The sequence below is a fragment of the Diceros bicornis genome, chromosome 26 (assembly GCF_020826845.1).
Source record: "Diceros bicornis minor isolate mBicDic1 chromosome 26, mDicBic1.mat.cur, whole genome shotgun sequence".
NCBI classification, from domain to species: domain Eukaryota; kingdom Metazoa; phylum Chordata; class Mammalia; order Perissodactyla; family Rhinocerotidae; genus Diceros; species Diceros bicornis.
The window spans coordinates 14,130,801-14,271,390 of record NC_080765.1 but is presented as its reverse complement, the minus strand read 5'-3'; the positions used below and the strand labels follow the sequence as shown (position 1 = coordinate 14,271,390).

The 140,590-nt window shown below is 55.5% G+C and overlaps 2 protein-coding genes and 1 long non-coding RNA gene across 4 annotated transcripts in view; all 3 read left to right on the top strand.

Annotated features, from left to right (window-relative positions):
• The window catches only part of LOC131422322 (uncharacterized), a 4,278-nt gene extending 511 nt beyond the window's left edge, over positions 1-3,767 (top strand). For both annotated transcript variants that reach the window (XR_009224064.1, XR_009224065.1), the window contains exon 3: positions 2,894-3,767. This is a non-coding gene — a long non-coding RNA (uncharacterized LOC131422322). The remainder of the gene's footprint in view (positions 1-2,893) is intronic.
• A 43,569-nt stretch (positions 3,768-47,336) lies between these two features.
• Positions 47,337-98,481, top strand: FAM20C (FAM20C golgi associated secretory pathway kinase). The gene is made up of 10 exons (XM_058569467.1): positions 47,337-48,198; positions 49,988-50,166; positions 59,941-60,019; positions 87,917-88,009; positions 89,440-89,555; positions 95,018-95,198; positions 95,840-95,949; positions 96,170-96,251; positions 97,138-97,197; positions 97,488-98,481. The coding sequence occupies exons 1-10, from the start codon at positions 47,582-47,584 to the stop codon at positions 97,735-97,737; spliced, it is 1,767 nt and encodes a 588-aa protein (XP_058425450.1). The 5' UTR covers positions 47,337-47,581; the 3' UTR covers positions 97,738-98,481.
• A 15,966-nt stretch (positions 98,482-114,447) lies between these two features.
• On the top strand, positions 114,448-115,770 carry FOXL3 (forkhead box L3). The gene is made up of 3 exons (XM_058570563.1): positions 114,448-114,554; positions 114,919-115,087; positions 115,360-115,770. The coding sequence occupies exons 1-3, from the start codon at positions 114,448-114,450 to the stop codon at positions 115,768-115,770; spliced, it is 687 nt and encodes a 228-aa protein (XP_058426546.1).
• Positions 115,771-140,590: the final 24,820 nt, after the last annotated feature.

The window sequence follows — 140,590 nt, the reverse complement described above, 5'->3', positions numbered from 1 at the left end:
GCCCCAGGGCCAAGGAGGCAGCTGAAAACCAGACAACAGTGAACCCACGTCCACAGCACGCAGCGAGTGCCATGCCTCCTAAGGAGAGAGCCCCCCACACCCCACGCGCAGTGGGTCTTCAGTCTCCTTTGTAACTAAGTCAGTATGCACAGGCCTGTTTCTTGTCCTGTCCATTTCTGACAGTGTCTGCGGTGCCCACCCTGCAATGTGAGGAGGTCCGTGCCAGGCCCATCCCTCTGCCTCCTCCCCGTTGTCTCCTCTCACATGTGAAGCTGATAAGATAGGCGTTCTGTTCTCTAAATGTAATTGAATCTCCCTTGCTCTCTGGTGCCTGTGTGAACAGTGTGCTAAGGGCCAGGATGGCACTTCCCACACTGCAGGCCCTGGAGCCTCCCCTGAGCCAGTGGAAGGAAATACGCCCAGTGTTAAGGCCACTCTTTCTTTTTGTGCCATTTTTTCTTTAAAGTCATGCCACATTTAGTTTCTTTATACTAATACCTTTTATTTCTTAACATTTATAATTGCTGTTCTTTCTGATGAAAGCATAAGGTGCCTTCCCGTATGCTCACATGGATCCAGCTCCTCTTATGGGAGCAGCTACGTAGGGTTGTTTCTACTGTTACTGCCTTTTCTGGAAAACTCCCTCCAGGACCCCTCCGGGTTCTTGCAGCATCTGGACTGGCCGTTCACTCTGCCTGCCAGATGGCCCTCGTTTGGGGACTCCTGGGTGAATTCTGCTGTTTTGTGGTTCTGCGTCATGAGTCAGTGTTCCCGCAGGAAGCACAGGGCACATAGCATAATTTCTGGAGGGTTTAGTGAGGGGGCTCTTACAAAGACACTGGCAGAACACTGGAAGACCACAAAACAAAGCCCAACGTCCCAGTCTAAAGATGGCAGAGTTGTTCTCACTCTGGTCTGAAGGAGTGAGGAGGGAGCATTCGTGGTCCATGGAGAGTCACTCTTCTTTTGAGAGTCAGAGAGAAACTAAGATGACCTGTAGGGGAATAAAACCGAGACCTCACCCTCACCTCCTGCCGATGTCCTGCCAGGAGTCCCACCAGCAAAGCAGAACTGGAAGCCCGTTGACAAAGTCCCTACAGGGCAGCCCCCCACGCCGAGCAGGGTGGAGGGGGCAGAGCAGGTCTGGAGGGTCAACGTAAGATAACCACACTGTGTCCCCCTTTCTTAGTTGTCACCCACAGTGTGCTGTGGTGACAGCTCCTTGTCGGTCACGTCAAGGTGGCAGCTTGAACCAGGTCACAGCAGGTGTGTTTACATCCAGGTAGGGGCAAACACTACACAACAAGGCTTGTTTATCATTTTGTTGGGTGTTTTTTTTTTAAATAATTTTATTTATTTATTTATTTTTCCCCCAAAGCCCCAGTAGATAGTTGTATGTCATAGTTGCACGTCCTTCTAGCTGCTGTATGTGGGACGCGGCCTCAGCATGGCCGGAGAAGTGGTGCATTCGTTGAGTGCGAGCCCGGGATCTGACCCCGGGCCGCCAGCAGCGGAGTGCGCACACTTAACCGCTAAGCCGTGGGGCCGGCCCCTTGTTGGGTGTTTTGACTCCAGAAAGCGTTGGAGAAGATGTTAGCCACGCAGATTAAATGTAGAAGTGTGTCGAAGCCGTTGCATTGTGAATAGCACAAAAAGATTGAGGACATGGTCTTCTAGTATTGGAAACTATAACCCAACTCAGTGAAGAAGTCATGGACAAACAAGAGAAGAGCAGACTTGGTTTTGTGGTTTCATTTTGTTTTATCCATTAATGCAAATAAAAACGTCCACCAACATTTGTGTGGGAACGACCCTCCCTGGTCAGTTACAGCCACAGGTCCCTATAGATTCAAGAGTTCACCAAAAATCAGCAGAAGTGTCTGTGAGAATCCGTCGGTTATATGGAATTTACAGCTAAGAGTATTGTGTATTTTTTTATTATTTGTAAACTGTGCTACAGGTGCTTTATTTCACTAAAATTTATAATAGCTTACGCACACATATACACATGTATGTGTTTGTTCCTTTACTGCGTGTCACGGCCACCTTTGGGGGTCTGCCCTGGGATGGCTGCTTCCTTCAGCCTTCATATCTTGGTATGTCAAATTCTTGAAGTTTTTATATCTGTAATTATGAGAAGTTTGGGTATTGTTGTGTTCAACTGGTTTCTAAGGAGACTGACTTTGTGATGTCCCCAGATTTGCATGGATTTTGGAGATTTTCAGTGATTATGCTGAACTCTTATAATTGTGGCGAATTGTTCATTTACTCAGCAGACGGCCCCGTGGTCTGTGCTGAGCACATGGTGACACAGGGTGCGTCCTTGGCGGGGGGAGATCAGACCCTGGTAGGAACCTGTGGGGTCACGGCAGGTCCCTGAGGACTCACAGAGAAGCCAGGGTGGCCGAAACAACACGCCAGACCGGCTGAATTCCCAAGACAGGCGTAACCAAGGTTACAAAGCAACCCCATCCATTTACATAAATAAAACTTACATAAACAGGATTGATAAAACCATATCTCTTATTTAATCCAGCAAAAAGTATTTCATTTTTTAAAAATGTGCAATTAACCTGAAGCCTGCTTGTAAGCTAATTTTGTTTTTGAAGCCTTAGATCAAAGCTCTTCTGCATCTGGACAGGTGACAGGTGTCCCTTGCCAGCAGGCCCCCCAGCTGGATGTGCACGAGGTTGGGATCCACCGCCGGTGCCACTGCTGAGCGCCGCCAGTGTACCTTCTGCTCTATGTGCGCTCTGTTCCAGGAGGCGTTGTCTGGGGCTGAGGGGTAGTCATTCTCAGTGATCAAGTATTTTTGCCCTGAAAACGCCTTTCTTCGTGATATGAGGCAGGCAGTGACCTACCTTTCCATAATTTGGTTAATTCTTTTTTCTAGTCGTTTCAGCAAGTGAATCCAAACTCTCCAGTCCATTCCGAGAAGACGCTGATGGGAGCAGAGACGCCCTCAGCTTTTCCCACACCTGCCTGGTGATTCCGTTCAACAGGTTAATGGGGCCGTTGAAATGGGAAGAAGCTGTAAGCCAACAGCATGAGGCTAAAACAGTGAGTTTTTTCAAGTGAGAAGCAACAAGAAAGTGTGTTTATGCTTTCTCATTGCCAGAGACTGAATCCTCCCTCCTGCCCGGCCCCTTGCCAGTGAGGAGGGGCGCCTCGTTCCCAAAGCCTGCAGGCCGAGGCGTTACTGCCTCTCATGGATGAGTTTGAGGTTCCAGAGCTCTCTCCCTGCCCTGGAAGCTGCTCCCTCAGTGGAGAGGGGACTGTGCATCCCTGGGTGCCGGCTGCTCCTCTGTCCAGACGATGGCAGTGAGCCAGACCTGCTGAGGTCCTGTGTGGGGAATCCGCACGCCTGCCCGCTGGCCCATCTCCCCTCCTGACCTTTCTCCCTGTCCAGGGCTCTTCCTTCCATCAGGGTAGATTCAGTGGGGGGTGGAGGCAATCAACATGTTTCTCACCCCCCTCCCTTCCAACTTGCCAGAAGCATCCACGGTGGAGGTTAATCAAGGTCAACTCATCACAGCCCCCTTCTCAGCTGTTGCTAGGAGGATGGTCCTTGCCAGTGACATGGTCCCTTCTGTCTCATCATCCTCATTCTCCAGAACCCGAACTGTGGCTGCCATCACCGGGCCGTCCCACCCTGCCCACAGCCCTCTGCCCTCCTGGTCTTGGACCTGCTCTGCTCCATGTCTGTGCTCACAGTGGGCTGAGAGGTTCCAGGAGCTGGAAAGTGCTGAGCAGGCTCACAGCTTGCACCTCATGGTCTGATCTTTCTAGAGACATTGGGGTTGTCTGGGCTGAGGGGATACTGGTTCTTGGGCACCCCTGAAGTGGCAAAGTCTGGCCCTGGGGTCAGGTAACCAGGACACGGTGCAGGGGAGACCAGGGTCACCTCTGCAAATGCCAGAGCAGAGGGGGGGACCTGGAGGGCTCCGCCATGCAGAAGTATTTGCCTGAGCCGCTTCTAAATGGAGCCCCCGTGTAACACACGGGGTGTTTGTGACCGTGGGTTTAGCTCACAAGGCCCAGAATAATCCCAGAGACATCCAGTGGGGGTGGTCCTGGGAACACTGTGTAGCCAGGGAAGGTCCTCACACACCGCCCGGCCGTGGCCATCCTCCTCCCAGACTGACCCATGAGACTGCACAGCTGTGCACAGTGGGCCTGGTGGGAAGGAGGGCCTGGGGCCTTTCTGATTGATTTAGTTTTTATTTGGAATAACAAACAGACTGTACAGCCTCCCATTCAGGTCCCATCAGCGGCTACACAAGCTCTCCCCACTAACTCCCCACCATCCACACAGGCAGCATAATTGAAGAAAAGATAGACATCGCCGGAGACATTACAGGACGTGACACTTGCCCTCTCTTTCCAAAGCTGTGACCTTGATAGATGACCCATTGTTCGATGGTTATGAAAGATGGACCAGCTTATGAGTTCCAACAAAACCTAAAATATCATCAGTGAGCACAGTCATCTTAATGGTTCATAAACCAGCTGCTTTATTGTTGTGACACAAAAAGTCTAGAGAGATTGCCTGGCCTTCTTCCAGCAAAGGTCAGTCTGAGAACACAGGTTTTCTCAACAGCCTTTCCTTTCTTTTTCCTTCACGTCCGGCGGCCAATGCTCTGGAACGTTCCGGGCCTGTCTTCTCTATGGGACATGTTTGTCCCGGGCGGTGGTGGCATGGCTGCTGTTTGGGAACCAAGTGCAGGTGAGCAGGCTGCCAGGGGCTCTCCCACATCTACACCCCGGGCTCAGCTCTGGAGCTGGGGCTGAGCTACCTCCACGTGGAGCTCGGGGCCTCGTGGCAGGAGACACGCTCCCTCGGACGGCACAGAGGTTACAGGTGCCTGTGAATGTGCACACCAGTCGGGCGTGGGCTGCCCAATGGTTACATCCACAGCCTGTTCACGCAGAGCAGAGGGTAAGAGAACAGGCCTAGGACTGGACAGACCCGCCATGCACCTGTCATGTGGGCTTAGACAGGGCACCTCCTTTTGTCTCCAAAGCTGGAATGCTAACTCCCACCTCAGAGGGCCACCAGAGGACATGGAATGATGCCCGAGTGAAGAACCTCAACAAACCCGGCCTGTGGGCAGGTGGCGGCTGTACATGTCTCTCTTCCAGGCTCCTCTGGAGACCTCTGCCCCCCAGCTCTGTCCCTGCTCACATCTCAGGATGACAAGCAGCTGGAAGGCTGTGATTGGAGGGCACGGTCCACAGGGCAGAAAACCCCGGTCCGGGAGGTCTTACCTGGTGAGCACAGCCCAGGGCTTACCAGACGCCCTGGGGAAGCAGCCAGATGTTGAACCTGCCACTCTAGTGGATTTTTCTACAGCTGATGAGATCAGAAAGGCAAGACTTTTAAGTTAACCGGGGGAGGGGACACTTGCTGTGAGTGAGAGGTGGACAAAGTTGGGGATACCGAGTCAGAGCCAAAGATGGTGCTAGGATTTCCCGGAACATGTGCGTGCTGCCCCCTGAAGACCACACCAGCAGGGTCAGAGTGATCAGCAGTTCTTCTTAGACAGCTGCCTGGGCCTAAGGGCCTCCAGGAAAACTGCGACATGACAGAGGATGCTGACGCAGGCTCTGTGCAATGCTGAACTGCAAGAGAAGCTGCCTTGTAATAATCACAGATGTGGCTGGTGTTATTTGTTATTCCCTATGATTAGGTTCAGCTGCATAAACAGAAACCCAGCATAACAGTGGCTAAAGCAAGACAGAAACGTGTTTTGTTTTACTTAAAGGAAGCACAGAGGTTGACATTCCTAGCTCGCATGAAATTTGCAGCAGGGTTGCCAGCAACCAGGAATGCTTCCATCCCACTGCTTGTGGTTTCCATTCTCCCTTCCAAAGTGGCTGCTGGAGCTCCATCCTTCACATCTAGCCACTCCCTACTGGGAAGAGGTTTCCAGAAGCACGGGGACACCATTCCTGCTTACATATCCTCACCCCCCCAACTTCTTTGCCCACCTACACCGACTGCAAGGGAGTCTGGGAAATGCGTCAATAATTCAGGTGGCCGTGTGCCCACCTAAAAGTCGGGAGAACTATCACTAAAGAAGAAAGGAGGCATCGATATTGGGTGTGATGTTGTGAGGTACAGATCTTCCTTGACTTACAATGGGGTTACATCCCTACAAACCCATGGTAAGTTGAAAATATCATGAGTTGAAAATGCATTTAATACACCTAAGCTACCGAACGTCATAGCTTAGCCCAGGACACTTACATTAGTCTACATTTGGGCAAAATCATCTTATGCGAAGCCGATTTTATAATAATGTGTTGAATATCTCATGTAATTTATGGAATGCTGTACTGAAAGTGAAAAACTGAATGGTCGTAAGGATATTGGTTGTTTACCCTTGTGATCGCAGGGCTGACTGGGAGCTGCGGCTTGCTGCATATTGCTAGCCCAGGAAAAGATCAAAATTCAGAATTAAGAGTAGTACAGTTTCTGCTGAATGCATATTGCTATCATATCACCCACATTGGTGGGTCCTGGAAGCTTCAGGATGGGAACTGGCCACTGGAAAGACTAAACCTTGATTAGAATCTGGAACTGTCAGCCCCACCTCCCATTTTCCAGGGAGGGGAGAGGGGCTGCAAATAGAGTTAATGATTGATCATGGGTACATGAGGAAGCCTCCCTAAAACCCCAATAGTACAGGCTTGGAGAGCTTCCAGTTTGGTGAACACATCTACGTGCTGGGAGGGTAGTGCCCCCTGACTCCAAGGGGACAGAAGCTCCTAAGCTCTGGACCTTTCTGGACCTCTATCACATCTTCAAACCTTTATCACATCCTTTATTATTTAATAAACCAGTAAACGTATGTCATTGTTTCTCTTAGTTCTGTGAGACGATCCAGCAAGCTATTGAACCCAAGGAGGGGTCATGGGACCCCTGTTTTATAGCTGGTCAGAAGTACAGGTGGCAACCTAGGGCTTACAATTGGCGTCTGAAGTAGGGGCAGTCCTGCGGGGCTGAGCCCTTAACCTTGGGGTCTGACACCAACTCCAGAGAGAGAGTGTCAGAACTTAATTGAATTATAGGGCACCCTGCTGGTGCTGGAGAATTGATGGGTGTGGGAAAACCCGTACATGTGGTGCCAGAAGAGATGTGGGAGAGTAAAGGAAAGCAGTGAGTTTTTCCTAGATGTGGGCTTGGCAACTGACAGTCTTTGTCACAAGTATTTCCCACTTCATCTTTTTTTTTCTTGGCTTTTCCTCTGAGGTAGAAGTCTCCTGAGAAGTGAGCCGCCTGATTAGCGGGTGCTGGGCAAGGACAGGAGAAGGAGAAAGAGGAGGCTCCAAAGTCGCCCTGTCAGGAGGCGAGGAGGCCCCTCAGTCCCTTTGTCAGGAGGCGAGGAGGCCGCACAGTCACCCTGTCAGGAGGCGAGGAGGCCCCACAGTCACCTTGTCGGGAGGCGAGGAGGCCGCACAGTCGCCCTGTCAGGAGGCGAGGAGGCCCCACAGTCACCTTGTCGGGAGGCGAGGAGGCCGCACAGTCGCCCTGTCAGGAGGCGAGGAGGCCCCACAGTCACCCTGTCAGGAGGCGAGGAGGCCGCACAGTCGCCCTGTCAGGAGGCGAGGAGGCCCCACAGTCGCCCTGTCAGGAGGCGAGGAGGCCGCACAGTCGCCCTGTCAGGAGGCGAGGAGGCCGCACAGTCGCCCTGTCAGGAGGCGAGGAGGCCGCACAGTCGCCCTGTCAGGAGGCGAGGAGGCCGCACAGTCGCCCTGTCAGGAGGCGAGGAGGCCCCACAGTCGCCCTGTCAGGAGGCGAGGAGGCCGCACAGTCGCCCTGTCAGGAGGCGAGGAGGCCGCACAGTCGCCCTGTCAGGAGGCGAGGAGGCCCCACAGTCGCCCTGTCAGGAGGCGAGGAGGCCCCACAGTCGCCCTGTCAGGAGGCGAGGAGGCCCCACAGTCGTCCTGTCAGGAGATGATGGCAGCTCTGGCCCAGGTGGAAAGGTGGAGGCCAAGGAGAAGGGGTCCGAGGTGGATGAATTCTGTAGACGGGGCGTGGGATCTGCTGAGGGGACAGATGTGAGGTGGACAGAGGGAGAGAAGTGGCGACAGTACCTGGGGGTGGCTGCTGTTTCCGGCAAAGAGGGAGACCCAGGAAAGCGGGGCTTGTGGGCAAATGTCAGAGGACATGGTTAGCCTGTCACAACCAACAGGAGATGTCGCCCAGGCGGTGGGATGCGTGGATCTGGAGTTGGTGAAGAGGCTCGGGCTGGGTGTGTGAGCAGACGCCAGCGTTTGTAGCCATGAGCAGGGCGGCGATGCTGAAGGAGGAAAGTGTGCAAGGATGGAGCCCCGGGGGCACTGAGGCTGAGAGGTTTGGGAGGAAGAAAGAGAACTCAGCAAAGGAGACCAGGAAGGAAGGCCAGCGACACCAGATTAAAACAAACAAAAATAGGAAAATGTGGTGAACTGGAGGCCGAATGAGAAAGTGTTTCAGGAAGGAATGGGGTCTACTGTGGCGAGCGCTGCTGGTCAAGCAGAACCAGAGGGCGACAGAGAAGGGACCTCTTGGGGCAGAGGCCATGGAATTTCTGGACAGAGCTGCACTGGGGCCGCGTGAAGGAGGGGTTGTACTGGGCGAGCCTGATGTGGGTGCTCTGTGTGGCGTGTGGTCAACTGTAGGGCCTTTACCCTTTCTGAGCCCAACCAGTGACTTGGTCTATGTCTTTTTAAAAATTCATTTAAACTGAGGACTCTGAAATTCCTTATTGAATAGTGCTTCCCCCTCTGGATGTCTACACCAGGCATTGGGTGTCTACACCAGGCACTGAGTGATTACACCAGGCACTGGGTGTCTACACCAGGCACTGGGTGATTACACCAGGCACTGGGTGTCTACAGCAGGCACTGGGTGATTACACCAGGCATTGGGTGTCTACACCAAGTGCTAGGTATCTACGCAAGCCACTAGGTGTCTACACAGGCACTTTCCCACCCCCTAGCTCTCACCCCTTCTGGTAACACGTGGTTGTACTGTGTTACTTAACGGACTGGGATACAATTAAACCTAAATTGTTTGTTTCCCTTTTCTTCAGAAAGAGCCTGTGAAATATGAATTTTAATGGCAATCATCAGAACTGTTCACTTTCAGCAAGCTTTTCAGGTCTCAACAACTCCTTCTCTATGGGTAGGGGTCCAAGCTGGACTGTTTCTGAGACCCCTTCTGATTCCAAACTGGGTCCATCCAAGGCCCTTACAGAAACACGTGTGATATAAAACGTTGAAGCACAGACTTGAGGGAACAAAGTGAAGAGAAAACAGAATTAGAAAAATAATGCTACCAGAGGAAGTATCTGCAGAAGGCAGTTCTTCTGCATTCCTCGCCAGAGGGAACCACACATCCGCCTGGAGGGGACTAAGATCTCTCACATGCGTGAGATGAGAGTGATGTAGGGTGCAGAGGAGACCTGGGGTTTGCGCTCAGGCCCGAGAACTCTGTCAGCTGAGCTTTTCATACAAAAGGCCTCGAGGGACGAGGTGACAACACCCCTGTGTTCCCTGGTGCTACTCCTAATGCAGCCCTAGTGGAGTCTGGAGGGACACAGACACGGAGTCAAATACACAGCCCTACCTGGAGCTGGTGGAGACACCCAATGGAGGGGCTGATCTCCTTCAGCTTCTCCCGGGCTCCTCCCTCATCAGTGGAGATTTGAGGAGAACACTCAAGGTTGCAATTCTTGGCAGGAATCTTGGGTACAGATATTACACGTGGATGATCAAGAGCAGCCAATGTCGCATAGTAGATTTATCTTCATTAAGATGTGGTCTGCTGTGATCAGAAGCACCTGGGATGTTTGTGGGAAATGTAGATCCTGGGACCTACCTGAACCTCCTGAATAGAATCCGTGGTGGGGGGCCTGCGATCTGCATTTAACAAGCTCCCTTAGTGGATCCCATGTTCATTCATTGAGAACCAAAGGCACCCAGCTGGGGGACCTGGGACAGTCTCTTTGCCTGTCTGCCTTAGTCCGTTCCAGCTGCTATAAAAAAGATACCACAGACTTGGTGGGTTATGAACAACAGCATTTATTTCTCACAGTTCTGGAAGTCCAGGATCAGGGTGCCAGCCGGGTCGGGTGAGGGCCCTCTTCCTGGTTTGCAGACGGCCATCTTCTCGCTGTGTCCTCACGTGGTGGAAGGGGCCAGGAGCTCTCTGGGCCCTCTTTTGTCAGGGCACTAATGCCATCATGAGGCTCCACCCTCACGACCTAATCACCCTGAAAGGCTCCGCCCCTTGATACCATCACACTGGGAGTTAGGATTCACCACGTGAATTTGGGGGGACACAAACACTCAGTCCACTGCAACATCTAAGCCTCAACTGCCCTAAACTGGAGTAACGTCTCTCTCACGTGGTGCAGAACTAAAGATTCTTTTGGTTCCAAGTAATAGAATCAAAGCCAGACTAAATCAGACAACGTTAAAACATCACAATTTTGTTAGCTCAGGTCCTTGAAAACGTCCAAGAGTTGGGTTGTATCAGACAGATGGATCCAGAGCTCTGAACAGTGTCACTGGACATCCCCTCCATCTGTCTCCAGAACTTCCCCTCTATGCTGCTTCGCTCTCAAGCAGCTCTCTGCAGACAGCAGCGAAGCAGCAATACCAGCTCTGGGCCTCCATCCCCCTCAGAGGTGCTCTCTCTGCTCCCCAAACTTGAGGTCACAGCAGCCTGGGAAGACGGTTCCAAGGCCCTGGGGTCGAGCGCACACCCTGGACCAATCACACATCCAGAGGGACCAGGGCTCTGATTGGGCAGCCTCAGCTAGGGGCCTGCCCCTGATGAAGGTGCCCAGCAGATCCCACCAGATCAAACCTGATCACACCCGATCACAGGGAGAGGAGAGGCAGCACCCGTAGCAGAGCTCATCCAAGGCGTCTGACAAAAGCAGCCGCTGCTCCCTGCACAGGGGAAGTTCGATGAGTTCGTGCATATGAAGGACACAGCTTGCGTTTCTAACAACAAGGACTTTCCTGGTCCGCTCCCTCAGAGCCCTCCCAGCCTGTGGTGGGCGTGCCCTGTGCCACATTCACGGGTGTGCACGGGACTGGCTGCTTCTCGGACGCAGAGAACTGAGCAGGTAGGTGGTGCCGGAGCAAAAGCAGAACAGGCCCTCTTAGCTCTCACGTTCACACCTAATTTAATTCTAGTGGCTCCTGGGGTGGGTTTTCTGTCGCTGCTGGGTTGAGGTGGGCGTGTGTCGCCCCTCCCCTGAAGCCCACAGGGAGAGACAAGTGTTCATCGAGCAACCTTTTATTCTGCGAAATAAAAATAAAAGGCCCCTGGTCCCTGCTTACTGGAAGATAAAGAAATCACAGTTATCGGAGGCAGCAGAGTGTTCATTAAACCCGAGGTGAAGTGTATATTTAAAGTGTCTGGATGGCTCCTGAGGGAAGCGTTTTCAAGGGCATTCCCCCAGCGACTGTTTTGTCGGCCAGCCGCACCAGAAGTAGCATTTACCTTGAAGGAAGGTCAGGAGGGACACGTCCGTGCTGAGTGTTGAGGGTCAGAACGGGGGACCGTGCCGCAGAGGACGTAACTGCAGCAGCGCCGAGACGTGACCCGGTCTGCAGCAGCTCTGGTCCCGCTGGCATCTGTGGAGCCTGGACAGAGCCCCTCTCCTGGCCATCCCAGGGCCGGCTCCGGGCCCAGCCCAGGACCCAGTTTCGTCAGCATCCATCTCGGCTTTTAGGAAGGCGGATTTCTCCAGGGCTCAGAGAACGGATCTCTTGCTCACAGACTGTCACCCACAGGGACTTCTTCTACAAGGTCTGGGTCCATCCGCAAGGACCCTCCTACATGCTCTGAGCAAACACTGTCGTAAAGGGAGACTCGAGAGTTTCCCCGAGAATGTGCGTCCCTCGTTACAGGTCGTCCTTGACTCCCAGTGCGACAGCAGGGCCGGGTCCCCAGAGTGAAGCTGGGGTGAGTCAACACTTCCGTATCAGTGAGTTGCGTAATTGGCTCTCAGTGTAACCACGTGGTTAGAATCATGGGTTTGAGTAGTAGGTTTTCTTCGAGGAAACTGCTTTCTCATCCTGGTGAGAGATGATGAGGGTTTCCGACTGTGAGGTTGATTTGTAGAGGAACTCTCAGCTCCAGAGCCTGGTGGACGGCGGTCATCTGAGCCTCGTCCTATGACCGGACAACCTCCCTTGTGCCCTGGACAGAATCTGCTTCTCTAAGGAGCTGGAGGGGATGAGGGCAGATGTTGCTCGGCCAGTTGCCAAGTGCGTCTTCTGACGGCTCCATCGCCCCCTCCACCTCCTGACCCACCTTCTTACGGGAGAGAACACGCTTTACCCCAGATGGGCTGCCTGTCTCCAGAGCGCGATGCTACCAGGGTTTGCCCCTAGAGGTGGGTTCCTCCCGGCCTGGGGGTCCGTTTAGCATGCCCTGGGGTGGGATGTAGCTGAGCGGTTCGCACGCACAGGGTGGTTGTAGGTGAGTCTCCGGGGCCACAGCAGATGCCTTCCAGCCCAGAGGACAAGCCAGTGGTTTTCAAACTATCGTGCTCAGAATAAACGTCACGTACCAGAAATTTTGGCAGCATCCTGGAACAGGTTCGCACTGCCGCCTTGGCCCACGCAGCACTGGGCTGCTTTGGCGTAGAAATGTTTACAGTGAAGCTCTCCTGCGATCTGCAAACACACAACTATTTTTGATGGCAGCTGGTGTTCTCCAGTCTTTCTTCTTGAGATCGGAGTGAGCCGTACCCTCGTCTTCCTATCACATCATGCCACGAGCTTCCCACAGTCTGCTCGGTCAAGGTGTCGTCTTGCAGGCCGGCTGCCGCGGGTACAGCACAAACAAGCTCCCACAGCCCACGTGGGGCTCCCTCCACTTCAGAGAGCTCGCAGCCAAGGGGAGGTGGGGTGCCCGCGCAGGCACTGGGTGAATTTTCTCGCTCGGTTTTCGTGGCAGCATCCACGGAGGCAGCCGTTTCCATCCCAGCTGCGCTGTGAACATCAGCAGGGTTTGACCAGTTCCCTGGACCCGACAGGAACCGTGAAGGTCAGGTCAGTAGGGTCTCTGTGACTGGCCACCCCTTCCCCCTGACTGTGATGGGGGGGCAGAGGCGTCCCAGGCGTCTGTAAGGCTCAGATGCCCGGGAGGGTGAACCTCTCCAGGAGTGTCCCCAGTTCCAGAGCATCCCACCGCGCCTTGGGCATCACCCACCCTGTCTGTGAGACTCGCTCGCCCCTTCCTCCTGTCAACAGTGTCCAGTGAGCACCCTCTCCGTGCAGAGCAATGCGTGAGGTGCTGGGACGCAGGCCCTCGTGAGGCCCTGAGCGGCTGGCCAGGGAAGCAGACGCCGGACAGTGCTGATACAGAGATGAGGGAGCTGCCGAAGGGACTGGCCTGGGCTGGGAGGCAGGGAATGCTGGTCTGAGGCAGGAACATTGAAACTGGTCTCAGGACGAATGGCTGGGGTGAGGGCGGGGCGGGAGGAGGTGTGTCCCGGACTCTTACTTAATGTGGACTGGAAGATTTTGTCTTAGGAGCTGCGGACACAATAATGCTGCCATATAAGTTACCCAAATTCAGCGGCTTCTGTGAACAAGCACGAAGCTCTTCCTCACGGGTCTGTGGGTCAGCAGGGGCTTGGGGTCCAGGCCGCCACTTGGGCCTGGGTCTGCTCTATGCGTCTCTTGTTCTTCTGGATCCAGAGTGGTGGCGGAAGCTCGAGAGGAGACACCCAATCCCTCAACCACGTTGCAGGGCTGGCTGCCGTCACGCCCACCAGCATCCACTGGGAGATTTGTCCCTTCCTCGGAGGCCACGGCAGGCGTGGATACTTGCTGGACAGTAATCAAGTACATCCCCATCTCTGCAGCCATGAGTCTCATCGCGTGTCACGGCCCGTGTGCACTAAACACCCAGCGTGTTCATGAACCCTGTGTTCCTAGCCCTCTGTCTCCAACATTGGATCAAACTCCTCGAGGCAGTGCACAGACCCCTTGAGCACAGCTCCCGCTTACCCCAGGTTCCTGCACAACCTGCCCCACCGGACCCTGATGTGCAGTCCCAGTGTATTTGTGTGGTGCACAGTTTGTGCTGACGGTACCATTTCTCCTTCCCTCTCCACCTGGAAGTGTTCTATGACCTTCAGGCCGAGTCAGATCAACAGATGTATCTGCAGAGGGCACAGGGCCCCATCCTGAGCTCCAGCCCTCCGCAGGAGGACGGTCCAGCGGGGAGGGTGCTGAATTCCAGATCCAGGGGTGCGGTTCTAGTAGAAAGTGCTGGGGATGCACAGGAGCGGGCACCTAGGGGCTCCTGCCCTGGGGCTTCATACTGACCCTGGGTGGAGTGGGAGAGGGTGGGGAAAGTGGAGGTGTAAATGGATTCCTAGTGGTCAAGGGATCTTCCCATTGGGCACCTGCCCAGGGGTCAGAGGCTGTGATTCTCGGGGGCGGGATCTGGAGCCCAGGTGAGGGGACCACACTCAGGGTTTGGATGACAGGTCTTGGCTGCTGGGCACAGGGGCAACGGCTCCTGGGGGCAGCTCAGGGGCACCCCCAGTCACTTACCACATTCTGCTGGTCCCGAGGACGGAGAGTCCCCCCTCCAAGGGACCCCGGTCAGGTGAGAGACAATTTCTGCGTCCATTGACACTGAAGAGGGAGGACAGAATCAGCACTTATGAGCACTTGCTGTATGCTGGATTCTGTTTGGGAAACACAGTCCGGGCTCTGACGCCTACCAGCTCCGTGACCCTGGAAAAGCCACTTGGTCTCCCCAAGCCTCCGTCCCCTCATCCCTAGAATTGGCAGAATGATCCTTCCTGGCTGTGATTGGGAGGATGACAAGAGACAGTCCGATTCTGTGATCCAGATGGGGAGCTGAGCCCACGGGAGGACCCCTGCAAAACTCAGCTCCCTCCCTGTCTTCAAGGGTCCTCGAGCCTCCCTGGAATTGTGCACACAGGGTCAGACAACCCGGGACTAAGAAAGAAGGGCGCCAGAGATGGAGCTGCCCTTCCTGGTGCAGAGGTCAAAGAGCACATGTCCACGTCCACGTCCACGTCCACGTCCATGTAGTAAGAGGCAGCGCCTGAGACGGGCTCTTCCCTGGACCTGCCACCTCTCTGCACACGGGCAGAGGCTGCGCTGGGACCTGCTGCCCATCCTGGAGAGGAAGTTCCACCAGGCAGCCGTCTTGCCCTCAGATCCCGAGGCAGGTCTCCAGGGCCTGGTGACACAGGATATCTGCTCACCCAGCGCAGCACCAGACGGCCCTTGAAGGAAGTTCCACCCACCCGTCCACCCCATTACCAAAGGACGTGCCCAGAGCTGGTGGAACTGTCACTGTCTGGGGCCCTGTGGTCAGGCCTGGGACTTCTCAGCCAGACAGTAGCCTCAAAGGCCTTTTCCTCTGAGGACAAAGGCATTTCCAATACCCCTAGGAGGAGGGCAGCCCGATGCAGGCCTGACAGTGGAACAGGGCAGCCATGGGTGCTGGGAATTCATGAGGACAATCACTGAATTAAATACATGGGAGGGGCTGAGAACAGATTCGCCCGTCAGCTTAAAATGGTGCCACTCACTGCCCTGTAGGCCACCCTGGATGGGCAAGTGGTTGTCACTTCAACGAGACTGCGATGGTCATTTCATGGCTGTAAACCCACACAGAGCCCCACGGGGTCTCGGGTGCGGGGAATCCAGAAGGCTATCTTCCACCAGACGTGAACCCAGGGCTGGCGCTGAGCAGATTCTTCATCAGGAAACCCCAGCTTCAAGCAGACGGCCTCGTCACGTGTTGTCAAAGGCTTCGACCTTGTGCTGCTGAAAGTACCTCACCAGGAAGGGCCAGGGAGGTGTACGTCTTTATCTTAAGAAATTTGAAATCTAGACCAAACCTATTGAGTGAGAAAATACTGCCTCCACGGCTCAGGATGAAAGTTGTCTGAGCTAGAGAGCTGGGTTTGGGGCCTGGAGAGACCAGGGGCTGGTCATGGCTTCCCATCTCAGGAGGCAGAGCCTTGGAATTACATACAGTTGCTCCCTGGAGGTGGGGACAGGCCTCAGGGAGCCCCTGGGCCCCCCGGTCATCTCAGAATAAAATGCAAAAGCACAAGCCCAAAGTGGAGGTTGGTGGCAGAGATGGGACAGTCCACCAAAAATGGTGAATTGGCATGGGAGCAGCTATTTTTCAGAGAGCAGTGATGTCAGTCCCCGGAGTCCCAAAGCCCAGGGCTTAGCATGAGGCTTCTCTGAAATGACAAAGGAGGAGGGAGGCTGGGTGACATTTCCCAGGGTTTCCGGAGGGCTGGGAGCAATCACATCAGCTGCCATTGTTTGCCTCACAGTGCACCTGCTGTTCTGGCTTTTGTCCCCACATTACGTCCTCAGCCCTGGAGTTAGAGGAAGCCCAAGGACATGCGTTTTGATAGGCACAGGACAGGCTGATGCTGGGAACAGAGGGACCAGAGAGGGAACCCTCCCTCTGTGGAGCATCACATGACATGGAAGCTGGCACCAACCCGTGCAGGATGGGCTTCCCCACCTGGCTGTGCACCTGTGCGCCCAGGCGAGGGGCGCTTCCTGGGGGTTGTGTGGTCCACTTAACACCTTCATTTTTTCCCGCATCTGTGCAGAATCTACACAGTTATTGATTTCAGATGTCTTCCTTTAAAATGACTGATGCTTTACATGGATAAATGTATTCACACAGGAAACCTTCAGTCATGGATTTGATGTCTTAGTAATTCATTTCTCCTAGTATACATTAAAAATGAATATATAACCATGGTCAGAAAAATGACCTGACTCTTGGAAGGAAGCCCACAAGTTGAGCACTATGGGGGCCCCAAGACCTGTCTGGGGAGTGCATTTAGTCCGCCTCATTGTTCACTGTTGATTGAAGACCCCAGACTTGGGGATGTCACCTATTAACCTGTGGATTTTAGTCTGGTAGAGAGGCAGCCATTTCTGTTTGGTGGGCAGATGAGCCCCCAGATTTCACCTGGCTGTAGCTAACCCAGTGATCTTGTCATATCATTTCTTTAACTAGCATATAAATACTTTTCCCTCTTAAATGTTCTCAACAACCATGATAGCATCTTACTGGTTTCCTCATTAATTAGTGAGTTAAATGAAATCTTTACATGGGCACATTCCTATTCACTCGAGAGTTATGATTTTACCCCTTTGAAAATTATACTTTGGCAACCTTAAACTGTTATTTAAGTGCACATAGGTACCACCTTAAAGTCATTATGTGCTCCTTCCAGAACTAAAGGCTGGGACAAGAAAGGAAGGAAAGGAGAAAAGGCCGCTGGGTGGTCTTGTCAGGACTGTGATGAGGGGTAGGGGTGGGTGACTGGTTTGTGTAAGAACATTCATCCATCCACCCACCCATCCACTCTTCCATCTATCCATCTATCCATCCATCCACCCACCCACCATCCATCCACCTACCCATCCACCCATCCTCCTTTGATTTTGCCCCTTACCTGTGAGGATCTCACAGTGACCCTGGGGAAGGCAGATGGCAGGAAACAGACAGAAGTGGGTGTGAGCCACTAGACAAGCCTGGGCCACTGGGTGGACTGGAGGCAGCTGCTTAGAGAAAAGAACATCTGAACAAGCCTTGAGGGATGGGGAGGGTTTCAATAAGTGAAGACAGGGAAGGAGCAAGTGCTCATGTGTTTCCCAAGGAGATCGTGTGAAAGAAGGCACAGAAGTGGTGGTGGGGGGGGTGTCCGGGAAATTGCTGGGCACGTGGAGGGTGTGAGGAGGTGTGCTCAGGAGGAAGCTTCATTCATTCACTCTGCACCCATCACATTCTGGCCCTGGGGATTCTGTGGAGACTGAGAGTGACAACGGCCCTGGCCTCATGGAGTTGACCTTCTCATGGGGGCCTCTGAGAGCCCCTGTGCACCTGCCACCTTGTGGTTGGTGTTGAGAACACATGGCGTTGCCTGGGGAATTCCTCGGGCTTATGCTTGTGGGGCACACAGCTGGATGTTCACCGAAGGGGAGCGTGTGGTAGGGCCTGGGCCACACTGAGTGTGGCTGCTGCGGGGCAGTCAGGATGCCAGGTCCTCCCTGCCCACCTCTGGGCTCCGGCTGTCACGACAGGATGACAAACGAACTGCACACACGTGGGGTCCTGGTTCTTTGCAAATATGTGTTTATCTCCATCCCTGGTGACAAGAATGTTCACTTGACCAAACCCCTCATTCCAGACCTGCCAGGGGCCTGAGGTGGTCTGTGTGCGTCTTGGCTGATAAAACAAACCCCTCAGTTGGTCACTGACTCTGCAGTCCAGCCCTGACCGCTGGGCAGATTCTGATCTAGGAGCTGGGCCCCAGGGGATGGAGGGGCTGCGAAGGAAGGGGGCTCACAGTCCCTTCCTCGAGGGGCAGTCCCTGCAGGGGGGAGGGGTCCTGTGCTCAGGAAGGAGTCGTGGGCTGAGGGCGCCTCCTGAGAAGAAGGAGGTCATCCATCTCCTTCTGTGCCTGGCACGCGTGCCAGCTGGAGGCTCTGCCATTCCCTGCCCCCAGGCAGGGCAGCCCCACGTGGGACCACACGCGGAGACGCTGGACGGGCTGTCCTGTTTCTTCTCCGAGGTCGTCCCCTCAAACTTCCCTTTAAGGTGCACCTCCCATCTCTGCCACTTCTTACAGAGCAATCAAGACAGGGAGAGGTCCCCCTCCTGCCAGTCTCGGAGGGTCCCACATGGACGCCCCGAGGTGGACTTGAAGCTGCTGCCCACAGGGAGTCCAGGGGACCAAGGGGCCTGTGTGCTGGCTGAGGGGAGCCCAGAGCCCTGAAGATGGGACTGAAGGATGCTGGGAGCAGCAAGGGCCCAGTGTCTGGTCAGTGGGACGAATGTTTGTGTGGGTTCAGCGGGAGGCACGGGAACCACATCACAGGCTGGCTCCTGAGAAGCACCTGCTGGGAAACAGCTCTGTTTCTGTTTGGTTGCTCACGACGTATCTTGCAATTTAACACGAGCTTCCCGTGGCGCCCGCCACTCTTCCCACCAGGCACGCTTCAGTCCAATCAGTAGCCAGTATTATGACAGCCCTCCCACGCGGGCAGTAGGACTGCTGTTTCCCTCTCCTAGAATTATTGTAGTCACCTCCCAGCAGGACTCCAGGATCCAATGAAAAGGACGAAAACAAACAAATAGAGGAATTTGTTTCTTCCTCCCTAATTAGTGCACTCATCTGAGAGTTTTCTCACATCCAGTGTACACATTCGTCATCACTTGTGACCAGCATGTGAAGTGGTTGGAGATAAATGAAGGCGCCCCAAATGAGAGCAGGCAGAAGCTATGTGTTCAGAGCTGGCTGTGGCTCATGGTCGGCACCATCGCCTGTGTTTGGCCGGGGGGTGGAGCCTCGTGGTGAGCTGGAGCCCCTACGGAGGCTGCAGGCCAGGCAGGGAGGCGGCTCTAGAAGCAGGGCGTCCTGGGTGATTGGTCAGAGGAGCATTTCTGGCTTTCTCTGGTTGGTCCTGAGCTGGAAGTGACGGGGTCAACCATTCAGGACCACTGACCAAGTCCCATCCATCGTGGCCGCTTGCAGCAGAGGCCATGGGTGGGAGCTCCTGGGCCTGCGTGGTCTGGCCAGGCCATGCGTTGCCCGTTGTTCGATTCAGTCGTCTCTCAAGCAACACACTCCTCTCTGTGACGGGGGGAGGTGCTCTGGCCAGACCAGCCGGCCTCCCAAATTGGAGTCCACCAGAGGGAGGGCCCGTGTGGGGTCATGTCCTCAGGCTGGGTGATGGGACCTAAAGGGATGGGACTGCTGGGACCCGCCAAGGCCAGGGTCCTAACGGGGTCCCTCAGATCCTGCAGAGCTGTGGGGGTGTCCCTGGTGCCACCAAGATTGGGGGATGAGGGAAGGCCCCTGGCAACTCCCACGGCAGCTCAGTTTTGACGTTTTATTTGTAGGTCTGCTTATTTAAAAAAAATAACATAGAAAGTCTTTGAATCTAAAACACTTCAATGTTGAAATCAAGGGGATTATTTCAAAGGGAAAAGGGACTGGAGTTGCCCCAGCCTCAGGGAAGCCGCTGCTTGTGAAATCTTTAAATGGAGCCTTTGTTGAAAACAAGGATCATAAGTCAGTTCTGTCCCGACGCCCCAAGAACATGGGTGTGTCTGTCCCCTGCTGCTCTGGCCACCACTACTCCCAGAGGGACCTGGGCCGGGCAGGGGGCACTGTGTGTCAGGCAGTGGTGGGGTGCCTTCTGCAGGAGCTGCAGTGTCCTCACTGTGTGGGTCCTAGCCGGGGTTTTAACAGCGCCCACGCCGTCACCAGGAGGAGGAAACGGGCCCGCTTCTCTGTGCGGTTAGGGATTCCGTCAATGTTCCCTCTGCTAATTCCAGCATCGTTAGCCGTGTGTACGTCTCAAGACCTCCTCGATGCCCAACAGCAGCAGTGGGCATCTGCCATGTCTGCCTGATGGGCCTTGAAACGGACGGGGTGATCTGCTTCAGCTGCCAAGGCCCCGGTCAAGTGATGGCAGGGACAGAGGAAGGAGGCCACGCGTGCTGTCACCAGACAGCGGGCCCTGGCTTTTCTAATCATGACTGACTAAAAGGTAGAAATAGTTACGTGCGCGACACCTCACTTTCTATTATCTTAAATTTTTTTTTTTCTCAGTAATTAGTTTCTCCATCATCATTTTGGGAGAATGTTACATCGTTGATCTTTGTTTCTTTAATTATGATAAATCCTAATAGGAGGCTCACGGGAGGCCGGGGCCCCCTCACCCTTCACCTGTCCTCACCTCTGACCTCTCCTTCTTCCCCCCTGACCCCTCCCTCCTCACCCCTGACCTCTCCTCACCCCTTACCCCTCTCCTCACCCTGACCTCTCCTTCCTCACCCCTAACCGTTCCCTCCTCATCCCTGACCCTGTCCTGACCCCTCCTCCACCTTTCTCACGGCTCTACCTCTGTCCCTCAGTTTCCCTCCTCACACCTGCTGTGCTGCTCTCACCTGTGCTCAGCCTCCAGCCGGACCCCACACACCTGGCCTCGTCCCCAAGCTCCCCCAGCTCAGCAGGACCCCTGCCTTGACCTCCTTGCACCTCCTCTTTCTCAGCAAAACCTGAATCTTCTCATTAAGGAGAAATTTGAGAAAAACACACACCCATAGTTCTGTTACTTCAACAAATTCTTTACCATTTTCAGTACAGTGTGGACATTTCCGTGGTTTCTGTCCCAGTGCAGCAGAATGTGGTTTTCCCACATAATCCGCACTGTTTTCTCGAGATCTGAGTCATTTTGAAAACTGTCGCTGTAAATAATCCGGTAGCCTTGCTGCACCTCCTGCCCCTCGGATGCTGGACTGTCCCCAGTCCGTGGACTCTGACAGGTGGTGCCACGGAATCTCCAGGAACAGGTGTTTGCCTTTCCGTTGTTGTGACTGTATTTCTGGGTGTTTGTTTCTGCAGTTACTAATTTCCTGGGGTTGATGGGGACGAGCAGCTCCAAGGGTCTTGGTTTTCAGATGGCCCTACAGACACCTGCTGGGTTGACCTTGGCAGGTTCCTCAGGACAGGTGGCAGAGCTGGTGACGGGCAGCTCTGGAGTCTGATGGGTCCCCTCCCCACGTCTCGTCCTCTGTTTTCTCTCCTCCTCCTGGCTAATAGCCACCCTGTGTGGCCAGGACCCAGGACTTGCTTCCAATGGGAAAGCGACAGGATGGATGGAGGTTGGGAGATAGGACTGTGGCTTCCTCTCTCTCTCCCTCTGGGGAAGCTGCCGGCAGGCTGTGAGCTGCCTGCAAAGTGGCCCACGTGTCCCTGGAGACGCATCCTGCGACAAGCAGGCGAGTGAGCTGGGAAGCAGCCGAGCCCGTGAGAGGCCCGAGGCTGAGGACACGGCCAAGCCGCCCGCCCCGGACCCACGGGAAACAGAAGCCAGATGCTGCGTCTCCAGAGGCTGGGTTCCGGGGCAGCATGGCGAGCAGCGGGGAATAACTAACACAGGTGGTCACCAGCATTTGGACCATTTTAGAATTTACATGAAGTGTGTGCTCAGTGCCTTTGTCACAGTCGTCCCCTTCAGGCATCCACACAACCCTTTCCCCAGTTAGAATTCGCCTGCCCTGCGCACCCCTCAGACCCGCATGGCCTTGTTGGACCAGGACTGTCTCCAGCCGACTCTCCAGGCCCCTTGTTAGGAAACGGCCTCTGTCCGGGGAGTGGTCATGTGGCCTTTGAGAAGGTGACCCTGGGGCTCCTACCCACCCAGACACAGGCCGAGGGTGCAGCCAGCCGCCCAGCACCGTGGGTCTCACAGCAATGAGTGGGTGCCATGGGCAGCCAGTCTGGAGCCCTCCTGACATGTCCCTGGAGCGGCTGCGTGCCCCCACCCCAAAGGACTCGGGATTTCCAGTCCAGAGTTCTCTGTGGAGCCCGAGCCCAGACACACAGTGCTGGTTCCTCCTGCCCACCCTCGTCCAGGGCCCTTGTCCTCCTGCTGCCGGGAGAGGACACTTCCAGGTAGAGTGGCTGGCTGGACCCCACGGGTCCCGGCTCCCTCTCCTGTGGATCTGGCTTCAGTGAAATCATGTTTCTGGGAAGATATTTAAGTTCTATGAAAGCAGTTAGTAACTTCTTCGAGTAACATTCACGGAGAAACGACCATTTTACTCTCAGGTGCTTTCTGAAAAATTACCTTCACAAGAATTTGAAAACCTCAGTGTGAAGCAAACTGTTTCCTCTGCTGGGATTCAGTGCAAGTTTTGTGCTGGATGTGGGGGAATCAGCTGCCTGGAGAACAGAGGCCCCTGAGGTGGGAAGGATGAGGCTCCACAGGAGGGACAACAGGAGATGTGAGGACACGGTTCTGCCGGATTCCACGTGGTTCCACAAGCGCCTCCATCACATGCTCACGTTAGACACACGGAGCTGGGGGTGGGGAGCCCACGGTCAGCCAAGGACCCCCACGGTCCTGGGCCTTGGGCCCTGGGCCCTGCTCCCTCTGACCTCCCTCTGGAGAGCCGGGGAGATGAGATGCTGCAGTGCTCCTGGGCACCTGGGGCTGGGCTGGGGGAGGTCCTTAGTGCACCTGTCACCTCCTGCTGGGCACTGCACAAAACTGAGGCATGTGAGGAGAAAGGCACCAACGGCCCCTCCCAGGCCCCATTCTAGGGGCTTTGTGGTGAAAGTAAGAAGAGGGGATATGCAATTAGAAAACAGGAGAACTGGAAAACCTCTACTGACAGAGCAGCTGAGAGACTGGTCAGGAGACAGATGGGTTCAGGCTCCCTAGGCGAGGCCAGCGGAGGCCGGGGTGGGGGCGGCCCCAATGTCAGTCAGTGCTGCCCAAAGTGGGACCCAGTGAGGGGCAGGAACCCTGTCCCCAGCCGAGTTAGACCAACCCACCCCTGGGGAGCTACAGACAAGAGAGTTAACAAAAGTGATGAGCAGAAATTTTGTGGTTTTCCTGGGTCTTCGCCCTGCTGTGGGGGGTGAGGGAAACAGGCCCATGAAGGATGCCAGGGATTAATCGTGGGGGTCAGTCCATCAAAGGGGGATTCCAGAAGGATTCCAGAAGGGACAGTTGGGACAGGCCCATCAGTTTGGCGAGGCTCCCTACGGGTGCAGAGTTGAGTTTCTGAGTGGAGACGGGCTCTCTGTGACCCCATCTCTGAGAAGCAGCATCTCTGGGGCCCGGGGCTCTGATGGAGGCACTGAACTTCCAGCTCCCCAAGAGCTAAGATGTGGAGTGGGCGCTGGTTTGCCTTCCTTGCCACAGGCCTGCAGAGGGTGGATCCCAAAGGGGTGCCTCTCTCCCGCACAAGACCGCCATCAGGAGCCATACTCACACAGTAATTGACCCCAGGCTGAGAGTCTACAGACCAGGAGTCAATTTCGGTTATCACCCCGTCTGGGGTACTCTGGCTTCATTCTGTGGGCCTCGGTCTGCAAAGCGGGACCCAAGGCCTGCACCTCCCTTGTCAGGCCGGTGTGAGGGACAAGTGCGTCTTGGAGGCCCAGCACACAGTAGGTGCTCAGTGCATGTGAGCCACCAGCCCCCCACCCGGGCCTCCCACACCGCACGGCTCCCTGTGCGTTTATTGTCTGGAGACTGGTGACTTGGTCGTCCTTCTTCCTCATCAGACCATGAGTTCTTCATCATGGACACAGCCATCCAGTGTTCTCTGCAATCCACGGCTGAGGGCAGAGCCTGGCAGCTCGTGGGCACCTGGGATGTCTGTGGAGTGGAGCAGAGGGTTAGTCAAAGGGCTCTGTATACAGGCAAGGACACCATCAGCCCAGAGGATTATTTCCAAGGAGGCCTCAGCGTAGCCAGGGTGCTGGGAGTTGTGGGTCTGGGGACCGTCAGAGGGTTTGCCCGAGAGCAGAGCATATGGCCCTCCTGATACTGCGTCTCCTCCGTTCTCTTTCCCAGGGCCCAGCAATCTGGCTCTGGCCTGGAGCCAGACGATGCATTTTAGATGGAGGTGCAAAAAGAGAAGTGGAGTGTGGACGCTGGGGAACGGCAGGGGTGGGTTAACCCTTTACAGACGCGCCGGGCCCGGCTGCTGATGCTCACAGTCAGGTGAGGCAGAGCCCAGCTGCCCTGGCCCCGGGGTTTACTCCAGAATCAGGGGCTGATGCCAACCCACTGGGTGGGGAAGGGCAGGGGGCAACTAGGGCCTCCTGACCCTGCAGAGTAGCCCAGTCCCTCGGGGCCTGGAGGGAGTGGCTGTGCACATGGATACACATCCTGACACACACATGCACACATGCACTTGAATACACACACACGTGTGTGTACACTTGAATACACACACACGTGTGTGTACATGCATCCACACGTACGTGTGCATGAGTGAGCGCATACATGCATGGTGTGTACCGTTCACACAGTGCATGCAGGCATATGGGCACATGCACACACATGCATGTGTGCTCATACATTCACACACAGATACATGCACATACTTCCCAGCTGCCTCCCGAAGGGGCTTGTCTCAATTTCCTTGTGAGGGACCGCGCCCAGCGTCCAGCTCCCGAGCTCTCAGGGACCGCTCAGGATGGCACCTTATCTACGACTCAGAAGAGAGGAGTTGAGGGCCCTGCAGGTGGCAGCCCTACTCTCTTGCTCCCTGCCCATCAGGGCCCCTAGGCTCTTGGCTCTCTGCGGCCAGGTCTCCCTTCCAGCTGCCTGGGCCTGCAATTCAGAGGGACACAGTACCTGCTGCTCTGGGGCCTCACTCCCTAAGTGCCCTTGGGCGTGTGCCTGCCCTGGCTGGCCTCAGTTTACCCTTTGTGCAGTGACAGGTGGATGAGAGCATCGCAGAGGCCGTTTCGGCTCTGATGGTGGAGAACTCAGGCCACATTGCCCAAGTCCTGGCCGGTTTTTCCTGCATCCCTGCAGTTTTCTGACAAAGAGGGGCATGTTAGCGCTTGAAATGTTCTCACCTCTTGCTATTTTTATGGGAGGCCTGAACGCAATTGTTAAAAATAGAAATAATGAGGGAAAGTAGAAGCTTCTGACCTTGAGTGGTGAGACCAGGACAGGGCTCCCTGCATCCTCTCCCGCTCCTGATGATAAATGATCATCGTGCTGTGTTTGTCCTGAGCAGATTTATCCTTGGCCTAGAGAGAAAGTTTCTGCCTTTTTTTTTTTTTTTTTGGAAAGCTGGAAAGGTGCTTCAGACCTAATAGCTTTGCTGGTCTTTTTTGGGCATCTCTGCCTGGTGATGCTATGGGGAGCTGTCCCAGGTGCTCTGGGGGCCTTGCACAGCCTGTGCTGGCCGAAGCCAGCGTGGCCCCACCAGACATCTGCGTGTGTGCCGGGAACGCCTCCAACCTCTCTCTCCCCTGAGCTGCACCCGTGCCCCTGTGAAGGGGCCGAGGAGGCCACGCATCCACCAGCACCCTGGGAGGCCGTGCATCAGTGGGACACAGGCCGTTCTCCCCAAGTCCCAATGAAACGTGGTGGAGGGCGGGGCCCAGGGGTGGCAAGACCCCAGCACCTCTCAAAGATCCAGAAGTTTGCATTTGAAAGGCCTTCAGCATATCCCCAACAGTGGCTTTTCCTGCCCAGGAGGATTCAGGACATTAGCATCTCTTTTTACTTCCCCCTTACACACACATCACCACCCCCCTTACACACACACCACCACTGCTGCTCCATGCTGTCGCCTCTCCAGGCCAAGAGGAGCCCCTGAGCCCCCAGGCCCCATAGAGAGAGGCAGGGCGTCTTCAGAGAGGCTGGCATCACCACCCTCATGCCCGGAACTGAGCCAAGAGGCTGCCTCCATCCCGGAACTTGAGTTCATAGTCTCTGTGGATTTAAACCTCGATTTTCTAAAATCCAGGCCCACGGTTGCACCTCTCTGTCTTCAGAGCACTGAGACACTGCATTTTCTCTTGTTCCCAGAGAGATTCAGCGGTAACAGACTAAAGGACTTTCTTACAAGTTAAAAGGTGTGGAGAAAGGCAGGTGATGCGGCTGGGGATCCGGGAGGCCTGGTGTCCTCCTGGATCCGTGCAGGAGGGGCAGGTGGGAAAGCCAGGCCTCTGTGGGTGTTTTGGAGATGGAGATGGACGTGTTTAACGTGTTTTCTTTTAGGAGTTGCTCCCCAGGCAGGTTCTGGATCAGCCCCAGGATTTCTGCCCATCTGCTGCGGCCTCTGGGGTGTGAACGTCCTGCCTGCCGAGCCTGTGTGCAGTCCAGATTTGCAGTGTGGGTCCTGCTGATGTGAGGAGGGGTGTGTAGCTGTGTGTATATGTGTGTACATGAGTGTGCACATACCACTGCGTGAACACACGTGTGAACATAGGTGCACATGCACATACACGTGTGCAAGTGCATGTGTGCGTGCATGTCTGTGAGGGTAATCAGGTGTACATGTGTAAACACACATTGGCCTGTGTGAGTGTGCCTGTGTGCACTATGTATGTCATGCGTGGGCATTTGTGTATGTGTGTGTGCACACAGGCATGTGCACATGTACATAGAGAGCCATGTGCACAGGTGTGGTACGTGCACCTGCCCAGATACTCACCAGCACTCTCTGCACCGACTCCCCCACTGGGCTCCTGGAGTTGACGTCGGCTGGCAAGTCTCGGTGAGGACTGTCCCGGGCTGGCACGTCCTACCGTGATGGAGAGAGGAGTAGCTCTTGGTCCTTAAAGAGCAGGAATCGAGCCTCTTCTCTGAGATTCCCAGGGTTTCCTCGGGTCAGCCAGGAGGACGGCAATAACTAGACAGTCTCATACAATAACGACACCTCACATTTGCATCATCCTTCATTTTGTTCAAAATATTGTAGAAACAGTAGCACAGAAAGATTAATGGGTTCACCCAAGGTCACACAGTGACTCAGCGGGACAGCCAGCCCCCAGGAAGTCGGCCATCACTCACGTCACTCACGTGTTTACTGGTCGGTCAACTGAACTGGTCGGCATGCGGGAGAACTGGTCCTTCAGGCTGAGGCCCATTGAAACACACCCGGGTCACTGAATTCCTCTGCATCTAGGAAATGCCGTCCACTCGTCCACTCGTGGTGAGGCTCAGCACCTCTCCCAGGACAGGACGTGACGTCACGGACCCCCAGATCCCAGTGCAGGTGGCCTGGCTGTTGGCGAGGCCCTCGGGTTTTAACACAGGGTGTTCCAGTGGAGCGGAGAGGAAGGAGGGACCAGGGGGTCCGGCATCAGCCACTCAAGGTGGACAGGGTGGCGACTGCCAGGTGGGCTCAGGTGAGTAGGGCCGACATGCAGGCTGGTGCTGAGTGTCAGGCCCAGTTGTCACCCCAATTCCGAGGTTTCCAGCGGCAGACTCAGCGTGGGCAGAGCCGTCTTGTTGCCACATTCAGGCTCCACAGAAAGAGAAGGAGGATCTGCTGATCAGATCTACTGATGCCGGAAACAGTCGCCCGGGGCCAGAGCAGGTGGTTTAAGCTGAGGGAGAAGCCAGCCGGACGCCAGCAGAAACGCCTCTGCTTCGTGCTCTGTGCCCGTCCAGCCTCGCTGTCCTGCCATGGGCGATAATAACAGAACAGACACGCTACCCATTCGAGGCACGTGGGGGATGAAGGCCGAGCTCTGACCCTGGGCTGCCGGCCTCACGCAGGGCAGGACCAGCGCCTCTGGTCTCTCCACCAGGCTGTCGGGGGCGGCCACTCCCTGCCAGGGCTCGTAGGAAGATGCCGCCCAGGCGGAGGGTGGACCTGAGAGACCAGCTCCTGGCCCCCGGTGGCCGCCCCCATGACTCAGGCTGGGCGCTCCCAGGCCCTGCAGTTCCTGCAATGCCTTTCACCCGAGGCCTGATGCCTTCACTGAGTTACCTCCTCCCTCCCCCTCCTCCTCTTCCTCCTCCTCCTTCCCTCCCCCTCCCTCTTCCTCCTCCTCTCTCCTCCCCCTCCCCTCCTGCTCCTCCCTCCACTTCCTGCCCCTCCTCCCCTCTTTCTCCCCCTCCTCCCCTCCCCCCTCCCTCCTCCTCTCCTTCCTTCTCCCTCCTCCTCCTCCTCCCCCTCCTCCGCCTCCTCCTCCCCCCTTCTCCTCCTTAGGAGGAGAAGGACAATGAGGCCCCACTCGAGGTCCCTTGGTTGCTGGACATCCCCCCAACATGCAACCTCCTGGGGTCCCTCTCTTTCTAAACCTTCCCTCTACTTTTCAGGGTGCGGCCGAGGTGCTGCTCCTGAGAGAAGCCACAGGGCTTGACCCTGGCCCGCCCCACGTGTCCCCCTGGGCAGGCGTCTGTTCTGAGCACCTTCAGGTGTCCAGCACTTTATGTACCTGCTCTCCAATCCCGCACGGCTGTCGTCTCCTCCTGTGCTCAGATGTGGAAACTGAGGCTTCGGGCCACAGAGCTGGACTGGGGTCTGGGTTCCCCTTACTGCCACGACCCTGAGTGGCCTCAGAGAGACCCTGAGGCTTGCTGTCTGCATGCTGCGGCCTTTCCCTCCATGCACGGTGTGTCCCACGGCCCCAGCCCAGGAGCAGGGCTGACACACGTGGGTAGAATGGCAGGTGCAGAGCGGGACCCGAGGAGGCCCCTGAAGTGGCGGCAGTGGACGAGTGGGGAGGCACGGGTGTGAATTCAGGAGGCAGCTCCACGCCCACGTTTTAGAAGTGGGCAGATTCTGTTGGGATGAAACTCCCACATGTTTGCTCCTTGTTTGAACAGAGGAGATGCTGAGGGCAGGTGTCCCCTGCCCTTCCCAAACCCGAAGGCCAGTCGGCAAAGGAGGGTCCCCTGCCGTCAACCCTCATGGCCCCGGATGTGGCTCTAGCCCTCGGGGGCTCTCTGCTCATCCCCTTTCCACCCTGCAAGGCCACACTGGGGACCAGGGCAGGCCCTGGGGTCACCACACTCCTTATTTGGGTCCCAAGCCTCAGTGTCCCTGTCGTGAGTGGAGATGAGGATGCCCAACTGTGGGGCATCGTGGTGAAGTCAGAGGGGAAGGCTCCCAGTAGACACTAACCCCCGGGCCCTGCTCCCAGGCTGCCTGAAGCCTCTGTCCCTGCTGCTGTCACCTGTACACGGCCAGGACCTTCTCCAGCTCCACTGGCTCTAAGCTCCGTTGTGAAGAGACCGGGTTCTGAGCTGTACCCAAGGCTGGGGAAGATGGTCAAGCCAGCTGATGACCTGCACTGTGCTGGCCCCACCAGAGGGAGGTGCGAGCAAGGAGGAGGAAGAGCAAAGCCTGTTAAGGAGGCTCACGGTGCGGTGGTACCCGAAGAGCCCTTGAAGCACGTGTAGGAGTTTGCCAGGAAGGCGAGTGGAGGGAATGCCGGCCGAGGGGCCAGCGTGAACAAAGCCCTCGGGTCCCCAGAGCCTGGTGTTCGTCTCCCCGGGTTTGCTGCTGTGCCTCCCTCTCCTGCAGCTCGTGGCACCAGTGGGATTTCAGCAAATGCAGACCCTGATTTTTCAGTTTCTACTGATCAGAAACTAGCTGCAGAGTTTTAGGCTCTCAGCAGTCCCAGATCAGCACCTCCTCGGAGAGCAGCCCGGGCCTGTCTATGCGGTCGGCCTTGTGCTCAGAAGAGGGAAGGCTGGACGAGGTCGGAGGTCCTGGCTGTGCTGGGAGCGGGGCCGGGACTGAGCAGACCCTTGGGACCCAACATCCCTGTGCAGGGTTGAGGGGATGGGAATGACGCCTGCAGCCCCCCCCAGGAGGGAGGGAAGAGGCAGGGCAGATCCCGAGGGTGGTGGGGGCAAAGTTGGTGCCCCAAGAGGCTTCCCTGCCCACAATGACCCTCCCCGCTCTCCCAAGACTCCGCAGGCCTCCTGAGTCCCAAAGCCTGTGTGCGGGTGTCCCCCACCTCCGCCAGCCCAGGCTCCATGTTTCTGAGGCGGGTGCCCGGCTCTTGACATGAGCTCCAGGGGAGCCGAGTCTGACCTGGAAAATCACCACGTCTCACACACTTGGAGCCTGGGCAGCCGCGGCCTCTTCCTCAGCTAGGGGCCACCCCCTGCTCCCGGGGGTCCCTGGGAGGCTCAGGACTGTGTCCCACCCACACCAAGGCTGACCCCGTCCACTGCAAGGGGCCATCCTGGGTGCTTTGCATGGAATGTGCCAGAGGAGAGGGGGCGTTAGGGCAGGACAGACCCACGGCCCAGCCGGGGCCCGTTTGTGGTCTGATGTGCCGGCTCCTGGGTTTGGACGTCCAGGAGCTGCTCGCCTGAAGGCTGTGCAGACAGGCTGCCTGGTGGGCTCAGGGCCAGAGTCCAGGAGGGGGTGGACGCACTCTGAACCAAGTGGCATGAATGGTCCTACTGTGACACAGCTGTCTTTTTAAAAACAGCTTTAAATGGAAACTTTATAAAATAATCTACCTTTAAAATATGCAAACCAGACTGTCTCTTTAAAAGCTATCATCTAAGCGCATGGGGGAAACTATGGCTCAGAGGCCTATCGGCTCCGTCTTTGCTCAGAGGCTAAAAAGGATTTCTGTATTTTAAATGGTCGAGAAAAAATGTAAAGAAGAATAGTTCGTGACACATGAAAATCAAATGAAATTCAAGTGTCAGTGTCCATAATAAAGTTTATTGGGACACAGCCACCCTCACTGGCTCCAGCGGCCGAGGCGAGTATCTGCGACAGAGGCTGTGGGACCCGCAAAGCCTAAAATACCCACTGTCCGCGGGCCGGGCCCCCTCCTGCTGCGGACGCTCCGAACGACCTGTATGGGCCTGAATGAAGGCCTCAGGACAGAGGTCCAGGGAGGCTGGAGGAACCAAGGGTCACTGCTTCTCCAGCAGAGGGAGACGATGGACCCCAGGGGCTGGGAGTAACTTGCCGATGAGGCCGACTTCTTATGGCTGCAGCAGCGCATGCTTTAAGCACCAAGTTCTTGGAGCCAGCTGGACCCCCGCTGCATGCCCTCACGTGGACAAAGAAATGGCCAGGGGTTTGCAGGTGGTGCTAATGTGGGTGACGGTCCTCTTCTTGGTGGAGGCACCCGCCACAGAGAGTCGAGTCACAGGCGGCTGGTTCCCGGGACGCCTGGAGGGGTGGCAGTAGCTGGGTCGGCAGCGGGGGGGTTTTGGTTCCTCAGGAGACTCCTCAGGGAAGCCCCTCTGGGTTTTTCCACCTAGAGAGGAGCTCACTGGCCATCCCCCTTCACTCCCAGCCTCTCCCTTCTAGCTCCTCTGATGTTGTGTGTTTGTCCCCTGGGGGCTCCTGTGGATTCCAGGCACTCCCATCCCTTGTCATGCTGTTTACACAGCAGGTGGGCAGGACGGTGGCTGGTCCAGGCAGAGATCAATGTTCCTTCTATTTCACTGATGGATCTGGACTCTGGGATGAGATGAGACCCCAGAGCATTTCTGCACCACTTATGCTAAGACTGAATGTTTGTATCCCCCCCAAAATTCATATACTGAAACCTGATGCCCAAGGCGATGGTGTCAAGAGGCGGGGCCTTTGGGAGGTGATGAGGTCGGGAGGGTGGAGGCTGCAAGATGGGACTAGTGTCCTTATAAGAAGAGACCCCAGAGAGCTCTTTTGTCCCTTGGCCGCGTGAGGACACGGTAAGAAGACAGCCATCTAGTGACCAGGAGGCGGGTCCTCCCCAGACCCTGACCGTGCCGGCGCCTTGATCCTGGGCGTCCGGCCTCCAGAACTCTGAGAAATGAGTATCTGTGGTGTTTTGCTTATAGCAGCTGAGCAGACAAAGACAACTTCTCATGTATCCCGCCTGAAGCGGGCCCAGCCTGCCCCATGCCGGACCCACGGGGGCTGAGCGGGAGCTACAGGGAGGTGCAAACAGTGCAGAGCCGGCACCCTGTCACCTGGCTGATGAACAGAGACCACGAGGTGAGCAGAGCGGTGGCCAGCAGAGCGGAAGAAGCATGAGCACTCTGCTTCTTTCCCGCTCAGTGGTTTTAGAAACTAGGTTTTGCTTTTGGATCAGCTGCTTCCATAGGTGCTTAAAATAACATCAGCGTAACCCACATACTCACTTTGTTCTTGGTTCAGCAGCACAGGATATTCCTGGATTGGGAGCAGGTGTTGCCGGGCTCTAGGCCCCGGTCTGCAGGGCAGCTCCTCCTCTGGGGTCTCCACGGTCCTGGGGCCACATCAGCGTCCACATGCCAGACCCCTTTGGGTGCACAGTGGCTTTGCAGGTCGCACGGTTCCAGAGGTCACTTCCCCCGGGACTCAGGAGTGAGCATCGCCCCCAGGTCACACCCGGTCCTCTGCAACGTTGGCTGTGTGCCCAGAATCAGGGCAGAGCAATTCCCAAACCCGATCCCTGGTGCAGCCTGTCCTGGGCAAGCCTTGCTGCTGTAGGCAACGTGGGGCCTCTGGGAGGCTGCTGGGGGCTCCCCGAGTCCATCTTGCAGAGTGAAAGTGTGTGGGCAGGGCAGGGGAACCCAGCACTGGAGCAGAAGGACCTGGAACTGAGGTGGATGCTTTTCTGGAAAGCGTGGAATTTTCTGGAAAGTTGTCCACTGTTTTGACAACCTTGTGGCCCCCGTGAATTTGCATCCCTCACTCCTGCTTCCCCACTTCCCGTGAGACCATATTTATGGTCCAGATTGCAGAGGCCTCTGAAAGCATCATTCAGATCTTTGCACCTGCATTCTCAAGTGAGAAATGGGGGGGCAGGCCATGAAGGAGGCTGCATTTTCCATGGAGGAGGCAAAGGCACCCTGGGTCCCCCATCTTTTGAGGTCCCTTGAGGGCTGGGCCAGGGCCCTTTCCGCAGAGGACTCAGTGTCCTGCAGCCCGCCCAGTGCCCCCTCCCTGGCTCCACAGAGAAAATAGAGACCACCCTGGACGGCACCCACAAGGACCATGGTCAGACCTGTCTGCAAGGCTCTGCTCAGAGGCACAGGGAATGATGTCCATGGCGGGGAGGGTGGAGGCTCAAGGGGTGCATCAGAGGGGTTCTGTGCAGTGCCAACCCTGAGACTTGGGTAACAAAAGTCCTCCAAGAGAAGGTGAGCAAGCTCGATGCTCTGCTCTCCTCCCGCCTGGGGGCTGAGGGGCTCCCCTAGAGAAGAGTCTGGACCCCACACATCTGTCCCAGTCCCTGTTCCCACCTCAGTCCTCTGCTTCTGGGTCCTTTCTCCTCCTGAGCTCTGCCCGGACACAGCCGCCCAGCTGACCCTCCTGAGTCCTTTTCTTGCCTCCTCACCCTGGCAGCTCCGCGGGCCCCCGGGAGCTGACCCCTTTCGGGTGGGAACTGGCTTTTCTTTAAGCCTTTGGATCAGAGTGGAGACGGGAGCCAAGGCTGCTTTCAGAATATTTGAGCTGTGGCCTCTTTCGGCCAAATGCAGAGATTTCCCTGGACTGAGAACTCAATCCTTCTGTTCAAATTCTGTTGCAATGCCAGGATTCTCAGAGCAGATCTGAGCCACAATCTCGTGAACCCCCAGGAGATAGGCACTGTGGGGCAGGTGTCCTGCAGAGTGATCGGAAGAGAATGGGGTCGGCCTCTACCCCTGGACGGGGCCTGGACGGGAGGAGCTCAGACAAATGAGAAGAATTGATCTTGTTCGTCTTCTGATAAAGAGAATGGGGCTTGGCCAAAGAGGTTCCCGCATATGCTTGCAGAGACAGGAGGGAGGAGGGAGGACCAGGGCCTGGGACAGACGCTCTTCCAGGTCCCATCGGGGAACAGCCAATCCTGCGAGACTGGCCTGCATCAGGGCCGCGCAGGACACCCGGGGCCCCAGGGCTGCTCTCGCTGCGGTGACTTGACTGCAGGAACATCAGAGTGAGGAAAAAACTTCATGAGCACTGTCCAGGGATCTCAACTCGGGGCCAGACCCCAGGCTCTACCCACAGGCACCATCCAGGGGCCACGTCCGCAGGGGCTGCCACAGTCCCGTCACCAGGACGACAGTGCGGAGGGTGATGATAGCATCTGTCCTTCGGTAAACACGATGCTGCCTTTCTGCAAAGCCGTCAGCCCTCCTGGGTCCCAGCTAAGAAATAGCCTATAAAACCCCGAATAATGACCTCAAAGCACATTTGCCAACATAAAGACCCTTCTCGGCAGCTGTGTCCAGGGTTTATCCATGTGCAGTAATTTTACACCCCTGACCTTCAACAGGTTCATGGTCTGACAGAAGCTCTCCCCATCAGCAGCACTGAAGCATCTGGAACATGCTTGACAGTCGTGGGAGCCCAGGGCCCTGTCCATCTGGGTGACAAGTGGCAGTGCTGTGCCCTTTGCCAGTGGACACATCAGCACGCAGGGACTGCTGCCTCATCATCTTCAAGTTGCCAGGGAGGAGGAGCTCAGCCCTGTCCTGGATCTGTTTGTTTCCATGGTAACGTTGAGACTCCAGGGCAGGCCTCCTGCCTGGCCAGGGCTGTTGGGGACCCCTCTGGCCATGTGCCCCGAGCAGAGCCTGGAGTGCGCAGAAGACAGAGAGCTGCAGGGGGAGGACCCTGCACAGGGCTCACCTGGGGCTTCACCCACCAGCTGGAGGAGACGTGGAGTTTTCACGGTTTGGCAGAGGAAAGAATGGAGTCTCATCACGGGCTGCGTTACATAAGTGAGGTTATTGCTGTAGCAACGGGTGGTTTGGATGGCACCATCGGGGACCTGAAGCGGCAGGGGGTGAACATGTCCCCACAGCGCGTCCACTCTCCTGACAGCCCCCAAACCATGTGACATGAGATCTTTGCTCCAAACCCAGAAATTTGAGGGCTCTGAATAAGAAGTTTTGCTGTAATTTATTCTCACTTGAATCTTGCATTTACCTCTAAATATCAAATCTTATTTGTCTAATATTTGCATTTTCATCTCTAATCACCAAACCTGTCGATTACATTCATGCGTAAAATAATGTTTGGTGAGTGCCTTTTAATTTTACAAAATGCCTCCTTCTAAAATCACTCCCCTACACCCAGGAAAAGGCAGAATGATGTGACTGGAACTTGGAGATAAAAATATTTTGTGAGTCTTATCAGTTTTGGGTTCCTACATTCAGGTCAGCAAGCGTTGATGGACGTCAGAGTAATGTCCCGCGACTGTTGAAAGGAGGGAGACAATTCAACTGATAGCATCTTCAATTACTGTGTCCCCATCCTCCCCCAAGCCCCACCCTGGGGGCCACGGCGCCTGGATGATTCAGGCTCCCCAAATACTCCTCTTGCACCCTTCAGTTTGGATCTGACAGTGTCTCCGTCGTAACGGATGTGTGTTCACAAGAAGGCACACACTCGGTGCCCGCTGAGAACCACAGCTGGGCTGATCCAGCGAATAGGTCCAGCCAGCACCGGGACCCACAGAAGCCGCGCAAGTGCTTCTGGGAGAGCAGGGGATGCGGCCACCCCAGCGTGTCCATTTCCGCCTTGGAGGTGCTGATCTGCTGTCTCCTTCACGCCCCAGGTCCAGGCTGGGTGCACACTGGATGTTGTGCCCGGTGCCCGTCACCGCCTTCTCCCTCTGCTGGGTCCCCTATCCTTTGGGGCCTGCTCACATGGCCCCCTCGGGGGAGTCTCCCCACCCACGCTCCCCAGGCAGCTGAGATCTCACCAGATCCTTGTATCCCCATGCCTGCTCTTCTGTTTTCCCGAGCCCCGAGATTCTCCTGGACTGAGAACACGGCACGGGGGTCCTTGTGGCCCCGGCTCTTTGCAGGGGCCCTGTGCCCGCTTACTCAGTGGTGAGCAGCTCCCGAACGTCTCCACTCGGCTAAAAGCCTTCATTGAGGAGGAAGAGGAGCGAGAAACAGTCACCTGTGTTTGTTGAACACTTTCGGTGCCCTGCACGGGGCTGAGCCCCTGGCCACTTAGACTTCGGGTTCCTCACACTGAGGTGTCGGAGCCAGGCTTGGCCTCCTTCCCACAGCCCTGGGAGGAGGGAGGGGGTCTCCCCTGCTGCTTAAGCTGAAGCTGGGGCTCAGAAAAGTCTTATGGGACCCAGGGCCCTGCTCCCTGACAACCGCTGAGGCACAGAGCAGGGCCTCCAATGGTGTGGACTGACCACGTGTGGACAGGAGGACTCTGGGTGCCAGTGACTGTGTGCAGTGACATGAGCGCTTCCACAGATGTCAGCAGCGTGGGTGTAAATGTCTCCTTTCACAGCAGGGAAACCGAGGCCCAGTGAGGTCTGTCCACATGCTCACCATCACTTTGCAGGTGAAGGATGGAGCTGGACCGAACCCAACTGTGGGGCCCACCTGCTGTGCCCACATCCTTCCTCAACCCCCCTCCTCCTGGGTTCCGACCTGCCCCAACTAACACGTAACTGGGGGAGGTAGTGTGTCCCCCCAGGCCTCAGGTCCCTTATAAAAAGTAGTGACAACAGTGGTGACACTTGCTGTCAGGGAGATTCACTGAGTCATTGGTGCAAAGCCACACCCAGTCGTGGCCACTGTCCCACCAGCTCCTCCGTTATTCTCCCCTGGCCGCATCCTGGGCAGCATCTGGTCTGGTGGTGTGGGTCTGGGCTGGGGCCTCACCTGGCTGGGCTGCCCCTTGTTTTAAAGGCCCCGTGTCCGCAGGAACGAGTTCCCTTTCTCATCTCCGAGGGTGGGCCAGCTGTGTCGCTGGGCTCAGAGCAATCAGCTCTGCCCCCCAGGGACCCCTGGGCAGGACCCGCTCCCCGACTCCGGGAGGAGACCTTGGTGCTGCAGCCCCGGCCCCTGGAGCCTTCTTTCTTGGCCCAGGCCTTGCAGGGCCCCACTGGGGGCCTGGAAAGCAGAGGCCCTGGCCATTTTTTGAAGTATTTCAAATAACTCTAATTTGTAGGTTTAGAAGTTGGGTCATTGCTGTAAGTAGCTTCTTGGTACGAGTTCCAGGCACAGAATTATGTGTGTTTGAGAGTCTTAAGGTGGGGCCTCAAGGTATCTGGCTTGTTCCTTCTCTCCTTGAACCCCTAGCAGAGGGCCCAGCGCGCAGTCGGGGCTCAGCATAGGGCTGCAGAATTGACCAGGCACAAGTCTCCTTTTATGCCCTCCCCCCGGACGAGTTGGTACTGAGCACCCAGGGTGTGCTGGGCGATGAAGATACAACGGACACGAAGCAGGCAGGGTCCTAGCTCCCGGCAGCCCATAGCTGGACTGCAGGGAGAAGCAGGCGCCGGTCACTACAGAGAATAAAACTGCAGCAGGACGGCTGCCGGGGAGACGGGCTCCGGAAAGGAGCAGAATAAGTCAGCAGGGCCAGAGGGCGAGGAGAGAGTCCCGGCAGCGAGAGGCTGTGCACGGCGACTTCTGGGAGCGGAGGGAGGTCAGTGTGGTCAGAGCAGACAGAGAGCAGCCTGGGTGGCTCCCGACCCGCCAGGGTCTCCCCAGCAGACTCAGCACAGATCCTAGAACACGTCTCCTTCCTTCCCATCCTCAGGGGCTGATGCTCGTGGACGTGTAGAGTTCACATGGGACCACGCGTCACCTGCCAGCCTCCACCTGCCAGTGTGGAGTCCATGACCGAGGGTTGACCCACCACAAGAATCTCCCGAGGACCTGAACCCGCGCTGCACTGCGGGCCGCGGCCAGTTGTCCGCATGGCAGCAGACTCAGCCTGCGCTGGGGAGGCTGGTCTCAGGCCGCTCAAACCGTCCACGATGCTGGTTTTGCTGTGATGATTAATTTCGGCTGCTTTTTGCTTCATTGACACCAGTTCGGTTTGCTGAGGGGTCTGGTTAACGTCGGTGAGCCAGTTTTCATACCTGTGACCTGAGATACTGTGATAACTAGTCCTAAGACCTGCATATTGAGCATCTGAACCATGAGCCACCCTCCCCCACAACCGAGGCCCTCGTGCGATCCCTGCCTGCTGCTCCACGGATCTCTGCGTTTGCTCTATTTTCTGTTAAAGGAAAGTGTGATTATTTTGTAAATTCTAGGGCACCATTTTATCATATAAGGTTAGGACCGTCAGCTCCCTGTCCTCCACGATAAAGCGCAGAAACAAGTATTGTCGCAGCCTCCTGTGAATGCCTTGCTGGCGTTGAGCCATCTCCTTCTGCAGGAAGAGTGGTGGGGAGCTCCAGTCTCCGGCCACGCCCAGCTCAGAGCAGGGGACAGACACACAATGTCTCCTTCTGAGGTGGATGAAAATAAGGTGACGTGAATAAATATGCAGCATGTAAATGAAGATACACAAATCATATAAGCGATGTCAGGTGGTGACGTCAGAACATCTATCCAGAATAAGGAAGCAGGGTGAGGGCTGGCGAGCGAGGGCGCTGGGGGAAGATGTTGCTGATGGAATGTGGCACTGAAGTGGAGATCTAGAAGGAGGAGAGAGCAAGCCTGAAGAGAGCCTCAGACAGCACATGCAAAGGCCCTGGGGTAGGAGCATGCTTGCCTGGGAAGTAGAGGAGAGAGAAGTACAGATAAGCCAGAGAGGAGGATGGGGCCAGGCCATGGATGGCCTTGCAGGCTGGTCAGGACTTTGGATGGAGAGCAATTGAAGAGCTTTGAGCAGAAAAACGACCTGTTCTATTTGTCCTAAAAGGATTACTCTGCTACTGTATGGAGACAAGGCAGTGGGGGTAGGGGGAGGCCGGGGCAAGGATGGAACCCAGGAGACCAGCTAAGAGGCTGTTGCCGGAATCCAGGCGACAGATGGTGACTTCGATCAGCATGGAGGGGGTGAGAAGTGCAGGATAGGGAACATAGTTTGAAAATCGCGTTAAACAGGATTTATGTCAAGGATGATTCAACGATTTTTGGCCTAGGCGAATATTCTGGGGAGATTTCAGTCTTGGACATGTTGGGTTTGAGATTCTTATCAGTCATCCAAGGGAGAGAGAGAAAGGGGGATCAGTTCTGAAGTCGGGGATGTGGGGTGCCGGTGCACCCAGGACATTTCCCGGGACTAGAGGGGACCACCAGGGAGCCTAGAGAGAGGAGGGTCCGAAGGAGCGATGTCTCCAGGTGCAGGATCTGGGCCTGGGGACGACCCAAGGAGGGAGGCGGGAAGGAGGGAGCGGGCAGAGAGGGACAAGGGGAATGAGGGAGGGGGCCAGGGCGTCAGCTCAGTGTCAGTTCTTAGGGCCGGAGCAGGGGAGGTGGTAGGGCCCAGAGGAGGGCAGGGGCCTCCTCATGAAGCAAAAGGGCTCTGGAAAGTTCCACGCCTGAGATGATGTGGCCAGATTTGTGTCTCAGAAGCTCTTCCTCATTTGAGCGGGAGGGTTTCTTGTGAATCTCCGCTGAGGATGGTGGGGGCCCATGTCAGAGAAAGGCGATTTCCTACTGTCTGTGGTTTGCTAAGACTTTTTAACAGGGACAGTGTTGAGTTTTACAGAGTGGTTTTCCAGCACCCATGGAATAATCAGATGGTTTTCTCCTCCATCTGTGAGGGGAATGAAGTGAAGTTCTCTGCCTCTGGGAGAGGTGGCCTCACTGGGCGGACGTCAGCATCCGGAACCCTCCTGAAACAACGCTGACGCCCCATCTTTTTCCTCTACTTTGCAGCAATTTCCGTAACATACGAAGTGTCTGTTCCTTGGATGTCTGATACAGATGTCAGGCAAAACTGGCCTGGCTTTCGTCTTTAGGAATAAATATTGGCCATTTTTCAGTTTCTCCTACGAGGATCCGTCCAGCTCCACTTTCTAGCACAGCTGGCCTCCGCATTCACATCTGCGGATTCCAGCAACGGCAATGGACAGGCCTAGGATGGTTGCGTCTGTACTGAACACAGTTTCTTCTTGTCATTGTTCCCTAAACAACACAGTCTGATAACTATTTACATAGCATTCACATCGTATTAGCTGTTACAAGTAATCCAGAGATGAGTTCAAGTACACAGGAGGAAGTGTGTAGTTATAGGCAAATAGGGTCATTCTACATAAGGAACTTGAACATCGCAGGTGCTGTATCCGCGGGCGTCCTGGAACCACTCCCCTGGATACCGAGGGACGACTGCAATTCTTGAGTCAATTTTGGTCATTTGAGTTTTTCTTTAAAAATAACTGTGTCCTTTGCATCGTCAATATGATGGTATGGATCGAGCGGCACCATCTTTCCTGGGACCCAATGCCTTTCCCACGTCTAGTGGTGTCTCCTCTTTCCCTCTGAAAGGCACTTACTTTGTCTTCTCTTTTCTCACCTTAATCAGATCTCATGACCTGCTGACTCACTGATCTCTTCAGAGAAGCCTCTTTTCCTTTTACGAGCCAATTCCGTTGTTTGTTCTCTGATACATTTGGTTTGGTTTGTTCTGTGGAGTTCCTTCCTTCCGTATTTGGGCTTCTGCGATGGTTCTTCCTCTAGTTTCTCCAATGGAAGGTTTGGCCACTTATTTTGAGTCATGACCATTTTCTAATCCACGTGTTATCGCGCCAAGTTTCCGCCGTGGACACCTTCCATGGCGTCACACAGGTTCTAGTGGGCGCTGTTCTCATTTGGCTCATTTTAAATAATCAGAAAATTCTCTTTTGGTTTCCTTTATAATCCCCAAATTATATACGAGTATTTTCATATGTGGTCTTAATTTCCAGATAGAAATATTTTTAAAGCTTAGCTTTTGTTTTGTTAAACTGCATTGTGTTCAATGAACAGACTGTAGATTATATGTGTCTGTATATATGTGTGTGTGTGTGTGTGTGTATATATAAACACTCAGTGAACAGACTATAGATTATATGTGCATATGTATCTGTATGTGTGTGGGGGGGTATATATATAAGCACACTCAGTGAACAGACTGTAGATTATATGTATCTGTGTTTATGTGTGTGTATATATATATCCTATGTACACACTCAGTGAACGGATTGTATGTTATGTGTGCAAATGTATCTGTATATGTGTGTGTGTGTATATATACACACTCTGTGAACAGATTGTAGGTTGTATGTATCTGTATATATGTGTGTGTATATATACACACTCAGTGAACAGACTCTAGATTATATGTGCTAATGTATCTGTATATATGTGTGTGTGTATATATACACACTCAGTGAACAGACTGTAGGTTATATGTATCTGTATATATGTGTGTGTGTATATATACACACTCAGTGAACAGACTGTAGATTATATGTATCTGTATATATGTGTGTGTATATATACACACTCAGTGAACAGACTCTAGATTATATGTGCAAATGTATCTGTATATATGTGTGTGTGTATATATACACACTCAGTGAACAGACTGTAGATTATATGTATCTGTATATATGTGTGTGTGTGTATATACACACTCAGTGAACAGACTGTGGATTATCTGCCTGTGGAATTTCTTAACATTTTCATTATGGTCAATAGACGATCAGTGTTTTGTGGGTCTTCCACCTATGATAGAAAAGAATATAAATCATGTATCTTAGTGATACAAAATGTACAAAATAAAGTCAAGCTTTTTTATTGTTTTATTCATTCCTTTTTTGGCTTCTTGATCTGTCACTTTAAAGTTAACAAAGGAGCTCTGTTTTCCAAAGACCCCTCAGGCTGTGACCCTGTGTCTGGTGGGTGAATGGCCAGAGGACCAGGGTGCAGGCGCTGGCTGGCTCCTGTGGAGGAGGCGGACGTCCCCTCTCTTCTGAGGCCTCTCTCCTGCTCCTGTTCCCAGAGCACATCCCGCTGGCCCAGGCCCATTACCCCACCAGTCCCACACTGGCCAATCCCAGGCAGGCCAGGAGGCAGGAATCTGTCCACATTCTCTGGTTCCACCAGACAGGGGTTAAACCACACCCCCGTGATGCCTGGGCACAGGGTGGATGCCCATGAGGACAGTCCCCGCCCAGATCACACCCCCCCACCCCCGCACCCCCCCTCCCAGCCCAGGGCTCCCCCTAGCTCCCAGAATAGCCTGTGGTCAACAGCTCCAGGAGCCTTCCTGGTGGGTCCTGGATGAGGAATCCTTAGGAAAACATCGTAGGATGGAGAAGGGTCTTGGATGAGGAATCCTTAGGAAAACATCGTAGGATGGAGAAGTGTAAGTTCCAGGACCTGAGCTGGTGGGCGGGTCCCTCTGGGCCTCCGTCCTCCACACCAGGCTGGACACCAGGGCTGGGCCACTCAGGCCAGGCCAGGGGAAGGGATGCAGTGGGGGGAGGCTGGCTGGGTGTCCCAGAAGAAGGAGGCGTGCCAGCTCCTGGGCTATGCTGCTCCCCTTTCTCCCAACCCCTGGAAGGATTCTTGGGCCCCTCCAGAATGTTCCCTGCAGCTCCTAGGACAGTGTCTCCTCCACCCCACCATGCACTCCCCACACTGTGTGGTCCCCAGGCTTTTTCCCACCGTGTCCTGTCCCACTTCCTACATGAGCATCGTATGGGGTTCTTCGGGGCGGTTCCCATAGCCCCTCAAGTGATATTCGTGTCTAAGCGCATCTCTCTTCCTTTTTACACAAAAGCAACCTGCCAAGTCCACTGCTCCACGTCCCTATTTGCACCTCAAGTTTCCCATAAGCAGTCCTTTTTGCCTGAAAAGATTGATGGCGGCCCCTCAGCCAGGCCAGCTGGCGGCTCCAAACACTCAAGGTGGCTCAGGGCCCAGGTGCACGCTGAGGAGGGCGGTGCTTCGACCAGGACTCAGAGTAACTGTCGGGGGGCCCTACATGGATAAGAGCAGGTGGTATCTCCCCTGCCACCTGTTCCCAGAGACCCAACCAAGAAGGCCCTCAAAGACCCTCCCTCTGCACCCCATGTCCAGGCCGCTCTCTGCCTGGACATCTCCTCCCCGCTCCTCGGTTCAGTGGGAACCTTCAATGTGTCCTCCGGCCCAGTCACAGCACCTCCTGGGAGGGACCTGGCTGGCCCCCCACTGCAGCCCCATTACCCTTCCTCCCGCCCCTGCAGATCTGGGGCCTCCTGTGGCAGATTTCTTTGGATTAGCCAAGGGTGAGATGGTGGATGGAGACAGTCTCTCCCCATGCGAGCATCTTCGGGGAACCCAAGCTCAGCGTTCAGGCCCCTCCCCCGGATCCAGGAAGGGAGGTGGGTCCTGCTTTGCCCTCAGCCGTCACCCCATTTCTCCACTCTCTTTCACACAGAGCTCATCACAAGATGCGTCTCCACTGCCCTCTGCTTCTCTCAGGACTCCTTCTGGCTTTCACCCCCACTGTGTAGGGCCATCTGGTTAAGACCACCAATGACCTCCATGTAGCCACATCCGGGCCAGTAGTCAGCCTCCTTGCGCTCCCTCTGGGCAGCACCAGACAGTGAGTTTCTGGTTCTCCCGGTCCCGCTGTGTGGCCTCCTGGGCCTCTTGGCTCACAGCGCTCCTTCTCCGTCCCCTGTCTGGTCACACGCCTCCTGACCTCCGTCCTTTGCCTGGTCACACGTCTCCTGACCTCCGTGGTGGACGTCTCGGGTCCCGGCTCTCAGGTCTCTCCACACATTCTCTCTCAGCCCTGTGAGCCCATCCACCCCATGGCTCTGTGCACACGCACTACCCACAGTCCAAAATCAGGTTCCTAACTCCCAGCCCCCAAATCTGCCGATGCACGGAACTCCTGGGGGCTCCGGCTGAAGCCCAGGAACCTTCTACCTTCAGAACGTGTCTGCGCCCAAGATGTCGGGGAGCCACCTGCACACGGTCCAGCCACCACCTCCCTCCTGTCCCTCAGACTTGTCAGCTCAGCCCCAGGTGAGCCTTTCTCGTCTTGAGGACGACCTGTCCCTCTCTGTCCCTCGTCCTCACTGGCTCAGGCCTCGTGTGGGCCCCGCCCCTAATCTCCTCTTGCTCAGCTCCAACTTCTAATGTGCCCGCCCACCCCAGGGCCTTGGCATTTCATTCCCTGCCCCCAGGCCACCAAGTGCTCTTTCCTCCTGGCAAGCTGCTCTCCAAACACCACTTTCTCAGGGGCCTTCCCGGACCACCCTGTGTAGACAGCAGCTGCCCTGCCCACAATGTCTTGTTCTGCTGTACCGACTTTATTTTTCTACATAATTCTTGTCACCACTGGACATGTTGTACATTGGCTTCTTAGGGCTCCGGCCTTTGGGAGAAAAAAGCCCCCAGAACTATTCCCCTGGACTCCGATGAGGCCCTTCCTCATGGTGCCCAGTCCAGAGCTGCCCAGCCTGGCCTCTGCCTATGGACATCAAGGCAGAGGCCTAACGGGGCCTCAGGCCCTGTGTGCGTGTGTCTGTGTGTGTCTGCGTGTGTGTATATACGTGTGTGTGTGTATATACAAGTCCGTGTGTGTACCTATATGTGTCTGTGTGCATACGTGTGTATATATGTGCATGTGTCTGCGTGTGTGTATATATGTGTGTCTGTGTGTGTGTGTGCAGGTGTGTCTGCTTTTTGTGATTTCCATGGATGAATCGATTGAACCAGATTGAACTACTCCTCTGAGCAGAGTCTAAAGGAACCGGGCAGAGAGACCTGGCCCTGGGTTTTTCACACTCTGTCCTCCTGTGGGGTGTGCTCTGTTTTCAGAGCTTTTTCCCATGTGTCACCAGAGCCTGTTGACACCTGACCCCAGGTTGACACCTGACCCCAGGTTGGAAGGTAGCTCTTGGTCCCATCTTTGAGCACCTGTTCCACTCCAGCCGCAGGGCAGAGCTGTGAACATGGCGTCTCTGAGGCTCTTATCTCAGTGGAGCATGTGCATTTTATGGGGACAAACCATAAATAACAAGAGAAGCTGGTATCTTCAGACAGTGACGGGTGTTCTAGGAAAAGAGAGTGGTGGCCAGGGAAGAAGGGGAGTGCGGGCACTTCAAACAGATCTGCTTGGTGAGATAATGAAGAACTGTGCGAGGGGGCCATCCAGTGGACAATGGACAGTCCAGATAACATCTCAGCTCCCAGGAGAAGGAGGGGTACAAATAAGTGCAGGGAGCCCCAGTGAGGCCGCCACACGTGGTGTCCATGGTTCACAGGATCAGCCACTGCACGTCTACCCTGAGGACGCTGACCATGGGAGGGCTGGGGGTGGAGGCTACAGAAGCCCAAGGCCAAGGGAGACACCTGGGGGGCTGGGTGACCACAGATCTAAGCCCCTTTGTGCCATAAGGGGTCTGTCCTCGCTCCCCTCCCCCAGATGGAGTGGGGTCTCACTTCTCAACCCCCATCTCAGTTATCATCTCCTTGGCCTCTCTGGGTAACCTTGTCCAAAGTTACCTCTTCTGCACACAGATGGTGCTGTCAGTGTGAGAAGGGGGTGGAGGGTGGGGAGGGAGAGGCTCTATCTCCAGATCAAACCCACCCTCACCTCTGGTTCCCCACCACACACCCTCCAGCTCCAGGAGGGCTGGTCCAGCCCTTTCACTTACTCAAATGGCCTCAGAAACATCTATTTCACTGACCCACCGCTGGGACCCCCCTCCTTCACTCAACAAGCATCTAGTGGGTGCCTACTGCATGTCAGGCACTGGGGGAGTCTCAGAGATAATGTGCACTAAATTCACAGAAGAGAAACCTGAGGTCCTGAGACGGGGGAGACGCCCAGACAGCACAGCGAGTGAGCAGAAGGCAGGGGGCTCCCACCCTAGGCCCCCCCACCCCCTAGAGACCGCCCTCCCCTCTGGTCCTGCATCGAGGCTGTGGTTGGAGTGATGCTTCATTTACCTGCTTTGGAAATGCGCAGCGCCTTGAGGGCCAGGGGCAGAGAGCCTGGGGATGTGTTTGTGACCATCTTCCCCGCCCAGGTTTGCTTACCATCCCATGAATTAGGCTGACATTCACGTTAATATTCCCTGTTGGGGGCTGGGGGTCCAGAAGCTGTGTGGGCCCAAAACAGGCCACATCTAGAAGCACCGCACCCCTGGGTGTGGGTGGCCGATTTTGCGCTTCCGGCGAGGCCAAAGAGACACAGACACCGCCCCGCCCAGAGAGAGGGAGAGGCCGCCTCTGCGCACCGGGTCCCGCTCAGCGCCAAGCGGGTCCCGGCTGGAGCCGGCGCCGCCGGAGTTAAGGCACAGGCGTGGCCCCTCCGGGTGGGGTGGGGCGGGGCGGGGCCCCAGCCGGTGCAGGAGCCTCTCCGCGGTGCCGGCGTCCCCTCCGGATTCGGCCCGACTCCGCGCTTCTCTGTCCTCTCCTCCTCCTCCCCGAGGCGGGGGCGCGCGGGGCACAAGGTCGCCGCCCGGCGGGGAGCTCATCCGGCAGCGCAGACTCCCAGCGGCCCCGGGGAGGGACTTGGCCCGGGTCTGGCCCTCGCTCATCAGGGAGGAGCCGAGAGGCTGCAGCTGGCGGCGGCCGGCAGGGCGGGCGGCGGTTCTGGCGCAGCGGCCTGGCCGGAGGGCCCATCTCGGCTGTGTCCTCAGCCGCCGGGCCTGCTCTCCTGCTGCGGGGTCCGGGTGCCTACCCGCGCCCCCTGCCTACCCCTCTCGGGTCTCGTCTCTCGGCAAAGCCCGGGAGAGGCGCCCTCCCCTTAGCGGGCCTGGAGCTGCGGAGGCTCGCGGGGCGCGGCCGAGGGGAGGAGAGAAGAGAGGGAGCGCGCCGGCCCGGGCCCGGCCGTGATCGCTGGCTGTGCTCCGCCAATCTGCGGGCGCTGACGCGGGGGGCGGCTCCGCGGCGCTCGGATATCTGCTCGCTCGGGCGCGGGGCGCCGAGACCTCGGCCCTGCGGGCGCGGCGCTCTGGGGACGCCCGCTGCACCTGCCGGGGACCTCGCCGGCCGCTCCGTGCGCCCCTCGCGCCCGCCCTAACTCGGTTCTCGCGGCCGCGCACCCTCCTCTCTCTCGGTCCCCACCTCCGGGCTGCAGCGAGAGAGAGCCGGGTCCTGCCCGAGGAGCCGCCCCTTCCCCACCCAGCCGGCCCACGGAGCCGCGGAGGGGACTGAGCTGCGCCGTAACCGCCACCACGCCGGGTCGCTGCGCCCTGGCCGGGATGGGCCGCAGCGGCCGGCCCCTGAGCGCCTGATGAGCGCTGCCGCGACCCCGGAGACCCGAGCCGGCCGCTGCGTGCGCGGGGCCTCACCAGGCTGCGCCCACAGCTCCGCGGACGAGGGCGGCTGGGCCCGGCCGCTGAGGGCGCGGCCGCTCCGGAGAGGCGACAGCAAACGGCCCCGGGATGGCCCGGCGAGCGGGCGCTTTGGCAGTGGGCAACCTATGCGCGGTGCGGGCCCGGGGACAGCCCCCGAGCTGGTAGCCGCCCCACGCCAGATGGACCTTGACCCGCGCCGCGGCACCGCGTTCGTGCCAAGCCACGGCTAGAGGGGCACGGGCGTAGCGTGCTCCGGGAGGACGCCCGGAGCCCAGGCCGCGCTCGCCGGCGCGGCCATGAAGATGATCCTGGTGCGCAGGTTCCGCGTGCTCATCCTGATGGTGTTCCTGGTGGCCTGCGCGCTGCACATCGTGCTGGACCTGCTGCCCAAGCTGGAGCGGCGCGCCGCGCGGCCCTCGGGGGAGCCTGGCTGCTCTTGCGCGCAGCCCGCGGCCGAGGCGGGGGCCCCCGGCTGGGCCAAGGCGCGCGGCCGCCCCGGGGAGCCCCCGGCCGCAGCCTCCGCCGGCGACGCGGGCTGGCCCAACAAGCACACGCTGCGCATCCTGCAGGACTTCAGCTCTGACCCCTCCTCCAATCTCACGTCCCACTCGCTGGAGAAACTGCCGCCTGCAGCCGAGCCCGCCGAGGGCGCCTTGCGGGGCCAGGACCCCGGCGCCCCGCGACCCCGCAATCCCGCACACCGGCCGCTGCTCCGGGACCCCGGCCACGGTCGGTCGGTGCCGCCCCCTGGCCCCAGCGGGGATGGATCCCTCCTGGCCAGGCTGTTCGAACACCCGCTCTACCAGGTGGCCGTCCCGCCGCTGACAGAGGACGACGTCCTTTTCAATGTGAACAGCGACATCAGGTTCAACCCCAAGGCGGCGGCGGCGGCGGCGGCGGAGAACCCCGACTGGTGAGTGGGACCGGAGGGCGCTGGGGTGGGTGTTGGCTGGCTGACCCCTAAGGCGGCCGCGCGCTGTTTGAGAATGAAGATCAAGTTGTGTGCCCCTGCCAGGAAATGCCCCTGCACGTCCACGGCATTGTGTAAAGAGGCTCAGGGATCCCAGAGGGCGTCGACCCCCATGGCAGAACCCCCCCCCCAGGGGAGCTTTGTGAGGTGGGCGGCCGCGTCTGGCTCAGGGCCCTGCCTTTGTCTCCAGAATGACTGCCTCCTGAGGAAGGTCTGCTCGGTGGTTTGGGAGCTGTTCCCTGTGGCCACTGGCCTGGAAGGCAGACTGGGCAGCCAGGAGCCAGGGAATGGGTGCTGCGTTTACAGGAAGGCGGAGCCGGCCTGCAGGGCACAGAGAGCTTGGGAAACCCAGTCAGGCAATGAATGAAGGAGTTGGCGAGTGAGTGACAGAGAGGCTGCCAGCTTTCAGATACTCGGTGATGTTGCTGCGGTGGACACATCCGTCAGGTCACTGAGAACAGAACCAGCAGAGGGTCGTGCTGGCCCCCACGTGGCGTGACAAAGGGGCTCTCCAGCCAGGATGCGATAGCATCACAAAAGATGAGAGCGTCTCCCAGGGGCATCTCTTGAAACTGTCCTGGTTTCAGCCCTTCCCCCCAAGGCTCTCCTCAGCCACCTAAACCCCAAAGAGCAGATGCTGCGACCCGGAGCTGGTGAAACATTAACCAGCAGCAGGGCCAGAATAAATACCCACCTGCAGAAGGTTACCCGAGCGACCGGGGTGGGGGGAAAGGCCAGGCTTCCAAAACATCTTAAGAAAAATCCTCTCTCCCCCGAAATTTGACCAGGCCCGGGGTTTTCTGTCTAAGCACACCAAGGTGTCTGGTGGCCTGAGCTTTGTCTGCTGGCCAGGTTCAAGGAAATGCTTAGAAACTTGAGGATCGGAGCAGCGGCCTGGGCTTGGGTCTGGGCCTGGGCTCTTCCTCGGAGAGACGGGGCCCAGAGCTGGTGGTCGGGGATGCGGCCTCCGGGTGGTTGTGGGCAGAACGTGGGGCCGAAAGGGCCTCCCTTGCAGGTGGATTAGAGCTGAGACAGGACCCGCTTATCTCTCCGGCCGTGCAGCAAACAGGGTCTGTCCCTTAGACTGGTCCTCGGACTTTGGAGATGGAGGACAGCCACATGGGCGGCGAGTCCTCAGTTTTGGCCTCGGCTGGAGTGAGCGGCTGCCTCTTTCCTTTCCCCACCCAAGACTGCTCTTGTTAAAATCAAATTTAGCCTCTTGCATCATTCCAGCCCCTGGTTGCTGGAAGCAAGGCAGAGCGCCCAGGGAAGGTTTCTGACAGACGGGTGTGTCTGCAATTCGCACACAGTCTGTGGTCAAGGACGGTCTCGCCCACCTGCCCCCGGGAAGAGCCCACAGCCCCTTGTACCCCACGCTGACGTCATGCTGTGGGCTGTTTGGTGACCCCAGGGCAGACGGCTGGGCCCAGCGCCGACGTTCTGGGTTGGGTCTTGCTCTAGTTATAACTGTCTGGGAGTCTCGGGATAAGTAAACATTACAGGCCTTTAGATCTGTTATTAGCTGGTAGAACAGCAGCCACAGGAAAAGTGCGGACATCGCAGGGTCCTGTTTGAGCAGAGACGCCTTTCAGTAAACCTGCATTTGTTTGGATCCAAAGCTGAATCTAAGGCCTCTGCTGCCAGCGGCTCCCTCCCCCCAGCCCCCCATTCACTGGTACCGCTCTGCTCTAGTCTCTCCCTGTTGACTCTGGGTCACCTTCATTTGCTGTAGGGCACACGAAGGAGCTGAGGATGAGGAATTCTCACCCACGGGGGAGGCGGCCATCGACTCCTACCCCAACTGGCTCAAATTCCATATCGGCATCAACCGGCATGAGCTGTACTCCAGAAACAACCCCTCAATCGAGGCCCTGCTGCGCGACCTTGGTGCTCAGAAGATAACCAGTGTCGGTAGGTGCCGCACCGTGCATCTCCAGGGGGTTCGGGCTGCTTCGGCCTGCTTTCCTAGCCGGAGAGCTGGGAGGTGATGCTCCTTGATGCAGCATTACCTACTGGGGCAGTTATTCGGAGGAGCCTGCAGGCCCTGCAGGGGGGAGGTCCTCAGGAGGGACACTTTCTAGACCACAGGCCCTCCCCCCACAAGTGTCAAGAAGGGGCACCCTGGAGGATGGGGCCCCTCCCTCAGCACGGCGGGAGGTGCAGCTGAGGGCTGAGAGGCTTCCTGTGGTTTGGGACCAGCTCTGCATCAGAGCTCAGCCAGGTCCTCCTGCAACTTCATGTGGCGTGACCAGGGCTCGGCTCTGTCCAGGGTGGAGACCAGTGCACTCAGTAGTTCAGAGGTGACATCTCTGAGTACTTTGGGATCTGCTGAATCAGAGGAAAAAGGGCCTCCAGTAACTGATTTCAGGAAAATGTGTCAGCAGCATTTCTGAGGGTGGTTTGGTGCCATTGTTCTTGGGCCCGTGGGCGACTGTGTGTGAAGGTCCCCATTAGTCACTGGGGCTGGAGAGGCAGAGGGGGATGGGCTGAGGTCCTGGGGCGGAAGAACCATTCCGGGCTTTGCAGGGAGCTGGCCTGGGTGCACATGGCCGTGGAGGGCAGCCGGGGACACTGTGCAGGTCTCTGCGCTGTGCCACGGAGCAGGCGGATCCGGCATGGTCTTCTTGTTGTCTCGTGAGCGATCCTCATGCTCAAAGGTCCCAGCAACCTGGGGTTCTGTCCAGCTGCTGCCCCGGAGAGTCAGGTGTTACCTATGAGGCTGGCAAGTGGGTTTTCTGGAGTTCTGTAGAGGCTATGTTTGGCGCTCTCTGCCCATCCTGAGCTGTTTGCAGCACTCGCCTTGCCGTGGGAGGACAGATGTGCACTCTTTCCTAATGTGGGATTGCTCACCCTTGTGAGGGAGACTCTCCTGGAACAAGCTGGGGGCTTCCCCTCCTTGTGTGCGGCCCAGGGGGAATCTGAGCGCCTCCCTGACCCCAGCCCCACCCCAGCCCTCCCTCCCATCCCTGCGGGGGTCCGGGGGCTTCAGGCTGTGTGGGGAAGCAGTCTATGTGAAGGATGGGGACCAGAGCTGGGGTGTCTCTTCCACTCCTGAGAGTAGATGTGGCTGGTACAGAAATATCCAGGGTGCGGACCAACTTGCTGATCCCTTCAGCAGGTTTTCTGAGCACCCACACCCCTGCACGTTGGGCCCCCTTCTGAGCGGTGGGGGTTGGGATGAATCCGGTGTCAGCAAGATCCTGCCGCCTGCTGACCTGAGCGTCCAGGGGGAAGCGGACACACTGACGAGGAATGAATGCTCTGAATGCCGTACAGATAGAGTCCAGGAGCACGCAGGCAAGACGTGACCCCCATCTGGAAGGAGGGGAGGAGGACCTTCTATGAGAAAAGGCGTCTGACTGGGTCTTGAGTGAAGCCCAGGCTTTCATCACAGAAGGGGTGGGGAGGCGGGGCTTTCCGGGAAAGTGAGAACAAGGTTTTAAAATTAGAAAGGGTTTTGGGGAAGTACAGTGTTCACGTTGAAAGAGCCTGCCCTGCTGGCTGCTGTCCCTGTGAGTTTCTCTCTGCCTCAGTTTCCCCATCTGTCGAATGGGCTCAGGCCTGCTCGGGAGTGTACATCTTATTCTCATAAGGAAGTGAGTGTGCAAGGTTGAAAATATTGACTAGAGCTTTGCGCCGTGGTCCACAGCCACCACCTCGAGGGCAAATGCAGGGTCTGGGTAGAGGGAGGGCTATGGGGATCCCACAGGCTGGCCAGGCTTGCTGTATCCCTCAGGGATGCATAGCCTCCCAGCCCCCACTGGATGCATGCTCTGGGCGGAGGGCAGAGCCCGGGAGTCCAGAGCAGCTGTAGTGAGTGAACGGGCCTCCAGGGCTTGCAGGCAGCTCTGTCCACCTTGGGCTTCTCTGCCCTCTGTTCCCCCAGGGGCCTGGCCTTGGGGCATCCCCCACTCTGGTGCGACTGTCCTGGGCCGTGGCGCCCAGGCTGCCTGACATCGCAGTGCAGTGACAGTGCCCGTTTCAGGGATCCCGCCGCAGGGTCTGGCTTGGCATGCACCTCGCAGTGTGACCTGGGGGGTCCCTGCCCACCTGTCTCCTGGGCTGTCTGAGCTGATCGCACTCACCTAGACCACGCTGGCCGAGCTGGGCCTAACCCAGTCTTCCTTGAGGCAGTGGGCCTGTTGGAGCGAGGCTGGGCGTCCAGTCCTTCTGCAGGTGCCCGATGGGTGCTGGCCAGTTGGTTGATGGGACCTGGTGCTGTCAGTGGGGCACAGCAGGCGGCCTTGCACGAGCCCCAGCTCCACCAGTCACTCATGAAAGGGACTTTGGGCAGCTGGATTAACCCTTCTGGTGTTTCAGGATCCTCGCATGGACGTAGAGACGGTTATGACTTAATCCCATAATCTCAGGCCTGCAAATCTGAAATCCACGAAACTCATTCGACAGCAAAGCCTGACTCAACCTGAGCTTACATGGGGCAGAAACTGAAATGATGAGACGATTTATAAATCCTAGTTTTTCTCACTTGGCGTGAATATTCACATGTTCCTCTGAGGAGGGAGGAGCGTGTTTAATTACGGGGTTCTGCCCCAGACCCGGCATGCTGTTACATAAGGTGGAATGTCTACACCTGTGTGTTTTGTCATCTGGAGTTTTTGAGGTCCCCAAACACTTCTGCCCCCAGAGATTCTGAAGAAAGATGTGGACCCAGAAAACCTGCTTCACAGGGTTGTTGAGAGGCTTCAATGAGTAAATAAGAGAAAAAGGGAGACGGAGGCTGGGCGACGTCCCTGCTGGGCAGGTCTCTGTGTGGGGGCAGCATGTTGGGGGCTGAGCAGCCAGTCCTGGACAAGCCCGAGCCTGGTGAAGGGCCTCAGCTGGACACTGGGCCTCACTCCCCTGCCCTCTTGGGCCTGGAGTCGCACCCAGGTGAGTCTACGTTTGTGAAAAGGCCCTTCTTCCTGAGGACGCAGGGAGTCCCCTCCTCTGTGAGCAGAGCGGAGCCCTGGATCCAGGTGTCCAGGCCAGGTCTCCTGGTCCACAGGGAGCATAGGGGAGGGGCTGGCCCCGGGCCAAGCTGCAGGTGTCCCCGGGGGACGCACGCTTTCTGGGAGGTGTCTGCCCCCACCTCCAGGTGGACATTTTGGTTAAAAACCCAGCTGTTTGAGACAGCAGCCCCCAGCATGGCCCTTGGCTCAGCAGAATCAGCTGGGCGGTTTTGGAGACTGGGGTCCCCAGAGAGGAGCTGTCTGCTGCTGGTGGCCCCAGCGCCTGCCCCTGCTATGATCTAGAGAGGGGTGCAGCCTTTGGAGGCCCCCTGGGGAACCCTGGATGGTAGCCCCTTACGGGAGCCGGGAGTTGGCCTCAGGATTCCAGGTTTAGCAACACCATCCTTTTGAGCATGGAATGGAAGAAAAGAAAGACACGGAGGTCACAGTGACCCCCAGTGGGGGTGTAGAAAAGAGTCTGAGTTGACAGAGCTGGGAATCCAACCGCCTTCCAACCACAGTTCCACAAACAGGGAAACTGAGGCCTCTGAGGGGGAGACTTGCCCTGGGTTGGCACGTCCCTGTCCTCCCTGCCATGCTGCCCTGGGGGTCGCTTTAATCTTCAGGTTTTTCGTCTCACTACTTAATGTGGATCTGGAAATATTGTCGAAAGGGAGGATTCCTGTGAGGTCCCGGAGCTTTCTCTCGGAAGGGTTCCATTGAAGCTCCTGGTGCAGAACCACTCAATCCACTTCACGGGGCACTTGTGGCCCACAGGACGGGATCTATTGACAGCCGCGCTCCTGGCTGCTCGGTGACGGCCGTTTACCGCCTTGAAAGTGGCTTGGGACATTACCCACCTCTATTAGCCTGAAATCGGCAGGCGGCGGCTTCGGCTCGGCCAGTGATAGTTAAATGGCTATCGTGCACAATTATGGATGCAAAGAATAAATGACACAATTAACGGCTCTGGCCTCGGAAGTATTCATTAGGAAGGAAAAGAAGTCCTGGTGGCCTGAGAGGCTTCAGCAGCCTCTGGCCTGAAACGCAGACTCCGCCATCGCTCCGTCCAGGTCGAGACAAAGCCAGGGTTGGTGCCTGAACAAGGGAGACACTCTGGGGACAGAAGTCCTGGGCGCTGATTGATCCAGCTGGAGCCTGGGACTAATTGGCCAGCAGCTTCGAGGAACAAAGTCCACGGCTGGGGCAGCCCAGAGGAGCGGCTGCACTGGGTGCCTGCCCAATTAGTCGGAGGTGGCCTCCCAGGGAGGGCAGTTCTGGCCCCAGAAAGGCCACAATTCCCCCTCCTGCCCCTGGGCTCAGTGACCTGGAGAAAGAGATCTGGAAATGCCCAGCTAGCCAGACGCCCGAGGCCCGGTGCTGAGGAAGGACAGAGACCACGCCAGAGGCCATCCCAGGCCCCTCCTCGCTCTCTCTCCGGCCGGCGGTCAGAGGTCAAGAACACAAGCCCGCCCAGGTGCTGACCCAGCTCCAGCCCGCACCTGCTTTGTCCGTTTTGAGCAGATGGCAGCTGTGGCCCCAGGTCCCGCAGGTGCGTGTTCCAACTGTGTCTTCTGATTGCGGAGGTGCTGGGTCCCCCCGGATGGAGCCGTAGTCTCCCTTTTAGGGAAACGTAACTTTCAAGGTCAAAGTGAGCTGCCTTGAAGGACAGCACGGTGTACATGGTGGTTCAGGCTGGAGGCTGTCGAGGCTCAGACAACCCGAGGTGGCGTGTGGCGGACTGAAGTTGGGCGGCGCTGATGTGGCCTGGCCCCTGGGGCGGAGGCTCCCCAAGGCCTCACAGCAAGTCGGGGCAGGAGGACCCGGGTGTCCACTACCAGCCCTTCTCCATGGGCCCCTTCCCTCGATGCCCAAGGACTGTACAGGGGCTCTGCATGGGAGCCCGGGAATCTGGACGCTGCTCCGACTTCTCTCCCCCGGGGGTGGTGTGGGGATTGGGGCAGGAGGAACAGGTGACCTGAGTGATCCTGGCATCACATCCTCCAAGTTTGAGCTGTCCTTGGGTGAGGCCTTTGCTTCCTCTGACCTTTATAACAAGGCAGTGGCCATGAAAACAGCCGACCGTGACCCCTAAGGACAGGCGTTGGTCCCCATTCACAGAGGAGATGACCGAGGCCCAGGGCAGAGGCGTCAGAGGGCACTGGCAGAGCCTCACACGTGGATGTGTTTGCGGGGTCCACGGGTCTCTAAAAAATGAAATCAGTTCATTTAAAAGTCAGGAGGTGGCCCCTCAAGACACGGGTCGGTGTTCTTGTTAGAAATGGGGAGACTGGCGGGGCCGGCCCCGGTTCCCATGGGAAACAGAGAGCTGAGTGTGCCGAGGCCACTCATCGTCCCTGTGAGCACAGGGGTGTGACAGGGCACGAGCAGATGCGGAGCACAGGGTCCTGCCCCTCGTCCTCCCTTGTGGGGGTGCTGGGACCCCAGCCCGGCCCACGCCATGCTCCTTCAGGCTGTCTCTCCTCCCAGGGTTGCTCTTGGTTCTCGGTTTAACTCGATCCCTCTTGGGATTCCTGGGAAATGTCCACATCTGTCAGGGTTCTTCTGGGGGAGACTGCACATTAAGTTGCCTGCATTCTGTGCCTGTTCTGGGGAAAGACAGCAAAACCCAGGGCATCCAAAGGTCTCTGCTCCCGGACTTTAGAGCGTGAGCTTTACATAATGAAAGCACAGGGTGTGATCTTAATGTGTGTTAACATGTGTAACTAATGATGCACGTTACTAATGAGCATTAATTAGTGTGAATTAATAACATATTTTACTGTGTAGCTGGGGGGTGTGGCTTTTCAGGTATGCCAGGAGAGACACTGAGCTGACACCCGTGGTCTACGGTGGGACCCCCTCCGCGGGAGGTGGGCTGGCCAGGAGGGAGAGCTTCTGCAGGAGGTGCTGTGAGGGTGTGCAGCTGTAGGAGGGAGCTGGCTTGGACACCAGTTGTGTTGGAGGTTTGATGATGGAGGCCCAGACCTGGAGGGGCTGTGGAGGTGGAGGGAAGGTGGCAGGTGGGAGAGGGACTCATTCAGGGTGAGTGACTTCTGGGGACAACCTGGCCTTAGCCTGGCCTCATGCCCATGGTGGGCTCTCCGCCCGGTTGAGTCCCTCCCCACAGCTGAGGTTGGCCAGGTTTTGATGGGCCTCTGTCCACTGGGAAACACAAAGCCCCAGCCAGAAGAGGGTGCGTCCAGCAGCTCCCACACTCGGCCTTTGCCTGCACACCTGGCCTTCTCTCGAGCGTGCCTCTGCCCCCACTGCACCACCCTCCCCAGCCCCAGGGCACAATTTCCTCCAGTCCTGACCCTCAGTGACCTCAAGAAGGAACCCCAAACTCACTCCCTCCTTCTCGAGGCTGGTCTGTGTCCTGCGGCCCTCAGCCCTAACCCCCTCCCCAGGCCCATTCTCAGCACAGAGTGGGGCCGTCACTCGAAGGCCTGTGGTGGAGAGTCTGCCTCTCTCTCCCGCCCCAGATGGTCACCTTTGGCCTTTGCTGTGACTTGAGGCAGTTTGTGTGGGTTTTTGCAGGGACACCATTTGGATTTTAGAGCAGAATCCCAATGTCTCTCAGCCGTCGACCCCAGCTGGGGAGAGTGAAGGGTGGGCCTGGCAGGGGACCCGAGTCCCCAGACGAGAGACGGTCTGTCAGCGAGAGCCTGGCGTTTCTGGGGTCCTCAGTCCCAGGGGAACTCTAATGTCCTGTAACTTCTACTTATTTATTTGCTCCGTGGGGAGGAGCTGGTCACGGTGCGGCACACAGTCAGTGGAACGATGACGCAGGTGGGACTTGCTTCCAGGACAAGAATGGTTAAACTGACCAGATTTGCATAATATTTTGTTATTTAAAAAAACATCCCAGGATTACAAGCCCTGGGAAGAGCTGATACGTGGCCCCAATTGGCCCAGGAAGGAATAATTAAATCCAGTGACCCTGCTATCAATGGGAAATGGGGACGTTGATTGGGGCTTAGTGGGGCCACTAGTTTTTTAATAATCGCTTCTGTTTTCTTCTTATAAAAACATAATAATGTTCGTTGTAGAAATTTAGAAAGCACAGATTAGGGGAAAAAAGGAAATTAAAATCCTCTGCAGGTCTCATCATGGGGATAACCACTGGGCTTAGCTGCCTGCCTTTTATACTTGCCTTTCAGAGGAAAGTGGTTCATAGAGTGTAGACACGTCATAAGCTGCTTCACTTAGTAATAAAACGGTAAGCAGTTTGCTGTGTCATTAAAAATCCTTTGGTCCTGTTAAGAAGGCTTCATAGTGGGGTTACTGTGCACCATCCCCTGCCCCCAGGGTTGGGCATTTTCAGGTTATTTCCAGTGTTTTGGAGTGAAGTGGAGTTTGTTTTCTGAGGGGAGCACAGGCTCAAAGAGCTTCGCCGACAGGCTCACGTCCCACTGCTCTGGGGGAGCTGTGACTCCAGCTCCATCTCCTGGGCTCCAGGACCAGGGCCCCTCCAGACACAGCGGGCGGAGTGGACGCTGCAGAGGGAGGAATCCGGCCGGGCTGGAACCCGGAGAAGGGCCTGGACACTGGTGCTCACAGGGTCGTAAGAGCCATGGAAAATGCTCGGGGAACTTAGGACTCGTGGTCGCACTTGGCACGCCTGTGACAACATGCCATTTGGAATGTGCCACGTGCCCAATGCTGTTCTAGATGCTCCACAGCATTACCCACTTACTCGTGACAGCAGTCGCAGGAGGAGGGTATGACTGTCATCTCTGTGGTCACATGAGCAATGAGGCGCCAACAGGTCAAGTAATGCATTTCCCTGGTTTGCTTTGACCCTTGCCACGACCCCGTGAAGGAGACTGGGCAGGTATCCCGAGCACCATTTAACAGAAGTGGGGGACTGAGGTTTGGGAGGGTGAAGACTCCTTCTAGGGTACCCAGCCAAAGGAAGCTGAGCCGAGACTCCAGCCTCAAGGCTGCCCCACACCAAAGCCCTCCAGTATGGTGCCCTGCAGTGTGGCACCCTCCAGTATGGTGCCCTCCGGGATGGCACCCTTTAGTATGACACTCTCCAGTATGGCAGCCTCCAGTATAACACCCTCGAATATGACACTCTCCAGTATGGCACCCTCCAATATGGTACCCTCCAGTATGACACTTCCAGTATAACACCCTCTTGTCTGGCGCCCTCCCATATGGCACCCTCCAGTATGGTGCCCTCCAGGATGGTGCCCTGCAATGTGGCACCCACCAATATGGCACCTTCTAGTATGACACCTCCTGTATGGTTCTCTCCAATGTGGCGCCCTCCAGTATGGGACCCTCCAGTATGGTGCCCCTCCAGTATGGTGCCCCTCCAGTATAGTGCCCTCCAGTATGGTGTCCTCCAATATGGTGCCCTCCGGTATGGTGTCCTCCCATATGGCACGCTCCAGTATGGTGCCCCTCTAGTATGGTGCCCTCCAGTATGGCGCCCTCCTGCCCCTATGCCGTTTGACTGTTTTCACAAGTCATGATCATCCCTGCTCACTGTGGCTCCTTCTCAGCCCCCCAGTTGACCCCTCCTGACCCTGAAATACTCGTGTGTCCCAGGCCTTGGTCTTGGCTCTCGTTCACCACACTCTGCCCCCTGGTGACTGCCTCTGTCTTTGGCCTTTTCTCATCTGTGTGCACCATCCTCACATTTACACCTATACCCTGACCTGCCTCAGAACCTCAGGCCACGGCTTACCTGGGGTCCCCCCGAGGCCCTGGAGCACCTCCGGTATGGGGTCATACTCACTGACCTTGGTCTTTGCCTCCACGCCCGTCCCTCCTCCATCCGTCTGGTGTGGTGTTTATAGTTTACGATCTGTCTGGCCCCACTGAACATGGACTCTGATGGGGACACCTTCTTGCTCTTGTTCACACCTGTGACACTAGCACGGCCGGTGCCTGCTGTGGATGCAGGAGGCCTCTGTGAATGGCAGACAAGCCCCTGCGTGGCCTGTCTCAGGCGGCCTGGGCCCTCGCCTTGCAGATGTCAGAAAGGGACGGGGGGGGTCAGCCAGCTCAGCTCCCAGGGCCGCCACAGGCCAGGCCAAGCCCAGCCCCCCACCAAGGGAAATCCTCAAATATTTTCCTTCCTTCTGCTCCATCAGCAAAAAGGAAAACCCATAGTCAGGGAAAAATTGGTCCTTTCAGGAATTCTATAGCCTTCTGAGCTAGTGAGGCAGCCAGGAATCCAGAGCAATGCTTCTGGAGGATTCCACCCCCCACAGTGTCCACGGGGAGCCCCCAGAAGGCCCTCTGATGAGTGAGGTGCCCCCAGCCAAGGGGTCTACAGGGTTTCCTCAGACTGAGCTTGCTCTGGCTTCCTCTAGGGCCCAGGAACTTGGATGGCCAGCAGTGGTGTGCATGTGTGGAGGGGTGTCTGTGTGTGTGGGTGTGTGAGCAGGTGTGTGCAGGCCTCCGGGCACGTATAGGTGTGTCTGGGGAGGGAGGCATCGCTGGCAGGTACACACACCTGGCCATCCTGCCTGGAAGCCAGTCCTTTCGTCTGTGGGTCAGACTGTGGGAGACGTTCTGCCTGACACCTGAACATCGGGAAGGAGTGCATCTGTGTTGTTACCGGAAACCCCAAACCTCCCAGGCAGAATGGGGCCCCTCGGCCACATCCAGGGGCCCAGGCGGGGCCATGGGGTCAGGGTGGGGAGCCGGCCTTGCTCGCCCACAGGAGGAGGGTCTGAGAGTAGCACGTGACCTGTGTCTCTTCCCTCCCCTGCAGCCATGAAGTCGGGGGGTACGCAGCTCAAGCTCATCATGACGTTCCAGAATTACGGGCAAGCGCTGTTCAAACCCATGAAGTAAGTGTGGGGGGCTGGCTGGGGTGGGGGTGCAGGTGCGGGGAGGGTCCACACTGGAGCTGGGTGTGCAGGCACTGAGTCCCTGGGGGGAAGTCAGTGTGTCCCCCCCAGAGATGTTTGGGGTGAACTCGGGGTGACACTCTCGGCTTTCTCCGCATCAATGTGAAGCAGGTGACACAGGGGTCCCGCGCCTCCCCCTCCTCTCCCTTTTACCTCTCCAGCACGCCTCGAGCTCAGTACACTTTCTACAGAGGGCCAGCTGGCAGATATCTTAGGGTTTGCAGGCCATACAGTCAGTGTCTCAACTGCTCAGCTCTGCTCTCCCAGCCAGAAGCAGCCAGACGATATGAACCTGAACGAGTGGGGCTGCTGCCAATGAAACTTTATTTATAAAACTAGCTGGTGGGCCGGAGTTGACCCCCTGGCTGTGGTTTGCCCCGTTCTAGATAAAATAGAAACTATGTTACCAAAACAAATATCAAAGCACTCAGTGGCACATGAAAATTTGTGGGAATGCTGGAGAACGGACATTTGAAAGCCAGACCCCCCCCACGGAAATCCACAATGAGTGTCTGTGGGTCGTGGTATCCACTCTGATATCCTATGTGGTCCAAGGTTGTTCCACCATCTTTTCTTAGTCCAAATAAGGCCATTTTTGCACTGGCACGAGAGAGTTCGTTGTGTTTTAAGTGTAGGTTGCACTCCCAGGGCCTGTGCGGCTGTGCAAATTGTGTGAGGCTGCTGGGCTGGGTGGGGGCTGTGGCGAGCTGCAGGGCATGGGCCCCACCGGAAGGGGCAGCTGTCTGTGGTTCACCAGATCTCGGCCATCTGGGCTGATTTCTAATTTTCAAGATAAACCAGCAACATGGATATCTTTTTCTGCTTAATCTTCACATTTTAAAAATGATGGTAAGGAACTCAGAAGCATTTCAGATACTTTGCAGGTCAAACAAAATGTAGCTGCTGGTTTGCAGCTTGTGGCTGAACATGCATTTGCGTTCAGGCCCAGTTGCTCCTCTGGACAGATGTCCTGGACGGACTGCACAGAGGGGAGGCGGCCCTGCCTGGGGCTTCCCCGAGGATCCGCTTGACCTTTCTCTGATCCGGTGCTGCCTGGAGGAGGGGCCGAGAGCATTGCTCACACAGGCCTGGGGAAGAGCTGCTCCCAGAGATGAGAGGAGAGCAGGGGAGGCAGAGGCCTGGAAGGGGAGAGGACGTGTTCACGGCCAGAGCCAGGGCAGGGCCAGGGGCACCAGATGTCAGCCCAGGCTCCTTCCTCTGCATGCAGTGTGCTCCTGGCAGAGGACCCCAGCCGGGCAGCGTGGGCACAGGCGGGGGGTTTGCAGGCTGCTGACGTCGTCTCTCCTGGCTTGGTCGTGTTGCTGCTCCTGCTAGGTCAGGTCCAGGCATTTCTGGCTCCTGGGACCCTCCTCCACTGACCAAGCCAAGTCCGGCATCGATTGTGCCCCACTGCCAGCAGCCTCCCCTCCCCTGATGACCCCCCGGGGGCTGGACCCAGGACCTGAGGTCCCCCAATGGCTGTGGTGTGAGTAGGAAAACAGCTGTGGTTTATGACCGTAGTGTTAAAAAATCAAAATGTGTGATTACTAGTTCTCGTTAAGAAGAACTTTCTTCTGTGAGCTCATAACAGCTTTCTAAGTTGTGCATAGAATATTGTGAATTAATTAGGTGGAAGTATTTTTCCCCCAAGATCTTGAAGGATGTACATTGAGAGGGTCCAGAAGAGCGACAGCAGAGGAGGTGGCAGGTGGGCTGGGGGGTCCTGCAGGGTGTAATTTATGTGGTATGTGAGGGACGATCTAAAGTTAATGGTTATGTTTGTAATAGGGTTTGAAAATATATAACTAGACAGTAGCCCTCGAGTTCCTGGATATTCTTGCTTTAGGGTTAAAGTAAGTAAGATTTTTTTAAACAGCTTTATCAAGATAAAATTCACATACCGTACAATTCACCCACCTAAAGCCTATAATTCAATAGGTTTTAGCATCTTCACAGAATTGGGCATCCATCATCACAAACAAGTTTGGAACCTTTCATTGCTCCAGAAAGAAACCTTGTACAGTGTTGTCATCACTCAATTCTCTTTGCCCTCCCTCTGGGCTTGGACAACCACTAACCTACTTTCTGTCTCCATGGAGCTACCTATCCTGGAATTTCATATAAATAGATGCATACAATATGTGTCCTCTGTGACCAGCCTCATTCACTCAGCATCATGTTTTCAAGGTTCATCCGTGTTGTGGCGTATGTCAGTGCTTCACTCCTTTTTATGGGTGAGTAATATTCCACTGTGTGGATGGACCACGTTTTATTTATATTTCCATCAGTTAATGGGCATTTGGATTATTTCACTTTTCGGCTACATGAATCATGCTGCAATGAACGTTCATATTCAAGTTTTTGCGTGGACATGTGTTTTCATTTCTCTTGGGTAGATACCTAAGAGTGGAATTGCTGGATCGTATAATAATAAATTTAACTGTTTGAGGAACCGCCAGATTGCCTTCCACTGCAGCTCACACTGTATGATCTCGCCAGCTTCTCTGCATCCTTGCCCACACTTGTTATCGTCCACCCTTTGGGTCAGAGCCTTCCTGGTGGGTGTGACGCTGTGTCTCTTTGTGGATTTGACTTGCAGTTCTCTGGTGATGAATGATGTGGAGCATCTTTTCTTGTGCTTGTTGGCCATTTGTAGATCTTCTTTGGAGAAATGTCGATTCAGATCTTTTGCCATTTTTTAGTTGTCTTTTGTTAGTAAGTTGTAAGAGTTCTTTATGTAAGTGTTCTTTGGATATAAGCCCCTTGTCACGTAGGTCGTGTCCTTTGGAGTATGAATTTTTAGTTTTGAGGATGTCCAATTTATCCATTTTGTTGTTGTTGCACGTGCTTTTGGTGTAGTATTTAAGTTTTAGTATTGAAAAAATACATATGCTGGGTAAGTCATGGTGAAGCCATGTGCGTGTCTGGAGTTGGGAAGTCCTGGTGCCTCCACAGAGCCGGCAGGCCTGGCAGGGCCGTCTTCTGTGACCTCTAGGAAATTCCTGCCCCTCGCTGGGACTCGGTTTACCCATCCATCAACAAGGGCATTGTAGGAAGAGTCTTGAGGTCTCAACTCTGCTGGCTTAGTGTAGGAGGCAGGGCACTGAGTTTTCTGAAGGGAGCAGCAAGGAGCTGTGGTTTAGCAGGGTGGGGCGGAGCTGGGCGGGCACACCGGGAGCATAGGCTCTTTGCAACAAATTTCAACCTGCTTCTTGGAAAGGAACCTTTCGGGCATGCCCATGACGCTCGCTGTGACTGCCTCCCGGCAGAAATATTCGTTCGGCTAACCCACAAACACTCCCTGGGCCCCTGGGCTGGCTGCGTGCCAGGCTCTGGGAATAGAGACATGATTCAGACCTGGCTCTCAGTGCTCGGGGCAGGATGGGGAGTGGGTGTGTCTGTGCCACCATGTAGGCCTGGGAGCGCAGGGGCTCGTGCAGTTGGTGCTGGATGTGCATAGAAAGAAGGAGAGAGGGAGCAGCTGGTGGCAGACACGAGCACGTTAGCAGCCGCCCTCCCAGCTGAACGTGACCAGGGCTGGCTGGGCTTGGTAGGCGACTGGAATGTGTCCCAGAAGTGACCTCCAGCCGAGGCCCAGGGAAGAGTGTGAAGATCAAGTGAAGGTCTCTCACTCCAGGCCAGGGGCCAGCCTGGAGGAGGTGGTGCATTCTCAACTGAAAGGCTTCCATGGGGCAAGAGGCTGCCCTGTCCAGTACGGTGAGCTGTGACACAGGGACCACTTCATGTGGCTGTTGGAATTGAAGTTAATTAAAGTGGAATGAGGACAGTTTAGTTCCTCGGTCTCAATAGCCACGTCTCACGGGTCAGTGGACACACGTGGCTGTGGTGCCACGTTGGACAGTGCAAATAAAGAACTCGTCCACCGTCGCAGGAAGCCCTGTCCAACAGTCCTGGGTTTGCGCACAGGATGTGGGGGGGTGAGACAGCTGGAGAGAGAGGCGGCTGAGGCTGGACGCTGGGGGCCCCTGGGCTGGATGTTTGGTTTTTCCAAGAGCGTCGTCAGCCCTGCTAAAAGGCTGCTCCTGCTGCTCTGCGAGGGTGAGGTGGGGAGAGCAGGGGGCTCTATCAGGTGTCAGAGGAGCGATGATGGTGGCCACAGACGGAGGAGGCCGAGGGTGGAGGGAAGAGTGTGGATTTGAGACATTTAGGAGATGCAGATCCCCAGGCACCGTGTGGCTGGACGTGGTGGGGTGAAGGTGTTGGTGGCCTTCGGGGGCAGGCTGGGGGCATTCAGACAGAGAAGTGCACACGGCACCTGGAGCAAAGAGGAGAGGAACCAGAGGAACAAGTCTGCTGTCACATCCCGGGTCTCCACTTCCTTGCTTTGTGCCCTCAAAAAACTCCCTTCCCCTCTCTGGGCCTCGGTTCCTGACGCTGGATTATATGAGGCTGGATTGCACGAGGCCGAGGGTCCCTGCCTCTGGACCTTCCTGTCTCAGGGCAGGAAAGGTGATGATTCCCAGCCCAAGTGGATTGATGGGTTGGCGGGAGCTCCAGGGAGGGATCTGCGTTCCCTCCCAGAGTCAGCCTTGCTGTTGGATTATTGCTGGGGCTCTCGGTTTTGCAGACATAGAGGGAAGATGAATGATTGGGGCGCTTGGGCAGTGGCTGTTTAGAGCACGGCAGCTGTGAGCCGGCTGGAATGGACTCAGACGTGATCTGCTCGGGTCACCACCAGCAAGCGGGTCATGCCCTGGTGCCTGGTGAGGCCAGTTTAAAGGTCCATTTAACCAGAACTGCAGAGCCACCTCCTTGGCGTCTGAGCCAAACGGCGAAGCGGACACTGGGCCTCCTGTGCCTGTGTGTGGTTTGGGATTGAAAGTGTCCTCAGAGGCCGTGAGGAAAGAAAATACACCCACCTGGGCAGCTTCTCAGGGAAACAACTTCAACAATAAGAGTGACGCCACCCGTGTTGACAGCTCTAATCGCCGGTGCTCTGCAGAGCCAGCTGTGCTCGCCAAAGAGGAGAAAAAGAGAAAAACCCCGCAGGTCAGGCTCAGTGAATCTGAAATGGGTCATTTTGAGTCTGGCTGAATGAGCACCTGTCCTCCAAGGCTCGGGGTGCTGGGCACGGTGGAAAGTTCCCCAAAGGCAGCGCCGGCAGCCGGGTGGGGTCGTGGTGCAGAAACAGCCCTGCCAAGTCTGGCACATGGTGTCTCACATAATGGGGCCACTGTGACCCCACAGACCTCGTCATGGATGAGGAGACCGAAGCTCAGAGTGGCAGGGGATGTGCCGAGGGCACCCAAGGTCACCCAGGGTCACAGGCCAGCAGAAGGCGGGGCTGAAAGAGGCCAGTGGCTCACTGACTTCAGTGCTTTTGGGGGGCTGTTGTGACCACCTGTGCTCCCCACTTAGATCTGAAAGCAGGCATGTCCACTACCTTGTCTTCACCGTCAGTAAATGTAGGTTAGTGGCTTGTTCCTGAACTTGTAATAGCAGTTGACTTCTACACCTGCGTAGACACTTGTGAGTGTGTCCTGCGGCTGCTGGAACAAAGGACCACAGGTTGGGGGCTTAAAACAACGACAGCTTATCTTCCCCCAGCTCCTGAGGCAGAAGTCCGGATCCAGGTGTCCAGGGCCATGCTCTCCCCTAGGGCTCTCGGGAGGGTCCTTCCTGCTCCTCCAGCTCCGGGGCGTCCTGGGCTGTGGCCGCCTCCCTCCTGTCTCTGCTCTGTCCTCACACAGCTTCTCCCTGTGAGTCTGTGTCCACATCCCCTCTTCTCATGAGGACGCCAGGCCCTGAATTGCAGCCACCCTGCTCCAGTGTGACCTTGTCTTAGCCAATAACATCTGCAGATAAGGTCACCATTTCCAAATAAGGTCACATTCATTCACAGGTTCTGGGGGTCAGGACTTCACCGTATCCTTTGGAGACACACAGTTCACCCTGTTACATCACCAGGTGAGACATGAATATGGACACCCAGCACCTCTTTTCACTGCCTCTGAAGATGGCAGGAAAGAGTTTTAATCTTGACTGTTAATCAGTTCACCCACCAACCCGAGACCTCCTTTTCCGGATGTCATACGAGGAGAGATGGGATCAGATCGAGAGCAAATATTGTAAGTGTTGGTAAAATCCAATAAAATTTTAATTTTACCAACACTTATCGTAATTTCCCATTTCCTCACCTTTTGAACATTTTCATTTCTATTGGATTTTAACATCTGCATGGAAATGTGCATGAATCATGGCGGAGTCCACGCTGAGCACGAGGTAACCAGCCCCGAGGTCAAGAGCAGAACCAACAAGCCTGGGCCCTCCTGCCCTCCAGCTTCTGCCCCCCAAGAGCGACTCCCCACCTCCCCGGGATACAGATACCCCGCCTGGCTCTGTGAGTGGAACCTTGTGCATCTGCGAGACACGTCTGGTGGTGGTTCATCCGTCTCATCATCGAATCTTATTCCGCTGTGTGAATTCACCCCAATTGATTGTCCCTTCCCCTGTTGATGGACACGTAGGTTGTTTCTGGTTTGAGGATGTTATTCATACAGCTGCTGCGGCCATTCTTGTACTTCTGGAGGCATTTGGGCGGATATGCCCAGAGAGCAGCGTTGGGTCACAGGTCGGGCTGTGCTGAGCTGCGGTAGGTCCTGGCAGAGCTGTCCACACGCTGTACCCGAGGTCTACACTTGATTACCAGGACGGTGTCTGGTGCCTGGTCTGGATCCCGATGTCCAGGATTGCCATGGGGGCACAGGTCGTCCACGCAGGGCCTGGAGGGGTCACAGGCAGTGAATGCCCCGACCCCTCTGGCCAGGGCCAGGCCTGCCCCTGAGTCTGGCCCGTGGGTCCTCACTCCCCTTGCATAGGGGGCAGCAGCGCCCCTGCCATCCTGCTCTCAGTTCTTCAGTCTGGAAGGACCGGCCGGAGTGGCACTGGGGGTCACCTGTGTCCACATCTCAGTGCAGCTGACGCGTGTCGGCTGGGACCGGCCTGCAGAGCAGCACACGTCTTCTTCTCCCTCCGTGGGCTCGTCTTTCCCTCCTTTTCTTTAATCCTCAACATGGCGGGCGGAAGAACGACTCCCTGAGCCGCCACGCTGGGCCCAGGAGAGCCGTTTCCTCATCTCCACTGTTTATTGGGATTTTAGTGTCTGCCCTGGCACTCCGGAACCGGGTGACAGTTCCAGCACATCGAGTTCTCTGACCTTTCCGACCGCAGGGGTAGGTGTTATTATTTCCAACTGGCATTCAAGGAGGAGGAAATTGAGGATCAGAAGGGTTTCAAGGTAGATGGAGTGGGTGGCAGGCCAGGGCTCTCGTCGAGGGTCTCAGCTGGCAGGTCCCAGGCCCGCTGCCTGCTGTCAGGCTGAGGCAGGGCTGGCCCCGAGTCCTGGAGCCCCCTCGCTGGGCCGGGTGTCTTTGCTGAGGAGGCGCCGCTCGTGGAGCAGAGGCCTGATCTCTCTGATCGTCTCCTGTTTGCGGTTTAGCCGGGTTCAGGGTGCGTGGGGCAGGGCCCCGCCCAGCACGTCCCGTCTGCCTTGGTTTACCTCTTCTCTGCCAGCCGGGCCTAGGCGCAGGGGCTGGGCTAAAAGCGGACTGTCCTCTGCCTGCAGCAGAACCTCCCCACTTTCATCTGCTCTTCTTTCCTTCTGCAAAGAATAGAAATGTGTGTGTGTGTGTGTGTGTGTGTGTGTGTACGTGCGCATGTGTGTCCACGTTTCCCGGGGAAACCGTCTGTGAACAGCTGTTTTGAGGCCCAGGAATTCCTTGCAGCTGAGACCCATAAACAGAGACAGCTGCAGAAAGATTTGCAGGCTATGACATTATTTCTAAATGCAGAAACCCGAGCCTCCCTCCTGCCCTGACTGAGCGTGGCCCACCCGGCCCAGGCAGCAGGCCACAGAGCGTGCGCTAAGAGGAACCAGGACCGCAGGGCCTCGTCCCCCGTGGTTGTGACATTGGTCTACAGAGCTGCTCTCCACAACCCAGGACTGCTCTGGGCTGTAGGCAGGTGCTTCCCGGACCCGGCTGAGGGGGCCAAGGGGACGAGGGCTGGTTGCACCCCTGGCAGGGTGAGCAGGTGCGGCTGGAAGACTCTGGAGCTTGGTGTCAGCTTCCCTGGGCCCTCGGGCCATGCAGGGGGCCATGCACTGGGGACCACTGACACTACTCCCTGTCCCTCCAGGCCCTGCCAGGCCTCCTACACAACCAGTGTCCAGTTGGGGTCAAAGTATCTGTCATGCAGTCTGCTCGGTGCTCACATGTCCTCGGGGTTAGTGATACATGGTCCAGACCAGCTCCCTGTGGCCCTGAGCAGGCCCTGCCCCTCATCTGGCTGTTGTGAGCAGCTGAGGGGAACGGGCACCGGCCTGGGGACCCCGAGTTTCCCAACCACGTGGCATGTACTGCTCTGGGGCCATCACAGGCAAGAGTTCCTGAAATAATGGACTTGACTCTGTGACATTGTTTGTCCCTGGAACGGTTGTCCGATGCAGGCAGACGACTGAGAGGTGCTGCTTTCCCTGACACCTCCTCCTTCCCTCCCTTGGGGCCCAGGCAGGGCCGAGAGGCTGTGGTGGGGTCTCCATGGTCCCCACGTGGCCACCCCTCAGTGGGTTTAACAATGGCCCGGGGCTCTGCTCCTTGTTGTAAAAATGTGAAACCACTGCACGCTATTTCCCTCATCGCTTTTACAAGGAGAGAATTTAAAGAGGCTGAGATGAAACACTGTGCTTGCCCTCCCCAGAGGCAGAAAGCCCCTGGCTTCAGGGCACAGAGAGAATTTCCTTTTCATTGAGTTATAACTGACATGTAACATTGTATCAGTTTAAAGGGTACTACATACTGAGTTGATACATTGGTATTGTAACATGATTGCCATTGCAGCCTTACCCCCCTCCCCCCAGGCAATACCTCTGTTGAGTCATGTAATTGTTTTTCCTAGTGGTGGGAGCAATTAAGATCTGTTCTCAGCCAGTTTAATGTTAATCATACAGTTTTGTTGTCTGCAGTTGCTGGACTGTGTATCAGACTCCGGGACCTGTTTGTCTGTTAGCTGCAGATACGTAGGTTGAACAACATTGCTCTTAGTTTTAACTTCCTTCTGATGCTGCCGTCAGATGAGCCGTGTGGATCCTATACAGCCCGGGGGTGGGGGGGGGGGGAGTAAGGTGGGGAGGTTGGGCTGTGCCACGCCAGGCTGCCTCCCTTGCAGAGATCTGAGGGAGCTGCCTTCCCTGGGCCTCGGCGTCCTCGTCTGTAAAACGAGGTCACACCCGTGTGACCCGGGGTCACAGTTGCACGGGGGGCATGCTGGGACACATCAGCAAGACGGCCCAAGTCGATCCCACAGGCTCTTTTTCTCCTTGAGCGAGCAGTTGGAGGGTTTAAGTACAGACAGCGTACCTGGGCCGTTCTGCTCTGCACCCCGTGGCCTGGTCTCATCACCTCAGCCGGCCACTGTGTGGTCTTCCTGTGCTTACCCAGGAAGGGCCCCAGCTTGGCCCTGCACCGTCCACTGCCCCATGCCGTGCAGTTTGTCCATCTTTGACACTGTCACCTGATCCGTCTAATGTCCCCAGGTGCACAGGGCCCTGTGGACCTCAGGGGAGCCTCGGGCTCCAGACTCGGTGCCTGGTCCCTGAGGGAGGGCGGCGGGGGTCTGAGAACTTGTGTCTTGTCTGTGAGCACCGTGCGGCTGCCGGTCTGACCCACCCGGCTCTCCGTGCGTGACCCATGTCACTCCTCCCTCCCAGGGCCCCATAAGCTGGTGTCACTGCTTGATAGAGATTGGGAAACGGAGGTGTCGTACAGATGCGCAAACCTGGGGAATGGGGAGTGATCTCAGAATCACTGGAGGAACGAGTGGCACAGTCAGGACATGAAGGGACTGTTCCCCAGTGCTCCCTGCCCGTAGCAGTGGCAAGGCTGACCCTACTCGGGCCACAGGCTTCCCCCATGAGCCCTGCTGTCCTGAGGCCCAGAGCTGACCTGGGAGGGCTTTGGAGGGCCGCTGAGACCCACCCCGGCATCAAGCACATTCAGAGCCCAGAGGCCTGAGGGTGGGCACCAGGCTGTGTGGATGGCGAGTGAGGCTCTGAGATAGAAGGTTCCAGAGAATGATTCACTGATGGCAACAAGAACCTGGCAGTCATGTCTGGTCCTGTGTTCACTGTGCTGGGTGCTCAGGGCTGGGTTGACACAGCTCCTGGGGGTGAGGCTCAGGTTGGCGGGTGGACAGACCTGTGTAAGACTTCGTGGCGAAGCCGTACCAGGCCAGAGGGTGGGGAGGAAGGAGTCTCGGCTGCTGAACAACTGGGGAGAAGACCTCTGAGCTGGGTCTTGCGGGGTGAGTAGGAGTTCTCCAGGGGCAGGAAGACTTCTAGGCACATGCGCCATATGGGGAAATAATAGAGTTTTGAGGACCACTGAGCAAGCGGTGAGGAGTTTCCAAGGATTTGCTGTTCTGCTGACAAATAACTCATGTCTTCTCTCTGCTGGTGCCCTTCCCAGGCCCCAGAGGCAAACAGAGTGCCCAATAGCCAACCACTGGGTGTGGAGCCAGCAGGGCCTGGCCTGACCAGAGGTGGACAAGGACCCCTTTGTGTCCATGCTTGGCTTGGACCAGCCTCCAGGCCTGCTCCCCACTCCCGTTCTGGCTGGGACGGGGCCGCCTGGCTTCCAGGAGCGTCAGCATCCTCCCCCATGGGGATGCCAGGCTGGGATCCTTAATTTGATTTTGATCCGCTCAACAAGGAGTAGCCTGACCCTGTGTCCCATCTGGGCTGCTGTGGAGCTGAGCTCAGAGCCCCAGGCCAGGCGTGAAGAGCCGCCCCGTGTAAATCTGGATGATTAGCTTCGTCCTCCTCCCGTGTCCCCACAGGCCTGGCGCGGTCATCGGGCTGCTGCCCAGTGCCTCCCAGGCCAGGTGCTGCTGTCGCATCGAGTGTTCAGCAGTGAACCAGACGCATAAGGTCCCGCCTGGAGCTTGGCACGGAGCTTGAATTCTTGAGACGAGTTGATAGACACGTAAACAGATAAATAGGAGTGTTTCAGAGGGAACTCCGTGGAGAGGAGTCAGGCTGAGCAACAAGGCAGAGACGGTCTACCGACCTCTCTACCTCTCTACCCTTCTACCTGTGCTTGTGGGTTCCTTGCCTACATGCAGGTACCGCTTGAGGCCACGGGTTAGAAGGCGGCATTTAAGCTGAGGCCTGAACAGCAAGGTGAAAACCAGGCGTGTGAAGGTCTAGGGCAGAAGGTTCCAGCAACCGTCCACCTGCGGGTCCCAGGTCTGAGGCCAGCGGCCAGCACAGGGCAGGGGAGGGCAGGATGAGCTGAGAGCCCAGAACAGGCTGATGCCCCCTAGACAGGAGCCGGGGGCAGCTCCACGCAGTGGATGGGCGTGATTCTCCCGCCTGGCTCCTAACTTAGCTTCCCTGCTCAGGAGCACCTTTGACAAGAAAATGAGGCTTTATGGCCGTCAGCTCATTTTCTCTGGGGCTCCCTGAGCGCCACACCCAGGGAGCAAGGACAGGAGAAGACCCCGCGGAGGGTGGGGCAGCAGCCTCCTCGGCTGAGCTGGGGATGGGGCAGTTCTTTGGATCTGGGCTTCGTGGGATGAGGAGGAGTTGGCTGAAGGAGGCACTGGGGAAGGATGACATGGGCACAGGGGACGATTCAGCATGGCTGGAACCCAGGGTGTCGTGGGGAGGCATGAGGGACAGCCGTGCAGGGCCTTTGAGGCCACACTGGGACTTTGGGGGGCCACGCTGGGATCTGATGTGCTTCTCAGGAAGCTCCTGGGCTGGTATGGGTGATGGCCCAGAGGGGAACGAGAGCCTGGAGGAGGCAGCATGGAGCCCGCTATTCCACCATCACCAAGAACAAGGTGGATTCTGATTAGCTCAACGAGACAGACTGTGGGAGAAGCATCCTTGGGGACAGAAGGGGGCTCGCCTGATCTGCGGGGTCTTTTGCCAGGAGCTCCATATGGAGTCTTCTAGAAGGATCTTTGGGGAAGGGTCTTCTGCCTCACCAACCCCGCTTCTCTCCCGGGGCCCCCACCAAGCCTTTTTCTTGGGATCCAAGAGTCACCACATCTGACTGTGGAGGACACAGCCTCCCGTTCTGCCCTGGCCCACTGAGCTCTGAGCCCACGGGGAAGGCCGGCTGGACGCCACCCGCACGGAGTTCCAGTGCATCCCAGGGAGAGGCCTCAAGAACAGCAACAGCATCTGCTCTCACATGCCGTGTGCTGGCTCAGATGGGCACAATACAAGGATCCTCTTAGTTAATCCTCCCTGCAGCCCGGAGGGAGCTGTCATCGTCCCCCGTTCTTGACGGGAGCCCCGCCCATGGCCACACAGCTGCAGAGCGCCCGAGGACCATCGCCCCTGCGGCTCTGTGCCTGGCTTGTGAGCACTGGCACTGGCAGTCCTGCTGGCCCGAGGCTCTTGACGGCCCGAATCGGCCAGGGCCGGCCTCTCCAGCAGCTAAGGTCACTCTGGCTGCCCCGAATACCCGATGGTTTACTGTCGGCCAAAACCTCGTGAACTCGGCCGACCGCAGAGTTCCCGCTTGGCAGCTGGGAATTCCTTTGCTGAACAAGATGAAAGGAAAAGGAAATTATTAACAATTGTATAGCAGGTGCAGAGAACCTGGCAGGGAAATGAGTTAATGGTGAAAACTTAGTAAAACCTTCCGAGATCCTGGTTCTGGGCCGGCACCCCCTCCGCCCTTGGTATGATCTGTGCCGGGGCCTCTCGCGGGGCCCAGACCACCCACCCACCTTGTCGGGCTGGTCCACCTTGCCGACTATGGCACATATGTCCTGGGGGCTTCTGGGAAAGACTATCTCCTTTGTTTAAAATCAGAGCAAGCTAGTCATTTTTTCCAAACACATTCTCCTGAGCGGCTGTATCGAGAGTCTTTTCATATTTTTCTTGGTTGTTTTGGTCTCTGGGTGCCTGCTGGTATGTGGGCGTCATTCTAATTGTCAGGAAGGAGAGAAGATTAAGGGAGGGAATGAAACACGGTCTCCATCCATCTTCCTTGTCCTTGGAAGAAAGTGAAAGTCAGGGTTTCTTCCAGGAGGAGTTTGATCAGGTCTGCTGGTTTTTTATGCCCCAAAAGGAAACTTACAGACCACGGATCTCCTTAAAGGAGCCCAGAGAAGGGGCTGTGGTGCAAGCCCCCAACCTCTGGATTCTGTTTATTTTTCCTCCTGGAGGAAAACGATGTTGGGCAGTAACCTCGGTGCTAAATGTCTAATCCACGGATGAGACAGTCAGGAGCAGGGTCGCATCCTCACCTTTTATTACCTTTAAGTAAAACGGTGAGCTGCGGGAGCCCAAACACAGAAGAGACCTGTGTGCCTGTGTTTTCAGGACAACTGAGAAAGAGTGTTCGTTTCCACTTTAATTCCATTCCTTAGTCGCATCTGTGAAGCTGGATGTGCTGACGGCAGGGGGTTTAAAACACAGTGTATCCGAGCAAATCCTCCTCCTCCTCTGCGTTGAAATCATGTCTAAGTCATTGCAATTATGTTTAAATGGAAATGACTCCAGACTTTCTTTATGGTTACAAATCTTCTTTGAACCATTTCTAAACTGGTTTTCGTTAAATTGTCCATAACAGGTTTAAGAGTCTCTTCTGAGTTAATTTTTCCACCCAACCAGAGAAATAAGTGACTTCTCCTTTTGCGTCCCCCTTTGAAGAGCCGTGGGGGTTGCGGCCTCCTGGAGAACTGAGGGGTGGGGGGATGGCGGATCTGGAGGTGGTCCTGTCACTTGAATGGCAGCAAATCACTGATTGGTCCTGAGGCTCTGCCCGTGCGTCATAGTGTGGCTGTCGGGGGGGAAAACTGGGCTGGTACCTGAGTAACAAAAGACCAGGAGGAAAACCTGGTGTGGTCATTATGAGGCCCATGGGGGTCAGAGAAATTTTGCTAAAAAAAGAAAATAGGTTGGTAGGAACCCCTGCCCTTGGCGCGATGTTGGCCTGGTGCCTCCTGCCCACTGCGTCCTGGAGAGGAGGGCTCAGCACAAAGCTCCGAATCCTGAGTCTTTGCTCTGCAGGCTGCACGGTGCTCAGGCTCAGGCCCCTCTGCTTGGTCGGGGAGGCCCCCAGAATCCCTACCTCTAGGGAGGGAGGTGGCCGTGGCGGCCAGCGTCATGGCTCAGCATGGGGGCAACATGTGGGGTCTGCGTCCCCCTGACCAGAAGCCACCTCCCTCATCCTGCACAACTGAGGCACCCGCACCCCGAGGGCCGTGGGAGGGTGGAGAGGCAGTGTTCATAGCGGCTGCACATTACCGGCTCTGAGCAAAGGGCAGCGGGTTCCTCGGAGCTGGTGCCAACTGTGGAAGCACGTGCATTCTGAGGAGAAGCCGCAGGTTGGGCACCTGCTCTGGAGCCGAGGTCTTTAGAGCTCCCAGGGCCACCCTGCATCCTCCACCACGACTCGCTCAGGTCCCGCGGGACGGCGCCCCATCTCAGGCAGTTCCAGCCGATGGCACGTGGGGGTCCCGGGTAGTGTGTCAGAGTCCTGAGATAGAATTCCCCGCAAACTCACAGGCCCCTCGCCTGCGGCACCTCATCCTGGAACCTCACACCCTGCCGGCTGTCTCGTGTACAGACGGGGTCACAGCCAGGTGAGCGAGCAGCACGAGGACACAGCCAGGCCTGCACTCCTGCTCCTGCCACATCGCCAGGGTGCCCTCCCCACTGAATCCCATGGAGGCTGATCCAGTGTCAGGTCGACTGGGAGACTCCCCACCAGGGGGGGGTCCCTTCGAGTCTGAGTTAGAAGGTCTTGTCGGAACCAGGTTCGTGCCGGGGAGGGTCCTTCCTGGGGCTGGGGGCATGAGAGGACGTTTCCTGCTAAGTGCATGTTATTCAGTCTCCCTGCACCGTGATGAACATGCATGAAGCACATCCAGCCAGCTCATAAATAATTTAGACACCACTGCCTCCCGTTCCTCTGGGCTCTCTGCCGTCCTCACGTTCGAGGTCCTGTCCCCTGTCCTGTCCTCAGTGGCCGAGGCTTGAGAACTCTTCGTTGTAGCTCAGATGGCACAGTCCAAATCCAGACGGTCCATCACGAGAGAGATTGGATGGGCAAATAGGCCAGAGGTTTTGAACGAGACGAGCGAGTTTTACCAAACACACCGACCCCCCCACACCCGGGTGGCCAGGACAGGTGATGCCAAAGTCAGCAGGAAGTAGCGACGGTGCGCTCGAGGACAGAAAGGTCATACTGGAGTCACTACCAGGAGAGGCCGTCCCCTTCCTCCAGAACATCACCAGCCGAAAACCTGGTATTAAACAGCTTAATATATCTCCTTAATGACAAGGTGCTGTTTTCTGCTGCATGAGTGACGGGAAGATTATCCAGGACAGAGAGGCTGATTTCTGCCTTCACGCCTCCTCTCTGTGAGTCAGGGATCGTCGTGTGTTCAGGAGGAAGAGGAAGCGTCTGCTCCCAAGGTTGGCCCTGAGATGGGAACCAAGGCCTCGTTCCCTCTGTGGCATCTGCCCCAGGATGTCAGGTCCTGATCCCTGAACCTGCACGTGTCGCCTTGTTTGTAGACATGATGAAGCAGGGTCTTGAGATGAGGACATCGCCCTGGATTCCCGGCCTAAGTGCCATCACGTGTGTCCTCGTAAGAGAGAGTCTGAGGGAGGTTGGACACTGAGACTGGAGGAGGCAAGGGGATGGTGGAGAGACTGGGAGACGCAGCTCGAGCCCAGGAGCACCTGCAGCCCCAGAGGCTGGAAGAGGCAGAGGGATCGACCCCGGGAGCCTCTGGAGGGGGTACGACTGCCAACACTGAGAATTTGGGCTTCTGGTCTCCAGAACTGTGAGGGGGTAAGCCCCTGTTGTTTTAAGCACCGGTTTGGGGTTATTTGTTCCAGCAGCCTCAGGACATTCACACGCCTTCTGGGCCCCCAGTGCTTCGATCAAGGAGTCCACCCCGTGAGGCTCGTGTGGATGGTGGTGACGCCGGCTCTCCGGCCAGCCTGCCTGATTCTGCCTTTGCTGCTCACTGGCCGGCGATCTTGGGCAGGGTCTTCATGTCTCTGAGCTCTGGTTCCTCATCTGTGAAATGGGTCTGGTAATAACACCTCATGATTCCTGAGTCAGTGAGTGTGAAGCTCTGAGAACAGAGCTGGGTTTCCCGGCTTGCTGGGTTTGGGGTTTACACACTTAATTGTAACTAGAAGGCCCACAAGGCTGGTGCCACGTGGACCTGCCGCCGGGCCCTCGGGAGGCCCACGTGGAATGTGGGCTCGTCCCGGGCCCGGTCCTCCTGCCTCCAGCCTGGTGTTGCCTGAGGTCCCGGAACAAGCCATGGACACAGCTCCTGCCTCCCCCGGCCCCACCCGTGCCCGTACCAGGCCCTGCAGACGCAGGGCAGCTAGGGGTGAAAGCTGGGACTCTGCGGTGTCGGGCAGCTGGCTGCAGATTTTGCCGTGCCTCTCACATCTGTCTTTGCCTCCGTTTCTCATCTGTAAAAAGGGGAACAGCAATGTCAGGCTCCCGGGTTGTTATGAGTTCAATGAGACGAAGCGGGAGTTCAGTAAGCAGTGTCGTCACTGTGACTGTTAACATGTTTAGACGCCTGCTGGGGCCAAACCTCAGACGCCCCCGTGGCTCCTGCCGGCAGGGCTGTGGGGCTGGCGGGACCTGGCGGTTTGCAGTCACTGTGGCTGACAGTGGGTCTGGGAAGTGGGCTCTCTGATGGGTTCCACGAGGACCCAGCTTCTCTGCAGAACATTGGTGGGAACAGAAACCCGTCACGGATCTCAGCAACCGTGCGTCGACGCTCATGCATCCGCACATGTTTATCGAGCCCCTGTGACATGTTGGGCACCGTTTGAGGCAGTAGCGGACCGTGAGCTGTAAACCGCGACTGAGAGATAGGTCATTTGAGAGGGAAGCAGGAGCCGAGAAGGCGAATCAAGGAGATGGCTCAGACCCAGGTCAGCAAGCTTCCATGAAGGGCCGGATAAGAGAGTCCCAATGTCGCAGACCAGACGGTCTCTGACGTAACTACTCGCTCTGCCATCGTAGTGTGGAGACAGCCACAAACAACGCATGAACAGTCAAGCGTGTCCTACTAGAACTGTATGCCATCGGGTGACTGGCTGGAGTTACCCCGTGGGCTGTAGGTTGCTGGCTTCTGGCCCCAACCTGTGCGTGGGGGCGAGTCTGCTCGTTAGAAAAGATGGTCGAGGAGGGGGTTCTGAAAGACAGGCCCAGAGCCTTCTGGGCTGGGGCAGCATGTGCAAAGGACCTGCGGCAGCAGCAGGCAGGATCCTCAGCTCTGTGGGATCAGGGTGGCAGGGAGGGGCCGCATCATGACTACGGGTCCGTCGGAGTGCAGTGGGGTCTCCTGGGGGCTTAGCAGGAATGGCACCGTCTAACGGAGCTCAGGGCTGGAGACCATGGTGGGTGGTGCTCACAGACACGCCCTGGATGGGGTCCCTGAGACAGGCCCCAGAGGAGGTCGTCCAGGTGGCCGCGTGTGTGTCCTCTGGCTGGTGAGGGTGTTGGTGGAGAGAGCCCTGGCTTGGTTAGTTCACCTGCCTTTGTAAACGAGAGGGTGAGCAGGGAGCCCCAGGCACATGGGGCGCTGGAGCCTGTGGACATCAGCAGTTGGTCGTGTGCGTCTCTGGCCGAGGGGGTGCGTGCAGGGACATCTGAGGATGCGCTTCTTGGCCGCTCCTCAGGGCCTCTGACAGGCTCTCCACTCCTTCTGCCTCTGTCTTGCAGGGTTCAGGGTGAAGCGGCTTTTCCATGACACACAAAAGCTCTGTGTGTTGTTCACCTCTCTCTGGGCCTCAGTTTCCCATCTGCGCTCAGGGATCTCGGGTGACCTTAGCTCTGAAACAGCCATGTGGCAGCTGTCTGTGCCCCCAGTGTTCCCACAGCCGCCCTCTTCCCCAGGTGTGACCTGACGACCTGCTGTTGGTTTCTGTCCTGGCTCCTGCGTCCCCATCACATCGGCCTCAGCACAGTCGTCCCTGCCTCATGGAACCCGAGGGCCAGGCGGGCATGTGGCTCGTCCACATGGGAGTGCGTGCCCCCTTCCCTCTCCGCCCAGGCCTGACAATGCGGCCAGCAGTGGGGGGAAGGACAGAGGGTCTGAGACGAGCCGCTTACCCCATTCCCTGTCCACCTGGAGGGGGTGGGAGTCGGGACAGCCTGTGTCAGCTGACCGTCTCCAGCAATGGTCTTTCCTGGCCCCAGACCTCTGCCTACCCAGGACCCCTGCACACCCTTCTCAGGCCCCGTCTAGGGCTCCCTTGGACCTGTGCGCACGGCCCTGAATTGGGGCCCCTCTGCTATGGGCTGAGACCTCTCTGACCGTCCGTCTCCTCGTCTGTAGGATGGGGACATATCACAGGGAGTCACGAGGCTTCGGGAAGTGAATTCACATAAACTGTGGGCTCTCAGCTCCTTGTCAGAGCCCATACACGTTGGCTTTCATTCCTTCACAGGCTTGGGTAACAAGCTGCCAGTTTCCTCTATTTTTAACCAAAGCAAAAGTTTTCTGTTTTACCACAAATTAAAGAACGTCGAGGTGTTAATAGCACCAGTGGGAACTGCCGAGGGGCAGCTTCTAACGGGAGGAGATGTGTTTTGTTGTGACGGTTGTTCGACGATTGTGGGGGGAAGGGGACGGTGACAATGACGTGCATGGAGGAGCTGGGAAGGGCGTCTGCAGGAACAGGACACGCGGCTTCCCTCCCACTGAAATCACACCTGTTGTCAGCATCCTGCACTGGGAGCCAGGACCTTCCTTGGGGATGCAGGATCGGTGTCTGCAGCTGGAACCCTGGGCCTGTGGCACAGCCTCCCAGTGTCCCCCGCGTGAGCCTGGACACCCGCCCTGGCGGCCAGCGTCTTCTGGCCTCGCTGTGCCTGGCTCCGGGCCGTGGAGGAGTTCCAGCGCTGGGAGATGGTTGTGATCCGGTAAGAAAGTGGATGTTCTGGACCCGCCGCTGGAGCCACGTCTGACTTTTGGCGGCCCCGAAGGAAAGAGCGCAGGATTTGGGTCAGAGACACGTGGTTCCCACTCAGTACCTCCACTTTGCTGTGTGAATCTGAAAACGTCTCTTCCCCCTCCCCGACCTCAGACTCCCCTGTCGTTAAAACGAGGACAAGGATTGGAGCGTTGGGGCCTCCCCGGGGACAGTCGCACAGCCAGCGACGGCACGTGATGCTCTTTGGATTCTGTTTCTTTGGCTTCTGGGAAAACAGAGGTACCGCCTCTCAAAACGTTCTGCATCATTTCTCAAAAGTGTAATAAATTTCAGCCTTGAGGCATGACCAGATCAGGAGGAAACAGACTGAGTTTCATGACCTTTCCAAGGTCGCTCAGTCACTGCGTCCTTTGTGCTGCTTGGGTGTCGCCAAAGATTCTGTATTAGTTTCCTGTCGCTGCTGTAAAAAATGACCACAAATTATGCGGCTTAAAGCAACACAGATTTATTCTCCTGCGGTGCTGGAGGTCAGAAATCTAAAATGGATCTGCAGGCTGCGTCCATCCAGAGGCTCCGGGGGAGAATCTGTTTCCTTGCCAAGGAAAGCGGGCTAGAGACAGATCTTCTCCCAGAGCCTCCATCTTCCAAGCTGTCAGTGTAGACTCCTCTGCAATCAGATCTCCCTCTGCCTCCCTCTTATGAAGACCCTTGTGATGATACTGGGGTGATCATCAATCCAGGATAATCTCCCCATCTCAGGAGCCTTAACTTAATCACACCAGCAAACTTCTTTCTGCCATTTAGGGCAGCATATTCAGAGGTTCTGGGCACTCAGCTCACAGATTTCCTGGGAGAGGTCAACATGTTAGTCATTCTCACTTTAGTATGAATAACCACAATCAGCTCAATTGTGCTTCCTTCGGGGCTAAGGGAAGTCCCTCTAAAGTGGGGAGAGAGGGAGTGGGGAGGTGCAGGAGGCTGTCCCCAGGGTTTAGCAGGCCTGGGACTTGAGGGTGTCAGGTGTGCCTGGCATCCCCCCGGGGGGCTGCCCTCCAGGTCCTGCTTTCTGGTGGCCTGTGGGGCTCAGGGTGACCGTCCCAGCCAGGCAGAGGTTTAAGGTTCCTGAGGCCTTCCTGAGAGAGCAAGAGTGGACGAGCACCTTCCTCAGGATCCGGCCTGTCTGAATCTCACCAAGTTCTGCCCCTTCTTCCCTCTTTAGCCCCTGGATGCTGCTGCCAAGGCCTCTTTCATTGGACAGTCACCTCGCCGTGCTTTGTGTCTGAGTCCCCATGGCTATTTTACCAGGAAAGTCAGCCTTAGAAATCTTTCACCTTCCTGCCGCATGGGCCCCAGGCCAGGTGTGGCTCCCTCTGACCTCAGAGGCAGGGTTAGGGGGCTCCAGGTGCTGACAGCTCCCTGTGGGGGGCAGCGGCCCCCGGGAGGGCGTGGCCAGACCAAGAGGCTGCTTGGGTCCCTGGTCCTCTCGGGGTCTTGCGTGTCCGGGGAGGGGCTCCCTCTCAGTCAGCTGAGAGGACCGTGACTCCCAGGCACTGTGTCCCTGGGTGCTGTTCCAGGAAATGCTTGTCCCGGCCTCCCCACCCCTCGTCAGGGCAGGCGCAGGCTCTGGGGGCTCGGCCAGCCCCACCGTGTCCGATAGCATCTTATGTCCACAGTTCCACACCCCGGAAGAAACCCGGAGCCCGGGGTGGGCCATGCGCGCACCTGCCTCCTCACCTGGGCACACCTACCGGGGACACCTGGAGGGAGGAGGGGCTGCCAAGTGACCAGGTTTAGCAGAGCCCGGGTGTACTGGGTTCAATACTTTTCCAAATTCTTTCCCCAAGCGGCTGAGTCAGCACCAGCACCTCCTGTTCTCCATGACCCAGGACGTGGCAGGAAGGCCTCGCTGCAGAGGGAGCGTTTTCCATGTCCTCCCTGCCAGTCCCCCCTGACCCCCACAGTTGCCCCCTGCTGTCCCCTGCTCAGCAGCCCCGCCTGAGAAGAGCCGGCGTCCCCCCCGGAGCCAATGCCCGGCTCTCAGACCCGAGTTCACGCGGGCATGGACTGATGGCAGGGACGTCACCAGGAGTTAAGCAGGCAGCTTGTGGAGGCTGTAATTTCACCCGAGTATTCGGGTCGTGATGGGCCGGGGTGGCTACCCTTCCCCTCCATCCCCGGCAGTCACCGCCAGCAGGTTCCACCGCCCTCCTTTATTCTGGCCGGACCTTCAGCAGTGAGACAGTGAGGAGCTGGCCTTGCCTGTCTTTATCGGCCCCGCAAAGAAGTCTGGCCTCTTCTCGGCATTCTTCCTGCCTCCAGCTCTCCGCCTGTGTGACCATTGACCGCTCGATGGCAGGAGGAGCCCGGGCAGCGGCCACACCCAGAGCCCTGTTCGATTATCTTGTGGGGAGGGAGGTGTGAGAAATTACCCCGTTCTACAGTGGGGGCAGATGAGGGTCAGGAAGTTCAGGGCACTCACTCAGCCCTCCCAGCTGCGATGGGGAGTCAGGTCTGCCCCCGCTGGCCTGGGCACCTTCGCTCCACCACGGGCGTTCTGTCTCCCACACTGCGGTCCACCTTCACTCGTGTGCCCTCTCTCCCCCGGATGGGCCTTATCAGGACAGGTCAGCCTGGGCCTGTGCCCCCAGGAGCTCATGGCTCAGACGAGCCTTAAACCGCTCACAAGTATTCCACATCTGGAGGCCGGCCCAGAGGACACAGAGGCCCAGGGACATCACGGAGCTTTTCAGGAGTGAGGAAAGCCACTGGGCCCGTGGACAAAAAGCTTTTCATCACCACGTCTCTGCACTTCTGGGGCCGTTCTGGGGAAGGGGTGTCTGGAAGCCAAGAGGGCCGGGCAGAAGGCCCGTGTGGCCTCCGGGCTGGGGACAGACCCGCCTCTTTCTGTGAACAGCCTGGGTCGGAGGTCACCAGAAAGCCCCGCGGTAGGAGACGTGAGGGAACCAGGAACTGTGCTGGAACCTGGTCACAGAGCTTCCAGGAAGTGGCTAGGCTCGTCCCACAGCTGCAGGGCTCAGAGCCACCTGCGTCCCAGGTGTGTGACCTGCTCAGAGGTTGGGCCGGGGTGAGGGAGAAGGGGACGAAGGACAAATTATCGGCAGATAGGAATGGTCACTTTCTAGCATCACACATATTGCCACTGCACGTCAGGCAATAAGAGGTCAGTATGCGTTAGGGACGATGGCTGTGATGGTGATGGTGATGGTGATTATGGTGGTGGTGATGGTGATGATGGTGATGGTGGTGGTGAAGGTGATGGTGGTGATGGTGATGATGAAATGGTGATGGTGGTGGTGGTGGTAATGGTGGTGATGGTGATGGTGATGATGATGGTGATGGTGATGATGATGGTGATGATGGTGATGATGATGGTGATGGTGGTGGTGGTGATGATGATGGAAATTGAAGAAATGAGGGTGGGAAGAGCTCAAGGCTGCTGATAGATTTGTGTGCTTCTCCCTTTAATTCCTCATCTGCTCATTTATTTTTTTTATTCTTTTTTTTTTTGAGGAAGGTTGACCCTGCCTAACATCTGTCGCCAATCTTCCTTTTTTTTCCTTTTTTCTCCCCAAAGTCCCAGCATATAGTTGTGTATCATAGTTGTAGAGTTGTAGCTGTTCTATATGGGACGTCATCTCAGCATGGCTTGATGTGCAGGATCCGAACCGGCAAAGCCCGGGCTGATGAAGCGGGCTGCGCGACCTTAACCACTACGCCACAGGGCCGGCCCCTGCTCATTTGTTTATTAACCACCTCTTCTAAAGCAGGCACTTGGCTAGGCCCTCCTGCCCCCAGGCACTGCAAACAATGGTGTAGTGTGGCCCTGCCAAGCTCCTCAGGGCACGAGCCTTCATCTCAGGCTGTCAGGGAGGCCCGCGGGGCTGAGACAGATCTCGGGGAGAGTGGAGGAGGGACAGAAAGGCAGAGGGCACAGCACAGGCAAAGGTGCAGAGATGGGAAGGCCTGGGGGCCGGGTCCCCGAGAGGTTTAGTGATGCTGGAGCAGCCCGGGCGAGGTGAGGGGGAGGGCCGGGCTGGAGAAGAGGCTGGGAGGTTTCTGATTGCAATAGTCCTGGCTTGGGGCGGGTGCCCAGGAGTGGAGTGAGGAGGGGTGAGTTTGGGGAGGCTGAGCCTGGCCGGCACCCCATGGCTTTAAAGGGTGGCTCTGCTGTTGGCCACTTGCTTGTCTGCCCTCGGGACTCCTCCCGCTGCTTCCCTGCCCAGCTGGGCCCTGCCGCCCCGGGGCTCTCACCTCTTGATGTGCCCAATCTGCTGGAGGCTGCAGAGCCTGGGGTGGGAATGTCTGCCTGCTGCTACCGGGGCCGAGAGCAGACGTGGGTCGCGGACAAGATGTGCGGTATGACCAGATTCCGGCAGGTCACTCACGTCAGCAAGTCACTCAGCTCTCGCTGGAGCTTCGAGTGTCCTTTTGCAGCGAGGAATTCAAACTGTCTTTTTACGGCCTCTGATCGCTCTTCCCCAGCCCCGCTGTGCTGCTGTGCAGAGACAAGGCAGTGGACCCTACTGCTCTGTGACTGTTAGGGGGTCCCTGCGAGGCTGGTCAGGACTGAAGAGCCCCAAGTGGATGTCTGCCTGCACTGGCAGGTGTAGAACCATCACGTATTGAGTGCCTACGGTATACCTCAAGCCCCAAGAGGCAGCCGTTCTCACCCTCCCTTTCGGGAGTGGAATCAGGGCTCCGAGAGGGGTCACATGGCCACTGGCCAGTGGCAGAGCCTGGACGTGGAGACATGCTGTCTGTTCTGTGGGGGCAGATCTGACAAGTGCCCTTTTGCAAGACAGGATCTGGGGGAGTGGACAGGGTCTCCCGCCTCAGCATGCATGCAGGCAGCCCCCAGGTGCCCTGTTGCTGGAGTGTGATGTGGTGCTCTGTGGTGCCACCTGGGCACAGGTAGGGAGGGATCTCCAAAAGGACAGGTTGATTCTGAAGGGGCTTCTTGGAGGTGGTGGCCAGGGAAAGGCCGATCTGAGAAAGTAGAAGGTGGAAAGTCCAGCCAGGGCAGCCATGAGTTAAGTGCCCTCAAACAGCCCTGGAGAGGCAGAGCTGGGAGATGGGTGGGCAGAGGACCGGGGCCCCACCATCCCACCCAGGTGAGGAAAGGCAGGCAGACAGAGGGACAGTCAGAGGGGGCAGAGAAACCTCAGAAGGCCCCATCCGCTAGAGCCACACCATCCAGGACAATAGCCAACAGCCACCTGTGCCTTGTTTACAGCTGAATTAATTAAAGTAAAATTTACAAGTCGGTTCCTCAATCACGCCAGCACATTCAAGTGCCCAGTGGCTGGCGTGGCCAGTGAGGGACAGAACATGTCCATCACCACGGAAAATCCTATGGCCGCACTGGGTGGGGAGGGGCGTTCACGTTGGGTGCAGGGGCCACACTGAGATGCAGGCTCAGAGCCCCGGAGCCCTGGGTGGGGTGGGGACAGCTGGCCCCCAGGAAAGAATAGGAGATCTCTGTGCTGCCCAGCAGACCTGGGCGTGGCCCCGAGTGGGCTTCTCAGGGCAGACAGTTTGTAAGTTTTACAGGGTCCCCATGAAGAGCTCTGCCCCAGGGGCTGGCGATCATTTCTGACTGCCCAGGTCGTGAGTGGCTGAGGCCAGTCTTTTCCAAAGAAGGTAATTCTTAATTCCACAACAGACTAAAAAAAAATCAAATAAGATCATGGATGTGTAGGTGGGGTTTGCAGTCAGATGCTTTTGGGAAATGCTGCTTGGTGGACATGGCCATTCTGTGCATTTAAGGCTCAGGGAAGTTCCCCAGAAAAGAAATCTTGCTTAAATCTGCATTCTTCTTTTTCTGGTTAAAACTGATTAAAATCCAGTAGAACCAGTGTTGTGTGCAGAGGGCTCTGCTCGACACCTGTTTTTCCAAATTGAGTCAGTGACCACTTTTTAACCTCAAAAATATCCACCCCGCCAGAAGGTGCTAACTCGGGGGCTGTGGGCGGCCTTCACCTCGGTTTTCATATTTGGTTTGACCCACGGTCAAAAAATGAGAATAAAATTTACTTGCCAGCATTTAAAAATCAGGAGATTCCACAAAGACGTCTAGACTGTTTCTCTTGAACTCAGCGGCCCAGCCAGCGTGGCCTCCACTTCTGCAGGCACCTCGGCCCTGGAGCTGCCCTTTCTCGAGCCCCCGTCACCCAGCAGCGCCATGCACCAATCCTCCTCTGTGTCTGTTGACCGAAAAATGCATGAGAACCACCCCAACCCCTCGAAGTTACTGGATGGCCGTGCGCATGGTTCACCCGTGTGCCATCCGTGCTGTGTTCTCACGGAGCCCCTGCAGTGGCCAGGGCCATTCCTAATGGGGTCCGAAGTGCCAGCGTGGGTGCCGAGGCCAGCATTACGTCAGCAGGGATCACGAGACAAAGTCTGTTCGCAGAGTCACAAGCTGGTTCCTAGAAAGGCTGACGAGGGAACCTTGTTCAGGTGACATTCAGGGAAGCATGGAGGTCAGGGCATCTCCCTATCGGGGACTCTGCGCACACGGCAGCCAGGGAGCTGCCAGTGGACGTGCAACCAATGGGCCTGCTGCCTGGATCTGGTCCTCCCCCACAGTGACCTCACACTCCCCAGGACGGATACCCTGTGTGTGCACGTGTGTGTGCACATGTGTGTTTAGCAATAACGTTGGCTGGCAGTGGGGTTGGGGTGCCCAGAGGGGTCCTGGCTGACTTCAGCTGCATATTAGGAAGGAAAGACCCAGGCAGGGAAGCTGTGGTGGGGTAAGTTATCCAGGGAAATGTAGTGAGTCTCCCATCGCTGGGAGCATTCAAGCACAAACTGGACGGCCTCCACCTTGTGTGGGAGGGTGGGCGGGATCACACGTGAGGCCCACGATTCACACCTGTTCTGCGTTTTCCAGTGTGGGGAAGGTCTCCAGCATTTGGTAAATTCTTCTTAGGTTGAGAGTTGAGTTCCCTTCCTGGGCCTGGCCTAGGAGGGGCCTCCTGGGCCAATTTCCCCTCGACAGGTGGAGGCAGGGGTGAGGAAGGGACCTGGTTCCACGAGGGACCGTGTTTGCTCTCACACGATCTTGGACACGAGGCAAACAGGTGGGTGAGGTCACCTGCAGTCACTGCGTGTCCCCGGTTCCCAGGCGTCTGTTAAGCACCAGTGTTTACAGAATGACATGCACCCTGCGCATGGCTTCCTGTCCCATGGCCGGGACTGAGGGGTGAGCGACACTCCTTCGGGGCTGTCTGCAGCTCACCGTGGGTGCAGATGTCAGAGCCAGGGGGTCCGGGATTCCTCAGTGCATGCCCCCCAGGGGAGGCATGGAGGCCGGGAGACGGGGCCGTGCAGGCTACATAGACAGCTGGCCAGAGGCTGCGGCCACAGGGCTCACTCACTCGGCCATGGAGGCGGGGCGGCCAGCCCGGTGGGAGCAGCTGGGGGCCCGGCTCTGGCTCCGAGGCTGCTGTCATGGGCGGAGCACATCCCTGCTCCAAACAGAGCCTTCTGTTTGCTCTCCAGGCCAGGAGGGCCCGGGACTAGCAGGGCTCATCATTGCTGTGGCATCGGGAGGGTTTTGTGAAGGAGTTTGCTTTTGACGGGGGTCAAGAGCTTAAACCAGCTGTTCTTAAAAGTGTGGAGCATGGTGACGTGCTCTGAACAAAATGGTCCCTCGGTGTCGGGCTGAGAAACAGAGTGGCTGCAGGCCTTGTCAGAGCCTTAACGGTGCTAATGTGCACTGTTGACACCCCATATGGTGCTCCGGTAAGCACCGTTACCCATACTCCGAACTTCAATGACCGAGGGCTCCTTTTGTGTGGAATCCCCTGGGCCTGGGTGGGTGGGATGCGTTAATGACGACTTAGCCACGGGGTGACACGAGGGGAAAGTCATTCCAGGAAAATGGAACAGTGTGAGCAAAGTGCTCACAGAGTGGAGGACAGGAGACGAGCTTGGGGAGCAGCAGACGGTGTTGACTCAGCTCGGGGAGGTGGGACAGGTGGAGGGAGCTGCCGCGGGGCACGGAGGAGGCGGACTGTGAGTCCTAAGTGCCAGGACCTCCTGAGGGACCCTGAAAACTAGATCCCCTCTGTGGACTTCAGGAAGGGGTCCCCCAGGGGCCCGAAAAAGGCTCCCGGCCTCCCTGACGTCCCCCAGGGGACCCCCCCGTCCAGGGAGCTGACGGGCGGCAGAGAGCAGGCTAAGGGACCGTTTGTCCAGCCTGACCGTGGCCCCGGCTCACACCCCGGAGAGTCGGCCTCGTCCCGTGTAGGGAGATTCCTTCGTGCCCGTGGCCCCTTTGCCGTCCACGCGCTCCCTGCCCGCGTCAGCCAGACTGCTGGGCGCAGAGGCTGCCTTCTGCCATCGTCCTTTTGGGAGAACCTGTGTTTGGCTGGAGCTGTGGACAACGGTGGGCTGATCAGCATTTATAACCAGCTCCCCGTCGGGGCAAAGCCTGATTCGTGGAGTTTGCTGATTTCTGCAGCGCAAATACCTCCCCGTGGCTGATTTCCGGCCTCACCACGAGGCCACTGCAGGTGGAATTAGGGAGAAATGCAGCCCTGTTACGTAGCGTGTCCACCCTGCAGATGTGAGGGATGCCAGCGGCCTCTAGAGCAGAGCAAATGGTGAAATGTCAGATAACTGGGAAGGGATTAGATTAACGTAGTCATTACTTTTTAAATGTAACTTCGTTAATTGTAAGTTTGAATAATTTAATTTTTAATGGTGCCCGTGTTTAACAGCCAGTCTGCGAAATTCTCGGGAATTTAACAGTCAACTCTCGAGAGCGGGTTCGAGCCACGCACGTCCTCCACTGGACGGTTCCTCGGTGATAAACTCTCTCCATTTTGTCCCATTTTGTCCAGACAAACGAGGGAGCAGGAGACGCCCCCTGACTTCTTCTATTTCTCTGACTACGAGAGGCACAATGCAGAGATCGCGGCCTTCCACCTAGACAGGTGAGCCCCCGCCGCAGCCTCCCCAGGAGTGCGGTTGCTGGGTCTGAGCACTGCATGAGTGGTCCTTGGCCCTTACCCTGGGGATCCTAATGTGGTCCCCATGCACAGAGGAGACCAGCTGGTTTACCCACGGCCCACGCCTCCAATGCAGAGATGGTCCCTGCCTCATGGTGTCATAACCCGGACGTGCCCGGCAGTGGGCCTGCACCCACAGTGCCCAGTGGGAGATCCCAGGAGCGGCTGCTGACCCAGGGGTGGACTGGTGGACCGTGGGGATAAAGGAAAGAGGGAAGGAGCGCTAACACAGAGAATTGCAGGTGCCAACTCCCCTGGGGGCCACAGCGAGACCGAGGGACACGAGTCTTGACAAACTGTCCCCCCCCGTGTGGCCTCTCGCTACTGGGGAACTGGACAGGTGGCTGACGTGTGGCTGTGTGGAGTGGACTCCTCAGCAGCCCTGGGCTTGCTCAGAGTCCTGTGCTCTCTGGAGCAGTTCATGGGCCTGGCTCTGGGGTCAGTTCCCAGGGTCCAGTGCATTGGGAGAACCCCCACTTGGCTCCCCGGGGCCTCCCCGTCTGCATGGCAGGGCCCTGACCTGACAGTGGGTGACGCACGGTGCTCGGGGTTTGGCCCGGGCCCCACAGCATCGTGTCACCCAGGCTGCTTAGAATGCAGAGCCCCAGGTCCTCCCCAGACCTACGGAGCAGAACCTGCATTTTAATAAGATCCCAGGTGACCCATGTGCACACTGAAATTGGCAAGACCTGCTTTTTTAACAATCGAAAATCTTATGTGGTGGCTGCAGAAATCCCCAAGTCAGATTTCAACAATTTCAACTATCTAGAACAGCTTGAACACAGAAAAGGGCCTTTCTGTGACAACAAGAATAGTTCCACCGAGCCGGTGCGGGTTACTCATTAGGAGGAAGGTGAACTTGTTTATAACAGGACGGGAGGCTGGGTGTGCCCGCTGACAGGAGGAGTGGAATGAGGGGCGCGGCCAGTCCTATCTGGACTGTCTGCATTCCTCCACGCCTGGCCACTTCCCCACAGAGGACGTCACGACATCCCGTGTCACCTGGGAAAGCTCTCATCCAGGGCTCTCCACGTGGTGAGGCGAGCGGTGACGTGTGCAGTGTGGTTCAGAAAGAGTCCCATGGAAAGTGGTTAATTTAACTTAATTTTGTTTTAAACTCAGCCCTGAAATGAGGGCATGTTCTAGTGGCCCGGGCACTTGGCAGGGCGGACGCCGGGTAATCGAAGCACCGCCAACCTCAGTCCGTTTCCGCTGGTCACCGAGGGCACCAAGCAGAGTCATGACCCCGGACTTGGGCCTAGAGGAAGGCAGAGGGGGGCCCATTCATTCAGCTCCAGCCCAGAGAGGGCGGGGGGGACAGAGATAAAGCCTCCTCTCCCTGTCCCTCCTGCCAGGATCCTGGACTTCCGCCGGGTCCCGCCCGTGGCTGGCAGGATGGTTAACATGACCAAGGAGATCCGGGACGTCACACGGGACAAGAAGCTGTGGAGGACCTTCTTCATCTCTCCAGGTAACTCGCCTGCCCTGGGGGGCCGCCCTCACCTGGCCTACTGCACAGAGACCGCGAGCTTAGTGATGTTTTAGCGAAAAAGAAATCGTGTGTAATGCTGTTCTTCAGCCGCCGTCTTGACCACACGCCGTCTGCCCTTCCACATCGAGGTGCGTCCATCAACATCATGATTTTAAAAGGCTGCCAAAAATGGGCATGCCGTCATTATTTAACCCATCCCCTGGGCTGGGCGGAGAGGTTATTTCTACCTTTGTTTGAAAAGGCAAAATGAATCCATTTTTGAAAACCCCCAGTGTCTCCGGGAAGTCTTCTCCAGCTGGTCCAACCAGAGGAGACCTCCGTTCTCTGAACTTTCCCCTAAATTTAAAAACACCCAACAAGACCCTCATGTGGTGACAAGGGGCCGGCCGCCTCCCCTTCCTCGACTTGGCAGGGAGTGGAGCGGGGGCTTCACCCGGTGCCCTCAGGGGGCGGCACGGTGCCCTGCACCCCCGGGTACCCTGCATGCTCCACGTGTAGATTGTGTGTCTGCTGAGGTGCTGACCTTCATAAAAACCTTCAAGACTCCATATTAAAATCTTAAAGGCACATCAACCAAAGTCAGAACCCACTGAACTTTCTGCCCCAGGTTGTTTCAGGTCTGGCCTTTGAGACCCTGTGATGGGCCCATCCCTCCTCCCCAAGCACTTATTTTTGGGCCTGGCCCTGCACTGGGCTGTTCCTGGGGTTGGCGGGAACCTCCTTCCACATCCAGGACTTTGTCACTTAGATTCCGTTCTTGGGATCTTGAGAGGTCCCAGCGATGCTGGCCAAGCAGAACCGAGCGACCAGCTCCATCGCAGGACCCCACAGGGCGTGGGCCCCACCTTGGGACAGAAACCCTCCTGCAGGGCTGCCTCAGCCACACGTGCGTGGTACCCTCCTCTGCCGGTTCACGCAGATGAAATCCACGTGAGGCCCCGGGTCGGCCGCGTCTCAGGATCTGCTGGCGCATGAGAGCCCACCTGAGATCCACTTCTTGTGGATGTCCAGCCTGACACGCTCTGCACATTTTCTCAGCTGCATTCATAAATTTTCAGAATTGAGGTGCATGAGGCCGTAATCTAATTAAGCTCCATTTTTGCCATCCGGTGCATGCTGAGATCCTCACAGGTTCCTCCTCTCAGAGCCCATGAATAAGGGAAAAGTAGGGCAGAAACCCCCATGAGGCAGGAGGACTGTTTCCATTTCGTCGTCGGTGTCTCGCCCACGTGACCAGAAATCAAAGGGCCGAGAAAGCGCCTGTCGTCGGGAGGGGTCTTTGAGGACTTCTCCATTGGCCTTGCCTGAGTCTGCCCGCAGCCACAGCTTGCATACTCCCCGTGACGGGGAGCTCATCGCTCACAGATAATTCAGTTCCTTTTTTACAGCCTGAGCTGTTAGAAGGGTCCTTTTTCTCAAAGGCCTGAAACCTTCCTCCCTGACCTCGGGTTCTGGGGCTTTCTGCTGGAATCCCCCAGACGTCCGAGCTCCTCTTCCACCTCAGCCCATCAGGGACTCCTCCTGTGATCTCCCCTCCAACTTAGATGTCCTGGCACCTCCGCTGCCACCCACAGTGACGGCCACTCAGAGTCCAGGTGGGCCACGTCCACGGGACCCCGTGTCTGGGTCTGCCACCAGGCTGTGTGGCTGCTGTTTGTCCATTTCTTTCTGCAATTATTTTTTTTTTTTTTTTTTTTTTTGGTGAGGAAGACTGTCCCTGAGCTACCATCTGTGCCAGTCTTCCTCTGTTTTGTATATGGGACGCTGCCACAGCGTGGCTTGATGAGTGGTGTAGGGTTTGGCTTCGCGGCAGCTTCTGACATGTAGCTTCTCTCCCCAGCCCATCTCCGTCCCCACGCCCAGCTCCGTCAGCCAGATTTCTTCCTGGAAGCCTTGGGAACGTTTGGTTTTCTCTATAGCTGTGGGATGACGGGAGCCAGCTTTGATCTCATTTTAGGAAACAAAGTCTGTTCAGATTCCTTCATAGCATTCCTGCTTCGCCTACACTTCCGGGCCCACCGATGCCAAAACGCCACGGATGCCAGGCTTTGCTGAGAGCCGGGAGCGCGTGGGAGAAGACTTTAGTCCAGGCAGACGACCATTCTGCCTCCAGGGGCCCGAGAAGCTCTGCTCTGGGGTCAGTCAAAAAACAGAAAAATCTGTGCGGCCAGCCGGGGAGCGGGCACCGGATGCAGGAGAGGTGGAGGCGGCTCTCAGCTGGCGGGAAGATGGGCGATCTGGAAGGGGCGGCGAGGGTGAGCTCAAGACGTGTCAGGATGGACGGTGGAAGTTGCCTTCATGGGGGCAGCTGCGTAGACGCAGGCCTGTCAGAACCCAAGGCTTCTGGGCTCCAAACGTTCACAGATCACGTTTCTCATATGTTTTTAGTAAATTGCTACCGACGTGTCTCATGCATCCTGAAAGTTGCATGTCATCCATGCACGGCTCTGGGCTCGTGGGCTCCCTTGTAGGGGCCCCACCTGTGTGAACTTCTCCAGGACGAGACAAGATCACGAGCAGCTCCGGCTCCCCTGCCCAGCCTCTCCAGACATGCAGACCCGCGTCTTCAAATGGGCTTTTCCTGCCATGTTGGCCTGGCTCTGGCTGGCTGGTCATCGGGACTCTGTCCACACGCTGTGGACATGTGTCCAGTTTAAATGCCCATTGAGGGCAAGGGGTTCCCAGCACTGTGCCCAGGCATCTTCAGGCCACTCCTGGATAATGGGGGCTCCTGGCGTTCCAGCCTCATGTGACATAGCCGCCCGCACTCTGCAACCACCTAGCTCGGGTGAGGACGGCAGATGTCCTGTTCTCCAGACCCCTCTCCCTGTGGATGAACCCTGAACCTTCAAAGAAGGACCTGGTCTCTATACTCAGGCCCACGGGTGGAGGGACCCTCTTGATGCCACGTGCTGGCCCGTGGGGACCAGGCTTCCCCCTCGGTGCAGTCTATCTGCACCAGTTCTCAGGCGGCTGGAGGAGGTGACCCCGAGTACCCAGAGGGCAGGTTCCCTGCTTTCTCCTGCCGCTGTGCGTCCCGATTGTTAGTTCTAAGATGAAAAGGGACCAGCACTCCCTCCTCCCCGCCCACTCCTCCAGGCACAGGGGATCAACCTCACAACCTTGACGGGCCCACTCGGGACAAGTCCTCTACTCCACCTGGGTCACCTTGTTCAGCTGTGAAGCAGGCGCCGCTGTGGCCCTCATTCCAGACGAGGAAACTGAGGCAGGAGGAGGTGAGGGCCTCGCCTAAGTGAGACAGACCCTTGGCCATCAGAGCCCCATCCTGGGGGTCCCTTCAGAAACCGGATTTGATCTCCCAGGAAGAAAAGCTGTGGCCCATGAAAGGCCTTTCTGTTCTGACAAGAATCCACCTAACGCCGGCTTAGCCCCTTGGACTGACAAGCTCCAGGCTCCCCGGGTGAGGAGGATAAAGATCTTCCTCCTGAAGATGGAGCCGCTGCCTGGTCGCCTGGTCGAGGCCTGTCGTGCGGCTGTGGCTGATTCAGGCTGTGGCTGATTCAACGGTATTGACATGCAGATGCGATCACAGACCAGGCTTTCTTCCATAGTTCCTACGGTAATCATCCAACCATGGCTCTGGGATCATCAGGGGTGGCAGAAGAGGCAGGTGGTCCAGCCTAGGACTGCCCGGAGGGTGTGGAAGCCGCCCGCGCTGGCTCCCATCCCCGCTGGACCTCAGTTTAAGGAGGGCGTGGCCTGGGCTGCTGCGACTCTGCATCGTGTAGACACGCCCTGCCGAGCTTGTATTTGATTCCACGGGGCTGTGATGGAGACTGTGTCCCGAATCTCACTCGGCCGGGACGTGCTCCGGCGGGAGAGGAGGGGACCCTGGTCTGGGAAACCGGCCGTCCGTACAGATGGGAGGGGCTCTCGAGTGGTGCTTGGGGCTCCGGCTCCCTTATTTCTACACCCCAGGCCCTTGAGGGTGTAGAAATTACAAATTACAAATAAAGTAATTAAACGTGAGGACAGGGATTCCGTCAGTAAATACACACACAAGCAGGGCTGCCCGTCGGGCCCTGATCCGCAGCTGAAAGCAGCCCGGGCCTCCGGCAATAAAGTCGTGAACCGGGCTCGCTAGCCAGCCGGGCAGCACGGCGCGCACTGTCTAAATGACTCTTTTTATTGAGATATAATCACATATCGTAAAACTCATCGTTTTGAAGTGTACAGTTGAGTGGTTTTTACCACATTCACGACATTGTTCAGCATCGCCACTACCTAATTCCGGAGCGTTTTTCTCACCCCAAAAAGAAACCCCGTCCCTGTGAACAGTCACCCCTAGTTCTCCGTTCCCCCAGCCCCTGGCAGCCACTGATATTTCTGTATGGATTTGCCTGTTCTGGGCATTTCGTATAAATGGAATCACACAGCATGTGCATTTCGTGTCTGGCTTTGCTCCCTAAGCATCGTGTTTTCACGGTTCGTCCACGATGTAGCCAGTGTCAGTGCTTCATTCCTTTTCAGGTTAAATAACGTTCCGTTTTATGGATGTACCACAGTGTCTTCGTCCATTCATCACTCCATGGACACTTGGGTTGTTTCCGCTCTGACCATTGTGACTCAGCTGCCGTGAACATTTAGTACAGTTTCTGTGTAGACGTGTTTTCGTTTCTCTTGGGCGTGTGCCTAGAAGAGGAATTGCTGGATCATGTGGGAATTCTGTGTCTAGCTTTTTGAGGATCCACGAGACTGTTTTGCACAGCGGCTGCACTGTTTATGTTCCCCCCAGCACTGTGTGAGGGTTCCAGTTTCTCCGCCCCCATCAACACCTGTTACCATCTGCTCTTTTGATCAGAACCATCAGAGCGAGTGAGAAACTGCATCTCCTTGTAGATCCATCTGCATTTCCCCGATGACTAATGATGTTGAGCATCTTTTCATGTCTTTGTTGACCATTTATAGATTTTCTTTGGAGAAATATCCATTGAATTCCTTGGCCCATTTATTAATTGGGTTATTTGTCTTTTTATTATTGAGTCGTGAGAGTTCTTTATATGTACTAAATACTAGTTGCTTATCAGATATACGGTTTGCAGACACTTTCTCCCACTCTGTGGGTTCTCTTCATAGGATGAATGTCTTGTTTAAGCCATTGAATATTGACTCTAGAATGTCCATGGACTCCAGTCCCTTAATTTTGAGGGTGACTAGGAAGAACTGGGGTTCAGATCCTAACATAACTCTCCCACTGTGTGGCCTTGGGCAGGTGGGCTCCCCTCTCTGGGTCTCTGTTTTCGCTAACGCAGAGTTGAGATGGAATGTGAGAGTGGAGGGGGCCTCCTGAAGAGGTGTGGGGGAGGCTGGGCATCACCTGGGGGACCGTGGATGCCACTTGTGGACGCAGGCCTAGGACTGACATCCCAGGGAGGGGCTGGCGTGTGGGGATGTTAACAGGCTTGTCCTTCTGCCGCCAGCCAACAACATCTGCTTCTACGGGGAGTGTTCCTACTACTGCTCCACGGAGCATGCGCTGTGCGGGAAGCCGGACCAGATCGAGGGCTCGCTGGCGGCCTTCCTGCCGGACCTGTCGCTGGCCAAGAGGAAGACGTGGCGCAACCCCTGGCGGCGTTCGTACCACAAGCGCAAGAAGGCGGAGTGAGTGAGCTGCGTGGGGGCGTCCTGCCCACTCTGACCCTCAGGGGCTGGAAGGGCTGGCTTCTGTGGCCGGGAAACAAGCCCAGAGGGGTCTTGGGTGTCAGTGGCCACACGGATGCAGGGAGTGGCGGAGAAGGAGGCAGACCCAGCTCTACCTGACCCCGGCACGGGAAGGACGACTCCTTTCGCCCCCAGGGGTCTCCAGAAACACAGCCTCTCAGTGTCTGAACACACTTTCGCTCCCTGCCCTTCTTGTCCCTCGTCCGAAAGACACGTTGCCCGTGCTTGCAGCCATGAGATGTCCTCATGAGTGTGGCATCCAGCCCTGGTCTTTAACAGTGACCCTCCAAAAACCTGGCATCTGGGGCTGGCAGTAGCCTCCAGGCGTGGTTAGTCCAGGGCAGGGCACGCGGCTTGATCACCTCCCAGCTCCTACTCCTGTTAATGCATTCTCAGCCCATTGCAGGTGTGTGTCCATCTGCAGACAGTTTGTTCCATGGTGAGACCTTTTCTCCAACCCCAGTCCTTGCTGCAGTGTCGATCCCACTGTTCCAAACTGGGCAGCCCCAGACGTGGGTTTGGGCCTCCCTGTCCACGTAGAGGAGGACACAGCCTTCTCACGCTGGATTGATCCCCTGCAGGTGGGAGGTGGACCCCGACTACTGCGAAGAGGTGAAGCAGACGCCCCCCTACGACAGCAGCCACCGCATCCTGGACATCATGGACATGACCATTTTCGACTTCCTCATGGGTGCGTCCGGCAGGCCTCGACCCGATGCCGGCCCAGAGCGGGTGTTTAAAGCTGAGCAGCGGGAGCCCAGCTGAGGCCATGGTTTGAAGGGGGGGGCCGGGATCCTGCTTGTTCTTGTCCTTACGGCTCAGAGGTCAGATGCGGGAGGGAGGGAGGGAGGGCGCGTCTGGGCTGCACGCAGATTTCCGGAAGCCACAGCTGGCTCTGCTTCTCTCCGCAGGAAACATGGACCGCCATCACTACGAGACTTTTGAGAAGTTTGGGAACGAGACATTTATTATCCACTTAGACAACGGAAGAGGGTGAGCCCCGAATCCTCACCTGTCTGGACCCGGGAGGAACGGCTGTCGGTGGGAGGGATGTGGCCGTTCCCACACGCACGCTGTGTGTGACGCAGACGTGGCCCTGGCCTCCGACTGGGGTGGTAAACAGGCCCCGTTGGCAGGGAGGGTTTATGATGTTATTTCACCTAATTCCACAGTAACCCTGTGACTGGGGTCTTATCATATCTTCATGTTGCCCTGGGGAAACTGAGGCCCAGAGAGGCTGCTGGGACAGGCCAGCAGGGACACACGGCTCCCCTGCCCCATCAGGAGGGCCTGCAGCCACTGCCGGCCGGCCACTGGGCAGTCCTGGGCCACCCGGGAGAGTGAACACGGTGGGGAGGTGGGGCTGCGTGCAGGGGACCCCTGTTTCAAGACCATTAAAGCTGCAACTGCTCGGACGCCCCAGAGGAACCAGCTTTGGGCACCTGGACAGTTCTCATGTGTGGGTCACTTGTTCCCGGCTCTAAAACAGGCCACTGCGGCCAGAACCCAGCCTGACCGGCCCTCACACCTGCCCCACTCAGCCGCCTGGGACTCTTCACTTAGAAGCTTCTGTCCCGTCCAGTGGCCAGAATGCCAGGCTGCTTTCAGGGCCTTCCTTGTCCCAGGCCCTGTGTCCGGGGCTGGGGACAGCAGGGGCCAGGACACACTGCCCAGGGTGCTGGGGACAGGAGGGTTCAGGCCACAATGCCCAGGGCGCTGGGGACACACTCCCTGGCCTCCACAGCCCTCGCAGCCCCACAGGCTACCCACAAGCTACCACTCTCCCCACGCCCTGGCCCCCTGTAAGAAGCCTGTGTTGCAGCCTCTACATAGGTGTCCCCCTCGTGTGATCCCCGATGATTCTGCTTTTCTTCTGCAGGTTTGGAAAATATTCCCATGACGAGCTTTCCATTCTGGTGCCTTTACAGCAGTGCTGCAGGTACGGCCCTGCCCGCTGCCCTCCTGGGGCCCTGGCCTGTCGCCGTCAGAGGGGAAATGCTGCCGCAGCCACAGACTAGGCAGAGCCTTCCCATCCTCGCCCTCTGTCTGCCTGGAATAATGGGGGCCTGCTGGCACCACCGGGCCTCGCCCGGGCCACCTGTCCTGCAAGGCGGGACCCTCCTGGGTGCCCCTGAGGAAGCCCTTGATCCCGGCCCGTGCCCGCTCCCAGTTCCCGACAGCTGCACACCTTCTCCCTCGAGCCAGGGCTGACCTCTCTGTCCCCCGCAGGATCAGGAAGTCCACCTACCTGCGGCTGCAGCTCCTGGCCAAGGAGGAGTACAAGCTGAGCCTGCTGATGGCCGAGTCCCTGCGGGAGGACCGGGTGGCCCCCATCCTGTACCAGCCGCACCTGGAGGCCCTGGACCGGCGGCTGCGCATCGTGCTGCAGGCCGTCAGGGACTGCGTGGAGAAGGACGGGCTGCCCAGCGTGGTGGAGGACGACCTGGACCCCGAGCACAGAGTCTCCACCCGGAGGTAGTGACCGCGAGCCGCCGGCCTGCCGCTGAGGAGGGACACCCGCGCACGCCGTGAATCCAGCGAATTCAGACCGGACGGGCTGCTCCTGAGTCGGGGAACGTGAGCCCCCCGGCGGTGGGTCCAACAGGACACGGTTTACTCGTTTTCGAGACCAGAAAAGGCTGGGAGGCGGCTTGTGCTCATGGACAGAGGCGGCCTGGCGGCGGGTGACCCCCTTTTGTACGGAAAGGAAGACTTTATTTACTGTTTTATATTTATACATGGTGTAAATGTATATAAATAGACAGCCGTCGACACAGACCCCAGACCACCCACCGAATTCACAAGGACGGCCCCTCGCTCGGCCTCTGCCAGATTCTCCCGCGAAGCAAAGCCTTCTCGCCTCTGGACCCAACTTGAAATAAAAACTTTTTCTTCTCCCTTCCCGGGGGCCCCCAGGGCCCCGCACCTCGAGGGCTGAGTCTCATCCGAGACGCAGGAGGCTCCTGATGGACTTGGTCTTGTGTGGCTCAGAGTGACGTAACAACCGGTCATTCCATTACTCGGTGCCTGCGGTAGCCCAGACTCTCAGCAGAGGGGCCGCGTCTTCCGACCGAGCCCTGGGTCGGGGGTGTAAACACGTCCTGGGTGCCCGCGGGCAGAGTAGGCTTTCCTTGGCAGCGTTTTTGTGGAATAGTTTGGAATGTGGTAAAAGTGCAATAAAGAGACAGCAAATGTGTTGGGGCCTCGCTGGGTCCCTCTCGCCCCTGGCCCCGGCTTTCGAGGTGCCCCAGGGTGGCCGTGCCTGGGGCTGGAAGGAGGGCCTGGAGCAAGACCTGAGCTCTCCAAAGGGACGGCAGCCGTGGGGGAGGCGGGGCAGCCCCTGTCCCCTCCCGATGTGGCTGGCTCTGAGAGGGCTTGTGAAGGCCCCAGAGGGCAACATCAAGTCTACATGGCTGTGGCATCGGTGGGCACCCCGTGTTTACCCAGCAGAAGCCGGGACAGCATGGCTGGATGGCAAGCACGGGCTGTCTTGAGCCAAGGCTGGCTTGCGATCCAGCCCCCAACCAAAGGCATCCCCCACTCTTGCCCTGGAGCCTGAAGTCCACTCTGGTGTCTCCTGTGTGTGCTGCGGTTTTGGCCATGTGACTAGTCGGGGGCACCGGAGGAGAGTGTGCAGCTGAGGCTGACACAAACTCTGTGCTCTGGAGAGAGAATCCCGGGAGCAGGGAGCATGGAAATCATGGCCCCTGTGCCTCATTTCCTCATCTGTTACCCCATGGGGTTCTCACCCTGCACAGGACACCAGCAGTAGTTCAGTGACAGGTCCCTGTGCTCTGGCACCTCGCAAAGTGTCAGTGTGAATCACTACTGGTCTCAAAGCAAAACTGCAGGGTCGATTTTATTTTCCTTGTTTGACAGATGGGAAAACTGAGGCTCAGCCAGAGTGACTCCCTCTTCCCGGAAGTCAGTCAGGTTCCCAGAAGGACATGCAGTCGGGGTGCAGAGGCTGCACCCAGACCCTGGTCCCTGCCCAGGGCCGAGCTCAGGGTAACACAGGCTCACAATGGGAGAACTCAGGCCGCGAAGACCCTGCAAAGGAAATAAGTAGGGGGTAACAAGTGGCCCCAGAGCCTGCCCCGCCGTCCTTCTGCCCGGCGCTGTCCCCGCTCAGCCCGGCTGAGTCCCCTGGCTCCATTTCCACTGACTCCAGGGCACGTTCGCACCTCTAGCTCCACAACACACCCAGATCAGCTCTCCTCGAGACTACGCCCCACTCTGCCCGCAGTCACCCCGCCGGGGCCCCGACTGCCCCGTGCCTGCAGAGGAGGGAGGAGGAGGTGAGTGCCCAGCCTCGTCTCCACAGACCCAGCACTGTGCGACAGGCAGAGGTACAGCCCCAGGTCCAAAGCTGGCGATGGCAGCCCAGTGTGCGCATAGGGGACCAGCCAGCCCCATGCCTCGGATGGTGCATCTGAGCTCCCAGGCTGCCTGGGGAAAAGGGAGCGCTGGCCTCAGGCCCTTGAGCTAGGCTCCTGGCACCAGGCACCTCCCAGGCCACACGGCCTAGAAGTCCAAGGAATCTGAGGCTCAGAGAGGCCACTCGCTGCTGCCTCCCATGGCCCTCTATCCACTCACCCTTTGGTCCAGCAGACTCACTGGGCATCTGTCATGTGCTAGGCTGGGGTACAGCGGTGACCAGGACATCACCAGAGGTTTGCAGGGCAGTGACAGAGACACACAATAAACTCATAAATAGGTCACAAATTAGATACTGCAACAGCAAGGGGACAGCAAGGGGACAGAGGGACTGAGGGGACATTAGGCGGGCCACATGGGAGGGGGTTGTGGATAAACTCACAGGTCGAGGCCCCGACCCCAGAGTGACCACATTTGGGGAGGTGACTAGGGTTAAATGAGGTCGTGAGGGCAGCCCTGATCCCACAGGACTGTATCCCTATAAGAAGAGGAAAGGCTATGTGGGGACACGGGGAGAAGAAGGCCGTCCACAAGCCAGAAAGAGAGACCCACCCCAAACCAGTCCTGCCAGAAATGCAATCCCAGGCGTCCAGCTCCCAGGACTGAGAGAATAAAGCTCTTGTTCACCCTCGTCTGCAGTGTTCTGATGTGGCCACTGTGGCCTCACAAGGAATGTGCATGTGCTCTTTGTCCCCGGTCCCCACACAGAGCTCCAAAGTCCCTTGGAATTTCCTGAGCTGAAGACAAAGCGGGAAGGACTGGGGGCGGCCGTGTGGCCAGGAAAAGCACAGTGGACGAGCGGCCGGTTCTGCAGATCTCAGTCCCAGCCATCGCCCTGGAGGAGGGACTTGTCATCTGGTGCCTCCTCTCCTGCCCGTACAGAGAGGGGACACCTGGCTCACAGAGACATCCCTCATGGATGCAAATGTCCCTCACGAAAAGGCCACTTCTGCTCACAGTTGCCCCTGTGTCTGCCATTTCTCAAAATAATCCTTACGCCAAAGAGGCACATGTGGGGGCCCACCCACCGCCCTTCACAGGCCCAGCAGCTGAGGAAGCAGAGCTCTGCGGACACATCAGAGACAAACCAGAGCCGGACGGAGGCTGGAGCAGTAGGAACAGGCTCATCCAGGACTACTGAGGAGGAGACAAGAGGCCTCCATGTAGAACCAGGCTCAGTTCCGAATGGAAACGGGGTTTACAGCCAAGGAGCCAGTGGGTCAGCAGGTGGACTTACTAAGAGGAGACCTCAGGGTCGGGGAGTTCTGGTGAAACCAACCTGGGAGGACAATTGGTCAAGGCAGGTCAGAGGTCAGACATCACCTAGAGGTGGAGGGTGAGGAGCCCGGTCAGGTGTCGAGGGTGCAGGGTTCTCATTAAACTGACCTAACAGGATTCTTGCTAAAACTGGGTCGTGGACAGCTGGACTCGAAGGTCAAAAGTCAAGGCCCAGCTGGGATGAGGGTTCCAAGGACTAAGGCCTGGTCAGGAAGAGACTACGGATGCAGATGAGCAATAACCCATCTACAGACGAGAAAGACGGAGTGATGCTCATTGAGCCAACGTGAGCACCAGCCCGGAAGTGCTCCCTGCCCCAGGGAAGCGTGGCTGACGGCACGGTTATTACTGTGTCGGAACAAAGAACACACAGCAAGCATGACAGGAATACAATTTTTTCTCCCAAAGTCGCAGGAGATGTTTTGCTGCAGTTTAGCACATACACAGCAGGTCAACTCGACCTCAGTTCTCTGGAAAGAAAAGCTTATCTCCAAAGAAACAGTGGTGTCGGTGTCAGAGAGAGAGACACATGCATCCCCATCTTTAAAGAGAGCGTCTTTGCTTTGGGAAAATGTTGGAAGCAGATGCACAAGGCACATTCGCTGGGCCATAAGTCAGGCTGCTCTGGGAAAAACAAGTTTCCAGCCAAATCAGATTTAAACCAGAATGGCCTCGCCATACACTGCAATATGTGAAAACTTCTTGTAATTCTTATTATTTTCATCAAGCCCGTCAGGTGGAAAGAAGATGCTCATCACCTGCAGCACCCAGGAAAACACTTGCAAAGGCCCGAGAGCTGGGACGTCATTGACAGCGATGGTGGAGCGATTCCTTCACTGTGCTGACCACTCACCGAGAGGCCCGTGGGCACCGGGTGAGGGGGAGCTCAGACAGAGCAAACAGACCCTAAAGGCAGCCCGGGGCCCCGGGGACGTGTCGGGGGTGTGTGCCACCCGACTAGGGAGAAAACCAAAAAAAAAGAAGAAACTGGGAAGAGGGAGGGGCCCAGCGGGATGATGATGGGGACACCGTGCCCCCCAGGCTCCCCAAGGAAGACAGAGGGACCCGCTGTCTCTGTGGAAGGGACAGCAGCTCAGCCAGCAATAAGCACCTGCTAGGATGTGGGCAGATGGACAGCACGCTCTGTCCAGGCGGAGCAGAGTTTCGGGAGGGAGGGAAGCGATCAGGGCGTTGGCGGCTCAGCTGTGAGTGGTGTTCACAGACATAAGCGATCAGCGCTGTCTTTCCAGGAAGGTCATAACCAAATCGGAGGGAGGGTTTGCAGGGGGTAGGACGTTGTACGAGAACTAAACCCCCTCCTCCGGGTAGAAGGTTGACAGCTACCGTGTCAAACTTAAAAATAAAAAGTTGTAACAGAAGGCTGTTGTTTAGAAACTCAGAGGTCACACAAAAATAAAGCACGACACACCCGGGGAAACTTACGGGAAGTGACTTTCTCTGGGTCTTTGCTGCGGGAACGGGGATGAGGCTGGAGGAGGGGGGTGGTCTGTGGTTTTTCATGACTTGACCTGTAGTTTATTTAGGACTTTTCAAATTGTGTTCGTCTGTCACTTCGATGCAAACTCGCGATGCGGTTGGAGCGGCTGGGTGGGGTCAGACCTGAGCAGCCAGGTCAGCACAACGCCTGGACCCCATGCCCAGGGCGACTCCGCCCTGATGCTCTGTGGGTGGAACCACATCCAGCTGGCCCATCTCACAGCTGCCTGGACCGAGGCCTGGACGGTGAAGTGACTTTCCTGAACTCGACACAGGGGGTGAGTGGCGTTTGGGGCCCGGACCTCCCGACCTCTGGACAGTGGATCCTGTCATCTTCCTTCCATCTTCAGAGTCAAGAGCCACATACCCAGCGCGCCCCGACCAGCCTCCCCACCAGGGGTTCCAGCGACACTGGGGACGGGAGGAGGGGACGAGGACGTCGGGAGCAGCACGAGGAGAAAGGGCTTTCGGTTAAATTCCTCTTGGAGAACGTCCGTTCCCACAAGTCCAGTGGCCTCTTTGTCCGCAAGCAGGACAGCATTTGCCACCGGGGCCAGGAGAAAGTGTGGGTGAGAATTCAAACACGACTAAATAAAAACAAACCAGGGAAAAACTAAAGCCAGAACCCTCCCCCGGTCGGTCGGCCTGGGCTCTCATTTTGGAGAATGAGAGGCAGGAGGGGGTGGCTTGAGGGCAGAGACCGCTTCCGGAGTTAAAATAAGAAAATGAACAACAAATCAATATACAAATGGGGGCTGCCCTCATGGGCCACAGGGGCCAAAAAGTGTGAAATGGGCCGCAGGGATGTGGGTGGGGGACACCCTCCTTTCCCGGCACACCCTTCAGAAGTCTGAGCCGGACAAGGGACAGAGGACACCTCATTAACAGCAGGACGCCACTCCTCCCTGGTGGCTCCCCAAACACCGGCCTTGCAGTCCCCTGGGAGCAGGTTCTACATGCAGAGCCCCCCGAGTCCACGCCCACAGGTGGAGGGAGGCCGAGTGCGTTGGCGGGCTCCCTGGTGTCCAGACGCTGGGGGTCTCCAGCCACCCTCCCGGGGGACATCTCTGAGTGGCTCCCGGCTGCCACCAGAGCATAGGCCACCCTCAGCACATCTCCCCCACATCCGGACCACTTCCCAGGGGAAACCCTCTTCCATGAGTCACTGTCCCCCCATCCTAAGGGATCTTAACAGTCGCAGGTGAGCAGAAGCTTTGCCTGCGGGGTGGGAGGCGGTCGATGATGAAGGAAGAGACCTTAGACCCTTGTCAAGAGAGAATTCCAAAGCCCCCCGTGTCCGTGTATGTGGGGGGTCCCATATGCACAGAGGGGTCTTTGTCCTCTTCTCAGAGCTGGCATTAGGAAGGACAGGGTTGTGGGCTGGCCAGGAACTGCCCGATTTCTGGGAACTGGGAACAAAGTCCCTCCGCCTCCAGGGGGTGGGAACGGCACCTGGCCTCGAGGGTTTAATGGGATAAGTGGGAGAGGCTATTAAGGGACCCAGAGGAGGGGCCTCGGGGCACCTGGGGTCTGGTGGGGTGCACATGGGTGCCTCAACCAGGTCAGGGGTCAGCTGGGTTAGGTGGCTGTGGGGGCTACGGTCAGCCAGCCCTGCCCAAGGGCCCTGTTCTCTCCCATTCCTTGGGTCCCAGGGCTCAAGGACAGAGCTCCCCCAGCTACTTTCAGCCAGGTGTGTCCTGCAGTCACTGTTGTCCAGGGGAGGGCCCCGGAGGCCTGCGCTGGAGGACACTGCCTGTGTCTGGTCCCCTTGCACCATCTAGAGGACAGCCCAAGGAAAGCACGACCCGTCTTGCGGGGCAGAGATGACCAGAGCCTCCCGGCTCCTCGGGACTAGAACCAGGACCCCAGAATCATAAGGGATGAAGACCTTCAGGGCCTGGCAGGTGGACCCCTCCACCGGGCAGGCCACCAGCCAGCCCCTGCCCGCCACCGAGCTCGGACCAGGTGAGCCTGTCCCTTCAGTGTCCAGGGGCTCAGGATAGCCCCACTGGCCTCCTCTCTCAAGCCTGAAGCCCCAGGCAGAGGGCCCCTCGGTCTTGCTGTCCTTTGTCCCTCCAGGACCTGGTCAGTGCCGGGCACTCCAAAAATACCTATTGAATACATGGGTCATTCTTCAGTGAGTGTTGAAGACAAGTTCTGTCCACCAATAAATATTTGCAGACACTCTCCTCAACACAGAAGTTTGGAATTCATCTGGAGGCCAGTGGAAGCCATTGAAGCTCTCTGGCCTTCCATCAGCTTCTAGAAGCACCAGCCCTGTGGTGTCACAGGGCCTTTGCACAACCTCCCAACATGGAGCTCTCTGCCCCATGCCAACCTTACCTTGTTAATTCTTATTCTGAGCACTGCTCAAACATTCCATCCATGGGAAAGATCATCCCGGTCTCAGCCTGGTCACCTCGGCCAACTCTCTGACAGAGCTCTCTCCCTCAGCTTCAGATCATGCATTTCTGAGGTTACCTAGTTGCCGTCCGCTTCCCCACTAGACTGGGGGCGACATGAGGTTGGGGTGTTTCTTGCTCCATGGCATCCACATTGCCTACAGCACAGCTCCCAGCTCATAGGGGTCTTCAGCTTTGCATGGCTGTGTCCCTCCTGACCTCTCCTGCTTGTCTCTGCCGCTGACTGTGTGAGGTTCCACTGAGGCACCCCCCATCTGGCCCTGAGCCCTGGCCCAGCTGGCCTGGTCCACGCCCAGTTCTCCTTCCTCATCTTAATGTCCCAGTACTTGCTGGCCCTCTCCACACCCTGGAAGTCCCCCACTGTTGGAGTCAACGGTTCCTACCTCCCTGTGTGCAGCAGCAGCCCCCAGGCAGGCCCCCAGAAGTCCATGCCTCCTGGGATCCATGCCCTTGTGAGCCCCTCAGCATTGCCCAGATTGGTCTGTGAGACCAACAGAGAACACTTAAGTGATGGCTGGCATGTCATGGCCAAAACCAGGTTACAAACAGCCTGGACTTCTGCCTCTCTCTCTCGGGTCTCTTGTAGGGGGACTCAGCTGCCGTGTGGTGGGCAGCTGGATGGAGAGGCCAGTGTGGGGAGGAACTGAGGCCCCACCAGCAGTGAGTCCAGCACAGCAGGCATGGGAGAGCCCCCTTAGAAGGGATCCTCCATCTCCAGTTGAGCCTTCAGATGAAGCAGCCCTGGCTGACTCCTGACTGTAGCCACGTGAGACATCCTGAGCTAGCACCACACAGAGAAGCCACACCCAGACTCCTGACTCTCAGAAACCCTGTGAGACAATTAGTCTGTTAGTTTAAGCCACTAAGTTTGGATGGTTTGTTATCAGCATAGATAACAAAATACACTTTGTCAAGACCTTTCTATTAGCTACAAAGACTTCTCCATCTTCTCACAATTGCTGAAAGCTCACCTATTAGGTGCAGAGGGTCATTCTGCCTACATTTCTACATCTTAGCTACCCCTGTTTCTAATGAGCTACTACACAGGTCCATGCAATGAGCAAAACATAAGACAGTTTCTTCTCATTCACTGTGCACTCTGCAACATGCCTGCTGCCCTTTCTTGAAAGGCAGCCCTCTCTTGTAACAGACACTTGGCTTGCCTGTGGGGAGTCACCTCCTTGTCGGCCTCAGTCCTGTGGCTTGAGCAGGGCAGACCTCGCCTCTGGGCAGCAGACCTGGCGTTTCCAGTGAAAGAACTGTAACTCTCTGGCTGCAATGATTGACTGAGACACAGAGGTGACTCTTGCTGGGCCATGAGAAGTGTCATGAGTCACCTCCTGGGCCTCAGAACGGGGTGCTCCATGGGGAGGAGGGAGTGTGAGGTGCTGACGGAGTGTGAGGGGGGCAGTCTACCGCCCCACTTTGAGGGCAGTGTTTATAGAGCTAGTTTTGTTCTTTCTCTGGCTACTCACAACACTAAAATGTAGGGTTCTGGGGAGAATTCTTGAAATCTTAGACTTCATGAATGCTACATTTCGCTTCTGATATTAAACAGCGATGATTGCTCACCAAGAAGGAATCCCAGGACGCTAACTGCCTCCATATACCCTGGCCGCCAACAGCACGTGCTCTGCCACCGAGATCAGGAAGTTATTCCCAGGCCTGCTGTGTTGCTGTGGAAAAGTGACCTGAACATAACTCTTATGTTTCTTCTTCATTCTCTCTGTGCATCATCCATCGAGTGTTTGGGAGCAAAAGAGCTACATCTCCCTCCTGGCTCCAAGGAGCTCCCGCAAAACCACTCGGAAAAGACCAGGGCTCTCTGTTCGTCTGAGCTGCTGCAGGGTTGGCTGGTCAAAGAGCTTCCCGCGAGATCTGGAACGTCGTGGGTGCTCGTTAATGCCAGCTGACAGGGGTAGCGAGCCTTGAAGGCTTCTCTTCTTTAAAAATAAAGCTTGTGTCTGATGTTTAAGGGAACTCGCATTCATCTATAGTTTCAAATTAGCAGGTGATTATTCATATAATGAGGTTCCTGAAATTATGTGCTCCCAGAAACATTCAAAATACGATTTATCGATGAATTCTGACACATTCAATATTCTGTAGACATTAAAAAGCAGGTTTTTGAAGAATATTGTGTTAGTGGTTTTATAAATGGTACCTGCACTCCAAAATTGGAAGGACATACGCCAGCATGTGAATGGTGGCTGCTCTGAATGGTGGAATTATAGGTGATTTTTATTTTACACGTTTCTCTAATTTATAAACTTTCTGTAACAAACACAACTTTTAATTAAGAAATACAATTGTCCCAGAATAGCCAAAACAATCCTGAGAAAAAAGGACAAAGCTGGAGGCATCACAATCCCTGACTTTAAAACATACTACAAAGCGATAGTGACCAAAACAGCACAGTGCTGCTACAAAAACAGACACACAGATCAATGGAACAGAACTGAAAGCCCAGAAATAAAACCTCACATCTGTGGACAGCTCATCTTTGACAAAGGAGCCAAGAACACAATGGAGAAAGGAAAGTCTCTTCAATAAAAGGTGCTGGGAAAACTAGACAGCCACACGCAAAAGAATGAAAGTGGACCATTATCTCTCACCATACACAAAAACTAACTAAAAATGGATTAAAGACTTGAATATAAGACCTGAAACCACAAAACTTCTAGAAGAAAATATCGGCAGTACACTCTTGGACATCAGTCTCAGCAGTATTTTTCGAATACCATGTCTACCCAGGCAAGGGAACAAAAGAAAAAAACAAACAAATGGGATTACATCAGACTAAAGAGCTTCTGCGAGGTAAAGGAAACCAGGAACAAAACGAAAAGACAATCCACCAACTGGGAGAAAATATTTGCAAATCATATATCTGACAAAGGGTTAACCTCCAAATATATATAGAACTCATACAACTCAACAACAAAAAAACAAACAACCTGGTCAAAAAATGGGCAGAGGATATAAACAGACATTTTTCCAAAGAAGATATATACATGGCCAGTAGGGACACGAAAAGATGTTCAATATCACTAATTATCAGGAAAATGCAAATCAAAATTGCAATGAGATATCACCTCACACACGTCAGAATGGCTATAATTACCAAGACAAGAAATAACAAATGTTGGAGAGGGTGTGGAGAAAAGGGAACCCTCATACAGCTGGTGGAAATGTAAACTGGTGCAGCCTCTATGGAAAACAATATGGAGATTCCTCAAAAAATTAAAAATAGAAATACCATACAATCCAGCTATCCCACTACTGGATATTTATCCAAAGAGCATGAAAACACTAATTTGAAAAGATATTTGCACCTCTATGTTCATGACAGCATTATTCACAATAGCCAAGACTTGGAAACCTAAGTGCCCATCAATGGATGAATGGATAAAGATGTGGTATATTTATACAGTGGAATACTACTCAGCCATAAAAAAAGACAAAATCGTCCCATTTGCGACAACATGGATGGATCTTGAGGGTATTACGTTAAGCGAGATAAGCCAGACAGAGAAAGACAAACCCTGCATGATTTCACTCATATGTGGAAGATAAACAAACACATGGAGGAGAACAGATGAATGGTGCCCAGAGGGGAAGGGGGTGGGGGGAGGGTGAAAGGGGTAAAGGGGCACATATGTATGGTGACAGATAAAAACTAGACTATTGGTGGTGAGCACATGCAGTCTATGCAGAAACTGATAAATAATAAAGTACACCTGAAATTATACAATGTGATAACGCAATGTGACCTCAATAAAATTTTTAAAAAACCAAGAACTACAAAAGTGCGTGAGGAGCTATGACACAGCAGAGATAGAGACAACATAGAGAGAATTTGAGAGAATAGGGAGAGAATTTGATGGCCCCTGTGACCCTGTCCATTCCCACTCTCTCTCCACGCTCCCCCCGAGACCAAATACAAATACGAATTTGGTGTTTATCAAGACCATAATTTTATATTGTCGCCACATATATATGTGTCACAAACCACACAGGTCACTGTTTCATTTTGATCCCCATTGACGGTGCCGCATTGTCTCTAGACACCTGTCTGGCGGGGGGGGGGGGGGGTTGGGGGGCAAGGCTGCCGGGTCCGCTCCTTTCACTGCCGGTGCCCAGGACTCTTCCACAGACAGGCTGCGATTCCCACCAGCTGGTGTTCCGGTTGCTTCTGAGTCACGTTCCCTGTTACAGGCGGTCACACGGGCCTCCTGGTGGACGTGTGTGGGGTCCCCCAGGCGCATTCCGACCTGCGATTGCCGTCACCGGGCGCATCCTTTGCTGGAGGCCTGGACTCAGATCCTGCTCCGCCCCACGTGAGTGGGTGGTTGACTACCCTCTCTCGCCCTGTAAATGGGAATAAACAGTAAGACCTGACCCCCGGGACTGTCCTGAGAAGTAAATAAGTTAATCTGTATAAAGAACTCCTAGAGCATTGCTGGCCTGTTTGCTGCTGATGCCCATTATTAGCAGTTTTTTAAGGAAATTTTTGGCTAACCATCAGAGAAGCCTTCCTTCTCCCCGCCAGGCCCCTAATTAATTAATAAGTTATTTTTAGAAGTAAGTCAAGCAAACTTTTCAGAACTCTAAGAAACCAAAATTCATAGAAAGGTTCTGTCACTGCCCAACCTTTGTTTTCTGTTTAATTAAATAAGTGAACGACTGGTGTTTTCTCCACCATCCATTTTTGAGTTTCCTCCTTTAATGCTTCAGAAGCTCCTCCTATTCCCCTGTGACCTTGTCTTAGGACAGACAGACAAGGAAGAGACGCCCGGACAGGACCTGCCCATACCTCTGTGAGGACGAGGGCCCGGCTGGCTTCTACTTCTCAGGGTGGATTCAGAATTTTGTTCCATAAGGGAGATGGGGGAAAGGGCAGGGCCGGGGACAAGGGGGGATCTTTCTTTACAGTTGCTGCAGTTCTGCGGCCCCAGCCTGACATGCGAAAGCCTTTCCAGACCGTCACTGGCTCCCACTCTTTCTCCTGCACGTCCAGTGAGGTCCACGGGGAAGAGCCTGCTGCAAACTCCCCCTGCTTTTGCCTCCACACTCTCCCACTGGCTCTCATTTTCAGCACCATGTTAACGATTCATCTGTAAATTCTCTACACTGGACCTCCTGGTGCCCGGCAGGTAAGGGAGCACTCAGACCTACCTGCTGCGGGTGAGGGAGCACTCAGACCACCTGCTGCGGGTGAGGGAGCACTCAGACCCACCTGCTGCGGGTGAGGGAGCACTCAGACCCACCTGCTGCAGGTCACCGAGCACTCAGACCCACCTGCTGCAGGTCACCGAGCACTCAGACCCACCTGCTGCAGGTCACTGAGCACTCAGACCCACCTGCTGCTCAGACCCACCTGCTACAGGTGAGTGAGCTCTCAGACCCACCTGCTGCAGGTCACCAGGCACTCAGACCCACGTGCTGCAGGTGAGTGAGCACTCAGACTCACCTGCTGCTGGTGAGTGAGCACTCAGACCCATCTGCTGCAGGTAAGGGAGCACTCAGACCCACCTGCTGCTGGTGAGTGAGCACTCAGACCCACCTGCTGCAGGTGAGTGACTGGTCAGACCCAGGTGACCTCTTTCCCTGGATTTGAGTTGGTTGTCCTGCAACCTCGGTTCCCTGACAGATTCGAGAAAAGTCGTGATGGTGCCGATCTCCGGTTTTACTGCCGTGCGGCGGTGGTATGTCTTCCTGGTGCCTGACTTCTGACCACAGAGCCGAGAGCCAATACGTGGGTGGTGGTGAGGCCACTAAGTTTGTGGCAATTGGTTACAAGCAAGAGAGAACATTACAGTAATCAATGTGGATTTATATATTATTTTTATTATACAGGAAATATACTGTCCTTATCAAAATTAAAACTCTGTGCCTGGTAATCTCCCCGGAGGTCACCACTGTCATTAATTTAGGGCGACATTTTCCAGATCTTTTTTAAGAGGCTGAAGGCACGGTTGACCCCTGGCTTTGCCGAGTACTAGCCGTGTAGCTCCGGGCCATTAGCTCCCCTGGAGTTGCTGGTGGGTTGAGTGAGTTCATATATGAAGGAACTCAGAGCTGCACACAGTGATTGCCCAGAAAACTCTCCTTATGACTGCCGAGCATGTCTGTGCGTGGACGGACCCAAGCAAAACAGGCGGCAACGTTGGGTTCCATTTTCCACGAGGGGCATCTCTGAGGACTCTGTTCTCCTCTGTGGTGGCTTCTGTCTCTCATCGAGCTCAGTAAACGTGGGTTTGACAGTAGCTGGCAGGTGGCCCAGAAGCCCCCACGCCCTGGGTCCCAGGTGCAAAGGTTGTTCCCAGGGGTCAGCCAGGTGATGACGGTCCAGGCCTCCTGGTTTGCGTCTCAGACCTACAGGAGCTGAAGGACCATCCGGCTGGTCCACAAACACAGACTCCACAGAATCAGCCATCTCCTTGAACATGCCCATCGATTTTATACAAGTAGCGGGATTCCACCAGGGGTGTTACAACGTGCATCGGGGGTGTGGGACCAAATTCCCACCGCAAACGAAGGAGCCCAGATTGCTGCCGGGAAGGAAGGCGCTGCCTCCATGTCAGGCTATTTAGTGTTTCCCGTCAGCCCCTAGAAAGGACACAAGGAAAGCATGGTTTTTGGTGACGAGAGCCCTTCAGTTAGAGCTGGTCTCAAACTTGAGCTCTGATCTCCACCAGCCATTGGATGCAGAGCCTGGGATTACTGTCATCTGCTCCTTCACGGGGCTAGTGTGGCCTTTACGAGGGAAGGGACCATTTTCAGAGGATGGATCAGCACACACAGGACATGTACAGTGCTGAACATGCCAGCGCTGCCAGGCCTCAAGGATGTGGCTTTACCAGGAGACGTAAGACAAAGACAGGGAGCACAGTGGCTCCGGGCTAGGCCAGCTCGGAATCCCCCACCCTGCAAGGCTGGGTGCCCTGGAGGCATTTACCGAGATTTGGAAGGCTGGAGCGAAGCAGCAGCCATCCTTTTGTCCTTGTAAATCATACATCTGAGCACGGGTCGACGTCCTGATATGAGGCCATCGAGTGCACACGGTCACTGATGCCGGCTGACCTCGCTGGCTGGGACGGGGACGGCCTGGAGCTCCGCCAGCTCCTGCCAGATCTCTGCCCTCTGCTTCTGCCTGACAGTGGGGCTCCTGGGGAGGCAAGTCCCACACCTCCGCTCTCCCTCCGAGAGCTCATCTGAAGCTTGATGGAAGGAAGTGGAGAGAGAGGAGGAGGGCAGGGAGAGGGACGAGAGGTAAGCCGTGTGGGCCTCTCAGTTCAGCCAAGAAAACCCCAAACCGAGGGGAGGTGACAGGATCCTCTCCCCCTGGCCCTGACGGATGACCCAGCGCCCGCTCTGCTTAGTGATCTCATTCTCCCTCGGCATCTGTGGGTTTCAGCTTCCGTAACCAGAATAAGAAGGGAGGTTGGGGGAGAGGGTCTCCAGGATCACTCAGGGTTCTTTAACTAAACTTTTTATTTCAAGATAATGGTCGATTCCATGCAGTTGTAAGAAATAAAACAGCGATCCCGTGTACCCTTTACCCAGTTTCCCACAATGGTAAAATCTTGCAAAACCCTGGTGCAGTAGTGCCACCAGGATACCGACACTGAGCCACTCATGTGGCCCTTCCACATCCACGACCACTGCCCTCCTGCCCCCACCTCCTCCCAACCCCGGCAGCCACCAATCTGTTCTCCATCTTACCATTTTGTCATTTCAAGGATGTCATATAAACGGCATCGTATACGTCACATTTTGAGACCAGCCTTTTTCACACAGTCAGAGACTCACCAGCTTGCTGCCGTATCAACCGCAGGTGCCTTCGAGTTGCTGAGCAGGGTCCAGGGCCAGGTGGACACAGCTTGTTCAACTGTTTCCCTGTTGAAGGACATCTGGGTAGATTCCAGTTTGGGGATGTGACGAATAAAGCTGCTGTGACCGTGTGTGCACAGGGTTCTGTGTGAACTACGTTTCCGTTTCTCTGGGATAAATGCCCGGGAGTGCAATCCCTGGTCATATGGCAGCTGCTCGTTCAGTTTTTTAAGAAAATGCCGAAATGTTTCGAGAGGGGCTGCACCATTTTGCTTCCCACATTCCATCGTTCTTATTTCTGACATCTGATGGAGAGGACAGTACAGAGCCACTGAACGGGTTTGAGCATCAGATCCTGAACAGAAGCCGACAGCCACAGTGCCAACGCAGGAGGGGCCACTGCCCAGCCACCACGTGGATCTGGGGACCTGGACGTGCCCCACCAAGGCAGGCCTGACCCCCACCCTTCTTCACCAAGGGCAGCGGCCAGCATCAGGCCCTCCCGGGGCCAACAGGCTGGACTGAGCACAGGTCATTTCAGAGCTAAAGGTGCTATTTTGAAAGGAGAGCTTTCTGGAAGAAGACTATGCAGGCTTCCCGGCCTTAGGCAGACACACAGACACAGCTCACAGAACTCTGCGGATTATTCATTAAAAAAGCCTTTTGGTGGCACGTCCGCTGTGAAACAAAGGGCCCCCCAAGATCCCCCTCACTTCTTTTTCTAAATTTCCTATCCCTTATCTTCCCTTCTGCATGCACCGACCCAGACACCGAAACTGAGCTTTGGGGCTAGGAGGGGCCAGGAAAGTGGTGGCTTGGCTGATAAGAAGTGCACTCCAGGACTGCAAGCTCTTTGCCCCATGAAAGCAGGGGCTTGGATACAGAGCAGGCTGTGCCACCCAGCTCAGAACTGGGTGCTGGGGGTCCTGGAGGAGGTACACCCCTGGGCAATGAGAGACAGTGTGGCTGGGACACAGGGTGCTGGAGGAAATGCTGGACATTGTGTCTCTGACCCGGCTCTGATCCAGTGCTCCAGGCAGGGACACACCCACTGGGCCCCACCACCAGGCCTGGGCCCAGATGCTCTGGAGCAGAAAGAGGTGGGGCGAGCCTGGTGGCCGAGGGGGTGACAGCCTTAGCCCCCTGTGGCCCTGCTCCAGTTCTGGCTTCTGGAGGCCCGAGTCCACTCCGGGAATCCAGGTGCCCGGGAGGAACGTGCTTGTCTCGGGGTGCACCCGGGGTGCACCCAGGGCGCACGGCCCCGGGAGCTCCCAGGAGACGTCCCAGGGCAGGGACCCCCAGTTCTGGCTCCGGGTACCCAGCGGGCTCTACCCGGACACTGGGGCCGGCGCAAGGAGCGCGGCGGGCGCGCGGGGCGGGCGGGTAGCACGAGGCGGCGGGAGGCGCCCCGCCCGTCGGACCACCCAGTGCGCCACTCCCTCCTCCTCCCCCGCGCCAGGCAGAGGGTCACCCAGAGCCCCGCTCGCTCCCTCGGCCGCTCTCCGGTGGCTGGGGCATCCCCCGCGCCGGGATTGGATGCGAGACAACGGGGTGGGGCGGGCGGGGGACCCCCGAAGCCCAGGTTCCCAGCTCGGGTTGAGAGCAGCCCGCAGTGCAGACGCGGCCTGTCTGCGCCCAGGAAGACCTCTGCACGGACGTGGCGGGCCGGCGGGCGGCACGGAGGAGGCGGCAGCGACAGCGGCGGCCCGCGGGCGCCCACGATGTTTGACAGCTCGCAGTATCCCTACAACTGCTTCAACTACGACGCCGACGACTTCCCGGCCGGCAGCTCCGACGAGGAGAAGCGGCTCACGCGGCCCGCGTACAGGTGACCGCAGGGGGCTCGGATAGCCTGGACCAGCCTGGATGCGGGGAGGGCTTTCTTCCCTCGGGCGGGGCTCAGAGAAGGGGCACAGTCGTCCACACGGAGCAGGTTCTCCACCTCCCCGAGGGAACCCCCAAGTGCAGGGAGAGCTTCTGGTCTGGGCAGAGGCGCGGATGGGGAGCTCCAGGGGTCACCTGCCCAAACACCCCTTCCTGCTGCGCACCTCCAACACCCCGAGGCGCCCTGGGGGAAGGAACAGCGGGTCCTCCTCTGGGGGTCCCAGGCGCCGGGAAGGGCTGGCCAGGGGGGACCCCGATGCGCTCGGGGCGGCCCCCTCCCCCGGCGAGGCTGATGCCCCTGTTCGCAGCTACATCGCGCTGATCGCCATGGCCATCCAGCAAAGCCCCGCGGGCCGGGTGACCCTGTCCGGCATCTACGACTTCATCATGCGCAGGTTCCCCTACTACCGCGCCAACCAGCGCGCCTGGCAGAACTCCATCCGCCACAACCTGTCCCTCAACAGCTGCTTCGTCAAGGTGAGCCCCCCGCCCGCCCCCGGAACGACCCCGGAGTGTCCCAGGCTTGGTGACACCTGGGCCAAGTCATCCCTGATTGGGGGAGGGGAGCTGCTGGAAAGTTCCCTCTTAGCAAACTGGGCTGCCTCCACCTGCTCAGTGAGCAAGGCTACCCGCCCAGCACGGGGCGAGCATCACTGTCGCCTGCGCTCCCGACGTCCCAAGTGAGCCCAGAGGCGGCGGTGGGGGCGCCCCTGCGAGCCAGCTCCGAGCTGAGCCGCGTCCTCGCACAGGTGCCGCGGACCGAGGGCCACGAGAAGGGCAAGGGAAACTACTGGACGTTCGCCGGCGGCTGCGAGTCGCTGCTGGACCTCTTCGAGAACGGCAACTACCGGCGGCGGCGCAGGAGACGCGGCCCCAAGCGCGACGGGGCGCGGGCGGCGCGCGCGGGGGGCGCCCAGGGGCCCCCCGGTCCATCCGAGACGGTCAGTGCGCGGGGATCCCCCGCCCCCTGCCCGCCCCCGGCCCCCGCCGACCCCGCCGCCCTGGGGAAGCTGGAGCGCAGGGACCTCAAATTCAGCATCGACTACATCCTCTCCGCCCCCAACCCTTTTCCGGCGCTCACATCGCCACAGCGCACGCAGGAGGGCGGAGACCCCCGACTGGAGGTCCAGCACGTGAACCTCCACTTTTGGACAATGTGAGGGTGTTTCCCCCCCAGGTGGCTGGCACCCAATCAGTCTAGGGTCTTCCGGGTGGTCTCAGCCCCACCTCCAGCCCAGAAAGGAGGTTTTACCACATCCTACAAACTTCCACGGACTCGTGCTCGATGCTGACACCTGCCTGGGTTGGAGGGAAAGGTGCTGATTTTGTGAAAGGTATTCATTGTGGTGTTGTGGACTTATCCTTTCAGAAGAAAGGTCCCTGCAGGAAAACCCACTGGGTTCCTGTTTCGTTTAAGGGTTTGCTCTGGACTATCACAGTAATCATGCTGTGAGGAATAAGACATAGGTTCAGAGTCACGTTCCCTTAGGGTGGAGGTAACATTTCATTCCTCCATCGCTGGAGAATTTGCTTCATACACGCCACACCCGGGAAGCTGCCGGTGGCTCAGTACACTGTCAGCGAAGTGGGTGGGCATCTTCCCGCAGCTAAACTTCATACTAAGTGCAAACGGTAAAGTCAGATACTAATAGATCCCATGAATGTTGTCCCACGGTTTTTGACTGTGTCCCTGTGATGGGTGACGTGATTGTGAGTGATAATGTATCTTGTGTTGCGGGCAGAATATTTGATGATTGTTTAAGAAATTCCATGCACTTTTTTTGTAGAGGAAAGAAGGAAGGAAGAAAGGAAGGGAGGGAGGGGACCACATTTGGTCCCACATTTGGGACCACACGGCGGCAGAGCACACTTTTCTTGGTTCTTCTGGGAAGGGAGTAAGCCCCTCTTCTGGCATGTTCCATCCAGCTGGTTTCCCAAGAAAGCAGACACCCCACAGCAGACGGCTGATAAATTCCTGCTACCCTGTGAGGTGCACAGTTAGGATGTGCACAATCGCAGGCACAGGAGGTGGGTGCGTTCCATTTGAAATGTAAATGATTTAATTACAGCGTGGAGACGGGCATTTTAAAAAACACAATTATGCACAGTGAAACTATTTGACCAACCTTATCATTTTTCACCAGCCCATTTTGCAGAGTTAATTGCTTTCTGTGACTTAATTTGAACATTAGTATGGATTACACCTAATCGGCTTCACTAGGTGACAATGAGTGGCTAATTTTGTAAACGGCAAACACGCACCCAAGGCGGCTGCTGTCGCGGCTGGGAATTACACAGTCTCGCTTTATCGGACTCTCTGGAAAACGGCTGGGAGTGAAGGAAGGCGGGTAGGCGGCTGAGACAGACTGAATCTGGCAAAGACTCACTTAGACTTGGCGCCGTTTCTGGTTCAGAAGCCTGGACATTCCATCAGACTGCAGTAATCCTTGCGGCCCCTGCCCTGTAGATCGAAACTCTGTGTGTTCCTTGAATTGTTTTGAGAAGAGAGGAGAAGGTATCTTCTTACAAATGTGAAGTGCCCGGCCCCTGACTCCAGAGATGGGCGCTGGTGGTGATGTGTCCACTCCCCGCCCGCCAGTGCCATCCCGGCCTGGCCAGGCCCCACCAACCACCGCCTCTGCCCAGGGGCTGCCCGTTGGCCTCACAGGGGGAGAGGAGCCCTGGCTCAGATTACCCTCCCCAGAGCAGGACCCAGGCCTGTCGCACGGAGGGCACCTCTCATTTGCAAATACTGGCCCCCAGGACTCTTTGCTGGGAAAGCAGCTGATGTCTGAGGCCCTTGCTGCCCGCCAGGCTGGGTGCTGAGCCCCAGACACTGGCTGTCTCCTTGGCCAGCACCCCAGCCCTGGGAGACAGGTACCATTGCTCTCATCCCCATTTACAGCTGGGGGACCTGCAGCTCAGAGGGCCCAGGCCTAGGACCCAGGCGTGTGGCTTCGGGGTCAGGCTGTCAGTGCTCCCTCTGTGCTGTGGCTCACTCAGGCTCAGAACGGCCCTGTGCACATGTGTCCATGTGTGTATCGTAGCTATGTGCTGTGTGTCTGTCTGCATTCCTGTTATTTTTGCCCCTCTTGTCGGTTGTGCTAAAGTGTTGTTATAAATTATACTAGACATAATCTAGAAGACGATACAATGCTGGTGGCCCTATCCATGAGTATGTGGCATACAGACTATCGGAAGATATATTTTTCTGCTACCAGCCAAGCAAAAAAAATTTGCATTTGATCTTTAGGTTCTTGCTCTGTTCCTGCATCGCGTTCTGGTGAGCGAAGCCTGACTGAGAACAGAAAAACCCTAAATCAGACGATCTCTAGAGGTCCCGGCCCCAGAGAGGGAGACGAGGCGTTGGAACAGGGTGCGGTTTTAGTCCACACATCCTTCTGTGCGCGTCCCGGGCAGACGCCCACTGGGCTGCGGGCCACGTGCAAAGGGGTGGCACGGGTGGCGAGATCTGTGTACGGTGAGGTGTAACATTTGTTTTGCAAAGGATATCAATCATGTTTTTAAAAGCAGAGGGACATTTTCAATTTGCCAGCGTGTGAGATCCTGCGACTCCAGAAAGCCTCCCAGCCCCTGGAGTGAGTGGCATTTAATACCAACAACACAGTGGGGGCGAGGCCGCTCTGACCTATTCAAATGTCGCCACCACCACGCAGACTTGCCCAACACAATTATAATTAAGTACTTTATGCCTCTCTTGCAAATCCGCTGATTGATCACCGATACGTACGTTGTCACCACATTACCCCGGAGCACACGTCTGCCACGTGCGGCTACGGATCACCAGGTTTCCATTAACAAAGTGGGGAGGTGCTGCCATGTCGGGGTTCAGGGAGATGCCTGCAAATTTCTACTGTGTGGAGCAAAGTTCCCAGCTGGGTGGCGTCGGGCCTGAGCTCCCTGTCCCAGGCCACCTGGAGACCATGGGCTGTCCCTCCTCACGGCAACTGGCCTGAATGTGGGGCCTCCCCTAGAGCTGGATGCTGCAGTGAAGAGTGGCCCCTGGTACCTCCTGAGAAGGATGGAGAATGTGCCCACCTGGGCCCCCGCAGGTGGAGGGGAGAGAGGGGCAGACCTGGAGCAGGAGCCGGTCTGTGAGCGTGAACTGGCCTCAGATGATGCCTCCTCTTCCCTGGACCATGGGCTCCAGCATCGCTGTGTCTCCCCTGAGTGGCCTCCCCCAGCCGACAGTGCCCACGGTCGGACACTTCCCTCCATTCCAGGCTGAGAGAGGACTCCTGGATGCTGCCGTCCATTGGTCCCTGGTCTGTCCTCCGGGCAACAGAGAAAAGACCTCATTTCTCTTCAAACTCCTTCCTTCCTTTTTTGAGCAGTTCAGGGGGGCTGTCCCATCTTGTGCTTGTGAAACTGAGTTCAGGGACCCAAGACCAGATTCAGGTGCTGGCAGGATGGGTGATGCTGGTAAAGATGGTATACAGAGGTGGGAGGGGTCTTGCAGAGCCCCCCTCAGCACCAGCTCTCCTCAGCATCATCCAGGCCTCAGTGGCTGCCCTAGAGTGACTTTGGAGGTCTGCAGTGCCTCAGCAACGTGCTGGACTCCCAGGGTACGGGGGAGCACCGGACTGGGAGCCTTGTCAGCTGTGTGTCCTTGGACAGGTCATCCGCCCACTAGAGCCATGGGTTCCTCCTCTGTAACAGGCAGTGCGCAGCACCGCCTGGGGCTCAGCTGAGATGCCGCAGGCTGGACTGATAGACGCTCGACCAGGTCTGTCTGCCGTCTCCCGTCCCATCCCTACCCTGAGCCTCTGCTCCGCTGACCCAGGGACCCAGTGAGGGAGGCGGGAAAGGACTGGCTGCCTGGGCTGTCAGGTGCCCCATGGAAGCCGGCTCTCCAGGGCTCTCCAGGCGGGGCCGTCCTCTGGGCACCTCCCTTCCTTGAAGCAGCCCCCGGACCCCTGCTCCTTCCCCAGGATGCTGTCACCTGCCCTTGGGCACCACCAGCTTCCTCCCTCCTAAGAGCTGGGCCACCTGGAGGCTCGGGGGTGGGCGAGAGTCCTCTTTCCCCCACACGTCTGCATCCTCAGCGCATCTTCTCCGAGCGCCTACCTGGGCCTCCTGCTCTGAGGTTGGCCATGCTCCCCTCTCTGCCTCGCTTCCTCTGATGAGAAGCGAGGCGCTTGGCACTGCGCTGGGTGGGGAGCGGGGGTGCCCCCATAACCCTCAGGGCGGGGATCTCTCTGAAACGCCTCTGGTTCCCACCTCCCCGCAGGGCCAACCGGGCCGTGTAGACACAGACCCCACAGGAGTGAGTTCATCTTGCGGCCGGCCCCTGGAATCCTCTGTAAACATTCTAAACTAGGAACCAAAGAGGCGTGTTTCTCACCAAAAGTATGAAACTGGACATATGCGTTGCAGGGCCAGCCCGGAGCCTGGGGACATGGGGCTCCCTCTCCCCTCCCACCCCAAATGCCCAGCCGTCTTTGCCTGTCCACCGGGCCCCTGTCCACCTGCCTGCCCGCCCGGCCCGGCCTCTCAGCCCCTCTGTGGAGGCATTCTGACTTGGGGGGTGTTCAGGGTTTCCCGTACTGGCCTTGACCTGCCCTGTTGAAATCCCCTTCCTGCCCACAGACAGAGTCACAGCTCCTGGTCACCCTCCCGTCTAAGAAGCCCAGCCCAGGCCAGTGCAGAATTCCAGCCTCGGCTGGAGCAGACTTCGGGGCTCTTTGGGGCGCTCCAGCCATGTTTCCTAGTTTGTGGGTACAGAGGGGGCTGGGCTTCCCCTCAGGGTACCGATGGGGAGCAAGGAGGCCACCATGGCAGGGGGGGGAGGGCCCGCAGCGGGTGTAACCCTCCAATCCAATCCGTGGTCCGCAGAGGGTGGGGAGGATGTAAAGGCGCCTGGAGGTCAGAGCAGGCAGGGGCCACGGGCCGAGGGCCTGGCCCTGCAGGGGATGGAGGGAGGTCATCTGCCCTCACCCATCTGCATGGTGCCCTGGGATGGGGCCACCCCAGAACCAGCCTAGTGGGATCCCAGCACTTGGCAGTAGAGGAGGCTGCCTGCCATAGATGGGGAGGCCAACCTCAAGGGGTGGCCCCTCCCACCCTCGAGTCCCTGAAGGACAAGGAAGGGGCAGAGCCAGGGTCTGGGGCTGTGGTGAGGGGGACACCCCATCAGAAGTGAGACCACTGGACTTGGAGTAAGCACAAGTGTCCGAGGGCCACAGTCCCCGAGGACGTTAAGGGAGGAGGGTCTCGTGACAAAACTCCATGAAGACGGGGCTGAGGGAGGAAAGGTTTCAGGGATCCATTGATCGAGTTGAGGCCCCACAATAAACTGGCTGCAGAGGACGTCCACCCAGGCTGTTTGTGAAGGGAACAGGGTCTCGGGGGGGCAAGACCCTGCAGGCAGGTGGGTACAGGAGGGCACAGTGGGCCCTTTCATTCCTATGCATGGGGGGCTGCATCCTCTATGCTCAGATGACAAACGAATTCACACCACACGTCCAGAGGAAGTCACTCTGGGAGGAGGCGGACAGGCAGGCATGGCCCTCACCGAATAGCTGGGCTGCACCCTACAAGCCCTGACCCGGCCGTCGGGAGTCCAGCCAGACAGTCATCCTGTGACAACAGCAGTGAGCACCGGTGTTTGTTGAGCACTTCCTGTGCCCCAGGCGCTGTTCTGGGATCCTCCACTTTCAAGGCCTCATTAAGTCAGTCCTTTGACGTCCTCCGTTTCGGGTGAGTCGTAGAGAGTGGTGTGCGTGCGGTGAGGTCAAACTCAGGGCCCAGCCACACTGGTCAGCAGTTTGTCTCGAGCCCCGGGGTCGCTGGTGGCTGGGCCGAGTGTGACCGTAGGGGGTTATTCCTGGAGGGGGGAGGCAGCGTGAGTGCAGGGCTGGGGGCCAGGGTCTCCACAGCCCGTCACCCGGCTGCACCCCCTCCTCACGGGGCACCCAGCCCGGTCCCCATGAGGAGGGATGACATCATGACAGCCAAGGAGCAGGCAGAGATGCCCCCTAGGCAGGGATTCCCACAGGCCCGCTCAGAGCCACGACAGTGGGCCCTGGGGGCTGCCTGCTCACATCCCCCAGAGCAGCATCCTCCTCTCGAGGGACATCCTCACGAGGAGGCTTAGTAGAGAATCTCTTCAGAGCATTTCCCACCTCTTCCCTCGAGTTCCGCTGAACAGCCGGGGTCTCGCACCATCTCCAGCCTCTGCAGCCCCAGGAGCGGGACAGGCCCACACACAGCTCCATTTCACAGAGGAGGAAACCGAGGCTCAGAGAGGCCTCACAAGCTTGTCAGAGCAGAGGCCGGTCCCCAGCCTGTCTTCCCCGTTCCAAGTGCCCAGGATGCCTGGCTGAGCATGGACTAACGCCCTGTAGCCTGGAGGTCAAATGCCATCAGGCTCCGGGCCCTCGGTCCACCAGCTGCGGCCTCCACTGGACCCCTGAGCAAGTGTTGGGGCCCCCGAGTCTGGGAATGTGGTTAGGGTGTGGACCCCCGTGCAGCCTTGGGGATCAGCTCTGCCGCCCCTCCCTGCCAAGGTGAGCTCAGCCTGGCACGCGGCCCTCACAGTAACAACTTCAGGGGGAGCCAGGAAAGTGCACGTCATCTGTTACCTGTCATTTGATTTTGTATTCAGCCAAATTAATAATCCATAAGCATTTGCAAAATTACGTTTTCATCCCATTAAAAATACCAAGTGTGTTGTATGTAAATGGGCCTCGTCCGCTGTTCTGGAGAATCCGGTTCCCCGCCAGGCTGCGCCGCCACCGATTCAAATTAACTGCCCTCCTCTGCTTCATGCAATTACATCCCTCCCAGCTGTAGGCAACTTTGGGCCCCGATTCCAAATAAGATGTGGGTTCACTCGACTGAAACTTGAATATTAGATTCATAATAAAGAGGTCGCATGGCTGTGCCATTTCTACAAAGAATAGGAAATTGAGTGGGAACACTCGAACTTCCCTCTGCGCCCATGTTGACCGCACACACCACTGACAAAGGCACCACGAGACACCAGCCACACGAGATCCCCACCCTGCGGCCCTCACCTGGGCGTGGACAACCCGCTCCCCAGCCCCCAGGGCACCGGCCGTTACCTCATCGTCTGTCGGGTGTTTACGGCAACCACGTTTCCAGGGAGAGGTAGAAACGTGAGTTCTGGTACCAGAGATGCCACGTTATTAGGTCCTGAGTTTGGGGACGAAGAAGAGAGTTCAGACCAGCTCTCCCCCAAAACACTCCCGGGAAGCCCCCGGTTCCAGACAGTGAGGGGTGTCTGTATCCGTTCCTGAGATTCGTCGTTAATATCTGTTTCTGTCCCTTAAAATGTGAGTGTGGTGAGCCGTGGACCATGTGTCCCGGGGCCCGCACGGTGCCCGAGATGTGGCAGGTGCAGCAAACGAGGATGAACTTGACCAGAGTAGCCGCCTGTGCAGGGCCAGGTCCTCTGGGGGCGACTGGTCTGTCTCCCTGTCTCACGGGCTGCAGATGCTCTTGGTCGCCAGTAACAGGGTCCTGACGACAGAGGTTTAAACACAGAAGGGAGAACCAGGAGTTCTGCTCCCCAACAAGATGTCTGGGGGGCCGTGCAGCTCGATCCTGGGGCGGCTCTGAGACTGGCGGGCCGGCGGCAAACCTGGACTCTCTCCTCACATCAGGAGCCTGGCCAGTTGAGCCAGAGGAAGGAACACGGGAGGAGGGCCTGGTGCATGTGGTGGGGTACAGTGCTGCCCCCCTCAAGACACAGGTCCAACCGAGGGCACTCGCCCGGTAGGGACTCAGAACATCCGTGAAAAGCCCCTGTTGTCTCCGCCCACGGGGAAGGTGCAGTGATGACAAGGGCCAGAACCACCTGGGCCCGGGTGCTCTGCTCCTGGGACATCCAGGTGCTGGGACGAGGGTGTTGACCCCGCGCAGCCTGACCTCCCGTGTGCCATCCAAGCCCGAGGGCGTCTTTTTTTTTTTTTTTTTTGTGAGGAAGATCAGCCCTGAGCTAACGTCTGATGCCAATCCTCCTCTTCTTTTCTGAGGAAGGCTGGCCCTGGGCTAACATCTGTGCCCATCTTCCTCCACTTTTTATGGGACGCCACCACAGCGTGGCTCGACAAGCAGTGCGTTGGTGTGCACCCGGGATCCGAACCGGCGAACCCAGGGCCACCGCAGCGGAGCGCACGCACCCAACCACTTGCGCCACCGGGCCGGACCCCCGAGGGTGTCTTAATGAGGCAACATCCCCACGCCAGGCTCTGTGGGAGGAGGGGGACCTTTGGTGACTTCTGACAGTGACCGTCTCATCATCTGGGAGGTGAACACGTCTGACAAATGGGGAGACTGAGGCTTGGAGAGGGACCACAGCCTCAATGTGGCCAAAGCCAGGTGTCACTCGGGCCCTCAGAGTCCATCCCAGCCATTTGCAGACAGAGGAGGCAGAAATGGTCATCACGCGTATGCACACTTGCACACATGACACACACCGGCACACGTGCACACACATGACATATGCAGGCACACTTGCACACACACGACACACGCAGGCACACACACACATGACACGCGGCATGTGGAACGCATGGCATACGCTCGGGCAGAACGAGAACGCTCATGTCATCTGTTCACGGGCTCAGAGAGAAGATGGGTGTCCTGCTGAACCACGCGCTGACCCCATCTTCCTGCCGTTGTCGTGCGTCCACGCCTGGCACGTGGGTCCCTCTTTCTGTGATGCCTTTTCCATCTTCTCAGCCTCATAAAACCCATTTGGCTTTTGAGTCGTGGTGGGAACATCCTCCCCTGTGCAGCCCCCCAGTGCCCGCGGGTAGAGTGGAGGTGTTTGGGCGCACGCACCCAGAAATGGTGGTGGCAGGGCAGCCAGCATGTCATGGGCCACCTCATCTTTTCCTGAGACACAGAGGAGGAAGATGGGCCCCAGAGCCGCCAAGGCCGCGTGGCTTGGGGTGGGGTGAGATTGCACAGTCACGCTGGCTCTGGGGCCCCCAGCATCACCCAGGCTGAGGGCGGCGGGGACACAACTGAGCAGAGAAGGGGCGACCTCTCCAGCCAACGCTGCCCCAGCCCGTCTCCCGGGTGTCCCGATGGCCCGGCCAGCACCTGGCCCTATACACGGTAGGTGCTCAGGGAGGGCGTCCTGGACACGTCCTCATCTCCCGAGAAGCCTCGGGCTCCCAGAGCAGGACGTCCAGACACGAAGACGAGGGGCCATGTGGGTCCACAGTTTCTGGAAGCTGGGGATGATTTTTTCCCAGTGTTTTCTGTTTAGATAAACTGACTCGGCCAGATGTTGGGCGGAAACCGGCTGATGCATCTCTCAGCACCGAGGAGCCGACAAGCTGGCGTAGGAACCTCGAGCTTCCTGTTCGCGAAGGGCCGCTGTCGCTAACCCTAACCCTAACCCTAACCCTCCCCGTGGGGGTGGTCAGCCCGGGGTGAGTGGCTGAGCCGGGGCAGGCCACAGAAGCATCTCCCATCTCAGTATGGAAGCCTCGTTCTCCTGCCCATGAGCCAGTCCCAGCTGGGCTATTGGGAGGCCTGCCCTCTGCCTCAGTGTCCCCATCAGGGCCAGTGCTCTGCGGACCCCACTGTCCAGTCCTGGAACCCAGGGGCCCTCCCAGGCACCGTCCAAAGCGCTTGAAGCTCTTTGAAAGAATTGTCAACCCTCACACCGGTTCTGTGAGAAAGATCGGGCTTGATCCCCACGCTCCTGACAGAAGATGAGGCCTGGAGAGGACCCCCGGGCCCCCACGGCTCCGGCACCCCCACTAACAGCTGTCTGTCCCTTGGGGTTGGGATGGCCCTTCCCAGGGACTGGTGTCCCATGTGGGATGTGTCTGTGCGCCTGGAGGGTGCTTCCGTGTTGTCCTGGGCAGAGGCCTGCCCGTACCGTGCCAGCTCCTTCAGGGTCTGCCCTCCGGTGCCCTCTTCCTCCCACACACAGGAAGAGCAGGAGGAAAAGACGGGTGGCAGGCCCGGCCGCCGGCCTCTTCCTGAGCGTCGCTGGTGGGAGGATGGAGGGGGTCCCCTGCTGGAGCCGACACAGGGCAGCCACCCTCACTCAGAGGAGCCCCTCCCGTAACAGGCCCTTTTGAGGCCCACTCAGAGGAGCGGTTGTTCTCCCTGAGATCATCACTGGATACCCTATGCCCTGTTCACTGGGGCTGAAGCCCCTCCCACTTCGGGCCACCTGACCCCACCCCTCACCCCCGAATGGGCACATGACCAGACCGCCAGTCGGATACCTCTTCCCCTTGGCCACAGAGACCCAAAAACAATGAAGAAGCCCGAGCCCCCGGCTTCTGCTGGAAAGATAGGAAAAGAGCACTCTCTGCCTGGGGGAATGTGAGTCTGGGACTACAGATGCCATCTTGCCACTGCCCAAGAAAAGCCTGTCCGAGAATGAGCAGCACAGACGAAAGCTGAGCCAAAGGTGGGAGAGATGGACTCTTGACAGCATGAGAAGCACCCAGATCCAGCCATGCCTGAAGCCATTACTTTCTAGTTATCTATGCCAATAATGCTCTGCTGGGCTTAAGACAATTTGACACTGCCTTAAGCAGTGTCACTTCCTACTGAAGGAGTCCTGATTTATACAAAAGTGTTTCCATATTTGCTGAATAATGAGGGATAAAGGCATTGGTACAAGAAATATATCCCTAACGGTGGCATTGTGACCAAGGAGACAGACATAGCCGCTTAAAGCCCTCTGTGCTCAAAGCACAGGTCGTGGCCCAGGGGCGAGTGTGGCCTACGGGCCATTATGTCAGAATCACTGGGAAGCCTGAAGCAAATGCAGCTTCTCCTACAATTTCTGACTCAATACAGCTGAGGAGGGACCTGGAATCTGCATTTTAATAGCTCCTGACACACAATAGAGCTTGGGAACAAGTCCTGGTCTCCCTGCCTCTAGGGGCGGCTGTGAGAGGGCATAATCTTCAGGTCATTGAGACCTGTGTGCCGACCGCCCTGCCTGCGGGGGCCTGGTCTACAGGCCACAGCTCCATGAAGGCCCTCTGGAGGGGCGCTCGCCCCTGCATGTCTTCCAGTCACAGAGAGGAGGGCCCCATGGGACACAGTCCTGCTGGCTGAGGCCAGGACCATCCTGATCAGGCAGCCAGCTGTGTGGGGCACAGGGTGGGGGTGAGGGTGCCAGAGGGACAGCCACACTGACCACGGGCAAAGTTCAGACCCAGCACAGCAGGGTGAGTTGGTCTGGGCACAGCGGCAGGCAGGCATTGGGTCCCATTGTCCCCTACATCCCCCCCTGCAAACACTGGGAGGATCGCCTGCTCTGGCTGCCAGCATCATGCTGGCCCCCATAGGTGCTGCTTCCACCAGTCTGGTCTGGGTGTCTGGACACTCGGCTCAGCCCCCACCCCTCCAGCCAGAGCTCTGAGCTGAGACAGACCTCAGAGGTCCCAGGGCATTGAGCCCAGATGCTCCTGAACCTGCACTCACTGCCCACCCTCCCACTCCCAGGATCACCCCCGAAACAACCACTGCACCCAGGGTGTCTGCAGGACCAGCCTCAGACCCTGGCATGGCCACCCGGCCAGGTGTGATTTCAGGTCATGTCTGCCCTGGCGCTCTGGACCCCTGGGAGCAGGAGAGGGCTTGTCCTCCCAAGTGTGCTGTGTGAGTGTGAACACTGGGGGGCCATGGAGGGCCAGGTGTGCATGTGTGTGTTTCTGTGAGCTCTGGATGGGTGTACACATGTGAGTGTGAATGAGTGCATATGCACAGAGTGTGCACATGAGTGACCACAAGTGTATGTGTGTGTGCTTGTATGAGTTTGCTTGTGTGAGTATGCACATGTGGGTGTGAATGAGTTGTGCACGTGAGCGTGCACTGAGTGAGCACGAGTGTACACATGTGAGAGTGTGCTTGCATGAGTGTGCTCGTGTGGGTGTGCCCTGGTGAGAGTGCATGTGTGTGTAACTGTGCAGAGTGCCGGTTTCGGTGGTGCCCATGCGAGTGTGCACAGGAGTGTGTGGATTGCGGGTTCCATGGATGCATTCGTGTGGGGATGGGCATGTCACCCTCTGAGTGACAGGTCTGTGCAAGGGTGGAGCAGACACGGTGGGGGTCTCTGGGAGGCCACGCCCTCGCCTTCAGCTGCGCAGTCACACAGGTCTGGTAACGCCCCCACGACACTGCTCACATTGGCACAAACGTCTCCGATCCTTCCTGTGACAAGAAACGTGCACAAAGCAAGGGTACCCGTGAGCTCCAGGATCTCACCAGGACGTCTCCCGGGCAGGTGACAGGTGGGGGTCTCACCGGGGGTCTCCATCATGAGCCCTGTCTCAAGGAGCATCTCAGCAGGGATGCGCTCTTGGAGGAGCCGCCACCAGGACAGCCAATGAGAGCACTTGGCGGGCTGGATGTAAAGGTTAGATCATAAATCAGAGGGAGGTGTCTAACGCCTCCTGACACCGATTGGGGTGCAGTCTGGGGTGAAATCACGTCGACGATCACCTTGGACCCATGGCCCTCGCTCTGCACCAGAGTCTCTGCAGCCTCCTGGGGTGGAATGTGCGTGGCCGGTGCTCAGGTCCTGAGTCCACTGTGTTGATGGCAACTGGGATGTGTCACAAACACAGGGTCTGGCCTTGAGAGCTTTCCAAATGTCCCCATGAAGACACATGTCCTGGGCCATCCCTGAGTCCAGGGCAGTGTCCTCCGGACAGAGCTCAGCCCACTGGCCGACCCCTCCTCGGCCAGGACCACCCCCTGCAGCCCGTTTCCTGTGCCTGTCTGTCCAGGCTGGAGCTCCTTCTGTCTGTCTGTGGTCACCAGCCCCAAGTGGGGCCCAGACCCTCCCTGGGAAGCCAGGCTGCCTCCGACTACCAGCATCCGGCCCAGGGCCTGAGCAGCTGGACATCGGGGCTCCAGATACACTTTATTATTATCTCCAAAGGAGACGATGCATACAGTCCATGTGCATAAGTGTGTTGTTAAATATAAGCATTAAAAGTACTCTTAGAGGGGCCTGCCCGGTGGCGCAAGTGGTTAAGTGCGCTGTGGTGGCCCGGGGTTCGCCGGTTCGGATAGCGGGCACACACCGACGCGCCGCTTGTCAAGCCATGCTGTGGCGGCATCCCATGTAAAGTGGAGGAAGATGGGCACGGATGTTAGCCCAGGGCCAGTCTTCCTCAGCAAAAAAAAAGAGGAGGATTGGCAGATGTTAGCACAGGGCTGATCTCCTCACACACACACACACAAAAGTACTCTTAGAAATCACAGCCCTGTTTGGCCAGTTCTTTTATTTTTCAAAAATAATTCTTCATTTTTTAGCATTCCTGCGACTGCAGGAAATAAAAGTGGCCCCTTCCCCTCTCTCTGCCTTCGAGACCCTGACCCCACTCTGCTCCTCCACCCAGAACGGGGCATCCTCCAGCTTCCCGAGCTGAGCCCGCCTTCCTGGCTTTCTGCTCTCTGATATCCGTCCCTCTGTTTGGGCATCTTCTCCTATCAGCCTGGCTGACTCATGTCTGTGCTCTGAGACTCAGCACGCAGGCTGCCTCCTCCAGGAAGCCATCCCTGACTGCCCTCCTGTCCAGGCTGGGCTGAAGTCTGCCTGAGGACTCCCACCACTGCCCCAGTATTCTTGACTTCCAAGCAGGTCTTCTTCATATTTTGACCATGAGGAGAGATTCCCAGAGCCCCTTATTCCTCTTGGGAAGGAGGCTGGGGCTTTTTCCGCTCTGCCTCCAGGGCCCAGGAATGCAGGGGGACTAACCTTGAACCCTCCTTCCCTCACCACATGGACCCTGAATGTGCTAATTATACAACCTCTCCCCATAGCTTCCGATTTCACACTCGCACTGTGGCTTCACCCCAAATAGCGGTAATGGTAACAGTGGCTCACCCTGCACAGAGCTCAGTGTGTGCTGCACCCAGTTATAGACACTTTGCCTGTATTTACTCATTTAATGGTCACAACAACACTACATGGTCAGTACCACATCATCCCATTCTACAGATGAGAAATCCAGGGCACAGAGAGGTTGAGTAATGTGCCCAAGGTCACACAGCCTGCAAATTAGTGAAGCCACAGGCTGTCTGGCTCCAGAGTCCATGCTTTTACGCCTTCTTTCCAAAGGGTGGCAGAGTTAATTTTTAGAAAAGGGACAGGACCTCATTGTAAGCCTTGGCTTGAGGTGGAAAAACAACAATTAAATTACTGCTAATACTCAGGTGATTAAGCAGGTCCATGCCAGCAAATGGGCCGTGATGCTAGACAGAAATGCAGGCGGGGGGCCCCAGTACGGTAAACTTGGGGCAAATTTAAGTGAATGTTGACTGTACACAACAACACTCATGTTGTCATGTGGAGTTTAAATTGCATGTGGAGCCGACATGCAAGAAAACAACAGTGCAAAAGGCAGGAGGGATGGGGCTCAAAGGCTCTGTGGTTATAGCAATGTGGGGAAGTAGTAAAGGTGATAATTCATATACGATTTGGGAAAATTAGTAAAAGGAAAACCTCGTTTACAATGGAGGCAGGAGGCCTGGTAGGGGGAGTTCTCCTGCACACACCGTTGAAGCTTACTTTACAATTTGGGGCAGGCATGGCAACTACTTTACTATTCCAGCAGGAGGAAGAGAGACTTTCTCCTTGCCCAGCAACAGCCCAGCCAATGAGAAGTGCTGCAGCCCAGCCAATGAGAAACGCTGCAGCTCAACCAATGAGAAATGCCACAGCTCAGCCAATGAGAAGTCCAAAGCCCAGCCAAAGAGAAATGCCACAGCTCAGCCAATGAGAAGCACCACAGCCCAGCCAAGGAGGAACCCCACAGCTCAGCCAATGAGAAGCCGTTGCCCCCCTGAACTGTCACTCTCCCCCAGTGGACTTTCTTTTAGAAGAGTGCCTCCCTCTCCCCCTTTTTCTCTATAAAAGCAGCTCCGTCCTTTGTTCTCTGGATTTGCCTATGGTTTGCCATAGCATGTACATCCCCAGTGGCGATTTCTCTGGCTATTCCTGAATAAACTCATTTTGCTGGTAAGATAATTGGCTATTTTATTTTAAAGTTGACATTAAAAGATGATCACAAGTGGGGTCCAGAGAAGACCCCCAGTGACTCCGAGGCTGGTGAATAGATAGTGGCTGGTACCCACAGAGCCATGGAGCTCATTGCTCTCTTGCTGACACTGGAGTTTGAGGGTGAGTTTTCTCCTGGGTTTAAGCTCCACTCCCTCTGCGTTTTGAGCCCTCCGTCTTTATGCAGGATCGTGAAAGGCTTTGTCCTTTCTGGTCCAAGGCTTTGTCCTTGGCGTCAAGGCTTCATCCAGTTATTTTCCTTTTGGAAGTGCTCTGAAGGGGTAAGGTTCTCTTTGGAATCTGGCTAGCTAGAAATTTTCTTTTGTTCTTGGAAAAAGTTTGAGATGCGAGATCCCCCTACTGCTCTAAGGGCAGTCCTCCATCAGGGACCCCAGTCGGTTTTATGTTTAAAAACTATGGTCCCTCCTCATGTGCATTTTTAACTAAATGGACCGATTTAACCAAAAAATATTTAGAATACCAATGGCCATTATGGGGAACTTTCAATCTCCCCAAACTTGCTTTTCTCAGAACTAAATCAGACAGCTGCGGCTCTAAAATAAAACACAGTGGATGGAATGCCTGTTTTAATTGGTACCTGCAGGCTTCCAAATGTATCCAAGACTCTGAAATTGCCTCTTTGCAAAATACCGTTCCTAAATTAACTGAGATGAACAAACAAAGTCAAATGGCTTCTGAGGCCTCTTTCCCCTCCCCCTTCTTCTTTGTCTTCAGACACGCAGTGGCCGTCTCGGGCCCAGGCTCCGCCCCAGCACCATCCTCCTCTCTACCCCGCTGCGAAAACCTGCCCCTTTAAAATCAGATCCTCTGAGGATTCAAATGCTAAACCCCTAATTACTATTTCTAAGTTAACTGGAGCAAATAAACAACTAGAAGGAAAATTTTAAATAGCAATTACCGTAGACTTTTGATGACAGGCTAAAACACTCCAAAACTCCTAGGAGAACATTTGCTTTCTGTTTCTGCCTATTTGTTGAAGCTTCTTGGTAAGTCACCCATCCTGTTACGAGGAGGGAAAACGTGATTTCCAGTGTTTTGGAACAGTTGTTGGAAAATAGGACCCCTCCTCTTTAAGAGGTTTTAGGGAATCCAAAAGCAAGACGGGTTCCACCTGGCTTATGGGCCAGGATCTTGTGCCTTTCTGGAAAAATAGATAACTTGTGGATAATTTGGAATTATGATCGCCATTCTGGGGAAACTTTGTTTTAGATAAGTCCACCTTAAGGGGCACCCTTCAAAGAAAGGATTCCAATCCTCTCTGGAGACAATGGAATGCATTCTTTGATTGGCATGTGGAAGCTTCTAAAGGACAAAATGACCCCAAGAAACAGCTCTAAAAGGATCCTCACAGCATGTAGGTAAAAATCTTTAGTAAAAGACTCTGGCCATTTGAGCAAATAACCTTAACTCAATCCATCTACCAGAAATACAATTTGGACCCAATTATTATTTACAGTTTTGTATCTGAGACATGACTAAAAATTTTTTTAAACAAAAGCTATATGATCTCTGACTTTGCTTGTCTGTTTGTTGTGTGTGTCTATGTATGTATGTTATAGAGATGTGATATTTTTCTACCTCTGGATGGTATTTCCAAAATTAATTTGTAAGAGAGCTCTATTTAATTAGGCTAAAAGAAATCAACTGCTTATGTGTATTGAGTATTCATAAAATTCCCAGAAATATAATAGAAACTAACCCACGTGTTTTTCAAGTTCACATGATCTGGGATATTCTTTGGTAAATAAGGCTAGTTTAAGCTGGGTTCAATTGAAATAGGTACGGCTTCAGAGTTATCAGTGTGTACATAAAAATAACTTCAAAAATCTTTTTTTTCTTTTTTGATAAGCTGAAACATTAAAAGTTTTTCTAAACTAAATTAAATAATGAATAGTCATGAACACCTAGATCATTTCCAAATAAGATAAAGATACTGAAACGTTGATGACTGAACAGAGGTTTACCTACTTTTGGCTTCCTATTACAGAGAAACTAAAGATAAAATTGGGCCTGTTAGTAAATATGCCTTGTGCCACATTAAAAAAGACTGTACTATACAAAAATGTGTCTCTAGAAATTGTAAAATACATCTATAAACTTACCAATCTAAGGAATGCTGGTGTAACAGGCATTTCACAACTACATACTTCCTTGTTAAGGTTTTCTAAGAATTCTAATTAATGTATGAAATAAGGGAAATATCTCCACATGTAAAGGAAATAGGATGTATATTTTGGTGAAAGACGGTAAAAGGAAAGAAATGTATTTTGTTGAAGGAAATGAAAGTAATTTTGTGCTAAAGTAGAACTGTCTACTTTGAAAGAGAAAAAGGACAAGAGATGAACTAAACTGGACACTGGAGGTTTGTGGAAAAGGAACCTTTGTAAAGGAATTTCATATGTGGCCAAGCTGGCTAAAGTTAAATTGAATTTGTTTTAAAATGAGCTTTAATATCAAAAGTACACTGGCACAAATTTAGAATTTGGTTTTCTCTTTGTTAACAGGACAAAGTTTTCTTAGATTATTGGTCTGCTCTTAATAAGAAATTGTAAACAAAGTTTCTTTAGCTTTAATGTAATTTGCTAGAAACAAAGATTCTGTGTTTGTCTTTATCAAATCTTTGATCACTTAAAAAAGCTGAATCTTCTCTATTAAAAGAGTTAAGGCTTTTTGCAGCTATGTAACCTTCTGTATTTGTTTGAAATCTTTTTGTCACTTTCGTTAAATGGATAATGAAGTATTGTTTCATAAAAACCTGTGAGCCTGTTTGGTCAAACGTGTGGAAACGTTCTATGTTTTTAACAAGCTTCTCAAAGAAATCAAATTCTAAATTAAGTCTTTTTGACCTCAAACTACCTTTGGGCTTTTCCAAAGGGCCCCTGGAGGGTCTCAAAGGATTTGTCTCCCACCTGGTAAAATGCTGAACTAATCAGGCTTATCTGACACATCAAACGATGTGGGAAGCGTGGTCAGATAAGCGGTAATAAACCTTAGATTATATTGTATAGGTGAATGTTACTAATATAAGTGATCTAGAAATTGTATAAAAATCCTAAAATTCTGATATGTCCTCATATAATATTATCAGTCATAATTCTAGTTATTGTCTTGAAATGTTGTGTGTCACAGAAATAACCAAACTTCCTGGTCAGTTGCATTTATGATGAGTTTTCATCAGATCTTTAACCATGACTATTTTTAAGTCTTTTGTCATTTACAGACAGTCACTGTTTTACTCTGGTGCATTTGCAAATTGCTTTATCTTCAGAGAAATTCCTGGAAAAGATCCTGACAAATACTCTAGAAAGCAGATGTTTGATAACTAAGGTCATCACAGTGAACTGGATATAAAGGACCCCTTTTTCTCCTCTCCTTTAAGCCATCTGTAACTTGCAGCAATTTGATAAATTGTATCTTTGCAACAAGGGTTGAAACATTTATCTTTTTCTCTCTACCTGATCCCTCCAGAATTCAGAAACTCTTAAGTATTCTTTTCATGACTCTACATGTATTTGCAGAAATTCAATGAGAGCCTGTTCTCATAAGAGGATTCAGTTAGAAATATTACAAGGCTTTGACCAGAATGTCATATTCGAGAGAGATGTACATAGACTCAGATATGACCAGACAGCTTTAAGGAACTGCTTGGACCTTGCTTACAAGGTTCCAGCAAAGCAATCTTAAAAAGAGCTTATATGGTCAATCGCTATTCTTACTGCCTGTGTATAAATAATCAGGCCGAGCTTAATAGAAACAAATTAGTTTTACTATGATTATCTTTAATAAAAATGGGGGTTATTGTAGAAAGAGAAATCATGTTTGCACTTTCGTAGATATTAATTCTAACCCTATTAATTGTCTTTAAGGTTTTGTCATACCTGTAAGCTGGACTGGATCCTAAACTCTTCTAGTTTCTTTAAATGACTGGATACAATCCTCCAAACTAATGTTTCCAATTTTACTGTCATTGAAATTCGTGGCACGGACTATACCAGGCCCTCCTCACTATCCAGATGGCAGCCAAACTTCAGAGACTTGAGCCTTGGGTGCACATCTCACAGCTGAAGAAGGCCCCACCTGACATCTATTCTTGTACAAACACTGGAGACCTCCAAATCAAATTGAGTAGGAGGAGAAGCAGCCGGCATCTGAGGTGGACAGCTTTCCTGAGATGACCAGACCTGACCTGTTTGCCCTCTCCCCATTGTTTTTTCTTACTTTATTTCTCCCTCTGTTTCTTGGATGGACAATGCCCTGTTCACATTTTCTAATCTATTGAGAAAGGGAGAAATCTCTCCGATTGTTGCATTTGTCATCAAAAACCTCTATCTGTCCAAGACGGCAATGACCCTTTAGTACACCCTATAAGTAATGTCGCTGGAATTCCAAATGCCACTGTATGCCTTAACTGTTCCACAGTCCCTTTTACAAGGTTAGAGACTGAACACGCCTAACCCCATTTCTTGCTTCAATTTAACCCAACCCTGGGATGGAGAAATGAGATCTCTTGAATATATATATATAAGACCCTGCAGGACAGCCAATGTAAACCGGGACATTTGTAAGTTTGCTGACATACCCATAGTTAGGCTGCCTTTCAATACATGATAATATAGTATCTGAGTCTTTGTTGAACGATGCTAATGCCTCCGTACCAGCAAATGGGTCCCTAGATGCTGTAGCTTATGAGGGAGCCCTATGTGCACCCTGGCTACTCCTTTATATGTGGAGGTCTTCGCAATGGTGTCTTGCTTTGGCAGCTCATTGTCTTGACAGCTGGAGGATAAAAGGGCAACGTGCTCTTGCCGTACTTACCGTTCTATTTTATCTCCATAACAAATCAGAAACTTCTCATTGGTCCACCCTGTTAAGCCTCCACAGCCACCTTAAATGGGAGATTCCAGGAAACGTACATGACTCCGGGTTTGCTTCCACAGGGAGAGCTTTTGTCCCCTGGGTGGGAGTAAGTGCCAATGAAATGAAAGCATGACTAGAAACTTCTCCCTGATGCTAGGAGAGCTAGACAACCCCACAGCCGAAGCAGCAGCGCTGGACAACCATCCTCTGACTTGTGGCTGAGGTAGTTTTAAACAATCGCACAGCCCTCAATTATCTGCTTGCTGAACAAGGAGGCATCTGTGCGACAGCAAACTCCACTTGCTGCACAGGGATGAACATCCCTCTGGGGAAGTAGAGACTCGATTCATAAAATTAGGGAAGAAACATATTGGTAACAACAAATTTCACCTAAAAATTCGTGAGCTTTTGATTCATTCAGCTAGTTGCCCTTCAGGTCTGGGTTCCTGGTTTAGAACTATCACACAATTTGGAATTGTCACATTACTTTTAGTTCTGTTTTGTATAATTGTTTTAAAGTTTTGTACCTGTTGCCTGTCAAACCTTTGTGAAAATGATACACCTGATAAGGTGATGCTAGCTCAGCGCCTCAAGATAATCGCCAATGCTTACGACCTTGACAAAAGACAGACTTTAGATGGGAAATGCCTGAGAGCTATCCCTCCTAACCTTTCTTATTACTCAAATGTGGCCTAAATGGTTTTCAATTGCTGTGCACTTTCCCTCCAATGTGGGACACGACAACCAGGAAAAGTCCTTCCTGGCACCAAGGGACAAGATCACTAACATGTTGAGAGCCTGACTTGATCAGTGATGCTTTCGGGAAAAGATCTTGATCAACATGGGGAAATGTGGGAATTAATAAAAGGAAAACCTCATTTAAAATGGAGTCAGAAGCCCTATAGGAGGAGCTTTCATGCACACACCATCTTCCCTAGCTTACTTTAAATTTATTTTTGACAAATTTTTACAAAGAAACATCTTGTTTCAATGTTGTCTTAGTAACTTTACTACATGCAGGAAGTGCAACTATGTTACTATTCCAGGGGGAGGAAGGAAGATTTTCTCCTTGCCCAGCAACAGCCCAGCCAATCAGAAATGCTGCAGCTCAGCCAATGAGAAGCCATTGCTGCTCTGAACTCTCACTTTCCTCCAATGGACTTTCTTTTAGAACACCCTCTCCCTCTGCCCTTTTTTCTCTATAAAAGCAGCTCTTGCCTTTGTTCTCTGAATTTACCTATGGTTCACCATAATATGCATGTCCCGAATTGCAATTCCTCTGGCTATTCTAGAATAAACTCATTTTGCTGGTAAAGTAACTGACTATTTTATTTTAAAGTTGACAGACTATAATAAGTCAAGAATATATTTGTAGAGCCAGCCCTGATGGCCTAGTGGTTAAAGTTCAGCATGCTCCACTTTGGCAGCCCAGGTTCAGTTCCCAGGCCCAGAACCACAGCACTCGTGTTTTAGTTGCCATGCTGTGGTGGTTGCTCACATACAACAACTAGAAGGACCTACAACTAGGATATACAACTATGCACTGGGGCTTTGGAGAGGAGAAAAAAAGAAAAAAGGAGGTAGATTGGCAACAGATGTTAGCTCAGGGGGAATCTTTCTCAGCAAAAAAAAAAAAAAAGAATATATTTGTAATTGCCAGAGTCATTGTGACAATAAACAGTAAAAGAATGTATAACTAACAAGTTAATAGAAGGAAAAAGTTAATAGAAATTTGATAATTCAAAGAAATCAAGAAAGAAAGAAAAAACGGAACAAACAACAGGTGGGCAAAAGGAAAACAAACAGTAAGATGTTGGATACAAATTATACTAAAAATAAATGGATCCAAGGAAAGGACTGATTGTCAGACTGGATTTTTTTTAAAAAAAGAATTAAATGATGTTTACAAGACATACATTTTAACTATAAGGACTCAAAAAGGTTAAAAGCAAAAAGATAGAAAAATTTACCATGAAAACACTAACCACTAGGAACCTCATGTAGCTATATTAATATAATACAAAGTAGAAATCTAAGCAAAGAACTTTTCTAGAGATAAAGAGGGACATTTCATAATGATAAATCCTAAATCTGTTTGCAGCTCCAAAATATATACAACAAAACTGTCAGAACTAAAACGTGGACAAATCTACAACAATTGGGGTTGAGACTTTAACCTGCCACTCTCAACAGCTGATGAAACAAGCAGACAGAAATCTGTAAGGACATAGAATCTGAGCAACACAATTCACCAGTTGATCTAGTTGACATATATGGTATGAGTACCCCAACACAGAGAGTCATGTTCTTTTCAAGTCCATATGAAACTCTTATTAAATTGGGCATATGTTGGACCAGTAAAAAGCCTGAACAAATTTCAGAAGATTGCAATCAAAGTATGCTCTCCGAACACAATAGAATTAATCTAAAAATTTATAAGAGAAAGACAACTAGAAAAAAACCCAGCTGCCTGAAAAGAAAGAGTCCATGATTCAAGGAGGACATCAAAATGGAAAATTATAAAATATTCTGGTGTAAAAGACAGCAAATCAAAACTTGTGGGATGCAGCTAAAGCTGCACTTAGCAGGGAATGTGTAGCCTTCACTGAATAGATAAGAGAGGCTGAAAATTCAACAACTTAAGTGTCTGCCTTAATAAACTAGAAAAGAACAATGAATAAAATATGTGAATAAAAATACTAAAGATAGCAGAAACACAACAAAATGTAAAACAAAAGTACAATAGAAATTCAACAAAGATTTTAGAAGATTAATAAAATTAACAAAAGTCTAGCAAGACTGATAAGAAGAAAAAAAAGAAAATACAAACTACTCATATTAGGAAGGAAAAGGAGACATCACTACAAACTCTATCCCTCACATTGAAAAGACCATGAGAAGATATTAGGGATACATTTATGACGGTGAATTCGACCATTTGTCACATTGATGGTGAAAGAATAAAAAGTTTCCATACTTAGATTATGAACAAGACAAGGATTTCCACCATCACCACTTCAACTTACCAGTGTATGATAAAGCAAGAAAAAGAAATAAAAGGCATAAAAATAGGAAAGGAAGAAATAGAAACAGTCATATTGCAGACAATGTGATCTTTTATGTAGAAAATCAAAAGGAATCTACAAACTATTATATTTAATAAGTGACTTTAGTGAGATCATTAGATGCAAGGTTAATGTACAAAACTCAATTGTATTTCTATAAACCAGCAATAAACAAACAGAAAATGATTTTTAAAAATCAATATCATTTACAAAAGCATCAAATATGTGGGAGTAATCTAATGAAAACTGTGTAAAAACCACAGAAATTACTGAAAGAAATCGAAGAAGACCTAAGTAAAAGAAGAATACATTCCATGCTCAGGATTGGAAGACTCAATATTAAGAAGATGCCAGTTCTCCAAAAAGTAACCTATAAATTCAGTGCAACCCACTGAGATTCAGTGCAACCTGCTGAGATAAAAATCTCAGCAGGTTTTTTTTGTAAATTGACAACCTGATTCTAAAATTGGTATGGAAATGCAAAGTGTCGAGAATATGCTGAGCAATCTTCAAGAAGAACAAAGCTGGAGGACGCACGCTACCAGATACCAGGACCTGCTGTGAAGTTGTAGTGACCGAGAGGGCTTGGAATAGGTGTGAGATGAACAGACTGACAAGGGAGCATATTGAAGAGCTCAGATGAAGACCCACATTTGGGATCCTCTGATGGATTACTCAGGTGACACCCCATGCAGTGGGGAAAGGGTAGTCTTTCTAAGATACGGTGCTGGGTCAACTGGACGGCTTTCTGGAAAAAATCATCTTGATCGTTACTTCAGACCATATGTGAAAACCAATTCTGGATGGATTGCAAAGCTGAATGTCAAAAGTAAAACAGTAAGACTCTTGGAGAAGTATTTTTTAAATCTCTGTGATACTGGAGTAGGCAAATGGGACTCAAAACTCACTAACTAGACAAAGGAAAAATTTGATCATTGGACTATATTAGTATTTCAAACTTCTGTTCATCCAAAGATGCCCTAAGAGAGTGAACAGGTATTCCCCAGAGCGGGAGGAGAAATTTACAATACAACAAAAACACACCCAGAAGATATAAAGAACTCTTACAAATTAAAAGAAGACAGCCAAGATAATAGGAAAATGGTGGGCCCGTCAAGCCCAGGGGTTAGAAGGTACAGTTGGGAGAGTAGGGGGTGGACACCTTCTCTTCACTCCTGCTCCCATGCAGAAGGACTTCTTCCGTTCACACCCGGCAGGTGGAGGAGCCCACCTTCCTGGTGGATCAGGGATGTGGGGCAGACTGAGCTCCCTCGTCCTCCGTTTGCTTTTCTTGGGCAGCAACAGAGGTTTCTCTTGGGTTCCTGGTGGCCCAGCTAAGGCTGCGTTCCCAGCATCCCGGATCTCGGTGGACCATTTGACTAAACTCCGGCTAAAGGGCTGGGAGCAGAAGTGGTGTGTGCGTCTTCTGGGTCCTGTCCTTAGATGGGGGGACCATGCTCTCTTCCCTCTGCCCCTACCCTGCCACCTGCTGGCTCCACGAAGAACCTGGAGCATCCCACTTGGGCCTGAGACGGGGCCATCTATTGACGGTGGGAGAGCGACAAGACCGGAGGATCTGGTGATTCAACGGGACATCCACCTGGGCTTTTCCGTGTGACAGAGATAAACACCTGCAGGGGCATTGAAGCCACTGTCACCTGGGGTTTCTCTGGCATAAATCCCACGCAGTGCATCCCCAGGGAGGCGTGCTGCCACAGGGGAAGGAACAGGAGTCCACAGAACTGGAACTCAGCTTCCGAGGGGGCATTTCAGAGCCTCATCCAGTGGAGGAAATGCAGACAGCGGGAGAGAGCACTGACTTAGGATCCTGTTCATGAAGGAGACAGCACTGCTGCCGCCCAGCGGAGCAGGGAGGAGCAGGGTGAAGCCCAGCACCCCTGCAGCCCCCTCAATACGGCTTGGCCAGCGGTAAAGTGCAGCCCCACAAATAGGGTCACGAGGATTCAGACTCATGGGGAATTAAGATTGGGCTCG

Bases quoted from the DNA above. Each gene is read 5' to 3' on its own strand.
- FAM20C (XM_058569467.1), top strand. From the start codon at position 47,582: ATGAAGATGATCCTGGTGCGCAGGTTCCGCGTGCTCATCCTGATGGTG. The intron at 96,252-97,137 runs GTGAGCCCCGAA...TTTCTTCTGCAG, and splicing joins CACTTAGACAACGGAAGAGG to GTTTGGAAAATATTCCCATG. The intron at 97,198-97,487 runs GTACGGCCCTGC...TGTCCCCCGCAG, and splicing joins CCTTTACAGCAGTGCTGCAG to GATCAGGAAGTCCACCTACC.
- FOXL3 (XM_058570563.1), top strand. From the start codon at position 114,448: ATGTTTGACAGCTCGCAGTATCCCTACAACTGCTTCAACTACGACGCC. The intron at 114,555-114,918 runs GTGACCGCAGGG...CCCTGTTCGCAG, and splicing joins CTCACGCGGCCCGCGTACAG to CTACATCGCGCTGATCGCCA. The intron at 115,088-115,359 runs GTGAGCCCCCCG...GTCCTCGCACAG, and splicing joins TCAACAGCTGCTTCGTCAAG to GTGCCGCGGACCGAGGGCCA.